Source organism: Rhamphochromis longiceps, linkage group LG23 (assembly GCF_057381845.1).
Source record: "Rhamphochromis longiceps isolate RC_006_pf linkage group LG23, R_longiceps_female_GT1.1, whole genome shotgun sequence".
Taxonomy (NCBI): Eukaryota; Metazoa; Chordata; class Actinopteri; order Cichliformes; family Cichlidae; genus Rhamphochromis; species Rhamphochromis longiceps.
In genome coordinates, this window is record NC_140578.1 from 38,747,826 (window position 1) to 38,892,004 (window position 144,179).

At 39.9% G+C, this 144,179-nt stretch overlaps 3 protein-coding genes across 3 annotated transcripts; 2 read left to right on the top strand and 1 right to left on the bottom strand.

The window, feature by feature from the left end:
* Positions 1 to 8,390: 8,390 nt before the first annotated feature.
* On the top strand, positions 8,391 to 13,651 carry LOC146642534 (uncharacterized). Its single transcript, XM_085398045.1, has 4 exons — positions 8,391 to 8,579; positions 10,056 to 10,124; positions 10,235 to 10,283; positions 13,262 to 13,651. Exons 1-4 carry the CDS (start codon positions 8,440 to 8,442, stop codon positions 13,649 to 13,651), a joined length of 648 nt encoding a protein of 215 aa, XP_085254171.1. The 5' UTR covers positions 8,391 to 8,439.
* A 117-nt stretch (positions 13,652 to 13,768) lies between these two features.
* Positions 13,769 to 16,754, top strand: LOC146642535 (uncharacterized). The gene is made up of 4 exons (XM_085399217.1): positions 13,769 to 14,243; positions 14,403 to 14,558; positions 15,375 to 15,467; positions 15,743 to 16,754. Exons 1-4 carry the CDS (start codon positions 13,899 to 13,901, stop codon positions 16,052 to 16,054), a joined length of 906 nt encoding a protein of 301 aa, XP_085255343.1. The 5' UTR covers positions 13,769 to 13,898; the 3' UTR covers positions 16,055 to 16,754.
* Positions 16,755 to 54,973: 38,219 nt separating this feature from the next.
* Positions 54,974 to 115,013, bottom strand: LOC146642536 (E3 ubiquitin-protein ligase Midline-1-like). Its single transcript, XM_085397685.1, has 10 exons — positions 114,716 to 115,013; positions 95,864 to 96,657; positions 80,281 to 80,376; positions 73,740 to 73,847; positions 66,339 to 66,487; positions 65,294 to 65,421; positions 62,826 to 62,969; positions 58,393 to 58,554; positions 57,893 to 58,100; positions 54,974 to 57,276 (listed from the first exon to the last, which is right to left on the bottom strand). Exons 2-10 carry the CDS (start codon positions 96,587 to 96,589, stop codon positions 56,928 to 56,930), a joined length of 2,070 nt encoding a protein of 689 aa, XP_085253811.1. The 5' UTR covers positions 96,590 to 96,657; positions 114,716 to 115,013; the 3' UTR covers positions 54,974 to 56,927.
* Between the last annotated feature and the right edge of the window lie 29,166 nt (positions 115,014 to 144,179).

Consider the following 144,179-nt stretch of genomic DNA (forward strand, 5'->3'; position numbering starts at 1 on the left):
TTAAATCTTGATCCAGACAATATTCCATTACTCAAACACACATATGCATGATGATGGAACCAATCCTGGAATGAGATTTCTTCATTGGACTTATTTAATTTTGTGGTTTAATGCAGATCAGATTTGAAGCTGAGGCTGAAAGTAAATTTACTTAATTTTCATCCCGCACGGAAAAATAAATTACAAAGGGGGAGAAAAAAAACTCTCTCTCTGCTCTGTAAATTAAATTTTAATTTCATTACAGTTACTTGAGCTTGAATATCAAATATCTTTGCTTTGCTGGCAATGTGGCAGCATATCAGCGCAGTGGCAGTTAGAGCTGCACACAGACACGTAGCACAGTGAGTGCTACAGCCAAAACCCATCGACAGCCATAAAGGGAACGCTCTTCTCTCCCGTAATTGTGGAATAACTATTTTTAACTCGTGTCATTCTGGTTTGGAGCAGCAGTTGAATTCATAAATGTTTAAGCCACACATGAGGCTTTACAATAAGGATAAGTGAGGATAAAGCACTTTGTAGTTCTTTCTAGATACGGCGCACGGCTTAAAGGTGACGCCTCTTTTTGCATCATCTTTACAACCTGTTTTAGCTCCCCACCAACCCGCGCATGTCCTCCTCATCCAGTCACTGTCATTCTCTCGTTTGTACACGCGCAGCCCCTTTCACATCCATTATTTCACTTTCACACATGCCCAGCGCCGGCGCAGGTTGTGCGTCAAACAAGACCCGACGGTGGCAGGCGTCAGCGTCTGTGCTGCGGCCCATTTGGCATTCATCTCAGTCTCTGCTCTCAGGACAGGGGGCTCTGCAGGGACATCGCAGTGTTAGAGGCTTTTAACATTCTTTACACAACTCGGCACAGGGAGAGAGAGAGAGAGGCAGTGAGGAAGAAATACAGAGGTGGAGAACAATAGTTAAAGCAGATAGAAGAGTAAGAGAGAAATGGTGCATGATACTCGGGACAAGCAGTAAGGGGGGCAGACAAAGAGACAGAGAGATGGTAGACCTTTTTTTGGCGTCAAACACTCTAAAGCAAACTGCGTTTTCATGTCGATATTTGAGTCATCTTCCTGTGCAATTACTGCGGATAGTAGATTTTGTGGGAGTGAGAAAATAATCGGGGAGGTCATTGTGAATGCATGGGTGAATGTGAAGAACGGGTTTTTCATCTTAACCAGCTTCAAAACAAGACATGTCAGTGGCGGTGGTAAAGTGTCTGGAAAGACAAAGCGTATGGCAGTGGGTTCAGATGTGCGAGACCACACATTCATATACAATTTCAATCAAGTCCCCATATTCTACTGTTTGAACTCAGCCTCCCACACTGATCCATGTTTTTTTCTAAAGTGGTGAATAATGTTGACCATAAAAGACCAAGAGCAAGATAAGTATGATGAAACACTGAGCTGATCAACATCTACTAGGTCACGCAGTAGACTTGGAAGACCGAGGTAGCAGACATATTAAATGCAGGATATATAACACACAATCCAAGATATATAACAGTGTACAACATACATGTACCCACAACAAATCAAGCTTTTTTGTACACAATAAAGTACTCTTACTGTTTTCATAGCAGCCAGGTGCTGCTAATCCAATGCACTTGATCATCACCAAGTGTGAGCATCTCTACAAAAGCAGGGGTTTTTGCATTTTGTGGGTCTGGAGCATTCAAGTATGTGTTTACACAATGCCACAATCTTCCTAGGAATGGGCGTCTAAGCAAATTCTGACCAAGGTCAGACTGTGCAATGATCAGATAAACTGCAAAAAAACCAAGAGCTACATCTCAGACTCTACAGCCCTCAGCTGGCATGTTGAATGTAAAAGCCCAGGACAGTATAATCAAAAAGAAAATGAACAAGTGTGGTTTGAGCCGAGAGGTTTGCCTGAAAACCTCTTTTTTCGAAAAAGAATATAGCAGCACGGTTTAAATTAATTGCATCTGACAAAACCACGCCACTTCTGTAACAATGTCCTTTGGATAAATGAGACGACAGTGGAGATCTTTGGCCTTAATGCACAGCTCCAAGTTTGGAGAAAAAGCCTACCATAACAACCCAAACACCTCACACTAACTGTCAGCACGGTGGTGGAGCGGTAATGACTTGGGCTTGCCCTTTAATCATCAGTACACAGATGACTACATAGTGGGCACAAACTATTCTAGAGAGAAGTGTGATAGATATAACATAATGGTGAAAAAAAGAGCAAAGAACCAAGGTTTTGCGTTGGCCCAATCAAATGCCAGACCTCAGCCCAACTGAAATGCTGTGGCAGGCCCTTAAGAGAGCTGTACATAAACAAATGCTCGCAAACCTTAAAGAACTAAGGCAACAATGTAAAGAAGAGTAGACCTAAATTCCTCCAAATCGATGTGAGAGACTGAGAAAGTCATACAGATAGCAATTACTTCAAGTTATTGATAGTGGTTCTTCTAGGTTCTAGGTTCTTTAGTGTTCTTTAGTGTTGGGGAGTAACGGAATACATGTACCACCGTTACGTATTTAAAAAACAAAATATGAGTAACTGTATTCCATTACAGTTACCGTTTAAAAAGGTGGTATTCAGAATACAGTTACTTTGTTGAAATAAAAGGATTACACAGTGGTCATTTCCTGTTTCATATGTTAGGCTGTCCCCTCTCTATTTTTGGGAATTCCACACCGGTGGAAACCCAAACAAAACATACATTAAGAGGCTCAAATGCCTGTGTGTCAATCTTGCAGCCCATGTCACCTCTACTTGCGGCCGTGACGTGAAGAAATATTTAAAAAAATTATTCACAAAATGGCAGCACGGTGGCACGGTGGTTAGCACTGTTGTCGCACAGCAAGAAGGTCCCGAGTTCAATTCCACCATCAGGCCGGGGTCTTTCTATGTGGAGTTTGCATGTTCTCCCCGTGTTTGCGTGGGTTCTCTCCGGGTACTCCGGCTTCCTCCCACCGTCCAAAGACATGCAGCTTGTGGGGATAGGTTAATTGGATAATACAAATTGCCACTAGGTGTGAATGTGAGTGTGAATGGTTGTCTGTCCCTATGTGTTAGCCCTGCGACAGACTGGCGACCTGTCCAGGGTGTACCCTGCCTCTCGCCCTATGACAGCTGGGATAGGCTCCAGCGCCCCCCGCGACCCTGAAAAGGATAAGTGGAAGCGAATGGATGGATGGATATTCACAAAATGATTTAATATGAAGGCAATAGGCAGAGTGTTACGTAACGGGAGCTGGAAGCATGTAAATATAATAATAACCACTGCAGCCAAAAAGAGTGCCTGACGAGCCCAGTTGTAAGTAAGCTATTAAGACTCGACTGTACACTGTGTTCGTGTTTTCCTCCGAAACAATAAGTTCCGTTGGAGCAGCCTTTCAACGCCTCTCTCTGTCTCTCGCTAGCAAAGTTGACACAGACAACCAGACCTGTTTTATATAAGTGTGGAATAGTTGTCTATACGAGATCACTGCAAAAAGTGCAGCCTTACCTAATGTCCACCCTACTGTTACTCATTTTATATTAAGATTTAAAAATTGGTATTGGTATGGTGAGTATGGAAAAAAAAGTCTGATAATATATTAAGTAATCCAAAGTATTTAGAATACGTTACTCTCATTGAGTAACGTAACAGAATACATTACAAAACACATTTTGGGGCATGTATTCTGTAATCTGTAGTGGAATACATTTTAAAAGTAACCTTCCCAACACTGGTTACTGATGCCAAAGGGCATTCTATTGATATTGAATCATTGATATACTTAATTTTTAATTGGCCTGGATTCCATGCATGGAATAGTCTTTAGACTTGTTTTTTGGATCTGTCAAAATCCCAACCACATCAATAAGATACCATTTGGAAGAATGTGGTTGATATTACTAATAACTGTTGTAGATGCAGTATAGAAGGAATTTGTGGTGGCGGTAAACCCAAAGAAAATGTTCTTAATAGTTTCCTTGAGATCTGTGAAGCATTTTAGAATCTCTTGGGTTATTGTTTTACTTTTGTAGATCAGTTGAACTTTAATCATAACTTGCAGCTATACTTGTTATACTTACTGCAAGGATATGTTTTAAATTATAGCATATTCAGTATTTGTGGGGGAAGATGAAAATTGTGAAAATTGTTTTGGATTACTGTAAATTGTGATTAATATTTGATTAAAGAAATCAAACTAAATGTCTTAAATGGGTTTGCAAAGGGAGTTATGACTCAGGGGTGCATGTATGCATATATATATATATATATATATATATATATATATATATATATATATATATATATATATATATATATATATATATATATAAAAAAAATACAGTTCTGTAATAATAAAAGAGCAACACTGCATCAAGCAGCTTTATATACTTTCCTTTTTTTTCCAAACTGATGAGTTAACGAAATGAAAGTGAGATCAAAAAAACTTTATTCTCATTTTATCAGCATCAAAGGTGACAATAAAAGTGAACAAATTTGGTGCCTGAACTAGCGAGGTAAACAAACTAAATCCTTGATGTTCACTTGTTTTTTTCCCTCCACCACACTTGTCAGAGATCGCCTGTCACTCAAAGCGTGCAGGCAGTACTGTGTTGCGTTTAGCTTTATTTTTCTTTTCTTTTGGTGGTGAAACTCTATTCATTCTTTATTCAGCTTTTAAATTTTGATTTTTCAAACACAAACTGCATTCACTGTCAGCAGACACATGAAACGACTCGCTCAAGGGGATTTTTCTGACCTAATTTAAGCACACAAATATTTTACAAATCCATATTTTAGACGTGTAAACCATGTTGTGACTTTGTCTACAACACGTGTACTGGATGGATTTCCTTCCTGGCCATCGGTTTCTCTCAGCAGTGATCACCTTTAGATCACCTACAGACCGTGTCATTTTGGATTTTTCCTGGCGATGCAGTCACAGGCAGCAGCACAAGGAACTGACAGCACTATATCAGCTTTCCAAATCATATTAAATGTCTGAGGGAGACTTATCTGCTACCTAGAGGTTACAGTAGCTCAGGCAAAGATACTGTATGCTGGCCTTTCACCAGTCCCAACAGGCTGATTAGCATTTCCTCAGGCCCACAGAGTTCAGTTGCTAAGCTGGTGGCACATACTAAGAGCTGGCTGTGTACAGTATTTTCAAAGGTCAGAACTAGACCAGGAAAAGAAATGTAAACAAACCTTCATCACAGGTGCTGCTGTGTAAGTTATTGTACTTGGTCCAAAATGGAGCAAATGTATAAAAGATAATATGGCCCGCAAGGCCTAGCATTATTTTCAGGGAAGAACTATGCATATAAATGACTTATGTGTTATTTGAAATGAGAGTTCTTTCAATAAACAAAGGTTGAAGGGTTGAGCAATATTGTTAAATTATCCAACAAGACACTGTCCAAAATCTCTTAAGTGCTAATATATATGCACATTTTTAGAGTTTAAGAAGTTTATAAAATCGCATATTTGGTATTAATCTCAATTTGACAAAAGCATCAAGCTTAGCAACTGATATGAAAATGTGTTGCTAACATATGCTACTAAATGAATAGTGTTCAACGTGCAGTGTGCAAAACCAGCAGTATGCAACAATAGCTGAAAACTACGTCATTAGTGTTTAAAAAAAGTTCCAGATTTCTTGTGAGCACATAAAATTTTCTGGACATGGGAAAAGAGACATGAGAAGATGAGTGTGTTTTTATTTTATTTTTTTCTGTGACTGTCAAGGCTTTAAGGAGCCAGACCACTAAAGTGGCAAAACATGACAAAATCATTAAAAAAATAAAATAAAAGCAAGGCCCCGAATACATGATACAGTTCAGATCCAAGTTAAACTTGGATAAAGTTAGCTTGACTAAAATCAACTACAGCTGTGTTGCAAAGGGTTTGACCAATGGATAAATGCTAATGTTGATGTGGACTATTCTTCAAAGATGACCCTCCACGCCAAACCTTTTCGAAGCATAAGTGCTCATTTTGCTTGTGCATATTTTTTGTTTTTTGTCTTATCCTGTAGGATTTTTCTTTTTTTTTTTTGGATGTAAACAATTTATGACAACCTCAGTCCTTTTCATCAGAGTAAGTCTTTTACTTGTTTCCAGTTTTTTTATCCCCATGGTAAGAACGCCTCTGTGTTCAAGCTGTCAATACGATTTCTTTATTTGTTCCCCCAGCCGTGTCCTCATTTTAAACATGCTCTTCTCCTTTCACCTTTCTCCCCGTGTCTCCGCTCCTCTCCTAAACAAAGTCAGCATGGGTGTGATTGGGCCTAAATTTGCATGAACAAATCGCACAGGCTGTTGTCTCTCAATGGCGCCGGCACTTTCCAGATGATTCAGCTACGTGTGTGTGTGTGTGTCTGTCTGTCTCTGTCACATTGACGCCGGGACTGTTTGCGTGCCGACTTCCCTCTGTGGCCGTCCTACTTCCAAGCAACCAGTAACACACACACATTTTTACACGCACACAAATGTGCTTGACGTATTAATGCTTTTGAAAATATTAGTGCGCTTGCTTCTGCGCCTGCCAAGGATTACTCCATCTGCAACAGCCCCTTCCAATCCTAATGAGAATTCGTGTTATATTTTAAACAGCCAAGGAGACGCTGCAGTCCCACTATCATCTTTTCAGTCCTTTCAGCCTCATATTCCTATTTGACTCTGAGGTGCCAAGTTCAAATTCATTTCAGTGAGAATAAAGTACATTGTAAAAAGACCTATGAAGTAAGAGAATGCACTTAATCCAGCAAATATGAGCACTGTGTTAGTTTTGCAGTCTAATGGAGCGACTGTATTATTCAGATAGGCTGGTCTCAAGGTTCCTACAAATGAGAAATGGCAAATGAGCATGAAGCACAGGCAAAGTTTCAACTCGCACGATGACTTAAAAGTACACTCAGCTTTCCAAAAGGGATCCAAGTGAGGCTCTTTATATGAATATAAATGTGGGAGTAGTGTGGGTGTGGGTGTCTGTTACGATGAACAATAAACGTTTCCTCTGAAAACGAAATCCCTCTGATGTCCTGTGTGTTAATAAGCCTGGGAGGAGAGTCTCAATATGTGTTTGTGTGTCAACATAGGTGCGTATCAGCCCAGCGCCTCTCAGAAAACAAAGGACACATGGAGGCAAATCTTCACCATGTGCCACTCTCCACTAGCTCTGTTTGTTTGATTCTCTTTGAAAAAAACAAAACCAAAAGCCAACAACAAAGCATGAACGATCAGCAGGACACCGGTGTGCCACGATAAAAGAGAGGAAGAGGAAATGAAATGGAAGCTGATGTGAAAGTAAACATGGGACTCCTTCTTTCTCCTCGTCATTCCATGAAAACCTGTAGTGGGAATTTAATTTCCTACATCATTAACATTTGCCTCTTGTTTACAACGTTTCTTCTTCTTTTCTTCTCAGCATGTCGTTGCTGTGTGCACCTGTATGGAGTATACTTTGCTTCTATGCTTCTTTAGCACTGAGGTGACATTTTCAGCACATTTGCTCAGCAAGATGGCTTAAATGACACCTAATTTACCTGCCACAGTATTGTGGACTTGCTTTTTCTCCACTGACAGTCTTCCTTTGTAATGTCACTAAAAGGATGACTGCTGACATCACACCTTATCGTCTCAGTCTAGTCTTCAAGCTGTGGATGTGACAGTGGTGAGGTGTATCAAATTCCTGCAGAAAACCAACACTACCTTGAATAACAGAAGATGTTATTTGGTTACACTAAAGATGGTGGATAAATGTTGTTCCACTACATTTATCAACACCTTCTTGAACGTTTAATTCTTTAGAACAGACTATCTACACTGTTAATACAACACAGTCTCGGGCAGATTGTAATATATATTGACAAAATCTGTTGATTTGTTTACCTGAAAGAGTAGTTAGTAGCTTTATTTTCTTTGTTCCCAGGTTGACAAGTTCGAGAAGTACAGAAGCATGAAAATATTCTTCATACTGAAATATTTTACTTTTGCATTGCATTGTCAAAGTTTTCACTGTAGCTCAGAGAGTATCTGGACAGTCTTTGGACAGGGAATACTCCTGTGTATTATGTTTATCTGCACAACTAGCACATGGCTCAGAATCAGTCTCTAGGCCTGTGTGACCTTATTCACTGTATCTTACATTGTCATCATGATAGTCAGTTGTCCAAAGTGGCAGACAAGCTAATGAAATGTGGTTAACTGTTACGTGTCTGCAAAACCTCAGTCAACTATATTTTCATGGATACTTCATATTGCCATTAGAACAGAACGATTGCTTGCAAGCAATCTGTGCACTCAAAAAAATCAATTAGGGCATGTGTTTGATTAACAAAGTAGTAATATGTTTACATCACATGAAGAAATCATTTTTATGCTCATTAAATGATTCATTCTTTTTTGTTGAATATAAATCAAAGAAAACTTTGATGAGTTAAATTCGTTCATGGCAATCCAATGAGAATGAGGTCCATCAAACCAAAGGCTCTGATAGCGTCATGTATTGCGCATGCTCCACGCCCACCGGATGCGGAAAGGTCCGTTGAGAAGTTAACGAGCGCACGTGGAGTTACTTCTTTGGCATACCTGATAGTGAGGTAAGTAATATTTCTTGATATATTTATTTAGGTTAGTGGAGTGAGAGATAAATACTATTAGTTAAAAATTTTTACCTGTGTAGTGTGGAGATTTATATATAGCAGGGAGGTTGTAGACCCAAACATTTTTCAAATGTAAGTCGGTGAATTTAATGTTTTTTTTTAAAAACTTAACCGGAGTCGCTAATTGTTGCAACAGAGCAAAAACTGATGAGGTTATTTTGGTAAGTTAGTTTTTTTGTTTTTGTTTCTGTCGACTTTGAATGAGGTGTGTTTCATGGTTATCTGCGTTGGTAGGACTGTTTTTCTTCTCTGGAGTTAGCTAACTTTGAAGAGCGGGAAAGCCGCGTAGAGCCGTAACGTCTTCGCATATAGCTCCATGAATGAAGGGTTACTTTCTGCTTAACCGGAGTTGGTGATTGTTGGTAGTAGTGGTAAGACTGACCGACATGGTTTTGGTGATTTTATGAGTGTTTTATGATGCTCTATCTAAAATTCCTGTTTTTGTCAGTGGAGTTTAGTCGCGGGCAACCGCATTAACTGGATTGATGAAAGGTTTAATTCAACTAAACCAGCGTTTAGGGGAGTTAATAACAAGGAGTAAGATAAAATCTGTCACAATAATTGCATGTGCATTTTCTTTTTTTGTAATATATTCACTTAATTTTTGAATTCAGAATGATTTAGGTGGATAATTGTTTGGGTTATAGTTTCTCTGGTGCTCTGCATTAGGCTGACTAACGGTGCGTTCACACCGAACGCGATAGATGCCCCTAGCTGATCTCGTGCACATTTGCACCTCGAAGCGCGTCCAGCATGAACTGGTCGAGGTTTATATGCAATTTTCACTCGTATGAAGAAGAGATCTGGGAGGAAGTAGTGCCAGACGGTATGTTATTAAAATGGCAGCTGTCAATCTAGCGTTTGAAGAAAGAGTCTCCCTTCTCTATTTGCTGTGGAGAGCAGAGCAGTGCCTAAAGGACGTCCTCACTGTACCTGGGTCCATCAGGTCTTCCACAAGCGTGAGCAGTTTGGTGAGTTTCACCACTTGCTCCAGAAGCTCCGTCTGGATGACGGCCGCTTTCAGCTGTACCACCTTCTGTCCCTTGCCGAGTTTGAGAAGCTGCTGTCCCGCAGATTTTACCAACTCGAGCGGTAGACGTGATAAGCGCGAATGCACAAAATGCACCACACAAACTGCAGTGCGTATTTTACTTCGCGCTTCAAAGGCGTCAGTCGTGTGAAGTAGGCAGAAAAGCGTTTTCTCAATGCAAATCTGCTTCCGAAGTTTAGCTGGACCCCCAGTCGCGCTTCATCGTGCTCCTCCATTGACTTTACATGTAAACCTGAAGCTCTGGTCGCGTCTATCGCGTTCGGTGTGTACGCACCGTAACAGTCTTCACATTTCACAGTATGTAGATATTAACACAAATTTGTCAGAGTAATAACTTTGTTTTAATTAATTTCTCTCCCCAGAAATACATCACAAAATAAAGCCACATTCCCATGCTCTGAGATTCTTATGCACCTCCTCAACAATACATGGTAAGTTCATGTTTGCCTTATTATTATTATGTTATTTATTTATTTTTTTTGGATGATGCAGAAGTTTAATCTCCTTGACGTTTTCTAATGCATATTTCATTTTTTATCAGTGACGTGTATGTGGCAGTGCAAGCATTGTGTTACCAGAGAGAGCAGCAGGTACAAATTACTTCAACATTATAAACTACATCATCATTACGGAATAGGTCAACATTATCTGTGCATATATGTTAATTGTCCGTGCACATTTAAGACTTGGAGTGGACTGAACACTCATGTCTATAAAGCTCATTCATCTCAGTTTACACAGACAGCTTCAAGTTCAGTAACTTTTAAATGTGAGTTATGTGACTGCAGTGACGTCTTCTCTGAGAGAGATTTTTTTGTCCATATTGGAACACATCTGCGAAGTAACGAGACAGTTAGTTGTGTGTTTCTTGGTTGCCCTTTCAAGACAAATATTTACAATACATTTTATACACACAAAAAGAGGAAGCATCATCCACACACACTTAAAGATTTTAAAGCCAGTGTAGTTACACGTGTGGACCCAGTTCAAGTGATAGAGTCCTCTGATAATGTAAGGGCTAGCTGTTCTGAAGATGTATCCTATGGTGAATTTGAAAGTGAGTCAGTGACAGAATGTGATAATAGTGCTGTTGAAAATCAGCCCGAACTAATTGAACGGAAATTAGCAGTAATATTGTTGAAATTGTAACACATATTTCATGTTCCAGCAAAAGGATTAGATGAGTTCTTAGAGGAGTTAGTTTTTCTGTTGAGTTCAGCTAGTGTACCTCTGACAAAACGTACAATTACAGAAATTTTTAAGAGCCATAACCTCCATATTAGTCAGGCTGTTATTGAAGAGCTTGCAAATTCTGTATGTGTTTCTAACCCTGTGGCTAAAATATTGGGAAAGTGGGGCCCTCTTGCCACTCCTTATAAAAGAAAACTATACTACATACAAAATTTTAGGGTTGTAGAGCCTGTTGAGTATTTTTTATCGATAGACCAAAGGAAGTCATTTCAGTACATCCCTTTATTACAGTTATTGCAGGAAATATTGAGTCACAATAAATTGCTGGATAGAGTGATTGAAGAACAAATAGCTCAAGAAAATAGAGAGAATCTGAATGGTGATCAGAGGGTTTACAGATCTTTTCGAGATGGGGAGCATTATAAAAGAAATAGCTTTCTAGATGGTGAGAAGTTGAGAATTTCTATTAACCTTTATATTGATGATTTTGAGGTTTGTAATCCTCTTGGGACCTCACGGAAAAAGCACAAGCTTTGTGGTGTATATTGGGTCTTGGGCAATTTACCACCTGGTTCTCATTCAGCCCTTTCATCCATTTATTTGGCAATCCTTTGCAAGAGTGAAGATTTGAGGACATTTGGGTTTGAAAAAGTCTTTGATCCACTTTTGAGAGATCTGGTAACTTTGGAGCAACATGGTGTGTTCATCAGTCAGTTGAACGAGTGTATTAAAGGAACTGTGAGCTGCGTCATAGCTGACAACCTAGGAGCCCATGGGCTGGCAGGTTTTGTGGAAAGTTTTTCTGCTGAATACATATGCAGATTCTGTACAGCTAAAAAATCTGAAATAAAGTCTGTGACTGCTGGTGATTTTGAGCATAGAACACCGGAACTTCATGAATTCCATTTGAAGCGTGCACAAGAAACAGCAAGTGCTTGTTGTGGAGTTAAGCGAGATTGTATTTTGAGTAAGAATCTGAGCCATTTTCATGTCACTGCAGGCTACCCTCCAGATGTAGCACATGATCTGCTAGAGGGCATAATACCAGTGGAGCTTGCGCATTGTTTTTCTTTTTTAATCTCTAAAAAGTATTTCACCTTAGAAAAACTTAATAACTTGATCCAAAATTTTGAGTATAAATGGGCAGATAAAACCAACCGGCCTCATGCAATTCCCCAGACTTTCTCATTAAAAAAAAATATTGGTGGAAATGCACATGAAAATTGGTCTCTGCTTCGTTTGTTGCCTCTAATTATTGGTCCACTTGTTCCAGAGGATGAACCTGCATGGCATATTGTTTTGGATCTGAAGGACATTGTGGAGCTTGTTGTAGCCCCTGTCCAGTCTGATGAGTCGATTTCCTACCTTGAGTGTAAAATCAGTGAACATCGCCAGAGATACCAAGAACTTTTTCCAAACAACAGTCTTCTCCCTAAACATCATTATTTGGAGCACTACCCTGCTCTGATTCGGCATTTTGGGCCTCTTGTCCACAAATGGACAATGAGATTTGAGGCGAAACATAGTTTTTTTAAACAAATTGCTCGCCATACAAACTGTTTTAAGAACATACCTGTTACACTTGCCAAAAAACATCAGCTCGTGATTGCCTCTGACTTGCACTCTTCTGACCATAAGACACCTTTAATGGTAAATGTTGGCTCATCAGTACCAATTGATGTTCTGAAAAGTGATATCGCAGTAGCTATAAAGCAAAGATTACCAGATGAAACTGATGTCCATATTACAAAAAGCGTGTCATACAATGGCATGAACTACAGCACAGGAATGATAGTTGTTCATGGGCAAATATTTGGTTTGCCAGAGTTTGCAGAAATTCTGCAGATTTTTATTTTGCATGGCAGAATATACTTTTTTGTAAAAAAGTTCTCTGCTTGGTATCGAGAGCACTTCAGAGCTTTTGAGCTTGACATGTCACATGCGAGAGAGGTGTCTCTGATTGAGCATGGGGAACTACTCGATGACTACCCGTTAGCTGCCTATTCAGTGGGAGGCCTGCGTCTGGTTACTCTGAAGAGACACACTAACTTGCAGGGTAAACAGGAGTGATGTTTGTAAGTATTTTCCCCCTATATCACCTGGCACAGTAAATAATACATCATACTTTGCAGACCAATTGCTACTTAATTTATTGAGAGTAGATTTCTTTTAAGCATCTTATGCAAGAATTGTCATTAATTAGAAGAATGCAAGACAAATCTGGAAAATGCACTATTCACTTCTCCAGTAAAAAAATTCCTCGAGGCCAAGGTGACATCATCAAATTATCGTTGACATTAGAATTTGTTACACACACTCGCACAATAGTCAATGAGTACATCTTTATTTATTTTTTAAATATTTGATATTTGTCCAGGTCAGCATGATGCCCCAGCCCATAAGACTGAGGATCATTCTTGGAGAAGATGATGCCAGGAAACTAATTTTACCAGCTGGGATATCAGACTCCATTGAGGAATTGTGTCAGGAAATAAAGACAAATTTTGGAGTGCAACAGGATTTTCGTCTTCAATATCAAGATCCTGATTTCGGAAATGATTTTGTAAATCTGACTGCGATCTCTGAAATTAATGATAAAGCAACTTTAAAGGTTGTATACTTGGATAGTGTGCAGTTGCAAAGTTTTACAGATTTCAAGCTCTTCAGACACAGACAATACAAGGCCCGTTTCATCGTCAGGTTCATCACCGTCTACAAGACTGTCAGTGTGGCCAAGTGTCTTCACAGTCCCTTGTTTCAGCTATGAGGCTGAACTGCAACTTGAAAAGGCCAATGCTGAGTTCATTGCTGGTGGAACTCATTTGACCCCCTCACCAAAACTGAAATCCCACCTTTTAGAAAGGCTGGCTGAAGAAATAATAAAATTTAAAGTTTATCCAACTGACAATGACCTGAATGAAGTTGCAGAAGCCCTTGTCAAACAGCATCCTTGTCTGAGGGAGCAGGGATCCTTTAATGGCTGTTATGGTTGGAAAATTAGCCTCAAGTATAAAATGGCCAATGTCCGGACCAAACTAAGAGGCCTGGGCTGTGCTGAGGTGTTGGTAAATTCACTAAAGAACAAGGCCCAAGACAAAAGTAAGGCAGCATTGAATGTGAAAAAGCCTAGAAGAGCAGAAGTCAATTACTGTCCGCAGTATCCAAAAGGAGAAACCACTGACAGCCTGGAAAAAGAGAGAATTGCACTGCTTTCAGAGGTTCAGAAGAGAAACAATGACAATATAGTGACAATGAAAATGCAGAAGACTTTTTCGTACAGAAGGCAAGAAGTTATTCAAGGACAGCCCTTTATTGCAGATTTTAAAAGCAGATGGCCAGCTCTGTTCACCGAGAAAGAGGTGCATGTCCTATATGTCTAACTTTTAGAGTGTGTTTATGGTTGACCAGTTATTTCTTGCTTCACTAATATTGACATAACATAGTGATAAAACAGCTAATAATTCCTGGTATGTCCTTCCTCTGGTGCATATTATAAGTGCATTGTTCATGTTTTTCAGATTGACAAGGAATTCCTGCGCATATCGACAGTACCGCTGCTATCTAGATTCTTTTATGAGCTAGACTTGTACACTCCACGCATGATGGAGCTCTTTCGAGGCAAAGGTGGGGTGGCTGGCAGAAAAATGAGACACATCATGGTGGCCATCTCCAAGGTGGGTTAGATCTGTGCTTAAGAACTTTTTATGCCCATAATCTGGCAATTTTATGAGCAAAGATATCTATACATATGGTAGGCAAAAGTCCTAAGAGGTTTTCATATTTTATACAAATTATATAAGCATCAGTCTTATATTAATAAGTAATTGATAAAATCGTATGGTTAATTTTGATCAAAATGGGGAAAAAACCCCCAAAAAAAACATTAGTGTTGCCTCATTTTGTGTCTGATTTGGTTTAGACAGATGTTTTGAGGTGGCTGTAGCTCAGGTGGTAGAGCAGGTCAGCTACTAATCAGAAGCTTGGCGGGTTGGTCCCAAGCTCCTCCAGTGTGCATGCCAAATATCCTTGGGTAAGATACTAACCCCAAGTTGCTCACCGATGCATTCATCGGAGTGTGAATGTGTATGAATGTTAGACAGTAAGCACTAAACCCGGTGGCGCCAGTGTTCGACAGCCTCGACCTCTGTCAGTGCGCCCCAGGGTGGCTGTGGCTACAATGTAGCTTACCATCACCAGTGTGTGAATGTGTGTGTGAATGGGTGGATGACTGGATATGTAAAGCGCTTTGGGGTCCTTAGGGACTAGTAAAGTGCTATATAAATACAGGCCATTTAAACAGTTTAGAAAAAGTGATTGGGTGAATGAATTGTTGTATAAAGGCAGCTTTGAGTGCTCTGAGTAGAAAAACGCTATATAAGAACCAGTCTATTTACCATGTGGCCTTTTGGACTCTTCCAAACTAAGTATTCCTTTTTCAAACTGCTGCCTAAAAGTTAAATATTGTCATTATGGATTCCCTTTTTTCTTAGGATGACACAATACATACAAGACGAGCATGCATCCTGAAGTCCTTGTGTGTCTACCTGAATGAAGACCATGAGAAACTTGTGAAGGAATATACGGTCAGTTATATTCACAAGTTGTTCTGTGTTATGTAATTTGCTCCAGGAGTTATGGGTAATTTCGATATATGAAATGGTAAAATGTGACACCACGTGTGAATAAAAGATATTGCAATTGGTCCTTGTTTTGTTTCATGTCAAATTTCTGAGGTGTGAAACCAGAGACATAGAATTTAGTAAATATATCAGCATATTCACGCTGATTGCTGAATTCCTTTTTTTTTTTTTTTCATATGTAGACTCAAACAAATGTATTATTATATTTTACGTCACAGAACACTGAGGCCAACACTGAAGCCATGGAACAAACTGTGATGGGAGTGTATGTCATACATCAGGAGGGTGCGGAGCCTGGAGATGACCCAGAGAACATCGGTGTCCTGATTGAAGGCGTGGAGGTTCTCACTGGTTTGAGGAGCATTGCAATTGCTTGTGCTCTGTTATTTGGACTGATATACTGTCTGAACCTAAGCTACCCACCGGAGCTCAAATGCACTTTTGAAGTCTTGCAAAAGATTATCATGAAGCTGGATGGACAGAGGTTGTCATCCAAGGCACAGTTCCTAAAAAACAAGCTAATGGGGTGAATGAGCTTGAAACAGACTCATGCAAGCCAGATATTTTTTTTTTCAAGGTTTCTGCAATGCAAATATGTGTTTACTGTTTTAAAGTTTAAAATTGTAAGTTATAAAATGTTCATATAAACTATGTGGTTTGCTCTGTGGCTATTACACAAAGATTGTTCGTCCATAACTTAAAGTCTTATACACTTGAAGTGTAAACACTGATTTTTGCCAGATGGCAATTGTTACAAAGGCAAATGCACACTGGTTTTCACAAATTGTTTGAGTGGAGCAGTTATGCTCAAAATTGAATGTTTTCTCCACACGTTAAATAGCATAAAGTCACTATTAATGGATACAGCCTGATTAAATGGAGGACTAATGTATGCAAGCAACATAGTAATGTTGTAATATTATAGTAATGTTGAATGTTATGTCTGAGCTTTAAATTGTGTTAAAATTCATATTGTTGTTTGCAATGCATATTTTACTACATTTTACGAAAGTTGCTTTGGGGATAATATTTTTTGTCTGCAAACTATTCAACAGACTTATTTCATTTTTATTATTATTAGGGTTAGGGTTATTTTATTGTATTTTTTCTTTCAGTCAGCATGTCTTGATCTGGAAGTTCTGTGGTCTTGGTATGAGATCGTTAAAGGGGAGAAAGCTAGGCTGAACTGGGATCCTGCCAACTGTTTTAAGAATGTTCAAGCAAAATAAAAGATGGTTTTCCAAGTTATCATTTATGTATGTTTCATTAATTTAATTAAAAGTAATGTTTACATAAGCAATACAAACACTAACTGAAACATGATTGGTGTAAGTACTACAGACATAAATTACATTTGTTCATTCAACAAGATTAACATTGGTGTAACAAACAAATATTTTACTAGTTCATGTAACAAGACTGACTTTTGATGTGCCAAAGTGTTTAAACAATATAGCATGAATTTAAATTAATTTAATTAGACTAACTTGGTACAAACATGTTAACTGAATAAAAATCAAATTAACTGAATGTTAATGTTTAAATTATGTTACACTTACAAACATATTTAGTGTTGAAACAACACAATCAAGATGGATTGATTTAACATGATTTGTTTAGATGGAATATAGGTGGCAAGATGAAATTAAGTTCATCCAATGAATTATTTTTTTGAGTGTGTCCAGAAACTCTTCAATGCCACAATCTTAATAAACTGCTTTGATTTGGTAGGGTTCTTCCAGGTTTGCCTGAATTCTACCATTAATTCTGCTCAGCAGTTAAAGCTGTTTAGATTTGTCATTGCTGTGTTCTGAGTAATACAAAGATACTTTGAAATCTGGTTTTGTGTCCAGCCTCAGGTGCATCTGTAGAAAACAGGAATATAACATGATAGCATGGAATCCCATTTTGAACCCGTTCCAAATGTGCTTTGGATCCGATTTAGAAAAAAATCACCAAATCATGCTTTTTGCTCTCGAGTCTTCTTTAAGTCTGTCTGATTATAGGCTGGCAATCAGAAAAACAAGGATCATCCCGCCTACTCTTTACCAGAAGCATGATTCTGCTCCACCATGTGTGGCTCAATCAACCAAGACACACTTTCTTTGCCCCCCATTAAAACCAGGCATTTAAACACAGCTGTTATTTTGTCATCCATGACCTTCGAGCTTCTGTTTTATATTCAAAAATGTCACATTTGTCTTTGTCCACTGATTCAAGTGAAATACATTTTACACCATGTCCTTTGAAAAGATCATCATATGGGTCCTGTCATTGGTCTACACTAAGAAATATATCAATAAGATCAGTAGAAATTTAATTTAAAAAAAATGTTGTTAACGTGGGCTCATCTGCAAAAAATGTTAGTGGTAAAAGTGGTAAACTCTACAGTGATAATGTTTAAGTTAATTGTTTTAGTATCTGAACCCTAAATCATTGAGCTATTTTGATGAAGGTTTGATAAAAAGCCTTTAAGGGCTCATTTTGCTTCACTCTTGATACGCTCGCTGCATGGTTTAGCCTATCTGGCAGAAATACTGCCCTTTAAAATGACTATTGCAGCTCAGCTTATAGATGCTTAATTTTTTTCCTTAAATCATCAAAATATCTGCAGAATGTCCAGAATCAGTCATGTTCAGTGCAGTTGATTGGACATGATTTAAGGCTTGTCTCAAATCCAGCGTCCAACAGAGAATCTTGTTAAGACATTGCTCTGAGAGAAGAATGAAGACACCCGGGCTTCATTGCAAATGGTAAAGACCTGGAAACAGCATGATTTAGGAGGTTATAAAGGAGACAACGGTAACCTTTACCAAGCTTCAGAATTCTCAATGCTTGCTAGTGTTAGCTGATAATGTAGCACTACACTCTCATCCGAGCATCTCCACTTCTGGCTCCAAGAAAACCAGCATAGCCATAGTGATAACAGTGAGGCTTCAGAATTGGGCTTCACAAACTGTGTATTATTCCTCGTCAGGTCTTGACCAGCGCAGACTTGATGACGGTACTGCTGCTAAGCCATGTGCGTAAATACGTGCATCACTCTTAATTTAAAGAAGCACTCACTGCTTCTGCTCCTGTGATGCTGCAGTCATTTATTAAAGTCAAAGGAACTGAAACACAGCCAGCTGTGGGCAACAAACAGAACATTTAGCAGGGTTACTAATGTGTCTGCAAAATCCCAGTTTACACCTGAATGACGCTGTTGTAATATTCAAACATTAACCTGATTCATTTCTTTCTACGTTAGAAGCTGGATTTTGATAGATGTTTTAACATAGCATGTAACAGATGAAATCAGAATGGAAAGTATAAGAAGGAAAATAGATGAAAAGCTGATTTGTGGTGTTCAAGGAGGTCTGTGTGTGCACATCTGCAGATTTAAACTGAGGCTGTTTTTTTCTGCTTTTGTTCTCTCTGCAGTTTTCATTAAAGCCTTTCTGTGAAGAAAAATGGTATGGATGCTAGAGTTCTTATGTATTCGTGGAACAGTGCCAGCTGCTCTCCATGCACAAACTAAAACTAATTTCTTTCCTACAGACAAAACTTTTCCTGCCCAGTGATTTGACTGGGATTTACAAATCAGGGTAGGCAGTCCTCTTATTTCCTTCTTTCTTCTCTTTGTTCTCAGCTAAACCAGAAATCTGAGGTCATGAGTCCTTCAAGAAAACTCGCTTTAGATTGCACACAGCTCAAGACTGAGATGAAGATTCACCCTTTAGTGCGACTATTACCTCGGGCACCCAGGATGCCGCAAGAAGATCCTGGAGTGGCTTCTAGACAGCTCCTCTCTGGCTGCTCTTGTGACCTGATAAAACCTGGACTTTAAGTCTACCTCCAGCATCACAATGTAGCAAACCCAGCAAAAGTTTAGACTGCATGATAAATGGACTATTTGTTTTTTATCTAGCAACACATTCAAAATAAAAAAAAAATAGTAATTTTGTTTGATGTGTAGCTAAAACCTCCCACACTGATCTCCGTGTGAAGCATTCTCCCTGTGTGGCTCTGGCTCCAAGGTTGACAAACTCTTGTTTTTCCAACTCAAGTCCAACTTTTGCTCCACAAAAATAAATTAATGACAAAATCCCAGAGGGAGCTTACTAAAATAAAAAGAAAATCGGGAGGAAGCGGGAAGAAAAGAGACAAGGTTTTCAGCTTCACAAAGCGGGGGCTTTTGACAGCTAGACATGAGACTGGCCTACTCTTTTCTTTCACCTCTGCTATTCATTCCCCTTATTGGGCTTTTCTTTCTGATCTGTCTCTTCTCGCCATCTCCTTTCTTCTCCCCACAGCATCAATGACCCTGGAGGGTTGGCAGCCTGTGAGCAGAAGCTAGTCAATCAAGATTTGAGAAGAGAGGGAGAAGATCCAAGACATCATGCCGGAATTCAGACGGCACGTTGTTAACTGTGCGCACGTGTGTGTGCGCGTGCGCAAGTATCTGTGTGTGTGTGTGTGTGTGTGTGTGTGTGTGTGTGTGTGTGTGTGTGTGTGTGTGTGTGTGTGTGCTCCAGCAGGGGGTTGTCAGCACAGGTTGGCCTGACACAGGAGTCGGTTTCAGAGGTTGCCTAGGAAATGAGGCGGAAACCATTCCACTAACTCCGTTCTTAAGACAGACAGGGAAAGTGACTTTGGGAGTTAACAACAACTCTCTGAAAGGACACGCTGAGCTGAAGCTACAGGAAAGTATTATTTACCTCTTTTAGAATTTGGAGAAATGACCAGGACTTCAGTCAAGAATTTGTAATGACCTCTGGAGCATGACGTTTATCTCATTTAGACACCTTGCAAGTCACAGAGACAAAGCAAATTAAAAATGCATGGTGGTTTGGCTGCTGTGTAGAGTTCGGGAGCACGTCGCTACACAGAGCAGACAGTCGGCAATAAATGGAGGCAGCCTGGTTTCTCATTTTTCAGGCACTTTCTGCAGGATGACTTGATTTCTTACCTGATGAATGCCGTTCATAATCGGCCTTGTCACAATCTACATGTTATTCATACAAGTGATCTAAATGAAAGTGTGGGTTTGCCTGAGGTCTGAAGGACGTCACCGGAAACCATGGGGGCATTTGTCTTTGAGCTAATGAACTCAGGGAGAAATCCAGGTTTACTCCACAGAAGTGAAAGAGGCCGAATCGAAATATGATTAAAAGCTAATTAAACACACCATTAAATTGGCAACAAATGTGGTTGCCTGTAGTGTACAATGAGGTTCATGTATCACGCCCAGCCGTCCAGCTAAGCGTGGGCTGCTTCATTTGTCACCGCTGTGCGGCTTCACTGTAGCGTCAGCATTCACAGAAATACTTTTTCTCTCTTGATCAGCTTTCTGCAGGAATTTGGAACTCTGATATCTTCAAAAGTTATAAATCAGTTCAACCAGCTGTTTCACAAAAGTCTGAAAAAAATACGTCAGCTCATGTGGATTGTAATCTTATAGATCTGCACATTATCTTAAGGTAAATGTCTGTATATGGGACTTGTATATTAGACTTGTTTTTGTGGAACGGCCACATTGCTACTGTTTTCTTTGTGTGCGTGCATTACTTAGATTGCTAAAGACTTTTTAAAAAATAAAAGGCAACATAATCATCTCAAAAAGTAGAGTTTATCTAAAAATACACATTATAATAATATAGAATAGAATACAGTTCTGGATTGGAAATGAAATGTATCTGCAAAGCTTAACACAGCTAACGACGATAGATAAAATTATGTGCATTTGTAGAACTCTGCGGTAGCGGATATAACGCTAATTGCAAGACGTAAGTAGAATAGATACAGACTATGAGACTGTTTAATGAAATTGCTGGTGTTGTCACGGTTTGCGGGGCAAGCCGTGTGGATTTGTAGTAAGGACCCAAAAGGCGGCAGCTCTGGTGCAGGTGAGTGTTTATTTACAGTGGTGGGTACAAACAGCAACGGGGTGTGAACATGAAACCGAAACCTAAACTGGGTAAACTAACAACACAAACCAGGAATGACGGTGCAGGGAGGTCCGGGGAAATACATACAGGGAGACCGAGGGGAAACAACACAGACGAACCAGCAACTACTATGACAGAAGACACAACTTAAATACACTCAGAGAACACAGGGGGATTACATACAGGTGGGAACACAGCTGGGAGTAATTAACATGACGAGACTAGGGAGGCAAACTGAAAACACTCACATAAGACACAGACCTTCACAATAAAACAGGAACTTACACATGAAAGGACACAAACTAAGAAACGCGGACTAGATACAGGAACACACGGGCAGAACAGAGTAAACACTAACCAGAGGAAGAACAGAACCAAAATCGCGAAGAGAAAACACAAAACGCTGGGTCAAAAGGACCCAGGATCATGACAGGTGTAAAGACTGGAAGAATGTCAACACAATGATTCTACTTATAAAAAGATACATGGCAACGCTCAAACTGTCGAGAAGTAAGACTTAGACAATCCTGTGTCCGCTGTGTACTGCTTTGCTTATGTAACTGGCTGTGTTAGATTGTGCTGTGGCTCTGACTCCTCACAAGAATTGAGGTCCTTTTTGCACATGTATGTTATAATAATAGGTAGAATGATGCAGGCTAATTCTACTGTTCTTAAATTCAGGGCACACTTGAAATTAATCTGTGCAATCTGTACATTGTGTGTGTGAGATACATCTGGAAAGCACATTAAATATTAACTATATGCAATTAGAACAATCTCCTGAAGTCATTCACTTGATCTCTAAACTCTCTTCGTTGCATGAAATTGTTACAATGATCCCACTACTCATTAGTGTGCTGGAACATCCTTTGGTATACATGGTGTCCTTCGTCCTCTTACTTTGCCCTGTCATTTTGGAAGTCCCTCTGGGGGGAAAGAAATTCACACTTAATGACTTCAAAAGAACACACATATGTGTATAATTAGCGTTACTGTTGAGCATTTGGAGGCATATGTTAGTAACGCCAGCTATTCTTTTGTTCTATATTGGAAACGATACATAATGTATAAGGCCAGCTACAGCTAATTAGCTGTAATGATGGCCCTTTTATAGACTGCATGAATAAAATCAATAACAATGCCAAATCTTTACTTACATATTCCACTCATATGCATTATGAATCTTATTAGCTGGCATTTGTATGTGTGTGTGTGTGTGTGTGTGTCTCAGAGGGATGTTTTAATTCACAGCATGGCACCGAATAGCAAGTACTCTGGCTCTGTCTATGATTGTATTGTAAGGTCTTTCCTCTTCACTTTTACCTTAAAAGATTGTGAAAGGAGACGAGGGGAGGCGGGAGTTTGAGGGAGAGGAAGGGAGGAAATGTAACAAAACTACAAAGAACTATTTAGCTGCTCAAACAAATAATGTTGGTGTCAGCGTAATGCCAGAAACGCTTCCTCAACCCCCATCCCAAAAGATAATGACCTGGACACACCCCTCTGTCAAGCAAAATAAAAGCACTGCTTCATCAGCCTGTTCTTTTCATTATCTGTTTTTGGCATCAAGGCGTGTTTACAAGACAGCTCCTTATTGTATTTCCTGATCTTATCCTTTGCCCCCTTTCATTTCCGTCTAGTGCCTTTTCATTTAGACTCCGTGATGCAGCACCTATCTTTGCCAAGCCTCGTCAAAGCCCATTGCTAAATATTCAGCCGTCTCAAAGGTGCTATTTCCCTTTCTGCTCATCTCTCCTTCACTGCCTTCACTCGTTCTCGCTCACCTGTTTCTCCCTATCTCTCCTTTCCCATCGTCTTTTCACTCAAAGCTCAAGAGCAACCGTTGCTCTCGGAGGAAATACAGGGCCCTGCCAAAGAATTCATTGAATTTGTTGTACAATTGATCCCTTGGAGGCAAGCTAGGGTTGAGAGTTGGTTGTGGGGGGGGGGTGAAGGGGTGGAGACGGGAGGTATGGAAGGGTCAGGAGAACAGGGAGGGAGGGCTAATGTGAAGGGCTGGCAACTGCATCAGAGGGGACTGATTGAAAACAACACAGCAAAGTCTCAGTTGGAACAGATCCTGTTCAAATTTACTCTCTCTTACCTATTTCCCAACACTGAAGTTGGCAAAGTGAGGCACTAGAACAATACAGTTGCCACTCTTTTGTATCCACTCTTCTTGTTCCTTCAGAGGTGATACACATAATGACTGAAGACAATCCAGCGTTTAATCAGCAAAACCGGATAATAAAGTTTGCCTTTAAATCTTTTCAAATATGCAAATTTGCTATTTGTGTTAATCTGATATTGTTTTATACTCCTACTCAATTGTGCTTCTGTGGTTTAACGAACAAAGTGCATGTCTGTCTGCTCCTCACTGACAAGCAAAACATGTGATCCCTAGGCTGTAGCAGTAAGATTGGTGAATTTGCTAAACTACCTGTGCAAAGCTCCAAGGTCTAAGACACTGACAGCATACATGCACAAGTCCTACAGATTAAGATTTGATGTCATCCACCTATCCCTCGATTTGCTCTACCTGCTTATCTGTTTATAAAGTCATAGGGGCCTGGAGTCTGTCCCAACTGGCATTAGGCTAGAGGTGGGATGCAACCTGGGCAAGTCGCCAGTCCATCATAGGGTCTTGTCACCTTGAATCTTCATGTGCAAGTGTGCAGCATGACCAGCTGTGTCCTGCACAGTGTTGTAATTAAATGTAATAAGATATTAAATTCAAGGTAGAGCACACAGTAATGGCAGCAAAAACATATTTAGCAATGCTAATGGGTAATCATTGCAGTTTGGGTTAGTCGGTTAGGCCTCAGTCACATAGCCCTGGAGACTGGTAGGGGACTCTCTGGCAAAAATGTATTTCCCAACATGTTGGCAAGCTGTTACTGGAAGTTGCATGCTGTTGTCAACTGAAACTGGTCACCAAGAGGTTGTATATGCATTATAAAGGTTGTATATGCATTATTGCTTTGGCCACTAGCAGTTGCCCATAGTTTGCATAGAAGATACTGATTTGTCTGCAAACAACAAGATTTTTTGCTTTCAGAGTAAAGTTGTACCACTGTAACAGACACATTTCAAAAGTTGTCACTTTTACCTCTCTGTTTCTAACTTGCATCGTGCTTTTTTTTTTAAGTTTCTCTACAGTTTGGAGAGTAAATGGAAAGCATGGAAACCATTCGTAGACAAGCCAGAGGCTTTCATGCACAGTAATGGTGATCAAGGCAATTATAAGGGGGCTTCAGTGCTGCACTGCATACCTCTTTGCAACACATGTCACGCTAGCAACTGCCAGCCAGCTCTAGCAATCAGATATCAACTGGTCATGGTATACATATTTTTTGCCCTGTGACAATTGGTTGCCAGCAGTTCACTAACAGGTCTCTAGGCCTGCGTGCCTGAGGTCTTATTTGGTAAGGTCAACACTTTAGTGCATAGTACAACTGTTGGATTGATTTATATGGAAATTTTATAAAGTTTCAACAAGGATAAACCAACTTTAATAACCTGAGTTTTACTTCAAGTATCTTCACATATTTGGTGAGTTTTTTTGGAATGTGTAAAGCCTTAGAGCCACTAGGGCTATATTCATATAAACTCATACAGCAAAAAGGTTGTTTTCAGGGATTCAAATAAATATTTTTTGTTAATACCCTCCATAAGGATGTGCATCGACATCATATATATGTATAAAAGGATTTAGGGGAAAATAAGCATGAGGTTTGAACACTTGCACATTTTTGTGTCTAACATATACACATGGGGCAATCGTGGCTCAAGAGTTGGGCGTTCGTCTTGTAATCGGAAAGTTGCCGGTTCGAGCCCCGGCTCCAACAGTCTCGTTCGTTGTGTCCTTGGGCAAGACACTTCACCCGTTGCCTACTGGTGGTGGTCAGAGGGCCCGGTGGTGCCAGTGTCCGGCAGCCTCGCCTCTGTCAGTGCGCCCCAGGGTAGCTGTGGCTACACTGTAGCTTGCTATCACCAGTGTGTGAATGTATGGGTGGATGATTGTGTATAGTGCAAAGCGTTTTGGGGTCCTTAGGACCAAGTAAAGCGCTATACAAATACAGACCGTTTACCAATTACCATGAACAGTGCCAAGTGCTTCCCTTCATCCATAAGACGCTTATGTTCTCACTTTAATATTTAGATGCTAAATTGTCCCGCAAGTGTCTAAAGGAACTATTACTGTGAGCATCTTGAATTGGATCTAAGTTGAACCTCCATGCATCTCATCACCATCGGTGTGTCCGCTAGTTACATTTTGTGATCATAAGACAGTTGAACGTGCATCCCACCCATCATCCACCCCCACACACATACAGATTCAGTGTTATTACAGTGTTCGACACATCTAACCACAGTAATTGAAATCATAATATTCGGTTGCCTCTGACAGGATTTTTGATGGAGTTTCAGTAGAATAGCAGGCTAATGGCTTCCACATAGATTTGCTCATTACAGAGAATGAAAGCTTCCTTTTGTAGGGCGCTGGTGATTATCCACCTGCTCCATTTGGAGCTGAAGAAAAATTGAACCTCCAATTTCCATGGCTTGTACTCATTTAAAGGTCCACGGTGGCATCAAAGGGTGTGGAGTGGTGCTTGTTCTCCTGTGATGAGACACAAGAAAGCCAATCATACAACTACTCCTATGACACAATGCATGATGATGGTGGCTGATGAGCAATTTGTACAAACATAGGTTTTCAAATGCACTATCCTTTTTGCATCAGATGAACTGCATTAAGACAGAGCGTTAGAATAATGGGTCTTTGGATCAATGAGGTAAAAGGCAAAAGAAATTATGGCTTGAAAAAATATTAGAGGTAAAAAAAAAAAACCAAAAAAACCTGTTTGAAAATTTTCTAAGTTAAGTTTTCTAAGTTAAAAAAAATGTCAGGGGAGAAACAGAAAGCAGGATAAATGATCTATCCCAACAAGAAGTAGATTCCTGAACTTGGCTCACAGCAGTGTGTGTTTGGAGAATAACCAAGACCAGCAGCTAGCTGCTAGCTTCAAAGACATCGAAGCAGGAGGGTGGATGGTAGATAAACAAAGTTACGCTAGGGGTTATTTTTTTTTTGTTTTTTTTAAAGGGGGGGACGTGGACATGGGAGGGGGGGGGAGACATAAAAGCTTTATTTACTATTAACCCCTTTCGTTTATTTAACTTAACTGTCACTATCTGCTTATCATGCTTGATCGGTATTCCAAAGGTGGTTAACTCCAGCAAGTTTTACAAGCTGCGAGGTATCCATGAGGGGTTGAAATCCCTGTATTTTCTTTGGCTCTTTAGAGTGGAATATAACAGGGCTCACGAGCTGTGCCTTTCCATCCACTGGGCTGATTGGAATAGAGAAGCTGATTCCCTCTGTTTCACTCTCAGCCTAACTAGTTCTCATAGCACTTTGAAGTGCCTCACCCAGAGCTCTGGCAGTCTGCAGGAGACTGATCTCAGACATGGTGAAAGAGGGGTGGGGGGCTGAAGAACAGAGGCACATGTTCGGCACGCGCTCACACTCACAGCTGTAGGATGTGTGGACATAGAAAAATACCCCACCTTGCCTTTTTATATGAAAGTATACTCTTCTGGACATTTTTACTTGCAAGTATTTGCACTTAGCTGCTTAAATAAGCGCCTTTGCTAAACAACCAAAATTTAACCGTTAATGCATATTAAACCCACAGTTCATTGGGATAATAATCACGACCATAATCAGTGTTGCATATTTTATTTGAATTTACTTAAACTCTGGAAAGAGCTGCAAATGAGAAAACTGCTTGCCAATTTTGGGCATTTTAAAGTTCCCGAATTGCCTGAAATGACTTTTAATTGACTCCCAATATGTTGGCGCCCTTGAAAATATACACTGATTCTCTGGCTTGAATTTCACTTCCAGTCGGCCTCATTGCAAATGAGCTTCGTTTCCCCCTAGTAATAATATTACCATCGTTACACAGATGACTACTCCCTCCACTTCTTAGCCTTAAATGCTCTGAAAATCCCCAAATCTCTACCTTGAAATGCACTTCCACAGTGCTACGAGCAATACGCCCCAAGCTACAATCCATCTGGGCAATAATTCCATTACTATATAGAGCTTAGCATATAAGGGCATCGCATCTACCTCAAAAACACACTGACTTACCAGACTGAAATGTGCCCTCAGTCTGCTTGACTTCCTCGGCATTCATCCCCATAGTAACATCTCAAAGGCTGAGCAGACATACACAGTCTGAGGTACAACATACAAGTACAGAGCAAGAGCAGCTGCTGCTTTCTCAGTTTAGGATTTAAAACTTTATTTTTATCTTTTATAGTTTATCTTTAGAATGGGACTTTTAGCATCATATCCATGTTAGATGGATTTTCCCCTACACTTTGGCGTTTGTTTAAACATTTTAATGGTCAAGACCCAACAAATGGAGGCAGGCATATGCTGTTGCTGTTAAATTTTCGAAGATGGGATAACCTAGTGTTAATTGCGCTCTTCAGTTCTGTCAACAGCCATTGTTTTGTCAGCAGTATTTTTAGAGGTAGTTACATTTCAGTTAATAATTCATGTTTAACCTCTCAGAGATCTGACACACCCATGAATAAAAATGAAACAATAAACACAAACTGGTAAAAAGCCACCTCGACCTTAAGTTCTTGAGGTTTTTTTGTTTTTTAGTCTCTTAAATCTACAACATTAACAGCATTCAAAAGCAGGGGACCCACAAAAATTAGTGAAAGTGCTTAGCTTAATCAAAACACAATGAATTATTGATTGTATAAGACAAGCACAACTATGATGGCATCCACTAGTTTAAGGATCCCATGTGTAAACTATTAACAATACTATTGTGGGTGTTGCCATGGAGACTCTTGGGAAGTGACCCGAAGTTACCAAATATAGACGTGCTAATGCTAGCAAGCTTGATTAGCAAGGTGGCTTGATAGACTGAATGGATGGAACACACAGATAAACAAATCTAGTGCTAACTAACATATGAACAATTACACACCATTCGATATCCCCGTGTTGATGTCATTTCTTCATCACCTTAATAATGTTCAGCATCAACGTCAAGACTGACCAATGACATTAGCTTAACATTCATTTAGCATTAGCCAAGAAGCTATCTTGTTTTGCTAGAGAAAGTTTTTAATAGCATTAGGGGAGTAACCTTAATTTAGATAACAGCAACCTAACTTGATAATATATTTGTAATATTGTATCACAATATAACATAATATAACAATTTTTTCCTCACAGTGTTGATCCTGGACCAACATTATTATATAGACACCTTTATGCTTCAGTTTTGGCGAGTGAATTTCAAGTAGCATTTAGACTTTCTTGATGGACTACTGGTAACTGAACACCCAACCATATTATATGTCAGATAATTGCTCCAAAAGACATTAACACCATAGACAGTGTGGAGAAATCCAATTCCACAATGCAAATTGACAGCTGTATCTTTAGACCCAACCGGTCACAGCAGATGGCTGCCTCTCCCCGTTAACAGGTTTCTTCCTGTTAAAAGGGAGTTTTTCCCTCCCACTGTTGCTATGTGTTTGTTCATAAGGGAACATCTGATTGTTGGGCTATTCTCTCTATAATTGTAGGGTCTTTAACTTAAAATATAAAGCCCCTTGAGCTGACTGCTCTTTTAATTTGTTGATATATAAATAAAAAGTAAATTGCTTTGTTTTACTTTTTCCCATCAGGGTCTATCGGGATTGACTTGCAAAAGGAGGCAACCTCTAGTGGCCATTCAGAAAATTACCATTTCTAGAAATTTCACATTGGGGTTAATTTTAATTAATTGTTATTCTACCTGAGGGTAGAATAACAATTAGGCACAAATAAAAACTTTGAAGATGAAAGGGGGGAATTTTTTATTTTTCACCCATAAAACAACATAAAAAGTTCAGAAAGCGCCGACGTAAACATGGCAGTGTGTGAGCAATGCTAAAAGGACCATTGTAGCAGGGATTCTGTGTTAGCTGCAGCTATTTAAAGACGTGTAAGTGTGATGTAGGAGGTTTTTGTTGAAAGAGCATTTTTATCATTCTTTAACAGTGGGAGGTTCATATTCACATTCACTTATTGTGGGTGTGTTGGGCAGCAGCAGTGCGATTAAAGCTAGACAGTCTGATTACCATTTGTGATCGAGTTGCTTAAAGTGTACATGTAAATAAAGGCCCAGAATTCTGCTGTCATGATCAGTGACAGAGCAAATCTAATTATAGTTAGGGGCGATTATTCAAACCCGCCAGTTAGCTGTTGTACTGTCAGCACAGATTTCCTCACAGCTCTGTGGAAATGAACCAGAAGACCTCCACTACAACACTGTCCATCTCACTCTCAGCTGCAGTTCCTCCTCAGAATTATACTATCACTACAGATAACCCTCCCATATGTTCTTTTACCTCCAAATACACTGTGAGTCACCTGAGTGAAACTGCAACTCACCTTTTTTCCCAGAATAATCCTTTCTGGCAATATTTCAGAAGTTTGCTGGGCAGATTGCTTGTTGATACAAATACGTTAACACATCAGCACACACAAGCACCCACATGCATACATGCATGAAATGTTTAGAGGATGCCCAGGGAACCTTACAATTCAAGGTGTTGCCTCGGTATTTATGTCCTTCCCCTGGTGTGCGTTTGACCCATAAAATTACTAAGCCAAATGGATGTTTGACTCAAAACATCACCCGTAGGATGTTTATGCAGCACTGCGAAGCGCAGTCTGCTTCAAATCGCCCTGAAGTAATTGCAGGGCTTTCCAAAAGCCCGTGATTGCTCTTCCAAGCTGTAGCGTTAACACATCTGATTGGGGGCTGAGATATAAAGGTGCTTTGAATGTGGGATGATTTGGGTAAAAGATGGTTGGAAAGGGATCTGTGTGGTTACATAAATCCACACCTTGGGCGATGTCTTATGCTGGAGCTGGAAGGAGTGAGGGTGGAGGAAGCATAAGCTTTGCAAGCTGTTGCACACGGGGACAGGGAAATGATCCCAGGCATCTTGTTTGCATTGTCTTGCGTGGCCATTGTTTGTGAATGTCACGCAGCAGCTTCCAGCTCTCAGCGTGATGGAGAGGGTTGAAGCTTAGTACTATGACACATACACACATGTACGGATATGTGCAGACACACACATACACACACATACACAGTTTCAGTGTTGCAGAGGGTAGGACAGTAGATTTTTCCCCAAAGCCGCAGTCTGAAAAAGCTCCATTACAGTGTGTGTATCGCCCTCTTCTGTTCAACCACATGAACTGCACTCAGTTCCATTAGCTGACCCAGACTTTCTACTCTTAAATTTGCTTACTGTTTTTCCCTCTATTCGTGTTTCTCAGTCTGTTTTTTAGTCATTAATCCTTAATGGATGGGTGATTGAATGTTCAACTGTCAAAGAAAATGCTGCTTTATGGAGAACCACGCGCTGAATTTTGTCAGCTTTGTGTGTGTTAATTATAGAGGCGGTGACACATCTCGACAAGCATTGCCTGCTTTAGCAGCATACCCTTTTACCAGCAGTATTAGCCAAAGGTTTTAGGCACTCAAGGTTTAGAATCTTATCCAACATCAAATACCATCTGGGCTTCTGATGAGTCCCAAATACATTCTGTACCATGACAACAGGACTAAAAAAAAAAAAAAAAAACTACAAGAGCAAGGACTCCAGCTACAGATGGTGTGGCCTTCAGAGAGGCATGATCTTGACATCTTGGAGTACGGGATTACATGGAGGGACAGAAGGAAGAGAAAAGCAAAGTACTGTGGCAAATTCACCGAGATGCTTGGGAAGTACATGCCAAGTACTTTGGCAAAAGCTGTACCTCAGTAAATGCTAGTTTAAAGGCAAATTATAGTCACACTGCAGATAGTGATGTTTTATGTTTGCAACACTTACACATATAGATATTTAAGATATAAATGTATAGTTTTATGTCTCAGTACAACATAATGGTTACTTTGAGAGTTTGATTGATTGTTTTGTTTTGTAACATGTAAAAATATATATTAAAAAATATTCTAAAAGCATTTATTTTCCATGAATAACTCTACCGCACAATTTACATGCTCAACAAGGAGTAGGATGAAGTATACGCTTACTTAATTTCCCCCCCTAAAAAGTATTTAAGAATTTATAACTGCATAGAACTCCATACTAACTCAGTTCAATTTTATTTATATGGCATATATTGCAATTCAATACAACACTTGCCTCAAGGAGATTTTATATGGTAAAGACTACAATAATATAGAGAAAACCCCAACAATCAGACGATCCCCTATTAGCAAGTATTTGACAACAGTGGGAAGGAAACACTCCATTTTAGCAGGAAGAAACCTCCAGCAGAGCCAGACTCAGGGAGGGGCAGCCATCTGCCATGACTGCTTGAGTGTGAGGACACACACACAGTCTGCACATAAAACAATATAAACTTCACAAACCAAAACAACAATCTCCATTTTTACATACACCCTGTGATTAAGAGCCATCTAAATTCCAGTACATTGGGAAAATAACCTTTATATATATATATTTTAACTGAGTTCTGTTTGGACATGGCTGACATTTCACACTTAAACTGTTCCACAATTTTACACCATATATGACTATAGGGTAACATTATAAAACAGTTTCACTCAAAACTTTACCCGACACTTCTCAAACATTTTAGGTAAAGAAATGCAGGTAAAAAGTGTTAATGCCAAGGTATTACCATGGCTCTTGCAGAGCAAAAAATCATAACAATAGGGGGGGGGGGGGGAAGACATGTAAGAACACTTGACTCTGGCAAGTGTTAAGGTTCAAAATATTGGGGATGGAGACAAGAGAAAAAACCACAATAACAACACTGGTCCGGCCGGGTTGAGTCAAACGATGATTTAATGATCACACACGTGGGAGATGGACACTGATGCAGACAGCCTCAAAATCTCAAAATGGTGGAGCATTGCTCAAACTTTTATAACCTCTGGTGCCTCCACCTTATCATAAAAAGCCTAAACATTCACATGCTCTCTCTCACACAGCGCCTAAGCTACGACCTTGGCTCCCTGTTTATCTGCTCCTGCTGAAATGGGGCAGAAAACTCCAGCACACTCTGTTCTCTTCTACTCAGACAAATTAGACAATAACCTTCTGCGAACAGTATTTCTTATAACTCAGCAATATAATGCATCATAAAACAATATCATTCATTCACAACAAGTCAGCAATTTAATGTAATGCAAATCAGTTTAACTAATGCAATAGTTATCAGCTTCTTCTAATTCAGGAGAATAATGCAAACTAAAACTACATAATAATTCACAATCTTTAATTAGGGGTATAACATGGCATAAAATAATATCATAATTTTACAATTCCCCCTGATGAGGTCATTAGAATAATGACCTCACAAACACCCTGTAGCCCAGTGTGGCCGGGTTCATCTCTTCTCACTCCCGAGGTCCTTTGTCCCCCTGAGGGGCAAACCATATGTAAGATGACCTCTGTGTTTGCGCAAGTCAGGTGCAAGACAAACTATTACTACAAGGATAGCAGGTCCAGATGACACTCCCCTGTTCTCCCACAGCTTTATTTGGTGTTCCCTGATACCATTCAGACGTAGACTAGAACCTCTGTCCGAAGAGCTCTTAACCTTTATTTTATTGCTGCAGCTACCAGTGTTGTCCAGTTGGGTGATCCTCTGCTCTTAATTCCTCAACCTTAGGGGTTAGACAACCCTTCAGTCGTAACACAGATCAGGGGATTATTCTGCTCCGATTTCAAACAACGATCTGTGTATTCTCCAGAAAAAGGAACAGGAAGGTGTCCCCTTTTTGCCCAAAAGCCTCTCGAACTTCGTTGGTCTGGTGTTCCCGGATTTCCGCCAACCCCTTCATGGTTATTGCTGGGTTTATGGGATCCATCCTTTTGTGGTGACTAGCTGGAGCCCAAACGCCATGACCCTTGGACCCAGTTGATGTCTCGGCAGTCACTGTGTCTGACTCTGCTACGGAGGATCCTCGCATCTCAGTGACCTCGTCTGGTGTCTGTTCCTTGCTCTGTAAGAGACAGAAAACCAAAACACCTCTCTTCCTAACCCTAATAATCTAATGTTATTATCTACTGACCTTCTAATGATTCAGAATTGGTCTAAAACATTCAGAATGTCCCAGGGACTTATTCTAATCATATCTTATGTGTGTGTAAGCAGTGTTTGCATTTAGCCCTCCGCACTCAAGGCATTTCTTACACTTTATCAGTCCGGACAGTCACGCCGAACGAAGCTTCTGACCTTCAAAAGGCCGAGTGCCAACTCGTTATAAGCACATTTGCAAGGTGTGTCTGAAAATTATTGAAACCCCTCTTTTTAACAAAAGACAAAAAGTTAACAAATCTTCTAAACGCTATTCAGTTCATTTCAATGAGTAATGATTAAACATGAAAGTGATAGTTTATGCTTTTTCACTGATTCTCTAAAAGGTCCGTCTTCTCGGACCGCTATTAGCTTAAGCTTTACCATTCCTAAATTATTAAAGACACAAATGAAGTTATAAAATGTTCAAACAATCCTTGTTTGATGTTAAAGCTCAACCTTCCCCCCCTTTTTTGACACATTCCAATGTGTCAAATCAACGGAGCTAGAACATTCAAAAAAAAGTTAGGCAGCTACAAAGTTTCCCAGACTCTTAAGGTGATCCGCGTGTAACGTTCTGACTCAGGTATTTAATATTTTAATAAATCTCGTTTAATTAACTGCCACTATTTAAACTAACCTTAAAGACATAATTTAAGAAAAGATCACAAAGAATAACATGATATCAGTGTTTTGTAAGCGCGTGCGGCCCTCCATGCTCGAAGCCTTTCCCCTCAATAGATCAGTCAGACATTCGCGCTGACTGTAGCTTTTAACCCTTATTAACTTGAGCACAACTCTACAATGAGCAACAAGTTGCAATATGTATAAAAATGATCATGGTTACACTTGCAATGAAAAATTATATCATTATCCTAACACCTGTAAATAGAAGATTCATCAGAGGTTATAACAATCACAGGAACACAGATGTTAGTATAAGGTCAAAAGCTTCAATAAATGATCATCGATGCAATGCTTGTTGCATGATTCTCATACAATAATAATGCTGACATTGAAAATAACAGTATAACACCCCCTTTTGTCCCGTTTCACTTGACACCTAAACGTTTATAAATGCCTCTCTAATTCTTGATTTTATTTCCCCCTTTTCTCCCCTTACTGACCACAGCAGGGGGATCTTAGTTTTGAATCAGCCATGAATCCAGCTCACCTGATTCATCAGTGAGCTCCACCATCACTGGCGTCTGACAGGGTGGCGCTGCATACTCTTCCTTTAATGTCACTATTTTCAACCTGTTAATTAAAGTGTTTAAACCTGAAGTCGACTACGTCCACAACAAGTCAATACAGCTGTAAATGTGGCCAATTATCAATCTATTACCAATCAATAACAACAGATAACTTCTATTTTATGCATGCTTTTAATCAACCACTCACCCAGAGGATCTCCAATCCCAGGAAATGCCTTCTCCTCCTTTAATGAGTCTGTCCTCCTTCCATGCCCTGGTAACTGGTCCATCCAGAGCCATATGATCTCAAATATACATACAACAAGCCAAACCACACCTTGGTCACACCAACCCCCTTTCCACCCCCAAGATGTCCAATGCCATCCTAGTATGGACTGTCAAAAGTGGCTTTAACGCTGACTGTTCTGACAATCAATTTTATAACGTTCCTGGTCAGATTTGCCAATCTCTGCACCAGAGTTTTAAACGTTTCGCCATTTTCATTAGGTTTTATCTTTTATTTAGTTTCGACTCCAGATTTTCAATTTTTTGCCAGTTGTAATTAGTTTTTACCAATTCTTTGCTAGTTTAGTCTAGTTTTTATTTTCTGAAAATCCTTAGTTTCAATTTAGTTTTATTTGTGTTTTGCAAAAGTTAAGTGTAACAAAATCTCAGTTGCATCATATCAGTCATGCTCTTCTAATTATCCTTGGGTGTTGAGACTAATAACTATTAACTCTTGCCGCACCGAGTGTTCCTAATTTTGGTTGAAGTCAATTGATAACCTTTTGAAGGCGATTGTTTCACACCTTTATTTAGATGTCCCAGTCCTGTTATCTCGGGATACATCACGCTGCCTTATCTGGGGTTAGCTATTTTCTTGGGATGCGAGTTAAGTGGGTGAGCTCTTCAACGAGGGGGAGCGTGCTCCCCCTGATGAGGTCTTCTAGGTAAGCTAGGTTAACCTTCTTGTGTGAGCTTTTCAAGTGCACTTTTAAGGTTTGTGGGATTTTTGTTTTATAAATGTCCCTCAAGACCCCCTGATGACCCAGTAATTCATTTTTGCGCACTGTAGTACACATTTAGTTTTTTGCTTGTAGCTCTCATACTCTACTTGCCACTCCTCTAAGTCCTGATGTTTCTTAGAGAGGACAACAGTACCTTTAAAATTATGTCACATGTGTGGGAGTGTGGCCTTGCCAATTGTTTTTCCCACCTTTTCAAAATGGCTGGCGTGCCCACAAGCACATTTTATGGAAGAAAGAAAGGTAAGCTTGATATTTACAATTAAAATGTTTTGTTAAACTCAGATTTTATTTTATTCAAAAAATAAACATCTGGTAAATAATTTCAGGGGTCTTTAAGAATTAGGCTCATTTACTTTCACAGGGAACATGACTAATTTATTAATGTGTGCTCTACACATTGGGACTTTATATTTATATTTATTTCACTTTTTCCTAATACCCAACTTTTGACAAAGGCGGAGAGAATTCTTAACACAATTTATTAAGGGAGATTCAAACATAGATTTTTCAAAATATGAGAGGGTCAGGACCCACTAAAAGCCACAGAGAAGATTATCGAGATGCAGTGGCAGATGTAATAGAGAAAGACACAGGGCCACCTGAAATCTGTCGTCCTATCTGGTGCAAAACCAACATGTAGTAGAATCTGGAATTTTGATTTTGAGTTAAAAATAAAATATGGGTAAAATGCAGAAATCTTTTCCAGTAAAGTAAAAAAATAAGTGTCGCAATTATAGTTGAATCCATAACACCTAATTGTTTCTACGAGATCACGTCGTTGCTGAGAGTTATCAGTGATCTCAATGTGTGAAAGGAACTCACAGTATCTGGGGTTTAAGCTCCTCTTGGCTGAGAAACCTGGGACAAACATGTGAACAAGACCTGAATAATACCAGTAATGAAGACTTCTCTCCAAAGATCAATAAAAAGAAGCCCCAATCTGATGAGAGTCTAGCAAAATATGGTTCACTCCACTTGCCTGAAATGGTTAGCAGTCCAAGGCATTTCAGTTGTAGAATGATTGGGTACAACAATGAAACAGATGTGAGATGAGGGAAGTGCCAAATGTTCCTTTGTGTCTCCAAATAAAATCAGTACTTACTCAGATATCCTAAATAAATTGACTTTTGTGAAATAGAAAGTTCAGTGCCATCACTTATTCCTAAACCAATAGTTTACAGTTAGTGAAGTGTCAGTGACTTCTGGGTTGGTCCCTGATCTTCATCTTATGAGATTGTTATTTTAATAACACTTGATTCATTTAAAAGAAAAAGAAAAAAAGAAAAAAGAAAAAACGAAAATATTTTCTCCCTGTTTTTTCTTATTCTCTGGGTCTCAGGAGGACATTACGTCCCTCTCCACTACAAGACTCTTGTTATGTCTACAAAACAGTCATATTAAAATCATCCTCAATTCTATTCTGGCGCTGTCTCCCGACTTTTCCTGACCAGATTCTGCGGGTGAACGGAGCAGCAACCCAGACGACTCGACTAACGTAGTCAACAAACAAACATTTTGACTGAGTTCAAAAATCAGAAAATGCTATCAACAGTCAGGAAAAAGGACTTTTTTTCTGAATGATATATGAACAAAACCCTCCATAGAAATCTTCAGAAGGCAAGACAAGAATAAAACTGGAAAATCTGATGTATGCAAGTTCTTCTGAAGTAGAGATATATGACATTCTGAGATTTCTGAGTGTATGTGGAGATTTCGCAAGAATAAAGAGGAAAAACTCATTTTTAGACAACAGCATTTAATGAAATACCACCAACTAAGTATGTATAAACCAAAAGAGAATAAAACAAATGAAATAAGTAAAATTAAAATATATACTTTGGATATTTCCTGTATTTTGAGAAAAGAATGATATTTTGGTTCCTGCAGACTATCAAAATATGAGTATTTCTTGTAAATCAGCTATTCAGAACAGGTATCTTTGCATTGCTTTAATCCTGGATTAGCTCTACTGCTGTACTTTCAAAATATTGATTCTTTATAGGTCAGTCGAGTGCTTTGGGGAGCCTTGGTAAAAAAAAAAAAAAAGAGAAAATATACCTTTGTTTTTTTTTCCGGTATTCACTGAAAAAAAAGTTTAAAAGCCTTTTTAAACCTTAATTAAATATTGATAGTATTTTCAAACTTCAAGTCAGCCTCAGAAGTTTTAGGCCTCATTTATATATCTGTTTTACCCAGTTGGCACAGACCACTGCATGAGCCACAGTGTGATTCAGTGCCACAGTGAAAATACAAGGACCACTGAATTTTCAGCTTATCCCTGTCACCCCTCATCTACTTCAGGCCCACCACGGTTCAATACATGCTGTGTGTATAGAGGTATGTAATTGAATGTTACCTATACCTTTCACTGCTCACAGGTTCTCAGTGAAACTGAAACTCTATCAAATACCCTTCTCAAAAACAAGCCCCCTCCGGTGTAAAGGCACCCATCGGTATGAAGTGAACACTGCAGCAGCAACTTTCTGGTTTTATCTGTGGTGATTCTGTGGAAACGTAAGTGAATCATGTGGCCTTAATTTCAGCGACAAAGATCATTTGTAGGTAACTGATGAATTTAAAGGAGATGTTTATGCTAATTTTAAAGTTGACATTATATCTATTAGACTCTACCGAGGCTCTTTTGCATGATTACAGTTCAAAATAATCTTTACGAATTTCATACTTCACATCAGTGCCACCCATGAGTTCATTCACAGCCTGAAACAAGTACTTGTAGCTTCCTTACCCCTTCACTTTAACCCCTCTGTCTTCTAACTGGCTACCTCTCTCAAACAGAAGGTTTGAACTTGCCTGAGAGGACCATAGTTCATAAAAGATGGGACTAGCTATCATGACATCACTCAATGGTTTCTGAAACCTCAAAATGCGCATTTTTACTGTCAGCATCTTGGTTGCAGAAAAGGGGCAGGTCTGGCTGACTGTAGATAATCCTCAAATTTAAAACATGACCAAGACCAAAAAAATTACAGAGCCTCACAAGGGACATTGGAGAAAAAATTACATGTACTTTTGCAAGATCCTGCAAAAGGGTTGCGAGATCGTGAGGAAGACTGTTTTTTCTTCCTGCATTTATCATATTTCCATCCGTACTTGTGAAGCTGTACTGCAGCTTGTTGTCAATGAATTCAACCAAGACTGCCAGGCACATCTTGCTATGACTCTGTCCCCTTACACTTCCTTTACACTGTCAAAATAAAAACCTATGAATCTTTCCCATGGGTGAGTGTTTTCCATTGCTATGTCGAGTCGCAAAAGCAACTCGACATCTCGAAAAACTTTTTCAGAATCTTCCTTTTTTTTTTTTTTCTCCAATGTCCCTTGCAGGGCTCAATATGAATCAAAGTGAGTGTCAAAACAGAAAGTCATTTTTCTGTAGACTCTGATGGGGTCGGAAGCCTTTTTTTTTTACCATAACTGTGGCCATCTGGTGGTCTTCTGATAAAATGCAGGTTAAGGCAACTTTGGACTGGCTTCCTTTTTCTGACATGGAAGCTAAATCCAGACTCTATACTTATGGTGATCATATTAGGAATGTCGACTATCAGTGACATCATACAGAGCCAAGAGCATAAAAAAACCATAAAACACAACATGTTTAGAGCACTCTGAGCTGTTGACTCACATGGATTTATATCAGATATGTTGACCTGACTGTTAGAAACTTTGGCCGCATTTAATTAACCATCCAAAATAGTTTAAATACAATGTATGAATGTACTATTGCAATCCTTGTCCAAGTATGTCCACTGTCCTTGCTTTGCTTGCATATGTTCACCTTACTGTGTTCTGTGAATTTATATTTCATTTTGAAGGTTAGTTTCTCACATTACTCTTATTTTCACTCCCCTCCTTTGTTCCTTTCCCTACCCTCTTTATTGTCTCGATTGAGTCCCCTTGTGCCTTGTCATCCCTCTCCCAGGTGTGTGTGTGTGTGTGTGTGTGTGTGTGTGTGTGTGTGTGTGTGTGTGTGTGTGTGTGTGTGTGTGGACTGACTCTTTGGAAATGCCATAGTATTTTTGCAACTGCTGTTCCTCCTCCTACACCGTTGACAGCTGGGTCTACACTTAATTATTACCTCAAAGTGTGACAGTAAAAGCATAATAGGTCCACTTTAAGACCTGTACAGTACCTTTTTGATTAGTTTTTATTTATTTATCTATTTTTGTAAGTGTTCGCTGGTATTTTGGAACCACTTTCTGTCCTGAAACAGGGATTTCTGCCAAAGCGCCTTGGCTTTTTATTTGACAATAAAAACATTTGTTGCCTAACATTTATCACCTCTCATTTGTTGCCCAGGTTCAGCTCTTTCAGTTTTTTAAAACAGTCGTACGTGCCAAGAAAGTCCTGGATTTTTCTTCAAAGTACCTTCAAATAAATGAGGGATGGTGTTTAATACAATTCTGGGACAACCTCACTGAGAATTACACATTGTCATTCACTTTCCTATCTCACCTTGCAGCTGAGGTTATATAAATCCAGTCAATTATGAGGAAGGCATTTGCAAAAGGACATATTTCACTATCAAATCAATAAATGTTCCAGCAAAAAGAGAACTCCATTCTCTACTTTCATAGCAAGTGGAATAACTTTTTTTTTAGTCATTACTGCAAAAATGTTTTATTTGAATCAGCGCAAAGACTTCTCTGTACTCTGCACATGGGGATATTGAAAACCCTCCTGGGGAGCAATTGTTGATGGAGGTAACTGTCACTCTTTGAAATCCTAATTTGCTGTAAGACAGAAAGCAAGCTTGTCAACTGAGAAAATTGCTACCTATATTTTCACACTATTCCCTTCTGTTTAACGTAAATGACATAAATGACAGTCTGTCGCAGCAGAGACAAGTAACAAAGCTTCACCACAATATCCATACCTTCAGTAGAACAATCTCCCTGTTTAGCTTGTACATGTGCAGTAATGTGCAAAAGTCTTGAGGCACCTGTCCTTTTTCTTTCTTTTTCTTGTTTATTTTAGAGCAAGACCTTATTTTTTATTTAGTTTTTATTTTGTCCTGATACCTAACAGGCTGTGCCATTGCATAGCCTGTAAAGGTCTTCGCGTCCCTCCATGGATAAGCTTCCTCAGACCATCACCCTCCCATCACCAAACCGGTCATGCTGAATGATGTACACAGGCAATATAACATCCTCCATGTTTTTTAGACCCGTGTACATCTGTCACATGTGCACAGGGTAAGCTGCTCTCATGCAGTGAGCACAGGGCCCACCAGAGGATGCCCTGCCCGTAGGCCACAGTCATAAAGTCCATTTCTCATTGTCTGATCAGAAACAAAGCCCTGTCCAGCTCTCTACAGTTACTGCCTGTCCCTTGAAATATCCTCCACGCTCTTGAAACTGTGCTGGCAGACACAGGAAACTTGTGGTAAGAACACATATAGATGTGCCATTCTGGAGGAAGTGGACTACCTGTGCAACCTCTGTAGGGTCCAGGTATCGCATCATGCTACTAGTAGTGACACTGACTCTAGCCAAATGCAAAACTAGTGAAAAAACAGTCAGAAAAGATGAGGAGGGAAGAATGTCAGTGGCCTCCAGCTGTAGAACCATTTCTTTTTTAGTAGTTCTCTCATTGTTGACCCTTCAGTGAACTTGTTAATTATATTAACACCAAAGCAGCTGAAACTGATTAACAACCTCCTCTGCTATTTAAGTAACCAGACCAATATCTGAGAAGTTTAACTGATTTAATGCTATACTCAAGTGTTTCCAAGTGTTTCTTTGGACATTGGCTGTTTTTTTTTTTTTTCTTTTTTATGTTTTAAGCCACTGAACACCAACCTTTGAATCATTCAAGCATTATTTTATAAAAAAGCACCTACCTCAAGGGATGAAGCAGCGTTGTCTACACATACCAGGTAACTTAGAAGAGCACCAATTTAAAATTGCATCTTTAGGCATTTTGCTGCTAGGAGCCTGCTGCGAAAACACAATTTGTTTCCCTCTACAGTTGAATTTATGAGGAAAATGCAAAAATAACACTGTACATGAAATGTGTTTTGTTAAACCACCTGACAAGCAAAAAAATATTACCGGTCAGGTACTAGGGCTTTTATGTCTGCATTCTTGAGTCAGTAAGCATTGTTAATTTTGTGTTCATTGCTGTGTATTTGATAAGTATTCCTAACACAAACAATAGCTAGTGTTTGGTGTTATGAATTTTATTGGTGCACATTATAGCTCTGTCGGGTATATTTGTCAAGCAAGCACAACCACGTGCTTTGAATAGGCAGACATGAAAAGATTTATTCTAATTGCCCAGTAAACACTTACACCCTCACATTCACATGGTTTGAGCTAGAAATTCAGGGCCCCTTGAGAACAACACAGCAGTTATTACACCTGAAATATATGTAATTGCAGCCATCCTCTGAGGCCTCTGTGCAAATTTCGGCCTCTCAAATCACTGATGCTACACACTTTGTGGAAAAGCCAGCTATATTAAATTGTTTGCAGCACACAATCCATCTGGATAGGATGTCAAGTTGCACAAAAATGTTCCTGGTTTTAGTTTGTCATCTGCGACCTCACGGAATTGAGCTGAATCATGGATGATAGACTTCAGGGTCTCGGTGTATCTGTGTTCAGGCTAAGTTTGTATGTGTGTGCAATGAACATCCCTGACGTCACAAGATTATTTCTTTGTGAGTCAGTTAGATGAAAGAGACAATGTATCCCCCTTGGATCTGTAAATGATTACGGACAACATATACAGATACAAAGGATGGCACACAAGGATGTGCACACAGGAGGCAGAGCAAAAATCAAACCCTCGCTCAGACCGGATATGAACATGATTCACCGAGTCACCTGGGAGTGTCATTTCTAAGTATCTCCAGTGGGACTCGCCTCAGGTAATCCATAAGCAATTATTCTGCGGAGACAACAGACAGGCCTGTCATATCCGTTCTCTTCTCTTGGCAAATGCACTCAGGCAAGAACAAACGGTGCCACGAGCCAGCGCACAAACACACCCACGCACGTACACACGCATCCATATACAAACGTGCATCTTCCTCTCACCTTCACACACAAATACACCTAATCTCACGCATACGCGATGCTCCTTTTTTTGCGTTTCCTGCACAAATTCATCAAATTCACCTTTTTATTTTTTCTGTTATCATATTTTCCCTGCTTCTCATCCTCACTTTTCTCTCCTTCATGCATTCTCACATAGCAGTTACATTTCAGACCTAATGAGGTCTTTTCAATGCTCTTATTCATTCCCCGTCAATGATTGTACGTGCAAGGTTCATATTACCCGTCACAAGAAGTAGTACTCAACCTGAACAACCGCTGTATAATGTTTTTAGCATCTCTGAAAGAAAGATGGGGCTTGTTTCAGATTATCTATAATACAGATGTTACTGATTTAATTTTATTTATTGGTGATGTGCACATTCAAAGTGGCTTTAAATCTGCAGTGTGTAGAGAAGAACTGGGTCTGCAACAACAGCAGCAGCCTCAATGTTGTCATCTTGTGGCCTTTTTTAGCCTCAGAGTAAGTCGAACCATAAATTGTAGTACTGTGATTTGATCCATTTGGCTGTGAAGCCTCAACATTCAAAAGTTTTCTTTTTGGAGCCAGAAGTTTCCAATGTTTGGACAGAAGAGACAGAAGAGGTGGAGTGCTAAGTCATTAGTCATCGATGCTAGCACACCCAGTTTCTAGCATTGATAGATTGATAGTTAGATGGTCTTCACAGGTATAGATACCAGCTAATTAGTGCTAAGCAACATCATAATGAACTACTAAAATTTATCTCACCAAAACTGGAGTATAGGCTTCTTGAACAGCCAGCTAGCATAATTAACTTCACAGCATGCTGTACTGACATGGCCAAATTTAATGCAGTTAGCAGCCAAAGAACTTCAGCACTACAGATCAAACCAGTAAGTGACACCTAGCAGACAGAAAAGGTCAATTACCTACAGAATCCAACCTAGTTTTTGCCCCAGGCTCTAAATATTCCTGCTATAAAGTTAGCTATTTTAACACGGGAGTTTATGGAGGTTGAGTAATTATTAGAGCCGCCATCAGGAACAGGAACTTTAGGCTCTTCCTCATAGGTTGGTACATAAGTTTAACAGGTTTTCGATCAATTCTGACACAGCTTAAACTAACCTTGACTTGGAACTGCGGTTAATGACTTGCCTTATCTTCCTTTATCTTCACCCATCTCTTTTCAGTGTATGTGTTTATGAACCACTCTACATTTAGTCATTACTCATTATTCATCTCTGGCTCTTCTTCATAGAAGAGTGATTTTTGAGGTTTTGTCTCTATTATTGTAATGTCTTTACCTTTCAATGTAAAGGGCCTTGAGGAGACTGTGATTTGGTGCTATATAAATAAAAATGAAGTGGGTTGAACTGAATGTGAAATGGAAGATTTGGTGCTTTTAAAGCATGATACCTTTTGGATATATCTATGCCCACATTTGCACAATTTTCCTATTAAACGTGTGAGGTCGGAGTCATCATCTTTGATGAACCAAACACTAGCATCAAACACTTAACCAGTATTAGAATTTGAGACAAGCAAAAAGTGTTTATTTAGAAAATAATGTCAGTAGTTTTTCATGTCTATCAGTTTGTTCCCCAATTGCAAAGAATTCGGAGAGCATTTTTTTAAAAGATCAAATTTAAATATTTTAATTGCATATGGTGGACCTGAAAGGACTGAAAGAGGGTACTAATCAACAACTAATATTGTTCAAAACCCTCAAGCTTTAACATAGTCAAATTACAGTATAATATGATCCTTTTATGACCTAATGGTCCCATTTTAGAACTTGTAATAATGTACTGTGATAATTACATCTGATTATGAGAATCTGAACTTTGTGATCGGATGTGCGTGTGCAAAATGTTTTGGAAATAAAGAGGAGGAAAGGTTTACCCTTATGAAGAAATGTCATCTTTCTGAAGACAAAAAGATGTATAACACAAACACATTTATTACATTTCTCAATATCAAGGAGAAAAGAGAAATGTGTACACATTACAGCAGGTATGGTCACTCAATTCTGAAATTCATCATTCTCCAGACTTCTCTGTTTAGCTGCTACCAGATAAGGTGAACCTCTCCACTATCACCAATCAGACAACCTGTCCTTGATGTAGTTCGTAGAGGCAAAACTCAGGTCATTGTGCTTATGACTCTTTCAGACTTCCTACCTCAATAAATGTGATCAACTTCAAAATATCCCTCACACAAATTATAATAGGTAGATTTATCAAAAAAACGTTGCACTTCCCAGGTCAGGGCAGGCCATTATGCTTTATGGACTAGAAAATCTTTTTCTTGGTTGACCACAAGAGCTTTAACCCTGTGGTCAGTCATCAGCAATGACACTGTAACCCTAAGTCTAAGAGTATGCTATCAGAATGTGATTTTTCACCTTAAAAAGTATTCTTCCAAGTCTTTGAAATGAGGGGGAAACTTTCTAACTGACACACACACCAGGTCTTTGCCTTCATATTGTTGTTAGGACTTTTACAGAGATTCCTTTGGGTACACACAACACATGCCACGGCACACACGTTGAGTATTATCATTTGACCTATTCAAATTCATCTGTCTGATTGTTTAATGTTTTGACTCTTCATTCATTCTCTGTGACTTCTGGAAACTTTTAATTGTCTATTCTCCAACAAAATGATTGACCTGCACACGTTTTCAGCCTAACCTTAGAGTGCCATCGCTATTGTACCTCAGCTATTGTACCTCAGCCCCTGAAAGCCTGAGCAGGAGTAAACCTTGAAACTCTTACTGAACTGAGCAGTTTCTGTTATACTTCAAGCCTGCTTGACTGGGTTTGCTTCAGAAGTTAGTGAGGGTAGTCTCTACCCATGCATTTACCCTTGGAAAGACCCCAAATCTGTTTTAATGGTCGTCAAAACCATGTGTTTACTGATACATACTGAGGTGTCAAAACTCGTCGTTAAGGGTACTGGAGATTGTCAGAAGTTGCGTTTTGGGGGAAACGACAACTTCTCAAGACTTTTTTTATCTGCAGTGGTACTGAATTTACCCTTGACTGTAAGTCACTCACAGTACAAGTCAGACAAATCAGTGCCTGAAGTCGTCATACAGAGGTCAAAAGTCATCACCAAGTTAATAGTTACAAATTCCTTAAGACAAATTCCTGCTAATTTCAAATGACAAACAACATAGTACGGATATTTATTTTTATTATTATTTATATTTTTACAGCCTCCTCCGAAGTTAAACAGCCACCATTATGAGCTAAACAGTGATGGCAGTAATGGCAGACAGAGCTTTTAAAGGTGGCTTGGGGTAAAAACATAAAATATACGTTTTTATACATTTTCTCTACTCCTGATTTATTGTCAAGTGTTCTTTTTATTTAATATGTTAAATCTGTTAAAATACACTCAACAAAAATATAAACGCAACACCTTTGTTACTGCTCCCATTCCCCATGGGATGGACGTAGAGACCTAAAATTCATTCCAGATACACAATATAACCATCCCTCCCAAACAGTGGTCACAAATCAGTCCAAATGTGTGGTAGTGGGCACATCTGCTATATTGAGATAATCCATCCCACCTCACAGCTGTGCCACATCAGGATGCTGATCTGACATCATGAGTAGTGCACAGGTGTACCTCAGACTGCCCACAACAAAAGGCCACCCTGGAATGTGCAGTTTTTTGCGCTATTGGGGGTCTGGGGACCCAGAACCGGTCAGTATCTGGTGTGACCACCATTTGCCTCATGCAGTGCAACACATCGTCTTCGCATGGAGTCTATCAGATTGTCAATTGTGGCCTGTGGAATGTTGGTCCACTCCACGTCAATGGCTGTGCGAGGTTGTTGGATATTCGTGGGAACTGGTACACGCTGTCGTATACGCCGGTCAAGCACATCCCGAACATGCTCAATGGATGACATGTCCGGTGAGTATGCTGGCCATGCAAGAACTGGGACATTCTCAGCTGCCATCTGCCCTGAACAATGTGAACCATGATTCATCCGTGAAGCGCACACCTCTCCAACGTGCCAGACGCCATCGAATGTGAGCATTTGCCCACACAAGTCTGTTACGGCGACGAGCTGGAGTCAGGTCAAGACCCCGATGAGGACGACGGGCATGCAGTTGAGCGTCCCTGAGACGGTTTCTGACAGTTTGTGCAGAAATTGTTTGGTTGTGCAAACCAATTGTTCCAGCAGCTGTCTGGGTGGCTGGTCTCAGACGATCTTGGAGGTGAACCTGCTGGATGTGGAGGTCCTGGGCTGGTGTGGTTACACGAGGTCTGCGGTTGTGAGGCCGGTTGGATGTGCTGCCATATTCTCTGAAACGCCTGTGGAGACGGCTTATGGTTGAGAAATGAACATTCAATGCACGGGCGACAGATCTGGTTGACATTCCTGCTGTCAGCATGCCAATTGCACGCTCCCTCATTGCTTGTGGCATCTGTGGCATTTTGCTGTGAGACAAAACTGCACATTCCAGGGTGGCCTTTTGTTGTGGGCAGTCTGAGGTACACCTGTGCACTACTCATGATGTCAGATCAGCATCCTGATGTGGCACACCTGTGAGGTGGGATGGATTATCTCAATATAGCAGATGTGCCCACTACCACACATTTGGACTGATTTGTGACCACTGTTTGGGAGGGATGGTTATATTGTGTATCTGGAATGAATTTTAAGTCTCTACGTCCATCCCATGGGGAATGGGAGCAGTAACAAAGGTGTTGCGTTTATATTTTTGTTGAGTGTATAATGAGCAATAAAACTGCATTTATACACATATAGTAGTACAAACATGCCAACCGAGCAGTGGCCGTTATGAGGAACCGAGGGTTAATGCTATCTGAACTTTTACTACTACATTTAGTAACACCAAAGTCTACTCACATATGAGAAATGCTGTCACTCAAGCACATACAGTACACACAAGGAAGTGCAGCCTTGTTTATTCTTCTACTTTCCCGGGTCCGGTACTCCCTCTAGTACTTTTCCGATAAAAATAAAAGTTGATGTGTTGCTCTCCGGCATTTTAAAACCAGATGAGACACATTCTAGCTCTGAGCCAACTTCTGTTGCACATCGCCCCGCTGGGACTTCTTTTGCAAATGCCTGCCACTTAATTTGGCCTTATTCGAAAGAGAAATGAACAGAAATGGCTGAAACTAACACGCGGCCAGTGTCTGCTACCTTTTTAATTCATGCCTTTATCATTTCTTGTTGCTTGGTTGCTTCCCTCTCTTGTCTACCTTATTTTTTTCTGCCAATTACTTGAGTGCACAAAAGCCCTTCCCCATTTGGAGTGCAATAAATTATCGTCTCTTAATTAGGCAGCGAGGCGGTAAAAGCATGTCTGTCCAAGTTTGTTTCAACCCAACTGAAGATTTTATGATTGAGAGGTGCAAACTAATTGGATTCTTGACTGGCTGTCTGGATGAAATTGCAAGACTATTGAAGAGAGACTGAGTGAGTGAAGGTGGGAGAGAGAAGTTTTAAAGGAAAGAATCCCAGGAAAAGAAGAAGCGCTGAGAAAGACAGATTGTCAGTACCAAGAGAAAGGAGAGTTCAGAGGATGAAGGGAAATGAGAGGCAAGAAAAACCCAGGGTAAAGACATGTTTATTTAGAAACCGTGATAAAGAGGCATTATGATCAACCATGAGAGAGTGTGATTTCTTGTAGTCAAAATTACAGTCATAAAGATCACACTACTAATTCTCTTTTTTTTTTTAATCTTAATATTTGGGGCTTGATGACTGTGTTCAGCTTCCTTGCTAAAACTTTCCAAAACCCTATTATTTTTTAAACCAGTCACTCTTTTCTGTTGCCAATGGCCCTGCCTGATCAATAGATTAGATTGTTCATCACAAAATAATAATAATTTTAAAAAAAAACCCACCCTTTTCCAACGCAGTAAGATTAGAATGCTAAGCTAGGGCATACATAACAGGTCTCAGATTAAAACCAAATGCATTGAAATAGAAATTAGGGTTTCTGTTCCAAAAAGATTTAAAAAGCGGGTTTTGGCAAGCGAGGGTACATTTGAATATTGTTCGTCAGGTGGCGGCTGGTAATAGGAGCCCTAATAAGATGCTGAGCTGGATTTGATTCTCATTAATGACCCTCCTGTCTGCTGTCCCTTCAGGAGGCTTAGGAATGAGACCAAAGCTTGTGAGAATAATGAGTAAGCCACAGAGATGTTTTGGGTTTTTTTTTTTAAAGAAGATAGAGTTGCTATTAAGTCATGAACTTTGTGGAAAAGGGAAAGAGAAATTTGTTCTTAGAGTAATTGCATTGATCTGCAACAAGGTTTAGCAATGCTGACAAGATGAAAAGCCTGCTACCTCCAAATTCCACAACTGCTAGCCTGCAATTAGTAATGAGAGTAGAAGGGCTAATTGCAGGCTTAGGAAATGGAGTAGCCTGCTTTTTAGGGGTTTTCTAACACCAGCTTTTAATAAAGCCAGGCAATGAGTTCTGTGCTTTTAGAGGATTTTTTTGAGGCCATCAGTAGACATGCTTAGCTGGACAGCCTTTGGCTCCTTGTAGCTACCCTACCTCCTTACAGGTGAGACCCAACTAGCAGCCAAAAGCCTTGCAGCACCCTCCCAGATGTACTTAAGCCAAGTGCAGAGCCTCATTCTAGGCGTAAACCAAGCCCGGAAGCACAGTCTCCATTGCCAACAGTCTGGTCTTCGGGATGTCGACCAATTCCTGGATTCTCAGAGTCTCCAGCTTTGGTGGTCATTAAGAAGCTCAACCGGTAGGTGGAAAACATAGGCAGCAGCACATCAAAAGATATGGTTGACTGCCTTTTGTTGCAAATCTCTGCTGTAAAGAAAAAAAAAAGAGTGGGCCTTCCATTTGCTGTGAGAAACAATCAGAGCCAGCAGGGTTTGCAGCTGCCCACATCTCTCTTCACCTCTCTGCTAATGATTGACCTGGAACCTGTTAGCCACAGAAGCTAATAAGTTGTCCACAATAATTATAATTTTAACATCAAAACTAGCAATTATTTTGTCAGAGTGCGTGTTATTTCTCACAAATAGTGTTTATTTAGCAGGTAATGTATAATAACACATTACCAGTGGAATGATCACTTTAGAATAAAAAGCAAATCAAATCACACTGTGGCATCTCTAGATTTGGCAGGGATGGGGTATCTCACTGACAGACACATGATTTTGTTCACTTTTATGGTCTCTAGTCATTTAGAGATCTCAAGTCTCAGAAAGTGCTGCCACTGACTGACCTGAATGACATTCATCTTAGGACTCTATGCCAGACTATTGCATCAGTCCTCGTTTGTCTTTTCGTCGAAGAATGACCATAGCTGCATGCTAGTGTTTATTCCTGAATGAAGTTAGGACCACCCAGATGTAAAAATCTAAGGTGCGTTAATTTAAAAAAAGGAAGTGAGTGCAGGTTGAGCTACGTTTTTTAAAAACAAAGGTCTCCAGTTGGTGAAAAATGAATCCGGGCACCTGTTTTGCATCTATATGTGTATTGGATCTCTACCTGGGGCAGCACGGTTGCACGGTGGTTAGCACTGTTGCCGCACAGCAAGAAGGTCCTGAGTTCAATTCCAACACCAGGCCGGGGTCTTTCTGTGTGGAGTTTGCATGTTCTCCCCGTGTTTGCGTGGGTTCCCTCCGGGTACTCCGGCTTCCTCCCACCGTCCAAAGACATGCAGCTTGTGGGGATAGGTTAATTGGATAATCCAAATTGTCACTAGGTGTGAATGTTCGAATGAATGTGAGTGCGAATGGTTGTCTGTCCCTGTGTGTTGGCCCTGCGACAGACTGGCTACCTGTCCAGGGTGTACCCTGCCTCTCGCCCTATGACAGCTGGGATAGGCTCCAGCGCCCCCCGCGACCCTGAAAAGGATAAGAGGAAGCGAATGGATGGATCTCTACCTGTATTATCACATTTTGAACGTCTTCTGATTTGAGGGAGGTAAACTTTTTTTTAAATTGTATTTCAAGGGCACTAGCCTTTTTTCCACTAGCCCTACTGAGCTCGAGTTAACTTGACTCTACTCTGGACCACAGTGTTGGTTTTTGTGTACCCATTTCCCTCATTGCTGGTTTTCAAAAACACGTTTCAAATGACTCGTTGAGTGACATCATTGACTAGCCAATCGGTGGCATGCAGTCTGTTTTAAAATATTTTCAAGCAGTTACTAAAAAGTGTCTGGTACGAGGTACTAACTCCTAACAGAAAACTCTAAAAACATAGTTGAGTCCAACTGAACAGAGTGGAAAAGGGCTATTTGGTATTTTGAAGTGTAGAAAGGCAGTTTATTCAGAGATGAGTCAAAGATTAGTCAAGAGTTCCACAAGACCTGAAGATCAACACTTTGTCTCTGTGGTCAGCGGCAGGTATTTGGGAACGGTTTTGCTAAGCTAGGGCTGGAGTGGAAAATGTTAACACAAACACATTAAGCCTCCCAAATGAATCCATTTTTGGGAATAAGAAAATGACCGATAGGCTGGTGATTGCATATCGATTGCACAGTCAGACCGCTGCTACGACATTATGCCTGCAGTCAAGCCTCATGACGCAGTTTGTCTGTCCATACGCAAACATAGACACCTACAGCTTCTAATGGTGATACTATGACTTGTGAGGATTAAACAGTGGTTTGGAGTCACAGAGTGACCTGGTGGAGAGCCACACAAGTTACTTGCTCATGCATACAGGAACTTCATTTCATTTTTTGATTTCCTCATTTATGTTTAATGAAGTCTAAATCAGTGAGAAGATGTATTATTTTTTTGGTTTGTTTTCCACAGCTGGACCAGAGGTCTCACTGTATATGAAATACCTCAACTTCATACGTATGAATTCCTTATACATTATTATAAATGCCAATCAATCAATCGCCCTGATCGAGAATACCTTTTTCTTTAATGCCAGTAATGACTCACACACACTCATGTTTGCAAGACTTTACTACACTGCACTCATATATTCATTTCCTGAAAACTCACCTGGAAACTAAGTCTTTACCCATAAACTAAATCCCCAAAAAGGGAAGCTGTGTGAGTAAACATCTTTATGTCCTTGTGTCTGACACACGCACACAAAACACATATACACCAGGTCTAAGTACACAGGAATTCATCTGCATGGTTGCCATTACTGTCAATAATGAAGTGCCATTTCTGTGGAGGTACTTGTGTGTTTATTTTCTTCAATCCTAGCAGTGACATCTGCTGGTCATTACAAGTAAGAGCCCTGTTTGCAAGACTGCACAGAGAACAAAGCTTCTGTACAGCCAAGCCAAAGACCTACATTAGCAGTTAGACATTAAGAAAAAAGGAAAGCTATTGTACCTTTCTTTTTTTAAATTTAAGTGTGAAGTGTATTAGAATTTCTTCTGCACAGAGCTGGTGTATTAAAAGCCATTTTAACATGTTACAAATCAGAATGATGTGAAGTCACTAATGCTGTTGTTAGACTTGGGTTTGTTTTGTCTTTGTTGCTGCTGTGCCTCTGTAAGAAATGCTCTCTCATTTTGTACACCCACTCCTGAGGGAGTTGCTGGTATTGCTCATCTTGGAATTCTGCAGTTGCCTATTTGCTTAAAATGCCAGATTATCAGCAGCAAGCAGCCACCACTGCATGCCCACTACACACACACACACACACACACACACACACACACACACACACACACACACACACACACACACACACACACACCTCCTTGTATATTAGGATGGCAAAAGCCCATAGAGTACATGTACAGCTCCCCAGGGAAGACATAGGCTGTGTCTTTTTGTCTCTGTGTTGTGGTGTAGCCATGAGAAAAAAGATCCTCATGGGACTGCAAGGCCTCTGGACTCACCAGACAAGTACAGCTGCAGTGCACAAAAAGCAACCCACTGAACCGACTCTGGCCTGATGGCATGTGCAAAAATGGGACAGTGTTTGCCTAAAGGACAGTGAAGTGGTCTTGTGAAGGAAGGTCAGTGGTTCAACTTCCCACAGGGGGGGAGGGAATGAATGAGCAACAGTTTCCTTGTCTTGCTAAAGTATCATCAAGGTCCCCAACAGGCAGCAAAGAAAAGGCCTGAGCTGTTTAAGTACACTAGTTCACACTAGTTGTCATGTGTTAATACAGTGCGACATCACGAACCGAGGCTGTGGAGAAAAACAACACGAGCTCGGCAAAACCTTCCCTTGACAAAGGTTAATAAAATTGGGACTCAACCTTTTGAGGTACATTTGAGGCAAGCAGGAAAATCCCAAGACACATTAAGTTGCCGCATTGATTGTTTAAAATGTCACACAAACTCTTGTATGGCAACGCCAGAGGATGGGTAAGCGCTTTTGGACTTTGCTCAGATTGTATAAAATTAAAAGCTGGGGTCAGAATTTAAAAATTTTGATTTTGCTGAAAATAAAAAGTAGTTTTATTAATACAGAAATAATGAATCAGTTAGCCTATGTTGGCAGAAACATTTAGAATAGACCTCCACATAGAATATCAAGAAAATATCTTCTTACTAATTTTGCACCCCTTTGCATAAAATTATTAATCGATATTGACTAGAGCTATTTATCAATAGAAATAGATGGAATTACCATGAGCAAGCACTTGGCAAAAAGTGGAAAGGAAAAACTCCCTTTTAACAGGAAGAAACCTCCAGTAGAACCAGGCGCAATGAGAAGCAGCCATCTGCCACAGCCAGCTGGTTTGTTGTCCCTCCTTCAGATTGTTTCCTCTTTTATTTTGAAATTTAGAAGCTAGTTCCTTATATGGCTCATGGCGTTGTGCTTTGTTTCTTCCCCACCCTGTGGTATACTATCCTTTTTGCTTGGGTACATTTGGCTTCCTGTTGAGTATTCTCACTGTTGTTACATTCTCCCTGCTGGCGTTCAGAGTTTGGTTTCTTTCAAATTGTTTTTGGACATTCAGCTTACCTGGAGTGCTTTTCATGATCCATGTAAGCTTGGAATAAAATTCAATTATCTTACCTACCTGCTGTGTGCCTCCACAGGTGAGAGTAACATTTCAGTTCAATTCAGTTTTATTTATATAGCAACAAACCACAACAACAGTCACCTCAAGGTGCTTTATGTAGTAAAGTAAAGACCCTGCAATACAATTTTTCCTAAAAAAAAAAAAAAAAGACAAATAAAATGTAATAAAAAATTAAGAACTGTTGGTAAACAAAAAAACTCAGAGCTGCCTATAGTGACACATTATTAAATCTCAAAAATAAGGCTTAAGATACATAGTTACAATACCACAACCCATATTTCCAGCTTGTTTTTTAGTCATGGTGAATTTTATGAAAACAGGCAAAGAGCCATCCTAGCTGTGAATTACAAACATACACTCACACGCACATGCGTGACTCTGCCATTTGGTGACCTGAAAAATTGTCTTTGTGTCCCTTTTGTTGTTTGCTCAGTGGAGCGCTGGGTAAATTAATTTGGCGAGCTCATGCCACTTAACCGTGTGAACGACACACAGAGCTTCAACTAATGCTACACTATAACAGTCTAGCAGTGAAGCCCCACTGAACCCCTGGCGTCTTAGAACAATTGCTCCTGGAAAAATCAGGAAGAGCCCCCGATGTCCACGGGAAGTTCACGTGATAAACTTGACAGCTTCCTCTTCTACGGGAAATGTGTAAACTAGAGTGAACTCAGCAGGCTGAAGTCTGAACCTTCTGAAGTGCTTGACGTTAGAACATTTTTTGAATGATTCATGGCGTGACAGAAAAAGCCCACGCTGTCAAGTCCCTGTGCAGCATCTGTTCCTATAGAGTGAAATAGCAGTGAAGTACAATGCTGATGTAAGAATATTGATTACAGCAGCTTTAAATGACTGATTCTTGCTTACAGCACCGAGTGCAACACCTGCCCGAAGGGCACCAGTAACTTTATTCAAAACCAAAATGTCACAGTCTAAACTTATTGAATTTGGGACCGCCTGAATTTTCTCAATATGCGATCTTTATTTTTCACCAGAAATGGCTCCTGGCATTTCTCCTGGATATTTTATGAGATCGACTCTTGACATTCTCACACCAGCGCCATATTACTTAACTGGAGAAAAACAAAAGAGCACACTTTAATGTGAAAAGGAACAATGTTTATTTTTCACTCTCGTACAGACTTAGCTCAGACAGTAGTGACGCAAGCTCTCGTACTGTATTATTTTCCCGTAAAAATATCCACAGAGACTGAACAGATAACATCATAGCCTCATACAAAGTTCAAATGGAAACATTAAATTAAACACAATATTTGCATCATTTACAATGAAACACAGAGTTCAATCTATCGCCAATAAACACAGAATTGAAGCTCATTTGTCCTATGTATTGTGTTTTGAACCAACGTCCGTCAAGATATACAACCAAATCTTTACATTTACAATTTTGTAATGCTTAACAATTATTCAGTGGACTCTAACCTAAATTACAGAGCACATACTGTACTCGATTGTGTTTCTTCTGGGAGGTTTTCTTATACAGATTTGGACTATTTATGTATCAACAGCTAAAACTCACGTTGGCTAATTTTATCCATTTAAATTGGAGAAATTAAGGAAAAAAACAAAAAAACAAATAGGACCCGGTGACTGAGTGAGGTGAGTTTACCCTACTGACTTCGTCATTGTGCAACACGTCTGGGGACAGCCCCCCTGTGCGTGGGTGGTTGACTTAATAAAGTATCTTTTTATAGACAGTCTGAATATAGGTTTGATGACCTGAAGTGTAAAAAGAACATGTAAAGCAGTATGTAGAGATGAGAACACCCTGGTTTTGGTGTAACGGTATTGTGGCACAGATGTGTCCCACTAAATATCCATATGCTCAATTAGCAGAACGTTTAAAAAAAGAAGAAAAGAAAAGAAAAAAAGTACACCCAAATGTCCATTTCACACATAATCTCCAATAATAACCTGTGTCTACAACTGTAACACAATTCACATATTATGTACCACATAAAATAATAATGACAGGACTTGTATGACTGCCAAAAACAAACTGAACACAATAAGTCCAACACAACACTTTCCCAATATGAATACATGTTAATTGCACCAGAATCCATTTGAATGTTAAGCTACAAAAAGCATGAATAAAGTATGAACAATGTGCAAAGACAAAGTCTATATTTAAGGGAACGCTGCATTTAATATTGACCATAATGCTATTTTCTTCTCTGTCACATTTTAAAAATAAGTCTCCATTTATTCTCGTAGCGTAAAATTTATATGAACAGCAATGGCTACTTTGGTTCCTTTTTAATGAGCAAGGAAAAGATAAGAGGGGTGAAATTACTTTACAAAATATACATCTGTAATTCTGCTCTTTCCAACAACCCTGACGGATGAAAGTATACTTTTTGTGTTTATGTGTGCAGTTTGAGGGAATTTCAAAATGCAATATCTAAGAAAATAATCTAAAAAAGGCAGGTAGAGAGGAAAATAATAATTGATTGTGGCTTGTATCCTAGTTACCATGGTACAAATATGCTCACCATAGCCCAAAGTGCCTTAGAGTAGACTTTTCTAACCAGAGTCAGATTTGATTGAGCAAATTTTAATAATAGACAGAAAATCTTTTTGAGAAGCTTTGACAAAGCAACACGTCATGCAATACGTCTTTTTTGCACAGTAAAGCTGCGCTAGCTAACTTTGCACAAATGCTAGCAAGTTCTGTTGCTGTCTGAGAAAGTGAAGTTGCCGTGATACTCACATAGACATTTAGCCCAAGACAAACAGGGTGTTATGGCATGTATCAAAGGAAGCCAGCTTGTAAAGGAGGAATAAATCAGACATTTGCAAGTCTGGCTTTTTATTAGGACAGTGTGCTTGCTAGCTTCTGATAGAGATGGCATTGCCTCTGGGTACAAAAGTGCATATGAGGAGAATTTATGTTGGGTAAATAGAGCAGAGCTGATTGAATTAAAGAGGATAGATCCCTCTTCTGTTCTCTATCCAAAGATGAGTACTTTCACATCTCTTGCCCAGTGCAGCTTTAAGATACTAAATTTGGGTTGATTTATTTTTGTCTCTGTGTAGCCTTCAGTTGTTTGGTTCCAGTCCCTCTAGATGGTCAGGGATCGGTAGACCAGTAAGAATGGTTAGACACTTGTTCCACACGTTGAACACAGGACACACGGGTTGGATGAAAGAGACATGAAATGTGTGTAGGTGCTGGGAGCCTACAGCATCATAGAAGCTCAGGTATCCGGAATCGTAATCCAGCAGGACCCCAACGCGTCGCAGGTGGGGTGACGGCTCGATCGCTAGCTCCTTGCTGTTGTGACGAACCACCCAGGAGTTGTTGCAGCGGCAGAGCACCCAAGACGCTGAGTTCTTGCCGATCCATTCGTGCTTGGGGGCTGACTTATAGGCTATGCCTACAGCATACCTTGGAAGGAGATAAAATTTCTGTTATCATTATTTGGAAACCAAAGACCATCAGTATTTGCTTAGTTGAGTATCTCAGTATTCTGTTCATAAGTGAATTTGGTGGTATAAGCAGATGAAGTGGTGAACTGTCAGAAGTAATTGTGAAATGAGGCAACGCTTTCAATTTCAACATCAATCTAGGTTCCATCCTTCATTTGTTTCCATGACTGAAAAGTTGGGATTGCGGATACAGCTACCTGCGTAGTGTGTCTACACGCATCTTTAGCAACAGGCTGAGGATCTCAGACATCTCTAAGGACCTGCTCCTCCTTTATGCAGAAAGCAACAAACTGAGGTGGTCCAAGCATCTAAATAGGATGGAGCTTTCCTTTTAGAGGTTCTCTGGTCATGCTCGGTTGGGAGGAACCCCAAAGGCTGATCCAGAATACAATAGAGGGATTACATTTGTCATCTGACATAGGAGGATACCTCAGGAGAAAGAAGGAAGGTTGGTGGGGAAAAGTCTGCTTAGCCCCACAACCTAACTTTGAATAAGTGGACAGAAATGCATAGATGGATAGATGTTATCCTCAAACAGAATCCATAAATTATTACTTAAAATGTGTAGCTCTCACCATGTGCTTCCTCCAATGAGAGCTTCCCAGTAGTGACGCCCACTGTCAATATAGACATTTCCCACAACACCGTAGCTGCTCTGGCTGGCGAACCGCTCTTGGCTGTGGCCTTTCTTGGATGTGGTTTCATCTCGCTCCACTGTCAGGTTGTCGTGAGACACTTTCAGCTTCTTGTGAGCAGATTTAGGATCAAGCTTGAACGGCTGGCCTGTTCGTAGTAAACGAGATAAATAGAAGAGTTGATTTACAAATGGTTCCCATAATTTGCTAGGAAAAGACAGAGTATACCTGAGTTCTTACCAACTTGACCATAAGGACCATGTAGTTACCAGTAAGAGATTATAGTGAAGACTTTTCTAGCATATGTAATTTCTCTCCTTGACCTACTTACCACCTATGGCAAATATTTAGCAGTCCACCAAATAAATAGTAATTAGGGACTGTGTGTTTACAGACAGGAAAAAAAAGACTCAGGACTATTTCAGTCTTTATTATCTTACTGTTTGTCTTTAAAGTCCCTGGTTCACTGCTCCTGCTCCCCGCTTGGTTAATAGCCTTCACAACAAAGATATACTTGGTGCCACTCTGCAGACCGTGCACTGTGTAGTGGTTCTGCTTGATGTTGGGAACAATCATCCAGCTTTCCAAGGAGTTACAGAGACCTGAGAGTGGAGGAAAAAAAACAAAAAAGTCATGTCAGATTTAGTAAATAGACAGTTAATTCACTTAAATTATAATTCATTGTATTTATTTTTTGCATTATGCGACTCTATAGGACAAAGTCTAGAATGAAAATGAAACTGAAGTGCTGAAGAATTCATATAACTGCAGGAATTTCTCCTTAAAATAACTCACAAATAACAGAAAAACTATTTACTTAAGAGTTCCCTGGAAGAATAATGCATCGCTGTGTGAAAGGACGGTGAACAAAATAACTGGTTGTGTGCAACCCCATGCCAGTGGAAACAGGTGAGAGGGTGTGAAAAGGCACATGAGGAAACTATTCACACCTCGTTGACTTCATAGCTGCACTGTGCTCCCTCTGCTATGTGTGTTTGTGTGTCTTTGGTATGTGCTTTTTATTTAATGGCACTTTAGAGCTGCTGCACAACCTCCTAAGGCATATGTGTGTATATGTGGGTGTACATTTTCCCTCCATTTCATGTCTTTGTTTGCCTGCTGATCAGGAAGTTGCCACTGCTCGTTGTTATCCATCCATAGATGGAAACTAGTGTTTTGGGTGTGTGTATGTTTTTTTTTTTTTAAATAATGAGCACCCACAATTTTAATGTCACTGTCACATAAACTGTTATGCCACATTCTAACAAAGACCTCTAAACAGACAAAAATATCATCGGCACTGACACTGAACACAAAGTCGTTTAAATATTTGTTTTACCTTTTAAAATGTTAAAGCAAGAGAGGAAATGAAGAGTCATATTCATTTACGAAATGAAATGGAAGCATTTCTGCAGTTTTGTAAAGATAATTTGCAGCACAGGCCTAAAACTAACCTGTATATTATGGAGCCCTACAAGGGACATTGGAAAAAAAAAATGAAGATGAACTTTTGTGAGATCTCACAAAACTTTTGCGAGATCACGCAAAATAGGCCGCATCCTTCAGAGGCCGCATTTGACGGCTGTCCCAATTCGAAGGCTGCTCCAAATGCATCCTTCATTTCCCCGAATTTGATGGATGGGTCGGGTGTATCCTTCGTGGCCCAATCTATCCCAGAATTCATAATGTGGCCCAGCCAATTCCAGTTTCCAACAATGGTGGCAGCTATTACTCTATCTGGGTCACAAAATACGCTTTCAAGATATTTTCAGGCGAGAATGTAGCTGTGTAAACTTCAAATATCTGCTCGGTTTATCAAGACATTTAACACTTGCAAAAGTGCTCCGAGGTTTTCGGAAATGTCTGTTACCCACCAGCTCAAACCTGACCAGGAGGTCGAGGCCCACTAGAGCTGACGAGAACACCCACTCCCAGTACATTGTGCCTGGACCTCCCGGTCAGCTTCAAGCTGGCGGCCTCCGAAGGGATGCAACCTATTTTGGAAGATCTCACTAAAGGTTTGCGGTAAAAAGTAACTTGAGATCTCGCAAAAGTTCATTTTCATTTTTTTTTCTCTAATGTCCCTTGTGGGGCTCCGCAGTATATTGTAAACTCACATATGCTAGCTTAATTCTTTCAGAAATGATAGGTAGACAGTGAGATAGCCCTGATGACTAACTTTAGCTAACACAAAAACATATCTTGTCAAGGTGATTATAGATGATAGTTTGTTATGTAACATATAATTCATTGATTATGGAAGAAAAAGCATCTAAAGTCAGGCTAACAAAGCTAGCTTAGCATAAAAGTATGATCTGTTAATAATATAATATGGTCTAGTAAAGCTACTTTCAATATTCTGAATTATTTATATTGACAATAATGTGCTTAGTAAATGAATAATCATAATGAAAGTAGACAGGCACCTAAATTCATTAGTTATCAGTTTAGGCTAATACGTTATACATGTATTTGTGTGTACTTTGTTTTTGAATGCAATTTAAATTCCTTTGGAGGAAAAAGAAACAATGAAATGTAGTTAACTGAAAATCCTGAATCCTGAAAATTATTAAATCCATGATGCTAAAGACTAAAGGCAATATTAGTGTATGCCACCATGCAGTTATTATTTAACTACTGAGGAAGCTACTGACACTACAACAGGCTAAAAGACCTCTAAGACTAAAAAGCAGTTTGTGCATGATCTTGTCATGTATTTCCCACTGGAAATTAGATTCAGAAGGCTGTACAGAACAATTAGAAGGATAATGTTTTCACTGTTCCATTCCATAAAATTACAATACTTCTACTTCCTGGATAGTGATACAACTCAATTTCCACAGGGGGGAAACTTCTTGCACATGACTTGAATGCCAAAAGCAACACCTCTGACTTTACCTGACCTGATAACAAGAGGTGAGAAAAATCATGCTGTCTTCTTGAATGGAAAGAGACAGAAATGTGAAAGCAAGAGAAGAAATGAAGTGTCAAATCGGTTTAATGGCTGTCATTTTTAAATACTCTTTAATCTGTGAAGTAATGACAAGGCAATGGCAAAGGTGTAACCTTACATAGATGGGAAGGAAAAAAATAAAGGAAGGGTGTAACCCAAAAGTATCAGGAGCTGAGTGAAAAGGAGGGAAACAAAGCATGGGAACCAAGAAAAGAAATGGAAAAAGGTACTTTTACTGTTATGTAATTCTGTTTGAATGTTAGAAAGGATTTCAAAAAGAACAGATGAAAGACAGAGAAAAGGCGGTTTGATTGAAAGGGAGCAGGGGATCTCGCCTTCAGATGCCCTGACCCCATTTTCTTCCTTGTAGTTGTTGCTCACTTGAGTGTGCTCATGATTGTCTAGGGCTTGTGTGTATTTGAGCAAGAGTGAGTATGTCGGCATATACTGCCTGTCTGTTGTTGCTCTACGAGACATTGTGTCACTTAGCGTGTGTCAAGGATGCTGATTCGTTTCCCAGCTGTCATCCCTCCTGACACATCTCACTCCTTCGATGCCACTTAAACCTAAATGTTTCACATGTTTCAGTGTAAGAACTCTGCATTTCCAGTGAAGTCTAATCTTTTACTGAGTGCTCTTCATGCATTCTGGATTTGCTATTGTCAAATCTTATCCCTCTTTCATCCTTCACAAGCTACAGTCATTTGATGTGTGACAACATCAGGGTGATAGTAGCATAAAGGCCAGAGGCTTCACTTCAGGAACTTCCACTTCCACTCCAACGCTATCTTAGAAAAGCACTTCAACTCCCATCTGCCTAAGGGGAGCTAGTGGCCAGTAGTAGGGCAGCATAAATGTACAGAGGTGATCTTAGGTCTGACGAGGATGCCTCCTGGATGCCTCTTAGGTGAGGTGTTTCAGGTATGTCCTGCCAGGAAGAGGTCCTGGGGCAGACCCAGAACTCACTGGAGAGGATATATCTTTCAGCTGGTTTGGGAATGACTCGATGTGCCCTCGGATGAGGTGAGATGACTTGTCTAGAATTAGGGTTAGGGCTTGGTTTTGGATGTTTCAAGGTGGATGCATTTAGAAGGCCCAATTGACATTGGTATGGGGCAGAATAGGGCTTTCTGGCATTACTTTGTCTACTTTCAAGGTGCATGGAGAGGAGAAGAAAATCTAAAGAAGTTACAAGTCTATCAACACTTTTATAATAACTTTAATGGCTTGGTCAAGAACTAAAGCTCGTGGCCCTCATTACAGTCATCCCTGATGTCTGTAGTGCACCCGTGCATATAGACAGCTGTCACTGGATTACTCTGATGATGAGTAAAATTAAACTACAATAAAAGAGTCAGCATTCAAACATAACATGATTCTTAGACAAGTTTTGATCTTCTTAAAGGATATGTGAATGTTTATTCACAATTCAGCGTGACAGATGGAAATTACATCAATCTGTTTGCATTCACATTTACCAAGTTAGTACTGCTAAAAGGATTGCTTTTTTTCCCACAAATTACATTAATTGGATACTTGGGAAGTGGAGTTGTACCTTAATTACTTAATGGAAGCCATTAAGGTGCTTTAAGACCCTGAATGTGGTGCTCAATGGGCCGCTTCAACCTCTCTCCTTCCCCCTGGGAAGTTTTTTGTTATGCAGTTCAAAAAGCTCTTCCCTACAAACGACTCACCATCTTTCAACTTTCTTTTTTATTTTGCTAATGCTAATGAATTCACCCCCATAACCTCTTATTTTCTTTATTGTAGCTGGGACCTTAAAAATAACTACTAAAATAAACTTTGTAGATTGGTTATCTGAGCTGGGTTATATCTTCATGTATTTATTCATTCTTGTGCTTTCAAGATTTGAAAAACCATTTAGTTCTTATCTGATTCCAGCATTCCTTTCATACTTACTGGCAATGTTGGACTGTCCGGTGAAAATAGCATACTGGAGCTCATAGGACGTCACAGTGAATTCATCATCTGACGTCCAGTGGGCAGTGATTGTGTCATAGGACGCCGTGCACAGTTCTTCCCTTATGCACGGAGCACTTGGAGCTGCAATGATTGAAGAAAAAAAAATCATCGTCTCAGGCTCTAATTTTAGATTGTGTTTGGATAAAATTGCAAATTACATTAGCGATATTCTAAAGTGATGACACACTCAAAGGTTGTCAGCTGTTACAACGGTAGCCTTGATTAACCTTGTACGTGTTCATTTGCTTCGATTTATGAGTCTACAAGCTTCATTACACATAGGACTGAGGATGCTCTTTCTAATAGAGTGGTACGCTGAGCATTAAAAGGAAGGCAGCAGCAAAATAATAAACAATTCAGATAAAAAGCAGATCGCATTAACAGCGGGAACAGTAAATGTAACAGCCCTTTTTAGGAGTAACAAATGCGAGTCGTTACATAACCAGAGATGTTAGATTGGCTCTCTTCCACTCATGCATTGATTCATTGGAAAACTTCATTATGTTATAACTGTTTTTGTTTCACAGAGAAATAAATACAATGAATCACTCTTGTATTCAGTGCATGAAGCCTCTCGGTAGAAAGAGATAGAAACAGAATGGACCGAGGTAAAGAAATAAAGATATAAAGGCACAGCTTAAATTGATTGTAAAGCCACTTCCTATCTCTTTCTCTGTCTGTCACTCGCTCCCTCTCCCGAGCCTTCTGTCATGAGTGGCTGCACATAGTGGAGTGATTCAGACTGATTCACTTAGTGAAAAGGCCCTCCAGCGAAGCCCTCATGCATCACAGAGAATAAATACGAGCCAGCCACTTTCACAGACCTTCAAAACCCACTACACTACCTCGTTTTTGTCCCCACCAAGCTCCATAATTCATGCAGTGACATTTTGATGGGGCCTTGCAAATAGGACATCGGAAATTAATGTTGAAAATTAATTTTAGAGTTAATAGGCTGGGGTCTGTTCAAATGCAATGCTTGAAGAAAACCGAGACATCAAAAGATTTTTTTTAAATCCTAAATTAAAGCATGAATATAATCTTAATTGGAGACAATATTTGAGTTTCACAGTCCATGAGAAACTGAATCGTGTAATCAAAGGGCTACACTATAGATTAAGACTATACATTAGGTCATGGATTCCAAGAAAGAAGCCATCAAAAGATGATGATAATGAGGATGAACATGAACAGCAGTTCTCAGTGATTGTCACTACGCATTTTGAAAATTAGTTTCTGGTTAATCAGTATAATCTGTCCTGTCTTCCACCTCTGTTGTTGTGATTTAGCACGGTATAAATAAAACTGAATTGAACTGAATTGAATTATAATCAGCAGACGTCCATTTGATGAAAAATGGAGGTTAAACATAAAGGTTTCCCAAGCAGAAAGTTCTGGGTTTCTGGGTAAAAATAAAGCCTGCAGTTTCTTGAATGGCCACTTGAGGCTATCTTCAAATGCAAAAACTTCCAAAAGGCTGAACTTTACAGCAGAATAATCATCTTTACAGCCTGATACAAAAGACACTTTGCGTCTTAATGCCAAATTACTCCCTTTTGGAGTCACCCACCTGAATTGTATCTAGGCTTATGGGGTCAGATTTAGTTGAATAGGCAAAATAGCACAATCTCTAAACTCCTTGGAAACATATCCCTAAATGTAAATTTTGTGTCACGAACATTAACAAATGCTTTTTACGCTTCTCACTATATTTTGTGTTTTGAGAAATATATATCCAACACAGTTAGTTGCAGATATTCCCACTTTATACATGCCACCCTGTCACTGTCCTCTCTTTGTAAATACTTAAAATTTTAATTTAACCTTTAGGGCCCTACATGGTCAAGCTCCCCAGTACATTTCTGACCTGCTGAAACCGCATTCCTCTTCCCGAGCTCTAAGGTCATCAGCAAAAAGCGCTATAGAAACAAATTTTACTTACTTACTTACCAACAGTATATTTTTCTTCCTCCAATACCCACTCTGCACTAACGAAACACATTAGTAAAGCTGGCCCATAGTCTACTAACCAGTGTTCTAGCATTTTATTTGAATGCTACTTGGCACTAATTAGCAGTGATCTGTATAGTACAGGGCTGCCCAATCCCAGTCCTCGAGAGCTACTATCCTGCAGCTTTTAGATGCATCCCTACTCCAACACAGCTGAATCAAATGGTTTGATTACCTCTTCAGCATGCCATCGTGTTTGGCAAAGGCCAGATAACAAGCCATTCATTTGATTCGGGTGTGTGGGAACAAGGATGCATCTAAAAGCTGCAGGACGGTAGCTCTCGAGGACTGGGATTGGGCACCCCTGGTATAGTACATTGAATGCCTGCCAAGCTTGTTAGCATTAGTTGGTAACATAGCACATCACCCAAACACAGTCAGGCTATGATTTTTACCAGTGAGGTAATCCAGATTCTCCAACAGCTTCTTCTCTCTAGTAAAGTCCAGGGCAAATGTGTCGAAGGTGTCAGTCAGGTGTATCTCAGGGATCAGCACTTGGGTTGATGCAGTAGCCATGGAAACCCTATATCAGGACCAGTAATAATAATAATAATAATAATAATGGATACTTTATTGATCCCCATGGGGAAATTACTTGTTTTTCTCTGCATTTGACCCATTCACTCAGTGAAGCAGTGGGCAGCCCACTAAGCAGGCGCCCGGGGAGCAGTGTGTAGGGACGGTACCTTGCTCAGGGGTACCTCAGGGTAGCAGTTAAGTGGATTCGAACCGCCGACCTTCCGATCATGGGGCGACCACTTTACCTACTGAGCTATCCCTGCCAGATACTTGTAATACACTTTACATATGAACTAGTCAGTTTAAGCTATTTTGTAATTGTATATGTATGTGTTAGGGGTGTTTTTGAAGGGTAGACCACCCCAAAATAGATTTTAACTGGACTTGAAAAAAAATGTCATGTCAACATCACAAGTGTTAGCAATACAGTGACAAGCATTTTTAGCATTTTGCAAAGCATTGTACATAACATCCATATACAGAATTAACACCTCAACAGTTGCTAAATAAAAACACAAACTCCCAATCTAAAGAAAATCATCTTCCTAATTAGTGAAGCTGTGCAGATTAGATTCTGATTGAAACACTGCTTTTGTATGAAGGACTAAAGGATAATGATTTCTTTTTTATATCACCCCTTTTGTTTCTCCTGAGGATGCACATATTGGAGAGCAGGTTTTGTTCTCAATTGCCAAATCAATTAGTCAGAGAGCTTAAGCAGGGAATGGAATAAGATTATGCTAAATAGAAGATGAAATCCCACTCTACTTGTTTTGGCTGTTGGCGAAGTTATGTACACAAAGTTTTCAAACTGTTTCTCACCATTTGTGTGGTTGCAGTCTTTAACCTCTCCCTTAAGCTAGATTTTAACATGCTGAGCTGAATAATTAAGGCATGCGGTCAGTGTGTGGGCTGTCTGACCTCTCATTGATGCTCTTTGCTGTCTGCAGAAAGCGAGCATGATCGGTTTCTTTCAGCGTTTGATCGGCCTGTGTTATGAGGGCTGTGGACCTCTCTATGCATTGCTTGCAGTTGGAGATCTGTTGGGCGAGCTTCCGAAGCCTCTGTGCCTAGAAAGTGTGAAAGAGAAAGTCACAGAAAAGACTATCAGGATGAATCGGAATGGATGAAATAGTGCTTATGCAAGTTAAGGTGTTGTGAATCATTTTGGCTGATAACATAATCAGAGCTGATGGCACAAAACGTCCCAGAAATATGGGCTTTTATGGGCGCAAGAAGATGGATGTTAACATTTTGAAGTCACTCATACATGAAAAGGTCAAATCCACGGTTGACTAATGTAGGTAGTCATCAAATTCTGCACGTTTTCTTCTACTGGTATTAACATCACAGAAGGTTAACAAAGGGCATGAACATACCCATCATCCATAAATAAAATCACAGGACATTTAGTTTAACTTTCACTTTACTTGTCTCTTTTTCCACATTCTTTTTGCACCTGACACTTCAAGGTAATGTTTTGGACATAGCTACCCATGATTGGTTGGTTTCTTAAATTCTGTTTTGAAGCCTTGATGAAACAGACTTGACAACGAGATTGAAAAGTCATTAGGCATTGAGCACATTTATCCGCTATTTTGAAAAAAGGAAAACAAGACGTTTGAAATAGACTTTTTATTTTATTCAGTATGACATAAAATTAGTGACTGACCCATCAACTTAGCAGGATAGCGTTTATAGGTGTCATAGGGGCTCATTTGCTTTCCCATAGACTTCTATAGAACGACTATAGAAAGGCTTTTTGCAAGCAGATACTGGCTATCTGGTGGCCTTCGAATAGAATGGTGGTTTAAGACAGCAGTCCCCAACCTTTTTTGTACCACGGACGGGTTTATGTCCTACAATATTTTCACGGACCAGCCTTTAAGGTGTTGCGGATAAATACAACAAAATAAAACCAGTACCGGTACCAAAAAAAAGAAGATTTATTCATAACACACGGGAAACGACCCAGGGAAACTGAGTTAGCGATAAAAACAATAAAAAAAATAATGCTAAAATTACTGAGAACCATGAATTTCACACCCAAGCCTCAACTCTCACGGCCCGGTACCAAACGACTCATGGACTGGTACCCGTCTGGGGGATTGGGGACCGCTGGTTTAAGACACTTCTGCACTGACTTTATTTTTCCAGCTTGGAAGCTACGTCCATGGTTTATCTTGTGTATGCCAATAAAAATGTATGAATTCAATTATTCATATGAATCATTTTAAGGGCATTCATTCTGGTAGGGAAATCTGAAATCGTGTTCATTATTTGAGTCACTTTACCCTACCTACCTTGTTGCTCATCTGCAAGATGCTTTGCAACCCACCAAACTAATGTAACAACATGCCTCTTGTTTTCTGTGGTTGGAGATATGGGTGTATAGGTCTTATTGCCGCACTAGAGCTACCATCAAAAATAAATTGTTGCATATAAAAAAAACAAAACAAAACATTTTTTCTTGTTAAGATGAAGTCCTCAGAAGCTCCATCTTAACAAGAGAAGAGTAAATAAAGAGCACACAGGGTGCTTGGCAAAATGTTTTCTTTCAGTATCAGCTAATCTTCTCATGCCCCAGCTAATCTTAACTTTTTCAGAGCTGTCAGTGATTCTGCTAAATGGAAATCTGGGATTTTAGATGGCCTCGTTTGCTCCTCGGTTTCATTTTCTTTCCCTGTCAGCAAAGATTTCAGGAGACAGATTTAGGTCAGTGGTTACATTGAGGTCAAAGGACATTTCATCAGCAGCTTGGCTTGCAAAGAACCCAAGATACTGTAATCCTGATTTAAGGGCACTGAAAATTTCAATCAATTGCTAGTCATTATTACTACAGAAACTTTGTCTCAGAAAAGACAGTGTTGAGTTGTTTTTGAGTATGAGCTAACACAAACACCCAAAATCAATTTGTAAGAATTCTGTTGGTCTATAAACAATGATCCATCCATCTGTATCCATTTCTCTATTTGCTGCACAATCCTAACAGCTGAAAGCCTAGATTACATGGTAAAAAAAAAAACATCCCTAGTGCATTCCAAGTCTCATTAGACGGAGCTTAAAGAAATCATCTGTGTTTAGAGTACGAGAAAGAGTGCCGTCCCATATGCTCTGGGATCTGCTTTTGGGCAGTCTGTCTGTTTTTCCCTTCTGTTGAATATGTGTTGAAGGGTTTGCCGTCTGTTGGAAGAGTAAGGATCAGGTCAAGCAACTGTGATGACGCATTGTGTTGATTAGAAAATGAGGTCTGATGATATCTTAAATTGATATCAGAGAGTTTAAATTGGGATTAATAAAAGCTTGGCCTTATAAGTCAATCAACTCTAGCAAAACACAAGCTCTAAATTGTAGTTAGGTGTCATGTAGATATTAAACACACAACATGAATGAGGGAATCCATTTGTTTCACAGGTTATTACAGCTGCAGACAATGTTCACTCTCGGAGGATTATTATGTGTGCTTGAGCAGTTGATAGATGGACTGAAGCAGCATTTTAATATTAAATGAAAGTTGTAAGAAAGATTGAGAGAATATGTAGGCAAAGCTTGTTATAAATACAGCATTTATAGCAAACAAATGGTGTCACAGTCCTCGCCCCTCTGAGCGTTCTATGGGCCAAAATCTGTGCCATCAGAAACTGAATTTGAATAAGTTAAATCTGAATTTGAATTGCTCGGATTGAATCTGAATTGTAACTTGAATAAATGCTTTTAAAAACTGAATATGAATTAGCCTAATTTGAAATTCAATTTATTGGTTTGAAAATGATCATCACTAAACTGAAATTGAATTTTATAGTTTGAAAATGAATTCATTTGCTTTGAAACAGTATTTAATCCTTTAAAAATTTAGCTCTCGAATAATTTTGGATTCACTTATCACCATTCAGTTTCAGTTCTACAATTCAATTTCAGTTCCAAAATTCAGTTTTTTGGGACTTACATCCGGTTCCGGTTCAAGAGTAATCAAGCGCAGATTAAATAGAACTACGTTTTACTAGCGGACCGAAAGTGTTACTGATGGGAATCTACAGCGTCTTGAGCTGAATTAAGACTTCAGAAGTCATTCGTCATGTCGAATGACCAGCGGATAAACTCTCAGGTTGGTAATAAATGTATTACATGTATAAGAACAAGCGTCATGTTAACAAATGATAGCCGTACAGTAACTTTTATGCTTATTGTAGCTGTTAGCTAAAAACGCTAAAGTGAATAGTTAGTCTAATTCATTAGTGCAGCATTACTGGATCACCTCTGTTTGAAGTGATATGATACAGTGGGGCAAAAAAGTATTTAGTCAGCCACTGATTGTGCAAGTTCCCCCACCTAAAATGATGACAGAGGTCAGTAATTTGCACCAGAGGTACACTTCAACTGTGAGAGACAGAATGTGAAAAAAAAATCCATGAATCCACATGGTAGGATTTGTAAAGAATTTATTCGTAAATCAGGGTGGAAAATAAGTATTTGGTCAATAACAAAAATACAACTCAATACTTTGTAACATAACCTTTGTTGGCAATAACAGAGGTCAAACGTTTACTATAGGTCTTTACCAAGTTTGCACACACAGTAGCTGGTATTTTGGCCCATTCCTCCATGCAGATCGTCTCGAGAGCAGTGATGTTTTGGGGCTGTCGCCGAGCAACACGGACTTTCAACTCCCGCCACAGATTTTCTATGGGGTTGAGGTCTGGAGACTGGCTAGGCCACTCCAGGACTTTCAAATGCTTCTTACGGAGCCACTCCTTTGTTGCCCGGGCGGTGTGTTTTGGATCATTGTCATGTTGGAAGACCCAGCCTCGTTTCATCTTCAAAGTTCTCACTGATGGAAGGAGGTTTTGGCTCAAAATCTCACGATACATGGCCCCATTCATTCTGTCCTTAACACGGATCAGTCGTCCTGTCCCCTTGGCAGAAAAACAGCCCCATAGCATGATGTTTCCACCCCCATGCTTCACAGTAGGTATGGTGTTCTTGGGATGCAACTCAGTATCCTTCTTCCTCCAAACACGACGAGTTGAGTTTATACCAAAAAGTTCTACTTTGGTTTCATCTGACCACATGACATTCTCCCAATCCTCTGCTGTATCATCCATGTGCTCTCTGGCAAACTTCAGACAGGCCTGGACATGCACTGACTTCAGCAGCGGAACACGTCTGGCACTGCGGGATTTGATTCCCTGCCGTTGTAGTGTGTTACTGATGGTGACCTTTGTTACTTTGGTCCCAGCTCTCTGCAGGTCATTCACCAGGTCCCCCCGTGTGGTTCTGGGATCTTTGCTCACCGTTCTCATGATCATTTTGAACCCACGGGATGAGATCTTGCATGGAGCCCCAGATCGAGGGAGATTATCAGTGGTCTTGTATGTCTTCCATTTTCTGATGATCGCTCCCACAGTTGATTTTTTCACACCAAGCTGCTTGCCTATTGTAGATTCACTCTTCCCAGTCTGGTGCAGGTCTACAATACTTTTCCTGGTGTCCTTCGAAAGCTCTTTGGTCTTGGCCATGGCGGAGTTTGGAGTCTGACTGTTTGAGGCTGTGGACAGGTGTCTTTTATACAGATGATGAGTTCAAACAGGTGCCATTCATACAGGTAACGAGTGGGGGACAGAAAAGCTTCTTACAGAAGACGTTACAGGTCTGTGAGAGCCAGAGATTTTCCTTGTTTGAGGTGACCAAATACTTATTTTCCACCCTAATTTACGAATAAATTCTTTACAAATCCTACCATGTGAATTCATGGATTTTTTTTTTCACATTCTGTCTCTCACAGTTGAAGTGTACCTCTGGTGCAAATTACTGACCTCTGTCATCATTTTAAGTGGGGGAACTTGCACAATCGGTGGCTGACTAAATACTTTTTTGCCCCACTGTATGTGACTATCACTGTGTTTAACTACCATAATAATTCTTAGGGTACTGAGTGCATGCTTAATTTTTTTTTTTTTTTTTTTTTTAAACATACTGCTCCATTGCTATGTTTGACAGGCTGAAGTCGTCGGATCACCTCCTAAATCAACCATCTTGTACAGGTGTTTTGTGCCAGAAATGGAGTGTCCACTGAAGACTGAAGATACTGAATTTCTACGCCTTGCCATTGATCCCTCTTGTGCCTTCATCTAGACAAGAGACATTAACTTAACCACTCTCACATGCTCTGTACCTACATCACCTTCCCTGACAGTCGTAGCTAGGCTCATCTGAGGGTGAAATTATAAGAATGTGTTATTTTGCAAAGTGCTCTCTAGGGTTCCTAAATAAAATATGGCATTGAGGTCATTTCTTTTGAATTAATCCCTTCTTCTGAAATATAAGAACCTCTCCTGGTTTTAATGGCACTTTGGATTTCCTTACTTTCTGTTCCACTCCCAACCCCGAATAGATGCTGACACAGTAACATGGAAGAGGGAAAGAAGTTGGAAAGGACTACTACAAATAAACCTAATGCCTAACAATGTAAAATAAGAACAATAATAACAATAAAGGTAAAAGATGAAGTAACAAGTTTTTAGTTTCTTGTTTATTCCAAATGATCATCCAGATGTCTGTGACATCTGATGACAAACACCATAATGGAAGACCTTTGTCATCACATGCTTAAACTCATCATATATTTTTGCATATGCTGAACAGACAGTCAGACATGCTTTAACTGTGGGGTAGAAAACTGCATGAACACCATACGGCAGGGGTCTCAAACGCTGTCCTGCAACTTTTCCATGTGTCCCTGTTGCAACACACCTAGTAGGTCATTAGGAAGACTATAGAACTTGACTGCATGCTGAGTTGGCAATTCAGCCATTTGATTCATGTTACAGCAGCTCATGAGTGAATGAACATGGTGCAATAAAAGTATTTTTAGAAGTATATGTTTCCAAATACATACATTTACTTAAATTTACTTGAGTAGGGTTAGGGGTTGCCACCTCAGCATGCAGTCAAGTTCTATACTCTTGCTAATGACCTACTAATTGTATTCAGGTGTGTTGCACCAGGGACACATGGATAAGTTGCATGACACCAGCTCTCGAGGACTGGAGTTTGAGACCCCTGTCATACGAAATATGACAGGTGTGGTTGAACTGCATGAAGACTCTGAAGTGTCTCTTCTCTTCTGGCAGGACAGGAATGTGGCCTTGTCCTGTGAGCCACCTTAAGGGTGTACTTGGAGTAGAACTGGACTGTCACCGGCCTCAGGCTCTTCACCTTTTCAAAGACAAAGCAGTCATTTAGATAAAATATTAGATATTGTTTACCTGTAAATGCACAAAGTAAATTTAGAAATGTAATTCTTGTCAAGAGTGAACAAGCACTGATAGTGTAATCTACAGCTCTGGCCAAATGTTTAGAAACTGAGAAGTGTTGTTTGTTTATTTACAAAGTTTGCTGTTTCAGTGATAGTTGTATATCATATTATATCACTTCAAACAGATGTGATCCAGCAATGCTGCACTAATGAATTAGACTAACTATTCACTTTAGCTAACGTTATTAAGTTAGCTAAAGAGTTGGGATGCTGTGTGAGACATAAATAAAGCTAAAATACAAAGGTTTGGACACCGTTTTGCATGTTTCCCTACTGTAGGAGTCTCTGCAAGCATACAGGGCTCTGAGAGGGTACAAGATGACAACTTTGGAATTCTACTAGAAACAGTCGATCATATTTGTTTGTCAAAGCTGAATTCAGGGGAAACTACGCTAAATTAGTGTTTTTAGCTAACAGCTACGATAAGCATAAAAGTTACTGTACGGCTATCATTTGTTAACATGACGCTTGTTCTTATACATGTAATACATTTATTACCAACCTGAGAGTTTATCCGCTGGTCATTCGACATGACGAATGACTTCTGAAGTCTTAATTCAGCTCAAGACGCTGTAGATTCCCATCAGTAACACTTTCGGTCCACTAGTAAAACGTAGTTCTATTTAATCTGCGCTTGATTACTCTTGAACCGGAACCGGATGTAAGTCCCAAAAAACTGAATTTTGGAACTGAAATTGAATTGTAGAACTGAAACTGAATGTTGAGAAGTGAATCCGAAATTATTCGAGAGCTAAATTTTTAATGGATAAAATACTGTTTCAAAGCAAATGAATTCATTTTCAAACTATAAAATTCAATTTCAGTTTAGTGATGATCATTTTCAAACCAATAAATTGAATTTCAAATTAGGCTAATTCATATTCAGTTTTTAAAAGCATTTATTCAAGTTACAATTCAGATTCAATCCGAGCAATTCAAATTCAGATTTAACTTATTCAAATTCAGTTTCTGATGGCACAGATTTCGGCCCATAGCGTTCACCTCACCTTCCCCTCTTTGATCTTGTTCCCGATGATCTGCCTCCTCTGCTGAATAATGTCAATCAGGACGTCACACTCCTCCAAGAGCTTGCCCTCCTGGCGGGACGCGTTCACCTGAGAAACCAATTCATGGCGAGTATTAGACAAACAAAGCGACTGATGAAAGGTGTGGATGGGGTATATAGAGGGATGTATGTTTAGTGATTCCACATCATGTCCACTGAGGGACAGGGTGTTATTTTCATCCATCAGCCAGCCCTCCTGTCTGGAAGCAAACACTTGACGAAGATATTCAGCTATTTTGCCTCCTGCTGGCTAGAGGGCTGAGTGATAAGGAAAGTAAGCGGGAAGCACTATGTCTGTTAGAAAGCACACATGACTCTCAGCAATATGCTGTGCAAGGGTAATGAAATGAGCTCTTATACACGGTACAGTGTATATATATTTGCCTTTTTATATGAGTGTGAGAATTCTGAATGTGAAAGAAATGTACAGTAGGTTTATGTTTTTGCTGTTTTATATATTAAACAAGTACATAAAAAGGTGAAGCGATGTACAAATAGATCTTGTGGAAAATCTGACTCACTGAGCAACTTCAATAACAGAAGTTGCTTTTCAAATTCAACAAAGGGCATTTGTGAACTGTCACGGACATGTAGATATCTATAGCAAAATGCCCAATTCACAGCAGAGATAAACATGTTCACAGGCTGATAAACTAAAGTATTTTTGGTCTTATTTTCCCCTTCATAAAAACTCTACTTCCTAACTCATAACTAGTTATCCATTATTAGAAGTGAGGCAGCTTTTAGAGGCAGGTTGGCTAGCTACAAACTGGATGGCTAACTCTTTGCTAATCATCGGTTCAGCTAATTCAAATCAAAGATCTAAATCTTCAAACTGTGTTTGAGATGTTGGTGCCTTTTGAATCATTTTTAATGCAATTATCTGACAAATAATATGCCATGCTCTTCCACTAATTTTACTAAACAGGCGTTCTATCTATTGTAGCTAACCTAGGTTAGTTAGCTTGCTAAAGAAGCTAACTAGTCAAGAATACTTATTATTCATGACAAACAAAAATATGCAGTAACTTTATTTTTACAGATGCTGTCGTGTAGCATTTAAGGGGAATGGAATATAAAGGTGATTACATCTAAACAGTCAAATTATTCTTTTACAGACATATATACCTACAATCATTGTAGGTATATATTATGGAATTCACAATATTGAATTCCAGTGTAGAGCCTAGTAATATCCTAAGTGAGCAGCAGTATTATAAAAGGAGCATAATCAGCCTAATTTCAGTCTATGGACTGAAACATCTGTGTGCCTCAAATCCCACTGATGGCAGTTAACTTTAATAAAAATGATTTAGTCTAGCTGGAAGGTGTCTGAAAAAGTGCAGCTGACCGCTTTCAAGGTGGTTCTGCCATGAGGGTCCATTCTGTGAGGCAATTGATTCACTTTGCAGTTGGAACCTGTATAGTCTGAGCAGGCTATAAAAGTTGTTCAAGTCCAATTATGAGAGTGCAGGTCCAAACATAATGTGTAATTTCTCATTGTGGTCATTTCCTAGCGGCCCTTTCAGCACCTTGTAAAGTGTTTTCTTGCTGCAGCAGAGCGATAGCACTGGGAGCAATGAAAGGGAAGTCTGCTGTGAGCGTTACTGAGCTGAAGAAAGACTGCACAGTTATTCATGCAAACATACACTCTTACAAGCACACATCAATGCTGACAGGTGTTTTAATAATGACATCATAGGGGCTCATTTGCTTTTCCTCCACAGAGCCAAACGAGGTTGGAGTAGACTTCCACAATATCCTCAGCGTCCCTTCCTAAACAGCATTTATGTGATTTTCTGGGATCATTTTGCCAACAGAAACAATTTTCCACCTGGATTACATCTCAGTGCTTATGTTAGACATGCCGAGCTGAATGCCTAAGCTCTGCTCTATAGCAATGCCTCTGCAACTGTCTTTTCAACACTGTTAATTGGTTTCATCAACATCACTGTGACAGCTCTGGTGAAGCCTGACATTTTTAACAGTTTACTGTATATGTTATCTCTGAGTGGCATTTTGTACACCACTTAGTATACTTATGCAGATATAAGGTATTTTGGGTTGAAGCCTTTCTTAATATAAACCAAAAGAGCACATGCTGAGGCTAATCTGTTCCTTGGAAGGCAGCTCTTTTCATCTCTAGCCGCATTTATTTAACTTCTGGCACTGATTAATGTTTTGATGTTTTAGGAATGGCTTCCAAAAACTGATTGAAACAGCCTAAAATGAAGTTGGAACAAAAGCCTCAGAATTTTCTGGCATTACTTTGTCTCTTTAGTTTACCAGAAAGCTCTAACTTGCTTTCTCGGACATTACGTGACTGTAGAAGGTGACATCTGAAGGTGTCACTGTGGATTTAAGGTGATATACCCCTCTATGCTTATCTCTCAATAAGATGGCACAGACACAAAAGTAATCTTAAGCTCTTTTCACAGATGCACTTTAGCCCTGAACTTTTTCGGGATTTACACAACAGACATTTGAGAATGCAAAGGTCTGACACATCCTGGATGCTAGCCAGTATGCCCTCTGTGCCCTCTCTGTTCAACTTAGTCTATGTGCTGTCTGAACATGCCCATGTGAGGATAGCACATCTAATGTTCCAATGTATTAACCAATAGCAGGTGGGTGTCACCTTTGCTGTCACCTATATGCTCTATGTCAGGGGTGGGGGAAATCCAGGCCTCAAGGGCCGGTGTCCTGCAGGTTTTAGATGTGTCCTTGATCCAACACAGCTGAGTTAAATTGCTAAATTACCTCCTCAACATGTCTTGAACTCTCCAGAGGCCTGGTAATGAACTAATCGTTTGATTGAGGTGTGTTGACCCAGGGTGAGATCTAAAACCTGCAGGACACCGGCCCTTGAAGCCTGGAGTTCCCCCACCCCTGCACTATGTAGACAGTACCATTGACTAAACCAGTAATTACACTTCTATAAGTGCAAATACATGTATTTATGAACTATCTATGGCTCATTCAGAATAATCAGACTGAAAGGCTAGTCTAAAGGTAAGGTAACCCATAACTGACAAGCATGGTTCTGCACTGGTAGTCCACATGGACTTTTGGCCTTAGTGTATAAGATGATTACTCACAATCGCTCTATCTGCACTACCCAAGATAGCCACCAACGTGTAACCATAAATCCCACATCAAAAAATAATCAAAGTTGAGCATGGTCTAAAGGACGAGGTTTCACAGCATCTGTATTGTCAATTGTTCCTCACATTCTTCAACTACCACTTTGTTTTTGTGTCACTTTCTTACAATAAATTAGTTATTGAGTTATGTGTAAGCTAACGTTAGCAGTGCTTGCATCAGCACTTGATGCTTTTACCTTTTAGCTTTTACGTTGCAAGCTTAAGGGATTGCTCTCATCTTAAAAAAACGATTGATTGTATGTGGCCTGTGTTGGTGTACCACACAACCACACTGGTTAACACAGCTGTCGACTGTCTTACTTTTTAACATCGACTGTTAATGACTTCCTGTGGTGTCTGGCACCATAACCAACTCTACCAATTCTAGTGCATTTCTAGCAGTGGTTACCAATCCCTCAGGAAGCAGTGCATAATTATAATATCTTATCAGCTAGTTTCCTGCTTCAAATCCACTTTCATAGTTCGACAAAGAAAGCTTATTTTCAAGTAAGGAAAAGAATACTTTCTGTACCCTTGAACATAGTTAACCTGTTAGTAAATGGATGTCATAATATAAACAGCAGTAACAAGGGAGTGGCGCAGACACACTGTCATGTACACAGCCACACAGACACCCACACACAATTTGTGACCAAAGTACATGATGTGCTGTGTAAAGATGTGAAGCATCTAATGACTGTGGGCAGAACCCTCTGGAGCATATGATCAGTATGACAGATTATAGCCTGAGAGGGACATTAAGTGATTCATTTAACCACAGAAACACACATGCATGCACACAAATGATTCAAGCCTGGAGGATATCCAAACTTTGTAAAATGTGCATCAAACAAACTTTCTGGGGGGGGGGGGTGAAGTTGGTCTTGAAGGGCCTATATTCCCTGACACGCATCAGAGGTAACGCTTTCCTTCTCTCTCTGGCTTTAAAACAAAACTGCAAAAGCGCTAATCCTTTTTCATTTTCTTGTGTTCTTTTTCTTTTTTTAATGGGATAATTTCCTTCCTTTCATTTAAATAAACAAACCAATTAACTGCCTAAAACGATCCCTCTTTGAGTATTTATTGCATTGAAACTCATTGTACCTTCACGAAATTATAACTGGGCCCCATTTTTGCAAAAGAAAAAAAACCAGCATAGAAGGGTCCAAATGTTGTTTGGCACTAGATTCTTTGAAAAAGAAAAAAATGTGTCACGATGTCAGCCGAAAAAGAATGCGTGCGTAATTTGGTGTGGGAGCGTTAAATGAAACTGTGGCCACAGCTGAACCACAGCAGATGGTGACTCAGAGGAACCGGGTGTGCAGTCATTTTTTCTTCTTTGTTTTTATTTTTTTATTTTATTTTTTCAAACATGACTCGTTAAGGAAGGTTGCCATTTGCTTGATCTTTCGCCAACATTAAGTGTCTGAGAGATTCTCAGCAGCCATCTTTAGTGAGGCTTTGGGAGAGGCTTAATGTGATGTGAAAAATTCAGAAAGCTCCATCAACAGCACGCCAACCAAAGCTGAGTAACCATCTCTTTTTTATCTATTTATTTATTTATTTTTAAGCCCTGACATATTCATGCCAAGCATATCAGACAGCTCAGTTTCCTGAGTTCACGTAAGTTGTATTTGTATTTGATGTACTTTTTAGCCCATGATCGTTATTGGTTTTTTGCTTGGAACTTTTTCTAGTCCAGTTCGACCCTGTGCAGCTTGACCTGACGTGCTCTCAGTGTACACCTCAGAGGTTATATAGATTATGTTGCGAAACTCCACTGCATGTGTCATAATGCACTGGGGAGAAATAGGTCAAGTGGGTTTGTTTGCCCTTTTCATGTTCATCATTTATTCATCAGAAAAGGATCAAAGTTTTTCTTTCTCCTGTTTGAAATTCTTGCCTCGTCACAGTTTCCCCCTGAGCTTAAAGCTCAGAGGAAGCATATCTGTGTGATGGGAAACATGAAAACATGCTCGAAAAAAAAATGTATACAGCGCTTAAATGTTAATAAATCATAATCCTCTTTCCTTGCAGCATGCAAAGACCTTGCCACGCATGCAGGCTGTTCTCCGTTATTTCTAAACTAAGATGTCACTGCCTTTCAACCACTGCCTGTGGCATCACTTTATTTAAAGCTTCTTAGTGGGCTAGTGGAACATGAACAGGCAGGCTTAGCACAGAATTGCCTTCACTCGAGTTAAATGCATGCAGACATTCGCACAATTGGTTGTTATCCCAAAAATAAACGTGTTAGACTGAAACCTGATGATTTGCACTTGCCTGTTTCTGCACTCAAAGCTTTTGGGAAATTTCAACATTTCAATTTCGAAAACAGTTTTTTTTAGTGCATGGAGGCTGAAAGATGTTGCAGATGTTACATATATTTGTATTTTTATATATTTATATGTAACCCTTAAAAGATGCTAAAGACGCTATGTTTGTTTGTGTACGTTTATTTTTGTCTGCATCCTATGTAAGATCAGATTTTCGAACGTTCTCTGTTATTATTAAGAATATTTATGTGAAATTAAACAGAGCTCTGCAGTTAATGTAGATGCTAGATACATTTTAGAAGCAGTTTCATTAAAAATATATACTTTAGGAGCGTAATATTCATAATGTATTAATCACTGAAACTTTGAATGTTGTAAAAAAAAAAAAAAACTAATATGCTGGCCACACTCCCTGAGTCTACGATGACGCCTCCAAAATAACCTGACGAATAATGAAAAATCTGATTTTCTTGAGTAAACTTTGCTTTACTCGTATTTGTTTTTAATGTAAATAAATCTACACTGTCACTTGTCATGTTTTTCCCTTGTTTCTGGGCAGATAAAAACATATATTAGACCAGTAAATGTGAATGAATAAAAGCAGGTTTAAAAAACAAATCAATGTAAATAAAAAAATTTTGCCAAAGTCTGCTATGTTTACATCTTCACTTTTTAAAATGATATCCATTAACAGTCTCACGAATACATAAAGAAAAAAAGGTTTTTGCAGTGGCATTACAAAATACAAAACACAAATAAAACAGCACAACAGTTTGAGTGAGTAATCAAGGAAAAATGACAAATATAAAAAAACTAAAACAAAAAAATAAATATTATATTAGGTTTACAACATGATAGTCATATTCAGTCATTTACTGTATGTTTTGTTGTCAACTCTTGCTACATGCTAAGCTAAGGGTTAATAAACAATGTTGAGTAACTATACTGTACAGGTTACACAGGAGATGCTACAGTTAAGTCTTAAGTAGTAAAATATTATATTATCCATTCATTTAATAAATTCCAACATACAGCTAACCATAAAGGGCAACGTGGGACTCACCTCTACATGCTGACAAGTTTGAATCAGTTTTCCCATAAGAGACTCCAGCTCGTTGTTCCTCTTGATCAGATTACTCAGGTTGGTATCCAGAGCTTGCTGCAGAAAACAATAACACAAAAGAGACAACGGAGAAACTGAGAGACAAGTAAAAAAAAAAAAAAAACCAGTTTCTGACGTGAATGTAAAGAAATCAAAGTGGAGAAAGAGCTGTCAATACAAGGAAGATAAAAATGCAAAAAGAACCGCTTTCCCTTTTAGTTTTCTCATGGAAGCCAGAGGGGATGTAAGAATATCAGAACAACGGCAATAACAGAAAAAGTTCTAAAGCAAGTGGAAAAGAGCTGCGTCTGGAAAACACAAGAAATTTAAAAAAAAAACAGTTTGATTCCTCAGTTCAAGTCCACAAAATAACAGCAAAGAGAAGCAACGATTTTCTATCATCTCTCCTTCTGCGCAAGCGTCCCCAGGAGCTCCGGCGTTATCAACTGTCTTTTTAAACAGGTGCGTTTGGTGACCATGTACCTCTGAGCGCGGGTGATACCCCTCGTCTCTGTACTGCCTCCTCATACTGCCCCGTCCGAGTCCGAGCCTCTGACAGAGAAGCCTACTCTACGAGAGGATGTGACTGGGACAGCCACTCCACTGAGCACCGAGCCATGCGCAAACCCGGCCAAGCGGCAAATTAGGCATCAAAAGCTTTCCCTATGAGAGCATGCAGCAGCGCTCCCGGCTAACGAACCGGCAAACAGGTGACAGCACGTCAGTGCTGTCCCTTAATGCTCCTCCCTGCTCCCCCCCCCCATCCATTCCCCTTCCCCCCCTTTTTTTCCTCCTCTCTCTGTTGCTTTTCATCTGCCTGGGCACAAGCTGTCTCTACTTCTAAGACTGTCATATTATTGCCAAACCAAGCGTGCTTAAGCTGCTCTGATGCCACATCTCCTCTTGCCCATTCAAAACTGTTTTCCAGATGAATTTCACCCCAGACTCTGAGATTTCCATGTCTCCAAAAACAAAAAAGGTGTGCAAGTTCGCTGGAGCAGCAAGGCCGTGACAGGCAGCACACTTGTCCTAACGCACAAGAAGTGAATCTTTTGCTTTCTTTACAGCTGCTACTTACTCGCCTTCACAAGTGAAGCTGCTGTGAAACAACATTTGTATTTGCTCGACCTTTAACCCCCCCCCCCATTTTTTTTATAGCTGCAGTGTAAACAAAGGCAGTTCTGATGCTACAATAAGGATTAAAAAGGCACTACCAAGAGGGAATATTGTATAAACAACCACGGTAAATAGTGATAGAGATTTGCGTGTGCAAGCATGTGTACACTACTGTACTCGGCTTAAATGGATGGCCTTAATACGGCGATGACACACAAAAACCAAACAAGGCATAAAGGACTCTTTGAACAAAAATATGGCGCTGTCATCATTATCCCTCTAAAAAAATGAGCTCTGAAAGGATGGAGATGAGGACAAGAGAAACAACAATAAGTCAGCAGCTCCCTCAGATGCAGTTGAAATGTGTTTCCACACCCCAGTGTAATGTAGGAAAGGTAAAGTTCATGAAGTACACAAACACGCACAAAAGGGAAAAGGAGCAACGAAAATTATGTTAAGTTTTCCGTGCCTCTGTTTATGGCTACGTTCCTGTTCATGTTAACATAACCTTTGAGTGTTTGTTTGCTGTTTTATTTGGACTCCACATCGACAGCATCCATTTTGCCAAGTGGCGTTTATCTCTGGGGATTGCTAGCCCTGTCAGGTCACCTGTCAGTCATCCTGCCGGTTTATCCTACCATCTCTCTTTCTCTTTGTCTGCCTGTCCTCTTTTTCTGCTGCCGGTCCAAGCAAGATTTTTACCCTGCATCCCTCCAAAAAAACAGAAAAGTCTCTGTGTGAAATTAATCTGCTCTGAATCACCTTGGCTAAGCCTTTTTGATTTGTTGAGTTTTAATATACATAGCGAGCCGCAGGATTTAGATTATCTTAACATGGATGCAAAATGATTAAATAAAAAATGATGGATACTTTCACATTTGACACTGCAGATGTGAAATATACAGTTTATAAAAATGTGGAACACTTACATGTACTAAAAAAATTTTATTGCTTGAATGCTACAGTGATCTTAGACTACCTTTTTCCTTCTCCGTCCTCCTTTACTAAGTGGTTTTTGTCCTGACACAAAGACAAAGACTGACACAAAAATTTAAAACTTAGTTATTAATTCAGAGTGTGTGACTATAGTTTTATTATTATCATGATATTTTACTTGTTTTTATTTTATCACAGATTTATGTTGCATTATAGCATTTCTTTATTTAAAAATGTGCCAGTATTTTGAAGTTTGGAGGTAAAACTTAATAGTAAAACTGAATATTTGTCCTTACGTTGGGTGAGTGCTGAGTGTTTGTATATGTTTGCATGAGGGTGGGAATGCATGTTTGTGTCATGTGCCTGTTTGTCTGTGTCTATATGTCAGGTCGGGTCTTAGACTCCACCTCTCTGGGAACTCCCAGGCCCTCCAAGGCCTATCTCCCCTCACCACACTCCCTGCCGGTGACTGATGCCCTCAAGGGTCGGCGCATTGGTGGTTCTTGGTGTCCGGGGCTGGGCGCTCAGGTATGTACCAGCTCACTCCCGGTGGCTACTTGGCGGGGCTTGGCGCCTGTTGCTCGGTCAGGCCTCCTCCGGGGTGCGGGGGGCCCTCGGGTCTCCGGCCTCTGGGCCTGCGGCTCGGTTCACTCTGGCACAGCTGGCTGCTGGCAGAGCCGGTGGGCACGCCGGTGCAGCCCCCTCTAGCTTCTACTCAGTGGCTACTGGGTGACGTCTCGTCTGGGGATCCTCAGCCCTTCCCATGAGGGTGGCACGGATGCCCCTCCGGTGGTCCTCCTTGGGCTCTCGCACTCTGAGGCCTCTGGATGTCTGGGGCCTGGATCTCCTCCATGCCTGCTTCATGCCCTGGGGGACGGGGCTATGGCTCGCTACATCCTCTTGCAGACCATTACATGTGGAAACCATTTGAAAACAAGCGCGCTGATCCACACAGGTATGCACATGCGTGTTCACTGCTCGTAGACTTAAATTACACCTTTCTTGGCTGCTACAGTAGGGCAAAAAAGTATTTAGTCAGCCACCGATTGTGCAAGTTCCCCCACTTAAAATGATGACAGAGGTCAGTAATTTGCACCAGAGGTACACTTCAACTGTGAGAGACAGAATGTGAAAAAAAAATATCCATGAATCCACATGGTAGGATTTGTAAAGAATTTATTCGTAAATTAGGGTGGAAAATAAGTATTTGGTCACCTCAAACAAGGAAAATCTCTGGCTCTCACAGACCTGTAACGTCTTCTGTAAGAAGCTTTTCTGTCCCTCACTCGTTACCTGTATGAATGGCACCTGTTTGAACTCATCATCTGTATAAAAGACACCTGTCCACAGCCTCAAACAGTCAGACTCCAAACTCCGCCATGGCCAAGACCAAAGAGCTTTCGAAGGACACCAGGAAAAGTATTGTAGACCTGCACCAGACTGGGAAGAGTGAATCTACAATAGGCAAGCAGCTTGGTGTGAAAAAATCAACTGTGGGAGCAATCATCAGAAAATGGAAGACATACAAGACCACTGATAATCTCCCTCGATCTGGGGCTCCACACAAGATCTCATCCCGTGGGGTCAAAATGATCATGAGAACGGTGAGCAAAGATCCCAGAACCACACAGGGGTACCTGGTGAATGACCTGCAGAGAGCTGGGACCAAAGTAACAAAGGTCACCATCAGTAACACACTACAACGGCAGGGAATCAAATCCCGCAGTGCCAGACGTGTTCCGCTGCTGAAGCCAGTGCATGTCCAGGCCCGTCTGAAGTTTGCCAGAGAGCACATGGATGATACAGCAGAGGATTGGGAGAATGTCATGTGGTCAGATGAAACCAAAGTAGAACTTTTTGGTATAAACTCAACTCGTCGTGTTTGGAGGAAGAAGAATACTGAGTTGCATCCCAAGAACACCATACCTACTGTGAAGCATGGGGGTGGAAACATCATGCTATGGGGCTGTTTTTCTGCCAAGGGGACAGGACGACTGATCCGTGTTAAGGACAGAATGAATGGGGCCATGTATCGTGAGATTTTGAGCCAAAACCTCCTTCCATCAGTGAGAACTTTGAAGATGAAACGAGGCTGGGTCTTCCAACATGACAATGATCCAAAACACACCGCCCGGGCAACAAAGGAGTGGCTCCGTAAGAAGCATTTGAAAGTCCTGGAGTGGCCTAGCCAGTCTCCAGACCTCAACCCCATAGAAAATCTGTGGCGGGAGTTGAAAGTCCGTGTTGCTCGGCGACAGCCCCAAAACATCACTGCTCTCGAGACGATCTGCATGGAGGAATGGGCCAAAATACCAGCTACTGTGTGTGCAAACCTGGTAAAGACCTATAGTAAACGTTTGACCTCTGTTATTGCCAACAAAGGTTATGTTACAAAGTATTGAGTTGTATTTTTGTTATTGACCAAATACTTATTTTCCACCCTGATTTACGAATAAATTCTTTACAAATCCTACCATGTGGATTCATGGATTTTTTTTTCACATTCTGTCTCTCACAGTTGAAGTGTACCTCTGGTGCAAATTACTGACCTCTGTCATCATTTTAGGTGGGGGAACTTGCACAATCGGTGGCTGACTAAATACTTTTTTGCCCCACTGTACTTCAAAGCACATTGTGCGCTGTCTGTCCTGCGTGCTGCACAACAACATTGAATATTTAGTATTTACTGCTGTTTACACTTAGCTAGATTAATGCGATGGTGTTGTGTTTAGTATGTTGCTTTGTTTTTTTTTTTTTTGCTTGTTTTCTCTTCTTTCTCTCTCAACAGGTGATCCAGGAGATTTTTTTTTCTCCCCCCCTTTCTCACTGTCCCTCTCCCCTTCCGTTTTTCTTTTCCTTCCTCTTTCTCTCTCCCTTTCCTATCCCTCACTCATGTCTGTCCCGTCTGTAACATCTGAAAATAAAATATAATAAATAATAAAAACAAAGGTCGATCAAATGGACCAATACGGCAATGCCACGATGATCCATTTGGCAAAATAAATCCATTGGGTATCCTTGTTGGTCTTCAGACAACAATTCTGATGGCTAAAGAACCAAATGGGACAGGCAAAAAAAACCTGAATATTTGAAACAGCTGACCGGGTTAATTTATTTGCAGAAAGGACGCACTAAGAAAGATACAGTTCTTTTCAAAGCCATCAGACAAAAGAGTAATTTTTGTTTTTCGTCCCACTGAAACACAAGTTGCCGGTAAAAACTGAGCTAACCGAGTGAGGCAGTACCAAAAAATGTGTTGCATATAAAAAATGTCATGTCAAAGTGTTTTTTCTCACTTCCTTGTTTGATATGGCTGTTTAATGGGAGGTAAAATTGTAAAAATGCTACAAAATGCTACAAATACTTGTTGTACACCAATAATGATTTCTTTTAGCTGGTTGTTCATTGCCATCTGCTGCAGAGAACACACTGACTGTGGATCAGACACTGATACTACTCCACTGCAACACCAATGAGCCATGCCCAACAGAGTGAAAACAGATTACCCAGTAAAACTGTAGTTGATTTCCAGTACTTTGTGACATCTCCCATGTTTCTTTCATAGAAAATATCAAGAAATGGATTGTGCATCACCATGCAGCCTAAAAATATCAAGGTATGGACTTCTCAGTCCACTTGGTTTCCACACTTTCAGAAAGCTTGTTAGTTTACTCCCACAACCCACCTAGGATTAATGTAAACATCCAGAGGTCAGCGATAGAGGAGCAGTCTTAACCTGTTCTGTAGAGGCGGTTTGATTCAGGCTTTTGTGTAGAGACTTGAGACTTGGCTCAAACTGAGTAAGTAGGCGAAGTGAATGAAGAGCAGTTCCATCAGAAGACGCATAATTCAAGCCTGTTCTCATTCCCAGGGCCTCAATTAAAGCTGTTTTGGCAAAATCACCGGATTGGGGCTTTTGGAATGAAGGTATATTTGGCCCCTGTGCCCGGATGCACAGGCTCACGGTGTTAGTAAGCTGGGTTTAAGTCATTATTTTTCAAATGTTGTGAAAAAGAATATTTTTTTTTTGCCAAACTATGGTCTTTTCTTTAGTACCCACACCTAAGCAAGAAATTTCCAGTGCCTAAAACTAAACAAGTACTTTTCAGTACCTGAATCTAACCAAGTAGTTGTCAGTCCCTAAACCCAACTAAGTAAATTTCAGTACCCAAACCCAACCAAGAAACATTCAGTACCTAAACCTATCAAGGCGTTTTCAGTATCTAAACCTAACTGTAACTTTCTTATGCCCAAATCTAACCAAGTAGTTTTAAATGGATAAACTGAACTAAGTACTTTTCAGTACCTAAGAGTAACGAAAAAACTTTTAGTGCCTAAATGTAGCCAAGAAGTTTCAAGTGCTTCAGCCTAACAGCCATGAGAGTTCAAAACAGTTTTTGTGAGGTTTTTATATTTCAAAGAAAAGCTTATTCACTCAATGTCATCTGTTTTTAATTAGTAAGAAGGTGTTCTGCTGCAGCATGCTCAGAACTTCTCTTAGGTTCTTCTTAAATCGCCCTAAAAGAATCCACTCTTTGAAACCGAAGCAAATTTTTCATCTCTTTCATCACCTAACATCTTTGTGATGGCTTCAAAAAAGGTTACATGTCTCTATATAACAAGCATCACACTTGTTATCAGTGTATGCACTGTTCATGTGTTCAAAAATGGCTGTAGATGCATGCTGTGAATGAAACAAATCAACCTGGAGCAGTGCTGATAAGCTAAGAATGTATGCGAGCGGATCACACATGCTCGCTCACTCACAGATAGGAAATGGTAAGCAAATGAAGTCAAAACTTCAGAGGACCTACGTCTTTTCTAAGATTTACTGTGACATTGAGCAGGATTGTGCTCTGAGGATTCATCTCCATTCTCTTCCTGGTTCATGAGTTAGAGAGATCAGAGAAACCTCAGTCATGCAGATGAGGAGAGAGACTGTGAGGAAAAGATGAGGAAGAACAAAGGCAGACAGTTAAACAGCAAGACAGACATTAAAGAGGAAGCAGGAAGAGGAAACGGGAACTTTAAAAGAGCCCATGCTTGTTTACTGCTCTGCTTTATAGTCTGTCTACCTGTCCCTACACACATCTATAATGTATTTATCTCATATCATCAATGAAGTAGGCGTTGTGTATTGGTTGGTTTCCACTAGTGAGCTAAGTTATAAATTGGGAACAAATTGTTTGTCTTTTTTTATCAATCTGAGAGAAGCACAGATGACTGCTACAGGAAAAGGGCACTGATTATGAAGCAAAGCACAGCAGAGCAAAAAGAAAACACAGCATGAAAGGAGCATTGTTGTAGAAGAAATTGAAAAAGTGTGTGTGAGAGAGAGAGAGAGAGAGAAACAAAAAAGCCCAGAGCGAGGAGAACATTGAGTACAGGAAGTAAAAGTTGTCTGCGAGTGCTACACAATGCACTGTAAATTTTCACAGAGTGGCTTTTATTTATTACAGTTAAAGAGAGAATCTCATATCTGTATATGAGCGCATGGGATACCAAGCATCTTATAACATCCTTGGTTTGAAATGCAGACTCTAGTTTAGGATTTATCTTTTTATCTTCTAAGTAGCTACATCAATACTCCATCTAACAGCAGCAGGCAGATCTTTCGAGGGCAAAATGACTCAAAAGCACTAAACAACAGGAAATGCTAGTAACCAGTTCCGAAGACAAAGAGCCCAATGCACAAACACAGCAGTCTATTTATGCTAACCACAAATAAGCAAAGTATAATAATAATGTCACTATTTCAACTTTACAAGGGCAACAATACAAATGCTAACATCGTGCTTTCACCTCAAACATACCAGACTTTGATATGACCAGAACCAGAGCAGCAAATATCCAAAATGTCGAGGTCCAGGCTCTGGGGAGATCAAGACTGAAAGAGTGGCTTTTCTATCCAGGTACACTTTTACTGCATTGGTGGAGTGTTTGGGATCATTGTCATGCTGGAAAATGAAGCCGTTGCCAATCAGATTCTTCCAGATGGTACTGGATGATGGATCAAAATCTGATGGTACGTTTCTGTTTCATATTTCCATGAATTTGGATCCACATAGTCCGCAACATCACTGGCTGAAATGTATCCCCAAACCATGACAGAGCCTCAACCATGCTTTACAGATGGCTGTAGACACTGTCGTACCTGACCTGACTTGAGTCAAGAAACAAATTTGGATTAATCACTTCATTTTTAGTCTACTTCCTTACAAAATTTGGTATATCTACAGCCTTTTCTCTTTGTTTCCCTTCTTCGTAGACACTTTTCCACCTAGACAATTTTTGACGAACAATAGAACATAAACTGAAGGGCCAGATGCATCTCTCAGGTCCCAAGTCAGGTCTTTGTTGGATTTTTAGTTGATTTCTTAAGAACATGACATTAAAATACTGTTCATCTGGAACAGATTCTTTCTTTACCCTCTACATGTTCAATTTCCTTGTTTTTTTAAGGACACACTGCACACAGATATGCCATGTTTGCAGGTAATAGTTTTTTCAGAATCACCTTGTTAGGACAGAAACACTATTTTATGTTTGTCAAACTATGTTGTGACTGTGCTGTGTGTATGTGACTGAATGAATGTTTAGAAAGTAGGACATTGTTGAAATTCTTTTTTGGTAATGCTCCTTACACTTTTTGTCAGGATGTTGTTGATGTTTTTTTGTGTTTTTTTTGTGTTTTTTGGGGTTTTTTTTTTTGGGGGGGGGGGGGGGGGGGGGGTAGCTGAGAAAGATGATTTACCAACTAACTGACTCTTGCTTACTTGCAAACATGATCCTTCCTCAAGAAGTCCAAGAAGATCAGCTGTTGAAGATTTAAGTGACTCTATACCATAATATTGTAGGTGATAAATATGACTGGCATATTAAAGAATAGCCAGTTGCCCCCTAAAAAACATTGCCAATGGGTTTACTTTTCATCTTGCTGCATCAGTAAAGTGATGCAGAGTGTCCTCTACACTCTGGCATCACTGCTGTGTGGTCAGAGGGAAGAAGCAGTGTTCACTCTCTCTGTTTGAAAGTTTCAAGCTTGTTGAGCTTTTGATCACACCCAGCGGCAGCACCAGTGGAGGGTGTGATGTCAAATTGTACTGACACACTGTATGCTTTTGGCTGTCAGCATATGTATTTTTAATTTAGCTTTTTATTGCTGTTTTATGATCCACTTTAAAGATTGTTTGCCAAAGTCAAGGTTGCATTTAAAAAAAGGAAGAAAAAAGGTCAGGACGATAGGATGGACTGTCAAAGCATGTAAGGGAATAAGTATTTTTTTAATGATATAAAAGATGAATGAGGTGGCTGGAAGACATGGAGCTAAATGTCATGCTTATCACCAAGGTTATGGTTCAGAAGCTTTTGTGTCTGCTCATGTTTTAATGTGTTTGTACTTGACAGCCCCACGTATTTTTTAACACTAAAGGGCAGCTGATTAACCAAAGTGGATTACAACAAAACAGAACCAACCTGTGATTTGAAATTACACACACAAAGAGCAGCTGCCATCTTTTATCCCCAAGGTTCTTTCTCCTCAGACCCAGAGCCAAGGACTTTAAAAGCTATTCCCAGCTGCCTCCTCTGTGACGGGGGTAATTTTATCTCCGAAAAAGGATGGGTGTTCCCACAATAACCTCCATGGCTCTTATCAGACACACACCACCACCACTGCCACTGGAAAAAAAGGAAACTATTCCAATCATCTGATATTCTCCCCCGCACCCCCTGTGGAGTGGGGATATCTCAAACTCCAGCAGATCAGGGCAAAAAGTGATATGAATGAAATGTTCCAGAAAATATGACCAAAACAGTTCCAAGTTGTCAGACTTTATAATGAAAGAAAAAAAAGTGAAAAATCATATCTAAAGAAAATTGGGTGACCTGTAACAGATTGAGCATTTTGGCTTTAAGCTATTGGAACTACCTGACAAAGTGAGGCTACGTGCTGGACCTCCTCGTCTAAGAAGTCTCCCCAAAGTTTTCTGTCTTTATAAATTAAATATCAAATGCGTTTTTCACCATTAATATTGCATTGCACTTTACTTGGTAATTCTGTTAGACCTCAATTTACTTCCTACCCTGTTTCTGTTTACCACGCAACCTGCCTTTTTAAAGCACAACACATTCACTGTATACTGTACAATGCTCATAAAATCTGAGGACAGTCTGTGTCTAAATGTACTTGTGTTGCATAATCATAGCTCAGCATTGCTTTTATTTATTTATGACTATATGCTGTCTGGTTTTAATGCATTGTTTCACAAAATGCTGCCATGCACAGATTAGAGAAAAAGTAATAGCTTACAGAAATGAATTAAAGTTAAGTGACGTGACATGTGTGGTGCCTTGAATCAGAACTTATCCTGAGGCAGAGATATATTTTAAGCCTCACTCTTACTGAAGACAGCAAAACAAGCCAGTGGTCTGAAAAATAAAGTGTGGCTTTTAATGTGATTAGCAATAATCCGTCTTTAACTTGAAGGATAATGTATAATATTCAGCTCAATGGGCTTTTTTTTTTTATCCTGGACTTAAAGTCGTGTTTATGAATGATCAGAAATGCTGTTGTGTTAATGTTCTTTTCTACTTTTTTGAAGAAAAAACCCTGGAATTTTCACCTCAGTAACAAACAGTCAATTTATCAGTTTGTAAAGTGATTGCAAATTTGATGTTCTCACCATCTAGGCACGCAAAAATGCAATTTCTTCACAACAGCTCAAAAGAGATGACTGAAATTAGTTCTTTCATTTTTTTAATTGCATACCCTTCACCATTTCATTGAGACAAAGTGCAAAGACAGTTCATTTCAACTTGCTACCAAAACAAAACAAAACACAAAAAAGCTAATATCATGAAGCTGCATTATACTGGCACACCCCATTAAATATAAAAGAGTGAGTAGATGTAGCCAAAAGTACATGGCATCAGCTCAGTGGTGGCTTATAACATTATGTTTAGCTAATAATAGTAGCTTGCTAACACAGAGCAAATGTTAGCTATATGACAGCTAACACAAAACATGGTAAAATAATCAATTCAAATCAATTTTATTTCTACAGCTCCAAATCATAAAAACAGTCACCTCAAGGCGCTTTATATTGTAAGGCAGACCCTACAATAATACATACAGAGAAAAGCCCAACAGTCATATGACCCCCTATGAGCAAGCACTTTGGTGATTTTTAAAATAAACTTTCAAAGTTATGTTGCAAAGCACATGGTTAACTTGAAATACAATATGTAACTCAAAATTTCATGTCATCTTCTCTGAAATGTGATTTACAATGTTGAAAATGTAAGATACCACCAAATTACCTGAAATTATGACTTATAGATAGCAAAAATGTTTTGTTTTGTTTTTGCTTGGATAGAAATGTCCTTCCTACTGGCCTCCCAATTCATTTAAAAAGCTGCCACTAGAATACTGCCTACACACCAAGAAGAGAGAACACATTAAACCAATTTGTTCTGGCTTCTTGTGTAATACAGCACTGAACTTCAGGACCTGGATTGCAGAATAAAAAAACAAAAAGCAGACACATCTCTCAGACCTGCAAGGACTGGTTCAAACCAAATCCAACAAACTGACTTTAAACCAGTGCACAGTTGTGATTCAGCTGCATTTGGGGCCTAGAGCTGCCCCAACTCGAGCTATGTTTAAAGCCAAGCTAATGACTTTTTTCTACTGCTTTTACTTAATATGGACCTTGTACTTATTTAATAAATTCAGATTTAATCTTACCTGCTCATTCATTCAACTGGTTCATATTTTATTATGTTATTTTCTTTGTCTTTTACTTTTTTCCCCGTCTTTGGCTTTTAAAGTGTTCTGTTTTAAATTTGCATTTTAATATTCTTATGAAGTTTTCCTTTCTTTTAAATATTTCAGTAGATTATGGAGAGCCCGTTGAAATGCCTGTGTGTATAAACTGTGTGTGTCCGTGTGTGTGTAGACGTTAGTGCCTTCGTGTGTATGTTTCCTTTTGTGTAAGTGTGCGAGAAAAATCGAGCGAGCGCGCTCACAAGTTAATGAAGCAGTCACATATGCTTTGTTTTCCCATCTGTTGTCAGTGTCCTCACAAGGTACTCTGAGTGATGTCAAACAGCAGGAGGACTATATATTTCAACAAGAACTTCATTTAACCAACGAGCCCTGTCAGAAGTAAATGTCAAGACGTTTGGGGGGGAAATGACTGAATAACAAAGTTGGAACATGTGACAGAAATCCCTCATTTGGTTTTAGACGTGTATCCTCTCACATAACTGTTAAGAAACGCTTGAAACTTGGGAATGCACATGAGCTGCAGTAGTATTGCTCACGCGGATTCAAAGTATGACATGGTTTGCTTGGTCTAAACAATTTGTCTTGCACACTTTCTTGGCTTACACAGGCAGTATTTAAAAACCTCTGCGCAAGTAGGAGACACGAGTGCCATCCAGTTGTTTTGTTTTGGGGGGGGGTTGTGTTTTTGTTTTGTGGTATAGGCGATAATTAGTTTGTATAATAACTGCAGGGTGTGCTGACCTGTGCTATTTCTCTCTGGTTGAATGGCGGGAGAGCGGGGAGAAAGAAAATCATGATAATTAGATGATGCACTAACCTGTAGCCTTCCTGCTAATTTTTCTTCTCTGCCTAAATTTGCTGAAACAGGCAACATGAGGCGGTAGAGGCACCCACATTAAATCTAATGACAAAGAACATCAAGCCCATCACTGGAGGCAAAGCTGGTTCTAAAACAAAACAATGATAAACAGAAAGGCAGGAGGGAATGTTTGTAGGCATTTTTATTGGGTGCACACATATGTAATCATAATCACTGATTTTAGTTAGGTTCAATTTCTCTGATTATATCACTGCATGCCCTTTCTCCAAGGACATATTACCAACTACCAACACATATTTCAAAGCCCTTGTAAAAGGAGAACCACGCTCACTCTTGACATTATATTTAGGGGTGCTTAGCAAGGCTGAATAAACACTATCTGTGTGTGTGTGTGTGTGTGTGTGTGTGTGTGTGTGTGTGTGTGTGTGTGTGTGTGTGTGTGTGTGTGGTACGTGGCCAAAAAATGTCCCCTGGTTAAATGACACTTTGGAAAAGTTACATGTATTTCCCTGCCTGCTGCTTTGGTGCGGTGGTGGGGAATCTCTATTCTCCCTGTTGCACGTATGCTTGTGTGGACTTATCAGCGTAAAAGCTCAAACGTTGTCTTTATTCAAATCATCAGGCTTGACCTAAGTGAATGCGCTTGTGCTGGACATTAGAGGTGACACAGCTGCAACCTACAGTAGATGCATAAATGGGTATACTTAGGATGCACCAGTAGGGATCATGATGATTGGGGTCGATACCAAGAGGAACACAGAAATAGCACAAAAAAGTCAGTTCCTCCAGCTGCTGCTTGAGGCTGCCTCCAAAAGCGAGTCAGTCCCAGTAGATTAGCATCTTAAAATGCCCAACTTTAAAGCAGAAAAACATGTTTACAGCCCTGTGCTCTATAGCTAATTCCCACTTCTAAACAACTATACAGCAGTGTTTTTGTTTTCTTTTAACATGACTAATTTTTTCTGGAAGAGAGTTTTATACAACCTAAGACACTTTCCTCCATATTTCAAAGCTATGACATCACAAAAATGTGACTGGTCAATGTTGATCATGGAAAAACATTATTAATGGGATATCTCACAGACCCATTTGTGCTATAATCAGCTAATTTCAGTTCATGTGCAGGAGGAGGAAAATGTGGTGATAGAAACAGTTTTTTTCTTTGATAGCACAAAGGGACAAGCTCATGATTAGTCCAGGACAGAAACAAGCACCGCTAACACAATCTCAGTTCTTTTGCAACCCTCTACACAAAAACATGCTAACACAAAGCTAGTCAAGAGCACAGAATGAAGACAAAGTTAATCGCATGCTGGCCCCAGCCCAACAGCCAGAGTCTGAAGTTCAACAGGTAACAGAGGCAGTGACGTTGTAGCCTCCATTCCCTATTTGTAAAGTAGAATTACCATGGCGATCCCTTTAAAGTCTCTTTGAGTTTGTTTTCAACTTTGCTTTGTGTTCTTGGCACATTACATACGTACATGCTAAAGGAAAGATTGTATATGTGTCTCATTCAGACAGTCATTTGAGTTGTGTGCAGAACTGTAGCCTATGGTTGATATTCCTAACTTGTAAGTATGAGACAATTTATTTCCATTCATTTTACTTAGATGAAAAGTACTGAGTAATGTGTAATCTGTTACTTGTTTTGAGTAAAGACTCCAACACTGGTTATGATTCAACAAAGCTAAGCTGAAATAGTGATAGTGTATCTGTATGTGCCTATATACTGTTTTACATAACTTAAATAATGTCTAATTTTCAACTTTAACTGAAGACAAAGACGCATTCGAAAACAGAAAGTGTTGTTGCAAACTGTTGACCTGTTGACCTGCTTACTCTAACTGAACAGAAGAAGTGATGTGTTCATTGTGTGACATAGAAGGCCGTTTGCCAGAGAAAACTTTCTCTGTGCTGATCTAAAATCAGATTACTAGCAGCCTAGTAGGACCACAAACGTGAGGTAAAAGTGAACTTACATCATCAGGGGTGTGATGTGGAGACTAGTGATGCGTCTTGCATTCATTAATTCAGCTTTGTAAATGGAGGTAACTGCATACTCCTAGTTTCTGGATTTTGCTTTGTACTATGAAAGCTTGGCTTTGGACTGAAGTCGCTATACCTTGGCCATTTCTACTTTGACCTATTTTTTCCCTTTTTTGTCTCCCTTCCCTTTTATAGAAGCCATTAAAATACTCCAACATTATGCAAATGTAATCCTAAGTCACTGGAGACACTCTCCAGCAAAGTGCTTATATTAGTCAAAGGCAGATTAATAGAAGAAACCATCTGGTGGACATCCAAGGTAACATTTACTTCTGCATGATCTTTGCTGTAAGACACACACACGCACAGACACACACTGCCTCCATCTCCATTACCAGCACATTGTAATAGCCATGCTCAATTAAGCACACCTACACCCAGCAGGCAATTGGTGCTCGTTAACCTGCAACCTCATTAAAGACACCATGCCTCGTCACTAATGACACTCCCCATATTCGCTCTGTGTGCTTGCTTCTGAACGCCCTCCTGGCACAGTGGCATGGCGCAGTGATTATGCTAATTGCTTAATTATTCAGCAGAGATAATAAGTCAGCACATGATAATCTCACATGATAATCGAGTGAGATACCTGGATAAGGATAATAGAAAATTTCACACTTTTGAGCACAGTAAAATTAAAGTTTAATATTCATTATATGGGTATAAGATAAAGAACAAAGAAAGTATAAGCTTATCTGTCATTAGAATGTGACGGATCTTGCAGGTTTTAATTAGAAAATGGGGATTTTTAGAAGATTTCAAATGTGAAATAACTTCATTAAAATCAATTAAGCAAACATAAGAAGGGTGAGAAAAAAATCCATTTCTGTGCTTACCTTGAGTTTTTCATAGCGGTCGCTCAGTGCTGCCACCTGGTGGTCCCTGTGACGTCCAACTAACTTGCAGAGTGAGCAGATGAGCTGGTCGTCAGTGACACAGTACATGTTCACCTTTTCCTCCTCGTGCTCCAGGCACTGGAGCCCTCTGAGGTGGCAGTCCGGCATAGGCTCGATGAGCCGGTGGCCAGTGAACGGCTTCTTGTTGGGGTGCGTCGCTCTGAGGCATTCGTCGCAGTACGACACCTCACACGTTACGCATGTCTTAACAGCGTCCTGTGGCGGGTCCTGCTCGCAGAACTGGCACTGGACCGGCTCCGGAGGTGTGCTCGGGCTGGACATGGCAGCGCTGAGGGGGACCAGGGCCAACCGGTTGCTACCTTCCTCGCCGGGAGAGTTGGGCCCACTGTGAGGGGCAGGCAACGACAGCGGCAGGGGGAGCCCGGCTGAAGATGAGGCCCGTTGAACTCTATCAATAATATTCTGCAAGGTCACGTTTCTCTTAAGTCCTTCTAGTCCACGCTCTGGACTCAGGGAAATGACATATCTACAGGTGGGGCACTGGAAGGCGCCGATACTCTGAACTGATTCGTTGGTGGTGCAGTGGGAGACGAGGATGCGGTGGGCGCAGCCGAAGCACAGGCTATGGGCACAGGGGAGCAGCAGTGGGTCTTCAAAGAGCTCCAGGCAGATTGGACAAGTTAGCTCTGACTCCAGAGTGTCCATCCTGATTAAAAAAGGCCAGGCGGGACCAGGCGCAGTGTCAGCGAAATCCAGAAGAGCCACTCAGCTGTCTGGAGGCCAGAGAAATAGATGGAGGCGAGCAGAGAGAGGGAGAAAGGAAAAGAAAGCAGGGGGATTTGTGATTAAATGGTGTGAAACAGCTTACTTCTCTGCGCTTTCTTTGGAGGGCTTATATCTCAATGGAGCAGACCACTGAGTTGACTTAAAGTACCGGGTTTTCTACGTCTGACTGAAGACTGAAAATAAGATTAAGCAAACAGATTAATTAGCATGGTTCAGCATGTTCCACCAATAAGCATTTAGAAGTTTAAAATCAACACCTGACGATAATTTGGCTGTGGAGCTTCTACTTTTGTCCACAGTATTAAGTAGAAAGGAGGCACAGGGGTCTATAAATTCCAAATTGTTTATATACTGCCTGCGACAGTGGCCTCAAGGATCTTTATTTTGTAAGCTACATACCCTTCAACATTAGAGAGAAAACCTCATTTATTAGACAGTTCTCTATGAGCAAAAATGTGGTGATGGTGGGAAGGAAGAACTCACTTTGATGAGGAACAGACAGCCATCTACAGAGCAATGAGGTTAAAAAGAAGACCGAAAAGAAGAACACAGCAAGGCGACAAATAAAAGACAAGGCAAAACTACAGGAGAGATGCTCAGTGCTTGATGGGAGGTTCCTCATCATGGTTCTGGGTCATCTGACCCAGCCCTAATGATATCCTTTATCAAAAATTAAAAAAAATCTCAAGCTTAATCTTGAAAGTGAAAATAGCTGGGAGCCTATTAGCAAGATTCAAGACAGTCTAAGTTAGAAAAAGGTGCATTAGTATCAAAAAACAAGCTGAGGAGAATGTTGCTAGTCAGTTTGGAGGTTTCTTCCTGTTAAAATGGGATTTTTCCTTCCCACTGACACCAAGTGCTTATTTATATGAGGCCATATTTATATGGCCTGATTGTTGGGGTTTTCTGTTGTGTATTACTGATTTGGTGCTTTATATATACATTTCAATTGTACTAACAGAAAACGTAAAGACCATTCTGTAGGCTGAAAGTCAAACATATAGTTGCTCTAACAAATATCTCATGGTCTTTATAGCAGCCACATTGCAGATGTGCTGTTGACCCACTTTGTGCCCTTTTGTGATTCTCATTGTTGTTGACCGCAGTACGCTATAGGTTTCCCTATGCTTGGATTAACAAGATTACACACCATCAGCAGCAGCTGCTGCCGTCAAGAAGCATCTGTCAGGCTGGACTTAAAACTACTGAGCCACAAGCCAGTAATGCAACTTCTCACTAATCAGATACTTTATGTAACTAGTGTGCAATAGTGGCAGTGAGGTTCGCTTTATCCCTCGTTCTTTACCATTAAGTCACTGTACAGATAGTACAGCATGGAAGCCCCGAAAAGACAAGTGACAGAAAAGGCCTTAACAAAAGTCTAAGAGCAGGTTGAAGACGTCTTTTTTTTTCCAACTTGCTCTTAAATGGGTGGGATTATGGGATATATGTTTGTGCTCTACTCATTTTGGCTACAGAAGGCTGATCCCACTCATGTTTTCTCAAATAATATTTAATTGCCTGATGCATGATAAACACACAGAGTACATTTTGTGCTAGCACCTTCTGTAACATTACTATCTTTCTTTTAGCTATGCACTAGAAGGGGTATAATTTTCCCAGCATGCTCTGAGTGAGACAAAATAATTAGTGTTCCAAGTCATCTAGAACATCATGTTCTAGCAAGAAGCACTGCAAGATCAGATAAGGGTAGCCGACAAATGTTTTAACTAGCTACACTGAAAGTTTCAGAACTCATCTGAAACTACTGTGTTCACAGACTGAATGAGGCTCGCACACAAACTCGACATAACCTCTTTGGCGGAAGTAATAATGCTTCAAAGAAATGACTATAGATTGTTCTTCTCACCTGGTTTACATTAAAGAAAGGAAAGAAATGAAATGAAATTTGATGAAGCTTGATGATATTTTTAATGGGTTTTTATGTCTTTTGAGGCGTCCGTACATTCATTTCAAGCTATTTCAAGCTTACTTTTGCTCAAATCATATAAATTCAACTTTGATGCACCTTTACCACTCGAGTTGAAATGGGAGTCTTGTTTTAACATTGACTACAGCTGTGGCTCCATCTGCCACATCTGGAGTCAGTTGCTAATTAGAACACATGCCAATTCATTTCTCCTGCAGAGCCGCTGACTCTGGATTTCCACGTGAACCTCCGTGCTGTCAACATGTCTCCAAGAGACTCAGGAAGAAAATGTAGAAGAGGCTCAAACTCAACTCAAATTTAGAAACACAAAACAACAAAATGTAGCAAGATTTACTGTTTTATAAATTCCTGATTATGTTGGAAAGCATTAAAGGGGAGCTGCCTGCTAATTAATATAACTAAAAGTGCTCAAGTAAGCTAATAAATAAGTGTGGCTCTGTTTCCAGTCAGTTCTAATAAAGACAAGTTACCTCTGAGACTTTGCCTCCAAGTTAAAAATTCAACAGTGCATGCTTTCTTCATTTCTGAACTCATAGCCCTAGGCCTTTTAATACACTTTTGGTTAATTTTAAGAAGATAAATTGGATTTTACTGTAGCTGAAAATGTCAATGAAAAAAAATCCCTATTTTAGAAGTGAAATAAAAGTGAAACCAACCCTTAGGGCTAAAAGGATCTTTGCCAGTTTCAGGAAATGTGTCACAGCACAAAAAAAGAAAAAATAAAGAAAGAAAATGTCAGATTAGCACACAGATAATTCTGAAAACAATGAGATTTGTTTTCAGAATTAACAATAAACAATCTTTTATTTGTTTTTTATTTATATCTCATGTAATTTTATTTTACAGTTCCAATGTACAGCACTTTGTGTCAGCTGTGGTTGTTTTAAAGTGCTTTATAAATAAAGTTGATGATGATGATGATGATGATGAAAAATAAATGATTTTGAGTATGAATGCATTTGATTATAATGAGTACGTAAATTGATGTTATAAACCATGCTCCAATTTCTACACACTTTAAGCATAATAACGACAGTGACACACACACACACACACAAAAGAAAAATGCAAGGAATGAAATGAAATGCAGGAAAGAAATCCGCTCTTATCTCCATGGTGCGGCCCTTTCAGCAGATGTCACTGTTTACTGAGATTAAAACTCGTGTGAGTGGACTGCTGCACTCTGAATATCTCCTCTTCATTCTCTAATCTATCTTTATGCATGGCTTCCTCTCATCCTCTGGGGAAAAAAACAAAAAAACAAGTGCTGCAGATAAACTGTCCTCATATGAGCTCAGCACAGTCCAACCACCACTTTTAGTACCTGTGATATTTGAGATCAGATATTTACTGTGAGACCTGATGAGCTGGTGAAAGAGATGGGATGGGGGGAACTGTGTACATAGACGTATTACCAAGCAAGCCCTTGATCTCTTACATTTATATCAGAAGGGAAACGCCAAATGCTGGAATCAAGCAAATATGGAAGGATATACAGAGGAAAATGCAAGTAATTGAATGTGGGAGATGGGAGTGATTTGGCAATCGCATGCTTTAAATGAAACGGAATGGGTATGTGTTTGCTTGGACTGTTAAAAACAAACACTCAGAGAGACACACTCATCTACACTGGCATCGCAGCATGTGCACACACAGTGATACATACTCATTAGCACAAAACACCTACTCTGAAACATCTAAGAGCCTCTCTGAGGTGCTTATAATGGCAACTAATCTGTCAGTGAGACCCGAGCTTTCCGACTGTCAAATAAAACTTGGAGGGTTGAAAGGGTTAGCGTATACTGTTATTCTTTTGGTCGAATTGCCTTTTCATAACAGCATCGTTGGATGTTAGCTTACAGCAGCTCTGAAGCTAAATAATCACTAAATGAGCAGTTTCAACATGAGGGAGCAAAGTTTATGTAGTAGGGTGAGATGTAATCTTATTTAGCCCAAGTATTTGACAGTATGCATCTGCGGTCATGTATGTAAACACAAACTTAACACACAGACTTCTCCAAATGTAAGATCATGGCAGAAGAGCTCCAAATTTACTCCTACCTAAATGCAAGCAATGTAAGATTGGGACAAACCCAAATCTTTCAACTTTTTTTTATGATTTTTTACAACAAGAGGCTGCGACTTGTGTAGGGAAGAGTTATCATCAATCTCTGTATTTTAACTCCTGTCAGGTGTGTAAAGTTTTTTGTGACAACAAAAAAATCTTCTTAAATCCTACTTTTACCTGGCATGCAACCAATAGTAGCCATACTAAGTTAGCAACTAGCTTGTGGCTAAAGATGCCGAAAAGCTTGATAAGTAATTTTCTAGACAAACTCTAGAACTTGAACTAAATGCATATGTTGTCATTTAAAGCCAAAAAAACAAGCCCTTGAATAGCTGTACACCATTAGCCTAACAGTTGGAAGACTAAGCTAAGTTAAGCTAACTTAACTTGCTGGTAAGACTGAAAAGAGGTCATTGTAACCTGTTAAATCTGGTATCCTCTTTATTTTAGCTTAATTAGATATGATGCATTAGCCAAACATCTTTTTTTTAACTTTTTTTATAATGTTCTACTATAATAATAAAATAATTTAGATATGTTTATAATACCCTTTGTTTATTTGTTTATCTATGGATTCTAATATCTAATATGTTACATATGTTATTTCAATAAAACTAATGAAACCCTTAAAACTTAATCCTAAAAACATATTTTGTTAAATCCTACTTATAATTAGAAAAATTAGATGACACATCTTCCCTCCTTCAAGGTGATTTCTTTGGATTTCTGCTATTGTTGCAGGACAGGGTCAAAATGACCAACCATGGCAGTTGTGAGGGGAATGAATGATGCAAGTGGTTCTAGTAGAGCCTCATTAGCTAAAGTGAATGATAACTATTTACTGAAACATCAGCTTTTTTACTGTTCAGTGCACTTTTATGCAATCTAGTAATCATCAGTTTATAAGATACTAAAATATAAAACCATATAGCATTGTGTATCAGGTGATTTTTTTAAAGTATTCCTATAGGGCAGCAAATTATATTTGCCCTATTTATTAATATCTGTAATGAGTTTTCAATAATAAGCGACTGGGCATTTAAAGCTAATGTGTTTGTACAATCTTTCTGCACATGTTTAATAATTTCCCCTTTTTCTATCAGTAACAAACATCTCAACGTCACTCAAGCTGACAGAAAAAAGGGCCGGCACAAACTGGCTAAGATTAGCTGGCAAACTTGCAAACATTTATCCTTTAAATTAGTTTGAGGCTTGCATTTGTTTTTAAAAGATGTCAAAAAATGTGACAATCCAACCACGTTGATGAAGTTAATATTAAAAAATGTGTGAGCTCGGCCAATCGGATGTCCTCTAACTGGTTCATTATGTTCCACTTGTTCCACACTGATAGCAGAGGACTATTGATAGACTGTTGTTAATTAAAAGATGAACTAGATTAAATAGCTCACTGAAAAAGACCACAATCATCCAATATTACATTAAAAAAAGTTCTATTTAATTCTCAGGTATTCTTGAAGTGTAAAACAGTTCCACTCCTTCTGGAGCATGCTTCCTTTTGTTAATCAGACTCTCTAGACTTATCACAATGAGGTTAATACAAAGCATAACCATTAAAACAAAAGAAATCTAATGCATGAGTGTTGTCTGTTTGAAGGTAATAAAAGTGCATAAATGAACTAAATATCAATTGGACCAGTCTAAGGACTATTTTTTATGCACTCCATTCCAGCACACAGCTGTCAGCCAACTAACAAACAAAGTAGAGAAGGTAGATGCAGGAAAAAATAACTTCCTGACAAAGCCAAAAAAAAGTTAGACATTGACGAAGCTCTGACAGGTTTGAAAGGGGAGGGAGGAAACCTGGAGGCACGAAAGGATGAAGAGAAAAAAAACCCTCAGTCTGACAAAAGAACACACACAAATCTAAATCTGCGCTTACATATAGACATGCATAGTTACACAAATCCAAATTGGCAGGTGAGACAAGATGAAATGCCTCTCAACACACCATAGGTGACACTGTTGAACCATGTTTTGAGGTGACAGAGCACAAAACAGAAGAAGAACGAGTGGAAAGGGGATGTAAAGAAGTACTTTCAAAAAACTGGAGGCAAAGAAGAGAAAGCAAGAGAGAGAGGGGGGAGAAAGGCCATTGAGAGTGGAGGAAAAACTTGATGGAATCAGAGTTGTTTATTTTTCCCACCATCACTTTGTGCCCCATGACTGTCAGAGCTGCCACTATGTGTGAAAGACTCGTCTGCTGTGCTGGAACCACTGAAATGTCAGTACCAATAGCGTTCAGTGGGGGGCAATACAAAGCTGAATGAGCGGTGGAAGACTCCTCCGCAGTCATTTCTCCTCTGTTTCTCTGCAGCTTCAGCATGTGAAGAAAATGTTTCATTCTGAACAGGAACTGTTGTCCCTAACATTACTTGCAGCTATATTTTTATGGGATGCTGGATAGTGCCTCATCCAAAATGACATCTATCTAATTTATAGAAGTCTATGTATAAAAAAAGGAGAAGGCTCATTATATTTTTGTTCTTCATCTTTCATTAAAATGCTTAACAATTTTGTGTGTAGACTAAAAATGTTCACAACATATTTATCTAGTTTATCGAAATGTTCTGTAACAGCTGCTTTCAAAGAAGTTCTAAATGTCGCGTTTCATTAAAATAATCAGTTTTTCTCTGTCTATATTCATCTATCTGCTTGGAACAATCTGCAATTGTTATTCATTATTTAACTATTTAAGGTTGTGCAAAAAAACCAGATTCATGATGTTTTGAATTTTAGCTTATGTTAGCAGCTCTATCCTGCTGTGTAATGAGTAATAATGCCATTGTACACGTTACACGATACTTTAATCGTTTGCCTTGGTCATACAGTGTTAGCTATTAGCATGATACTATATAGTCTTTAATAAGCTTGAATGATGTTTTCACGTTTTAAAGGTGCCTGTTTACAGGTGAGTCATATTTCAACAGGAAACTGTTTTCAACCAAACTATACAGCTATTATAGGTTTAGCATTAGTGCAAACAAAATTGCTAGCAATAATCATCATTATGTCATGAAACTTTGCTAGTTTAGGTGTAGTCTCAACCAGCCATTATGCAATACTTACTTACTACTACTTACTAATACTTACTAATTAATAATTACTACTGCCAGTGAACACTATGTACTGTACGTGGTGTTAGCTCAGCTCAAATGTTTAGTACCCTGAAAAGCTAAAAGACCTTTTTAAACTGCTATTTAAGCAGTTATAACATTGATTAAGATCTATTGTTTACTGACTGTTTACTGGCTGTTTGTTGGTGCTTGCAATCAGTGCATCCCTGCTTCTGTCTGTAAAATAGCTACTGTCTTACATTTTTGTATTTTCAACCATTCCTCAAAGAGGATGCGGTTATTGAAGCTGCTGACTGTTACATGTAGGGGAGCCTGCAAAATGATTTTTTTTTAACTCATTAACAAGGAAGCATTTCAACAATAGATCCTGCTCTTTCAGATACATTGCTAATGTAATGATACCAATTTTACTGCATCGTGAAAAGGCTCGTCATGTAAAATCAACGAATGTTCCCACGAAGAGGATTTTGAGAGTGTACAAATCTCAAGGCAAATAAGGAGGCAGTTTAATTTCATTGCTTTAACCACGAAAAATTCAGTCAGAAAGCACAAACTGTAATAACATTCAGTGAAACTCTCTCAGTGACCTTTTCCTCAGAAATGGCAATATAATATTCAATAGATATGATAGGCTCAGAAGGATCAGATTGACATTTGTTTATCTCAGTCTTCCTCCGTTTCTGTTTCTGTTTCTGTCTCTACTCATCTCATGTTACATCATGACACAAGCCCAAAATGCTGCATTTCTATTTTGAGCGGGCACAAATGTCATTGCCCCGATGCCTCGCTGAAATGCCTGCAGTTTTATTTTGAAAAAGAAAAGTAACTTTCATATGGTCTCTGATCCATGAATGCCAACACATAACCTTTTGCAACTGGCCGTTATTTCAGCGTTCACTTATTCAGTGAGGGTTAAATCAAACCCAACTTTTATCCCTGTGATTTCTAAGTACTCTAGCTAATCTACTTTAACCCTCATCCTAAACCAAACCCTAAGTATTTAAAAAGACTACCAAAGATTTGGTGTGTGTAGCAACGAGTGTTTGTTGAGACAGACAGGGTTGGGTTAGAGGTTAAAGTACTTTTTAGAAATGAGTTCATATTTAGACAAATGCTCACTCACGCCACATACAAATGTATCTGAAAATAACAAATTTTAACTTTTGATCTCCCTTCCTGTTTATATTTGGGCCCGGCTCCCCCCATTAGTCTGCATTCGACTTCTAAATCTTTCATTAACGTCAGGTCCACGAAGGTTGCCGCTTTCCTTTCCCCTTGTAGTTTGAACTGTTAAAATTTTCATAGGACCTCTTTCTTTTCTCTCCATTTTCTAAAAACTGATTCAACAAGAGAATGATGCAGACAAAAAAAATCCCCAGATGAGTGAGAGAGAGATTCTGTGTTCGATTTAAAGGGAAAGACTGAGCGCTGCACTTTTACATAATGTACTGAGACACTCATAATGAAGATGATAATTGTTGCTAACTGCAGGTCTAAACACTGATATGTTTTATATGTTTTTGTAATAAAACTTAATTCGTGATCATTTGTTCTCTTAAAATGTTGCTTCAGGGAAATTTGATTGCATTGCTTTTTCAGATTTTTTTTCAGCACAATGAATTCTTCAACTGCACAAAAACCCGAAAAACTCAACTGAAATGAGCGACACTTCCACGTGGAAGTGTAGAGAGATTCCATTACCAGATAGCTTTGAGTAAATTGCATAAAAGAAATTACTCGGCAATAAGCACCCCAAAAAGCTATGAAAAAAACCTCACATTTGGGTGCAGGGTCCATTTGGTGATTTGACGTGTGCGACTGTGGCAGCGCATGGAGCAGAACTGAGAAGTAGGTCATCCCCATTGACCTGGCTCACATAATAAGCATACACACTGCATGTGTGTGTCACTTTATGATCTCGCTGTTCCAATTTGCTCTTAACTCAGAGAGGCAGAAAATGACAAACACACAGCGAAATGTTAGAACCGAGCGAAAGAGGGCAAAGCATCAGAAGCCGAGCCAAAACATGACGATATCTGGCTGTCAGCCTTTTTAATGTTACATTTTACATGCCGCAAAGTCTTTTCCTGCTCAAACTTCAAAATGGAAATTGAATCTGTAATAGATTCAAAATGCGCTCAGGGTAAAGGTGACCAGAACCTGTCCGCGTTGGATTGTCAGGTACCATTTTGCCTAAACTGCCCACAAACATCGCCTACTTTAGCAACTGGGACAGAGAGAGAAAAAGAAGCAGCTCTCAATTATTCACATTTTTATAAAAAAGCTGAATAAATTATTTACATTTTTGTGAGCTCTTCAGTGCAACCTCTACTTGGCTTCGCTTTTTTGCCAACATCTAAACCATTTGACACCTCACATACACCAATATGTCAAAGAATTTTAATGATCCCTCAAATGTTTATGTTTTTCCCTGAATTGCAAATCCTATAATCTGGTTTCATAGGAGGGCTGGAGAGCTAGAGAGATTAACCCTCAACCTCGTGCGGTTGTTGAGAACAAGGAGCCTTTTCGGGGGCTTTCTCTCCCTGCTAAGGTCAGAGGAGATTAATATTAACTGTGCACAACCAAATGTTTTAAATTACACAGATTTTTTATTAAATGTAAAATCTAAGTAAATGTTTTGAACTTCCTCTTTTTGTTTAAACGTTCTACTTAATATACAATTTCATTGTACTTGGCCATCAATAATTAACGGTCACATCCGGGAAGCTCTGGAATTCCAGGTCCAAATTATTACATTAGCTAAAATATTTAGTTGTGCTACAAGTGTTGCATTATGTTCATACTTTATATCAGAATACATGCCTCAATACTGTGCTCAGTTACTAAAGTATGTTGCAGTGTCCGTGACTTTCACCATGACAAAACTGTAAAAAGTAGCATTTTATAATAAACTTACAAATTAAAATGTAAATTCTGTTAACTGAGAATTGTTGAGCTGATACATCATCATGTTACATAGTATCTTCCTGCATCCAGCATTTTTCTACAATGTTTTCCTGCACTATTAGCCTTCTGGCTCGTCTTGTATGTAATAAATCTTGAAGTCCAAGGAAATTAATTTTATATATTCAACAGCCTTGCTCACAGGTGTAGTTGTCATGAGTCCAAATAGGACAGAGGACAAAAAAGTTGGGTGAGGAACATGCCCAGAGTTGAAGCTAACGAAGTCCAAACAAATCAGTTCGCTAAATGTAAAAAAAGCTTTTTGAGTGTTCAAGGGAGGATTAGAACTCAAAATATTTTTCCCATTTCCTTTCCTTCCTTCCACCTCCCTCCCTAACCTCTCCTTCATGTTCACTACAGTATGAGACTGGATATTTAACAAGTTACCAACAGTAGCAGTTGCCACACGCACGCACATACTCAAAGCTTTTGTCTGATTCCAGATACCCTGCCATGCTGATCCCTAACCAGCTTCCTACAATACTGGCTGTGACCAATCCCGGCCTTTCATGTTTCGAAGCGGTCAGTCACACCTAACAGGATTGGCTGGTGATAGTCTGGGATGCAGAGGCTATTAGTGATTATAATAAAGGGTGACATTTGTGAATGTGGTGTGGGTGCGTGTGTGAGCCGGTGCGTGTGTGGCAGGGTCTGTCTGGGATCTCACTTGTGTGACCCAGATTGGGTACAGTGGCGCATGTGAAAATGGAGGGCAGTAGGGGGGCGGAGATTATGTTAACAACTCAAAAGCTGCTGTTGTCAAGGACAGTTTTTGTCAGGGTGAATGATCTGTACTCTCCCACCGCATGCAAACATGCAAAGGTGCCTTTATCATCTATTAGTAAAGGATTTCTATATCCTATATAACTTTTAAAACCTGGTGATCTCAACATATTGCCCATAAATTCATGCAATAAACAAATGTAAAACATTTTATGGAAAATTAATCGCAAAATCCTCACTGTGTGCCTAAACAGTTAGCGCTGTTTTAGGCTCTGTGGCCAAAGGTTCAACAATAAGCATGTGTAATCAGCAGCTCTAACCACTTTGTTTTTGATTTTTTCTACTCTCAACTCTAAATGATGTCACAGGGGTTATCGCTAATGTGGTCTGCCAATTAGAAGAAAGTTGGCTTAAAGGAAAGGGAAAGGCAGCTAAAACACTCAGAGATGAAGTGGATGACTGCGCCAAGGCTCATCATACATGAACAAGCGTCATTTTGAACTTTGAATCACGGAATGTGACTTTAGTAGAGTCCAAGAGCAAAAATACAGAGCTGAGAGTGTAATAGTCATCTTTTTGAATTGGGGTAGAAAAAAACACCCTACACTTAGCTGGAAACAAAATGTCACACTTTTCTGACACCTTTTGATAATCACACATCACACTAGCTTGAATTCACACTGTAATAGAATTCACCGCAGCAACAGTTCAGTTAAGTGCCATTTACTGTCCCATCCTTAAAAGCTGATGCACTTCAACGTTACTTCTGGTTCACTTTTCAAACTGTACAGTAAGATCCTCAGTTGGCTATTTGACATAAGACTGACTGCAGAAAAGAGAGCACTCACTGAACCCTCATATGCTGCATTTCCAGACACTACAGGTTTAGTTAATGTCTTCTTCCATGAGCACAATTATTCTATAATGCCTTAATGCTGCCTCAAAATGTGTGCTTCGGATCCCCTAGTGGAGATGAAAGTGATTAAACTGTGGTTATGCCCTGAAGTGCTAAATTATCATAGCAACTTTGATTGGATAATGAAATGTTTTCGATGTGAAAATGGCCCCAGAGAGCTGGTAAAGATTAGGTAAGCGAGTGTTTGCATGCATGAACAGAGCACTAGTGGGATAAACACCACTCATGCAGCATTTGCATGACTCATGCAGTGTAGCATGCAAAAAGATCTTGTTTTCGGGAACTATTCAGGGCAATTAAGATTACAGATGCAAAATATCCTTCTTATCGAGTTATATTTACATGTTATTAAGGCTTTCCTACATAAAACAATGAATATCTTATAGTTGTGCACAGATCTCTCTGTGGAAAAACTCAGATTTTCTTTTGTGTTTGAAGATTTTTAACTTGTTGGAAATTAGGATTTCATCTTGTTGAGAATTTGTTAAGTTGTTGTCAAGCAGTCACCTTGGACGTCTGCTTCTTCAAGAAAAAGCTGATTACTTCTATATAAATTCAGTTTAACCTGCCTGAAATGCCTAAATGACCCTGTTCCACAGGGCACCTTGTGTCATGACACCAGAGATGTGGAATATGCTAACAATTATACTAGATTTTTAATACAAGGCTTCAAGTCATCTGTGTTTATGTTGAACTAGAAGGTTAGGAATGTCAAAAAGCATGATGGTATTCAACCTATCCAAGACCTCAAGAATGATGGATATTCCAAACACATCTGCCGAGCCGCAGCTGATTGAGTAAGTCCCTTGATGCGTATCAAATGTCCGCAATGTTTTTTCAGAACCGAACACCCCAACCTGACACCTGTGAAGGGGTGTTTTTTCAGGCAGCATGCTGAGAGGATCACTGATTTTGCCTTCCATTAGTAAAACTGAAACGTCATGTTACATAAACAATTTAAAAGCAGTGCTGATCTTTGGGATCTTCATTTTTGTTTCTTTTTAATACTCTGAGAAAGTATGACCTACTTGAGGATGGCTCCAAAAGTTAATTCATGCTGCCCACATAAGACAAAGACTCCAACCTACCAAGACTCTAATGCATACCTAAGAGTGAGTTGATGGATGCCAGTTGAAGTGACAAAATTATAAAGACATTTTAAGAAAAAAATTTTAAACAGAAAATGTTTACAAAGTTTACAAAGACTGAAAGCAGCATTTAGAACTTGGGAGAGGTTAACTCAGGGCATTCAGATTTTTAATGCATGGCAGAAATCATTGTGTGCCAACAAAGGCAACTGTACCTGATTGCTGCCTGCTAGCTTTACCTCCTGCTAACCTAAGTCGCTGAACTGGACTTCTGAACACACTTAGCATTTTGAATACAATGATGTGACAAACTACATTGTTTTCTATGTTGCTAAACCAGAAAGTCTGCTTGAATTTTGGTGTAGCATATTCAATATGTTACTTAGCACTGATTAGTAGTTATCTTTAAAGCTTGCTAATCAAACTGCTTAGCATTCGCTATTAATGTGATAACTTCTGGTTCCAGAAAGCCAAGATGGCAACAACTATGATGCTGGAATAATTAGAAATCCATAGGTGACAATATCAGTGAGTGTAGTCACATGGCTATTTAGTATTTAGTATTTATTTATTTATTGTCATTGTCAAGAACAATGAAATTGCGTTTGGGGCTTCCATACAACCCCAAAAAAAGAAGAAAATAATAAATACCCCTTAAAACCCAAGTGTACATATTTAACCCAGTGTGACTCCAATGCAATAAGACAATCCTTAGCAATAATGTTCGTAGAAATTCAGACAAAGACCTGAGAAACATGACAAAATGTTTCTCAGGCTATGTCCATCTTTTACAGTCTATGGATTTAGTTTAGGTTTTGTGTTTTTATTATTTCATGGTGAAATAGTCAAAGGTTCTTAGCTGATAATATGTGGAATCAAATGACCCAAAAAGCAAAAAAAATGCCATTAACAATGTGCAAAGAGACTTACAGAAATTGAACTGATTTGTTTAAGGATGCTAGATTAAATCTTTAGATTTTATCCGTAAAATTTCAGGCTGTTTTTATCATAAATTTGACCACACTAACATCACTCTGCTCCATACTACAGACTCTTATCAGTATATTTTTTAGTTATGATTTCCAAATTCACCAGGCAATACAACAACTACTTGTTCAGCGGGGAAGCATCATGCAGAATGTGTGGCCACTCATTAATTTAGTCAGAGAAGCAAAACTGTCATTTACATTTAGCGAACGAGACAAGGATTTAGATGTTGAAGAAGAGTTCGACTTCAATTATTTATTTATTTATTTTCATTTTTCTTCTTCCATTTCTCTGTGTTTCTGTTCAGAAAGATTCAGTATCACAGGTTTTACTGACCATATTGCCACATTAGTGGAAAGTTATTTGCAGTGCTGGGTCACTGCACCGTGGTATAATCCTCCACTCAACCTTTTAGTATAAACATGAATTATTTCGACTGCAGATCAGACAAAAAGGCTACACTTCAGCCTCCATTAAGTAGAACAAACTGTGTAATAGCCTGATAGTCGTACAAGCATTGTCAATTTCATATTTATATAGTTAAAATTTTGAAACTTGTCTAATACCACACTGCAGCACACTGTTGAGGCTCCTGACAACTTTAAAATAAAAGGTTTGAGGAACCACTTATCCTCTCCACAGGACTGCACAAGCTGCCAACTCTCACTGAACCGATTGTGCTCATTGTCACCGTTTCTGATGTTTCCATAGCAACATTGCACTCTCATCTTATCCAGTGGGTGATTAAAGAACGCACTGGGGTGGATAAAATGAACTGATCTGGAGTGGAAATAGAGCGAGAATGAGAGAGAGAGAGAAAGGAATCCAGTATGTCTTGTCCCTTTTGAAGCGTGTTTAGATAGCAATTAGCAGTTCACCCCTCGAGCGTCTGAAGTAGGCAACTGCTGACGCTTTGAAGATCAAATTAACCAATTACGGGCAGATAAGACTCTCAGGAGTTCTACCTCCCCGTTTTATCATGGATACTACATGCTTGTGAGATAACAGAATATTTAGGGAGTAGCACTGCTGTCTGCTTGTCACGGCATTAGCCACCAAAGTTTTTCTGGAATACTATTTTTTCTTCTGATCAAAGCGTTATTGTACTTTCTTTGAAGCTAGGTCATATGAAGTGCTTTTCCATAATCGGTACCTGTACCTGCAGCATGCCCCCACTTTGGAGAAACTAAGTAGTGTGCTGCTTTATACACTGTTGCTAGCAAAGCCTATTTTAGCACTAACAAAATAACAGCAACCTAACCACCAAAATCAATATCCTAATTGTACTTTTGTAGTGCTTTACCTTAGACTCCGATCATTCAAGGATTTTAGAGATCCTCATCAACTGGTGCCATGATTGGTTAGACTTTTTAACAGATTCAAATGGACTTAGTGTTACGACTCCTAGTGAAGACACATGCAAAGTACAGCGGTCTTGAGTTTTGGTGATATTGATTAGTCTGACACTTGCAGTAATTAGCAGATACAGTATCTGTCTGTGCATTGCACTCAACAGTTTATGGATACAGCTGGCTAACCACGCTTGCAAACATTAGTTGATAATTGAGCACATTACTCTCTTGTCCAAATATGCTAACTTCAGGCTAAGTAAAAGAAAACAACATGGAAACAGCCAAAAATGTTAAATTTGAGGAACTTTGACGAACTCTGATGTCAAACACTGACTTTGGGCTCCAGAGTGGTTAGGCTACGAGTGGAAAAATTATGTAACCAAACAGCTTCAGAAAAGGTAAAGTCTAAAACAAAAGTAAAATAGTTTAAAAAAAACCAAACATGTTTCCTAACTTGAGGCCCTAACTACCTCAGGAGAAGACAACAATAAAATTTTAAGAGGAGATGGGGTTTGTGATTAAAAATGACTGTTGAGCTGGAAGTGAGAGTATGTTGTGAGAATACTAAAGTCAAAGCTGTAGTTGATCAGCAACCAGTGTTCTGGAAGAAAAAGTAAGTTATTTTTTGTCAAGGGTGTTTCTGAAGAGGTTGGCCTCAGTACCTCATCAGAAAGGACTGCCATACAGCGAGGTAAAACAGTGACACAACTTACCCTACATTTTCTTCATCTGTGGGTCTCGGATTACAATATATTTGGCTTCCAACCCTGTCAATAGCAGCACGTTGCTTAGCTTGCAGTCCATTAATGCTTCCTGCTTCTCAAAACTAGAGGCTACACTGTCTATAAATACCTCACACAACTCTTCTTCAAAGAAACCAAACCATCCGTTTTACATCAGCAACGCTCAAAGTTTAAGAGTGCACCTTATCCCTGAGTCAAGTTTACATAAACTGACAGATGTGCTCCAAGAAGGAAAACAAATGAAAAAAAAAAAAACAGCATTTGCTATATTTGTCTACATAGTTCCCACGCTCAGTCTTCATTCACGGGAGAGAAAGGGGGGTTTGAAACCTAAGATGCTTCAGTCAAGCCTGTCCAGGCTGACAATGTCTCAATGAAACATGTCGGGGGGAAACAGGAAAAGAAACCGTAACAATGCTATTGTTGCTATATTGGTCGGCAAAGTGACAGCTAAGGACCAAGTACAGAGAGGGTCTTTTTGTTTTGCCTAGTCTATTCATGTCAATGCAGACTTTGTATATGGCAACTTATGGTGAGCACATAAGTACTGCTATATTTGGATGGATTGGATAATTTCACTTCCATATGACTTCCATAGACAATGGTGAACAGTCTCTGTGAAAAGTGCTACACAAGCCGAAAACTATTTTACAAGTGTTTTCAGACAAGTTGGCATCTTCCAAACAAACTATGGACAACTGTGGTAATCTGCTGGTGACCAAACTTTGACCTGTACGTATCAAAATACGTGGGTTTATAAATCATAGCAATCATAAACTATTTACTTTTTTCCCCACCAAAAAGTTATATTTTATGAAGACTATATGGTTAGGGGTTAGGGTTACTTTACATCAGACCTCATGAGGTTAAAGCCATTTCCAACTTCAACATAAACTATCACTAAAAGTGAGCAGCACCTAGTTCTATTTAATGCATTTGATTGCTTACTTAAGGCCTCAAGTTAGGCTACAGTGACCTCCCCTTCCTCAAGTTCTCCACTGTCTCGCAGATCAAACATAGAAACCTGGATTTCCTTGATCTCGCTGAGCCACCGCAGGTGAGAAAAAGCACTCGCAGACCTGAGCCCGTGTTATCCAGCTGTCACCCACATGATTCAGCACGCACAAGATGCATGCACGCTCTCACACACATGCACTGATGTGTACTTAACACGGCTCAGCACACAGAAATTCAATAACTTGACCTCTGGGAGGCTTAAAAACACAGAATGAGCGACTTGTGCGGATGTGAACAACGTGTAGAGCATGTAGTGCAGCTAACCTGTATACGAAGGTGTTTTATCCTATCTGCACATACAGGGCTTTCAATAGAGGAGGAAGGAATTGGGGAGGACAGTACAGATAAACATCTCCACTTTCAAATTAATGCTGTCAAACTCCCTGCACACTTTAGTGGAAAGCAGACAAAACATTTGGGACCTCTGAAGCTGCTCTTACACACTCAAGTACTCAAGTACGAGTGCACTTTTAACCATCCTTCAAGGCACTGTCTCCTGTCTCCTTTATGTGTGCCGGCGCTTCAAGCAACCACCAAAATATCCAGTGGCTCTTTGAATTTGGGTCACAAAAAGCCAGACTCACATGCTACGTAACAATGCCCACACACAGACTTTTTTGGTAAGCTGCCAAAGTTTTACAGCTAATACCTGTCGACCTCTTAAAGTGGGATCAGCTGATTTGCTCGTGTCTGTGGAAGCTGCCACACTTCAGGGAGGACCACGAGCCCAAATTAAAAGCTGAAGTTCTTCAGAACTCCTCGCTATAAATGTCTGTCTAGCAACTGTTTCTTCACAAGTTTCTTTTCAACCACCATACAGACTGGCTCCACACTACTCGCTGGCTCCACACTACTCGCTGGCTCAGTCCTGAAGCCACCGCTCTGTCATTATCATTCCAGCAATGCTGGCACTGAATGCTTCCACTCCTTATTTCCACTGAGAATACAGTCTGATCTGAGATGGAGGGTGAAAGCATGCGGGAATCCCCCAGGGACTGGGAGACTTAAGTAAACTACTCTAAGAAGAACTCCCTCTGAGACAGCCCACACCTCCCACACCTCCTTACAGTAAGCACACACACATACAAAAAAAAATAAAATACAAATCAAACTCCCCTCTCTTCTTCCTGTTCCTTACCTTCCACATGATTAAAATCCCATCATCCACAAACAAAAGTGAAAAAGAGAGGAAGAGAGAGAGAAGTGGGAGTGGGGGGGGGAGGGAATGTCAGCTATCTTTGGCTCTCTCTCTCCTCTGTGGGGTGCAGAAACAGCAGCAGCGGCGGCAGTGGCAAAAGCAACAGCAAGCAGCAAACTTGGGACTCAGAGAGGATGTAGCTGCGTCTCCGTGGCTGTGTCATCACCTCTCATGATATGTTTCCTCCCCTGCCTGTGTAAGCCTTTCCATCCTGACCCGGCACAGAGAAAGAGAGAGAGAGAGAGAGACGGGACAAAGTAGTGTACCGCCCCCCTCTCTTTATCCCCTCCTCCTCTGTCCATTCCTCCCTTTCTGTTTCCCTGTATTCAAATCTGCCAGCGAGCTGCTCTGTCTCAAAGTAGGCCAATCACTGAACTGCTGGGGGGTGGAGTCAGGGCCCGCTGTGTGTGCAAGTGTCCTTGCAGTCATACAAACAGACATTGGGTGTGCATGTCTACTTATCCTTGCAGTAATATGTTTTGCATGCAAATTCATATTCCAAGTGTGATGAGCACAAAAAAAAACATCCCGTAGTTCTCAAGAGTGGATTTTCAAATAATTGCTTAGTCTCAGATGCAATAATTGAACAAATAAAAAGCCAGACTCCAGATTATTTTGCGGGGTTTATGTTTTCGTCTTGCAAATATTTACTGCATCTCTCAGTCACTTCAAGTGCCCTCTAAATGGCCAAACCTCCGGGAGTGAAAAATGAAGCCAGTAACAGCAGCTCCAAGAGTGGTTACTTGAGCCTGAAATGCTAGAAAAGACAAAGTCCCCACAGGCTCTCATGTTAAAATGCCCAATTTCATAGCATTAAAATACACGCTTACAGATACATGAAGCATTTGGGGTGTTTATGGATACTTTCCCCTTTCGTAACAGCCTTATAGTAGACACATTTTTTTCATAACTTCTCCTGTTGGATATTTTTAAGGCTAAAAGTTAGAGGTAGGGCTGTTTTGATTGGCATAGATGATAACTATAATACTTTTAATCATGACAGATATGGCTTGCTTATGTGGCACAGATTGTCCAAGAACTTTCAGGTCTATTCTTGGTATATTAAAGTGCAGCACCATATTAGCCCATAGCTTTGCACCAGTTAGTGCTTCCAGCACATACAGATTATGCAGCTTGTTAATTGAGCTAGCTTATATTTACACCCCAGTCACTCAGGCCGAGATTGTCGCCCCAGTTGGCAACTGGCTGCCAACCACCATTTGGTATAGAAAAAAAAACTTCCTGAGTGTTTGCTGTAGGCAGCTGGAACCCTGAAGTCTGAGTCATCCAGGTTTAGAGTCCATCAGTGACCGCCCAATAGCCTCTTGTCACTGGAGAAAATCTATATTTCGCAAGTAGTTGGCAAATGGTTGCTGGAGGTTGGTAGGTGAAATTGTTTGCTAAGCTTGTTTGTTTACAGTGCCTGGTGAACCAAACTTCAGATTGCCACAGTTGTCCATAGTTTGTCTGAAGATGCCTACTTGTCTGCAAACACTTGCCAACTGCTAGTAAAGTGGTAGTAAAGTAGTTTTCAGTTTGCATAGCACTTTTTACTGTTGCAACATTAACTTTTGCTTTAAAGGCATCACAACCCTTTCATAGTTTCAGGTATTGTTTGGTAGTTAAGCATAATGGAGGACATAAAAACTGTTGTAAAAAACATTGCTAAGATTACATTTCTGATTATAGCTAATTTGTTTGGAGATTTGCAATGCAAAGTCAGTTCTTCAAATGCATCTGCACAGGTAGCATGCTAACACGAAGGAAGCCAAGAATCCAGAGCCCGAACTTAAACTGTTCCACAAATCACGTGTTGAGCTGTCAGGATTTAAGGCTCCATTTTCTAACTGTGCATGTTTCTAAAGACGAATCACTGTATTGATCGGTTACGCTGGTGCCAGTACTGAAAGAAAGACCTGATGTGTGTCCTCATCAGGATAGGGATTTGTGTTGACGTATGGGCCTACAAGTTTTACATTATTCACTTCAAAATAATAATATGTGTGTCTGACTTTTGTTGAATAAAAGTTACATAAAACTGAATTGCTTGAAATACAAGTGCAGCAAGAAGATGAGGAAATCTCTTATTACATATTACATACTGACACTATGTTTATCATCATTGTGGTAAAGACACCAGTTGAATTTGACATTTAACTTTAATTTATACCAGCTGTGCTACAGTTAATAGCAGTTAGTGAGGAAGAACATTGTTTATGCTAGGGAGCTTAAAACCACAGATTAGTATAAATGCCGTGACCATGATTTGTTATTTACTAGGAGAACAACAAGCATAGTGGAAGCTGTACTAAAGGCGAATGCCATCAACAGCAGTTCAAAGTAAGAACACTTCAACAAATATGTTAAATATTTGTCAAATGAAGTTCTCTTTGTATTGGAGATGAGTAAAATCCACTACACATGAGACACCTGTGTATTACCTTCCATCTGTCCACCCCTGACACGTCCTCAGCACAAATTCACCCTCTGTAATTTATTTAAATGCCTCCCCAATGTCCCGATGTCACTCCCTCTCTCCCTCCACCTTGAAACCTCAGCTGTTTTGGCTGCTCCCCATAAAAACAATCTCCTCCTTTTTTTTTTTCCCTTTTTTTTAACACAGCCCACAAGGAAAGCAGCTTAAATTAATCTCCGAGATGCAAGTCAGTCGCACACGCAGCCCACGCTGGCCTGTCATTACTGCAATCTTTGATCCAGAATCTTCAGCTGCTTGGAAAACCTACCTGTCTGAAACGCAGTGGACAGTTCATTTTGAGAAAGCGATTATGTGTGAGAAATGGCAGAAAGTCTGAATCAAAACCATTTTTGAGAAGTCTACAGTTTATGTTTAAAAAAAAACTTGATAGCAAGCAGCTCATTGCTAGCTTATCTGAAATAATCCCTAACATTTTTGCCCTAGAGAAGTGACTCCTCTAGTTTTTGAGTGTAGAACATGGTTCCTGCTCTTGCAGTGGATTGTCGGTTTAACTCTATCTTGCATGCTTGTATGGTTTGGCGTGAAAATATGTTGAATATGCCAGATAAACCTGTTTGTTTGGGTCTGCTAAGTCCCAAACAGCATGCCTAAAACTGTCAATGCTTGGCATTTCGTTTCACTGGCGCGTTTAACAGATTCCTATTAGATAATGTGTTTTTGGAGTTCTTATAAGGTCATTTAGAGCCAAAGTGGTAAAATACGCTTAAAGTGGGAAAGTATGGCATGCTTAGTGAATTTTTTAAACATCAGGGAACATTTTCATATTCCAAACCCTAGACTAAGTTGACTAAAGTGTATGTGTATGCTCAGTGTGTGTGTGTGTGTGTGTGTGTGTGTGTGTGTGTGTGTGTGTGTGTGTGTGTGTGTGTGTGTGTGTGTGTGTGTGTGTGTGTGTGTGTGTTGCAGTTGCAGGATTCTGGTGTGTATTTCTGGCAGTTGGAGTGGGATCAGTCGAGGTGAGGCTGCTGCTAAAGAATGCTCTTTTGGAAAAGGACAAGGAAAGAGTTTCCATCTCGGGTCAGTTGCCGGCAAGAGAGCAAGACCACTCACTTTCTGAACACTCTTTACCAGGCCGGCAAGACGTGAAGTGTTCCCTCGCTATGTGAAGAAGGAAAAGTAAAAGCACATGCAGTTAGTAAAAGAAAAAGAAATGTCAAAGGAAAAATATGACCCTACGATCTAAGAACTAAGAATAAACATGAGTTGACTGGTGAAATTGGAAAATATGTCTCGCTAAAGGTTGGACTTTCAGGAGTGCCTTTTTTAAGTCTCAGATATTAGCTTCACAGAGATGGCAAGCATAGTCAGCTATGCTAAGTAACATACAAACACATTAATCGAATTTCTTTCTGCTGGTTAGTGCTGGTTAGTGTGATAGAGTGTGATACAATTACAGTGTGATGTAATTGTAGCAAAATTCTTAAAAAGCCCACCTAATAATGAAAACTATAAGAACTTATACATTTTAAGATAGCTAGTTACAAAAGTATCCTGCTGGTACCACTGAGGAAACTAGCTATACACATACCAAAGCTGTATTCTTAAGTAGACGTTTAAGCTTGATTGGGACTTCTATGGAAAATCTGGGTCCTAACTTACGTCGTAACCTGAAACTCCTTTTAGTCCTACACCATAACCTTCCACGCCACTCAAGTCACTGCCGGCTGCATCGACCCAGCGTGTAGTTACATTTCTCAGGAGGTGCACGTCAGGTTACATATAAGGTTACGGTGTAGGGTTAAAAGGAGTTTCCGCTCCTGATGGACGTTGCAATGTAGATTTCCTGCTGAAGCATAAATAACACAAAACTCTGTTTCTGCTCTAAAGTTGGGCCTTTTAACATTTGAGGATTGACATATTTTCAGAGTCAGACCCCATTGGTCATTTAAGGAACTGCAGTTTTTCACAATCAGCATAACGTCAGTAAACTTGTGTACGATCGCCAGTTCCTGTTGGAATTACGAACATCGACCAGTTCTCAAGCAGTAAATTCATCAGACCATATCTTTGTGATGCTAATACCTGCATATAGGTCCCTACTGATCAGAGAAAAACTCTTTGTGAGGAAGGTAAGTTTGGTCTGAGGGATTAATGGAAGTCTAACAGAACTGCTTTGAATCCACGCAGACATGTTCTGAGCTGCTGCCACTGATAATCAGCACACTAATGTGCAGGAGTATGCTACATCTGTATCTGCCTACATCCATAAATGCACAGAGGACCTCTGTGTCATAAAGAACATCCCCACTAAGGCCAGTGAGAAACTATGGATGATACAGGAAGTACATGAAAAACTAAAAGTACAGAATGAACCAAGCTCAACTGTCTACAGGGGATGCCATTTCCTCTGCTTTCCACCGGAGCTTGGCACTTGTGGAGGAGAAGTCATGTATGAATGCTTCTTGTTGACTTCAGCTCAGCATTCAATACGGTCAGCAGATGGTCAACAAACCAACACCCAAGGGTATCTGGACCCCCATGTGTAACTGGCTGCTGGACTTCCTCACCAACAGACCTCAGTCAGTAAGAGTGGGAAACAGCATCTCCAGCTCCATCAGCTCGCCTCAGGGCTCTGTTCCGAGCCCACTGCTGTTCACGCTGCTGACATATGACTGCAGTGCCGCATCTGCTTCTAATCACATCATCAAGTATGCAGATGAAACAACAGTGGTAGGTCTCATTAGGAACAGCAATGACCTGTCCTATAGAGAGGAGGTGAAGCGATTGGTGGAATGGTGCAGTGTTAATAGTCTGTTCCTGAACACTGAACATTAAGAGGAGCAAGGAGATTATCATCGACTTCAGGAAAAAACAGCCCAGTCATTCCACACTTGTACTTGAGAACAAGTGCTGTGGAGGTAGTCAAAAGCATCAAGCTTTTGGGGGTAGAGATAACTGACAGCCTGGACTGATCATTTTATACAGGATCAGTAGTTAAATGGACTCAGCAGTGTCTGTACTTCCTGCTCCTGGATGAGGAGAGCATACCTTTGCCCTCCCATCCTCTCCACTTTCTACCGTGTCACTGTCGAGATCGTGCTGACCAGCTGTACCTCCATCTGGTTTGGCAGCTCCAGGGTCCCAGAGAAGAAGTCGCTACAGAGAGTGGTGAGAATTGCTGAAAAGATCAGTGGGACTTCTCTTCCATCCATCCAGGATATCCCACACAGACGCTGTCTCAGCAGAGCCCGTAACACCATCCCTACTATTCAAATTGCCATTATTCATTTGATTGATGTTAATCACCAGTCTATTTTGCCATCTGACTATATTTTGTTCTATTGTTTTGCGTGAACAGCTTTTACCTATTTCTTTAAAAATTGCTGCCTACTTTTGAACTTACCATTTATTCAGTTTTCTGTACCACTAAAGTGAGAGTTTGCTTTCCTTTGAAACAAAGTTTTGTCTTTGAGCGTACACAGACTCAAAATGTTTTATTCCACTGATGCAACACTGTAGACATGGATACTGTATTGTGTTGCATTGACAGGTCGTCTGTTACTTTTTTTCCCCCCTTGGAAGTTATCCAACAGCACTCTTTGGAATTAAAACATGAACACGAGGACTCTTCATTCAAGTCTCTCAGCACACACACAGTAGCTAAAGCTTTGTGTGTGTGCTGTAAAGCAGCGTGACTGTTTTTCACTTTGAACTATATATCCCTGTGATGCCCCTGGTGGTATTGTGATTGTGCTTCAAATGTCATTGTGGAAAAAGACAAAAGGGTGCTGAGTATTAGAATAATAATGGCTTCATTTTATAACTTTTAAAGCAAGAAATAAAAGAAAAATATTTTTTTCTTCTTTTTTTTTTTTTAGTAAAAACACAAAATTTTCCATTCTGTTCAGAAATGTCATTTCCGTGGAGATGTTTTGACACACACATAGAAACACAGATGTATTCACAAACCAGAGAGACCGAGAAAGTTTGACTCTGTTTGTATTCAAGGCTGCGGTTTTGTTTGTACCCAGAGAGCTTTTTTTTTTTTTTTATCATCAGCTGTAAGAAAACATGAGACAGATAATAAAGTTAGTGACGGTAAAAGCTTTTCTATGGAAACCCAAAGCAATATTTCCAAGCTTGATTTTTATCGTCTTCTTTATGAAGGCTGCTCCATCTTTTGGTAAAATATAGGGTCTGTACTCTTGCCTTTTCATTTTCAAGTGTCCCATGACGACTCTCAATTTGGGAAAGGTTGGCCTCCGCTCAGAATTTAAAGAGGCTTTACTTTTAACTACCAGGAATGAGCGGAATGCAGAGGGGTCTGTCTCCTCTCTCGGACCATTACAGGGATAAAAGACGACAGGGTTATGACCAAGACCTTTGCAGAGGGCAGCAACGCCATGGGTAGCCTGGGATTTGTAGGATTTACCTCACGTGTGCACTTCAAGGTATTTAAATAGACCCTGGTCAACATCCTGGGTGAACGATATGCAAAAAGACAAATTCTGTAGAGTATCCAACAATGCAAATCCTTTCAAACCCACTAATCCGTGCTAAAAAAAACATCAGATCCATCTGCATATTATCTTCCAGAGGCACTTTTACGACTTGGATGGAGAGCATCTTAAAACCTCCCCTCTTCACTGATTGTTATCTTTAACAGTATTTACTGTATGACTCATGTGAAGCTTGGGAGATATTCTGTATAGGCCTTCTTATGTTTGCTCTCAATTGCAGACCTTCTTGTATAAGACCAAAAGAAAACACGGGGCCATCTTTGTAGTTGCAGTAAAAGCCCTTTTGGAAAATGCCAAACAGATTTCCCCTCAAGCTGACCTTTGGCCCTTTTTTTAAGAGCAAGTTCACATGCGGTCAGCAGAGGACTGGTTTTAATCAGGAAGTCGAAGACATACAGCTGGTACCAGCTGAGACATTGTCTGCTTTGAAGTGCAGTTTGGGATTTAAGAGGGTGTAAAGTAGGAATGAAGTTGCATTTTGGTTGTGCTCCTTTGTGTGTTTTGGGAGATACTCTTGTGGAGCCTGGAAGCTATCTGTCTCTGTCAAGTGACCTCAGTAAATAAAGTGATCTAATCTGCGAAAAACTAATACACAGAAAAGCCTCGAAAAACAGACATTAGGAAGGGACAAGAGGCAAGACAGACAGATTAAGAGATAAAGAAGGGGGGGGGGGGGGGGGGGGGGTAGTGCAGGAGATAAAGAAATCAACATGATAAACACTAAGTGCAAAGTCTCTCTTTTCTCAGAAAATGACTATAGATCAAGAGTAACCTTTCTGTGTCAGCAAAGAGTAGTTCCAATAACAAACAAATCAGATGTGGGGCCTCAATTTGCTCTGTTAGTACACTCCATGTAGTGCACACTATTTTAAAATAAATTATATTGCATATTATGTGAGTTTGTCTCTAATCGAAGACAGTGAGTTGTCTTAGTTTTAACTAATTTGACCCTACACCTGGTATTTCAATGAAACGCTGCTGCTAGCTAGTGACCAAACTCAGTGATAGGTTGCTATGCAATGGCTAGCTAAAACTGCTGTTATCCTATGCTCTTCTACTGGAACAGCAATGTTATTCAGGTAACCTGTTAGAGCAGGGGTGTCAAACTCAAATACACAGTGGGCAAAAATTCAAAACTGGAACAAAGTCGCGGGCTAACGTTAATATTTATTGAAATATATTTATTCCTCCAGATATAAGAATGAATCTTTTCTTATGGACTCAAACACGTTTTGCTGAAAAACTGTATGAAAAACTGTAAAAATATGGAACAAGCAAAGCTTAATACTAAACAATATATATATTAGCTGTATAATACCAGTAGGCCAGCTCTAATAGTAATTTGGTATGGCTTCACGGGCCAAATGTAATTAGGCTGCGGGCCAAATTTGGCCCACGGGCCAGAGTTTGACACCTATGTGTTAGAGGATGTTCAGATGGTGAAGGTTTTATTCCAAGAAAATATCCTCCACGCCATGACATCACCACCACCAGCCTGAACCACTGACATAAGGTGGCTCCACACTTTCATGTTATGCATGCCAGACTCTGACCATACCATCTGAGAGTCATCAGACCAGGGTTCTAACCATCTATATTCCAAATTTAGTGAGACAGTGTGACTTGTAGCCTCTTTTTTCTGTTCTTCACTGACATGTGGCTCCTGGTGTGCTCTTCTGCTTAAAGGTATGATATCTTGTGAACCATTTACAGATGCTCTTCTGCATACCTGGGTTGTAACAAGTTACTGTTGCCTTCTTATCACCTCAATGCAGTCTGGCCATTCTCCCCTGACCTTTGGCATCAAGACGGCATTTTCCCCAGAGAAGTGCTGCTCATTGGATAGTGTCTCTTTTTCAGACCATTCTCTGTAAACCCTAGAGATTTTGGTTGTGTGGAAAAAGTCCAGAAGATCAACATTTTCTGAAATACACTTATAAAATGTGTTCAATGTGCAGCCCATTGTGTTGGATTGTCAATGCAACCCTCTTCTCCCATTCTTCACACACTGATAGCAGCACCGCAGGAGAAATGCCAGCACAGGCATCCAGTATCCGTACACAGCAAAATCTCCAGTGTTACATTAACAGTAGAGAGTGTCTATATGGGTCCACACTTCTGAGTGTTAAATACAACACTGTTGAGTGTTAAATTAACACTTTTGACAGTGTTATATGTTTAAAAGTAACCTAGTCAGTTTTGAAGATTAACAATGGCTAACACTGAGCAGTGCTGATTTTCTAACACTGGAATATTCCTAACATTTTGAGTTATTTTCCAGTGTTAGAAAATCAGCACTGGGAACGTGAGCATTAGCCGGCTCTTGGGCGGTCGCTGTCACGCACAACCAAGTTTGTTTCTCTGTTCAGCCATTGTTAATCTTCAAAACTGACTAGGTTACTTTTAAACATATAACACTGTCAAAAGTGTTAATTTAACACTCAACAGTGTTGTATTTAACACTCAGAGGTGTGGACCCATATAGACACTCTCTAGTGTTAATTTAACACTGGAGATTTTGCTGTGTAGTTTCAGGTGCTGCACATCTCGTATCTTCACACCATAGACAATTGTCTTCAGATGACCCCAAAGATAAAAGTCTAAGGGGGTCAGATCGGGAGACCTTGGGGGGCATTCTACTGGCCCACGATGACCAATCCACTTTCCAGGAAACTGTTCATTTAAGAATGCTCGGACCTGGCACCCATAATGTGGTGGTGCACCATCTTGCTGGAAAAACTCAGGGAACGTGCCAGCTTCAGTGCACAAAGAGGGAAACACATCATCATGTAGCAATTTCAAATATCCAGTGGCCTTGAGGTTTCCATTGATGAAGAATGGACCCACTATCGTTGTACCCCATATGCCACACCAAACTAGAGATGGCACGATACCACTTTTTTATGTCCGATACCGATATCATAAATTTGGATATCTGCCGATACTGATGTGAATCCGATATAGTGTGTTTTTTAATCAATAAAAATGTTTTTTTAATATCTTGCTGCTTTTTGTATAAGTTCATACTCAAGTTACAAAAAAACAAACACTAAAGCTATTCTGTTATACCTGTATGTAAAAATATTTCATAGTTCAGCAATACTGATCAATCTAATAAACTTAAACCTACTCCATCCTCCCTATTCTGGTATTTTAAAGAGTAAGCAACCTAACTAATAGTGTTCTAAAACTCCCAGCAAAAAAAAATTAAAAATAGGGAACCCCCCACCCTCCACCTCATGATGCTTAATCGACGTAATCAACTTTAATTTGATGCAGTGTGGGGAAAAAAATGCACAGAACTCAATTATTTTTCAAGAATAATTAAATAGATTCAGCATCTTTCTTCAACAGAATTGCAGACTGCACAGATGGAAAAAGTACAATAGCTTACCTAGGGTATATTAGACTTAATAGTTACTATATACAGTAATGGACTTCTATACATTTTTTATCAGATTAAAACTTTGGGTGTAAGATGCGGATAATTATTTATTAAAAGCTACACAATTTAAATGAGAATAAGAAAGAAAAGTATGTCTTTGTGCCCCCTTTTCCCTGTTAATGCCCTATCGGCCCCCCTGGCTAAACTTTGCTAGATCCGCCCCTGCACAGTTAAGATCCTGGTGTAAAAAGTAATATTAAATAAATTCTAACAACAGCTTATCAAGCTTAAACGTGCTGCTGTTGTTCAGCCGCTGGTTTCCTCTTTCTGGTGCGAAGTGGGCCAAAAACAAAGAAGAGAGACGGGAGTCGCGACAGAAAAGCCGATCAGCTGATCATTGATCAGTTTCATGATTGAAGTAGCAGCAGGAGAGGCAGGGAGAGAGAAGAGGCAGTTGCTCCATATATCGGTTGTTAAGCTTAATGCGGGAATGCTTTACAAACATTCAGAGATGGACTTACACACTTGCTTTATTTTTCTCGGGGATATCTTTGTCGGAGATGAAATTCCGGGTTGGTAGCGAAGCTCCAAATGCTTAACCAGACCACTGACAGGTCTCGCACGCCACAGCCGCTCTATCACGTGACGCATACTGTTCCGACGTGCTAAAGTTATAAGGCGAGTTACAGCGTGTCGCAAGTTTTGTGAGGTGCTTTTTTGATATTTAACGGATCGGATTACATTGTTTATTTCTCTCCAGTAGTTTAGGTCAGTATCGGACCAATACCAATACGTAATATCGGATCGGTCAATCTCTACACCAAACCATGACTTTTGTTGTTCCAACAGTCTTGGAGGGATCCATCCAATGTGGATTAGTGTCAGACCAATAGCGGTGGTTTTGTTTGTTAACTTCACCATTCACATAAAAGTTTGCCTCATCACTGAACAAAATCTTCTGCGTGAACTGAGGGTCCTGTTCAAATTTTTGTTTTGCCCATTCTGCAAATTCCGTGCGCCGATCTGGGTCATCCTCGTTGAGATGCGGCAGTAGCTGCACTTTGTAAGGGTGCCATTTGTGAGTAGCTAATATCCGCAGAAGGGATGTTCGACTAATGCCACTCTCCAGTGACATGTGGCGAGTGCTACGCTTTGGGCGCTTGCTGAATGAAGCTAGGACAGCCACTGATGTTTCTTCATTAGTGACATTTTTCTTGCGTCCACATTTTGGCAAATCCAACACTGAACCAGTTTCACGAAACTTAGCAAGCAGTTTGCTAACTGTAGCATGGGAGATGGGTGGTCTCGTAGGGTGTCTTGCATTGAAATCTGCTGCAATGACCCGGTTACCGCCAGATATCAACACAATTTCGATCCGCTCCTCACGTGTTAACCTCTTCAACATGTCAATGGCTGTGAACAAAGAGAAACTTGTAAATAACTCGTGAAAGAATAAAGTTATGTTGAAACCAAGCACACCATTGTTTTTCTTGTGCCATTACCAATAAGTTTGATGTGTCACATGGCCCTCTTCCTATTGAAAAAACAAAAGTTGTATCCAAGATGGCCGACTTCTAAATGGCCACCATGGTCACCACCCATCTTGAGGAGTTTGCCCCCTCACATATACTAACGTGCCACAAACAGGGCTTTAATATCAGCAACCACTCCCACCAACCATTGTTATTACGGTGTATCCATATAAATGGCCCACCCTGTACTCAGACCAGCCCAACTAGGCCCAAAAATCCTTCCACTTTCAAAGTCCCTTAAACCAGCTTTTCTTTCCCTTTCTGATGGTCAGTTTGAACTTAAACAGTTGCTGATTAAACATTGGTGCTGACGAGCAGTTGAACAGGTCTTCCTAAAAATGTGTGCTCAGTCTACATACTATACTTACATACCCATATGTCACTGCATGTACATGAATGTACCCATTCACTCAAAATAGCAAGAGTACATATGGACATATGCGATTTGAGAAACAAGAAGAATACTGAATGTTGCACATTTACAACATGAATCAGCAGATAGCACAGAATCAGAGGTGAGTCTGCACTCACGTCTATTTGTGTACGTGAACTGGATGAACTCAAGCCTGACATACAACAATATTTTGATTCCCCGCTGTTTGTGTGTTCTGAACAAAAAAAGAATGAGACAACCGAGGTCAGGCTGAGTAACAAACTCTGAACCATGAGCAGTTGTGAACATCTCCTTTCAAGCGTGACATGGCATTGGATTTGATTAAAAACAGGGTTACAGTTAAATTAGACTCAGAGCAGTTCTTTTCCACATTATTCATGTGGGGTACTAAACATCCTCTCTTCTAGATCCATTGTCTAAATCTGGCACATTACCCAACAGCTAGAGCTCAAGGTCATTCTGTCACCACTGGAACATCATCTGGGCTAATGCAAACATGCCCCTATGCACAGAGAAGCGTGCAAGCATAAATGCCCCAAAAGCCTGCACACGAATGTGCACCCGTATTGCACACGGGCAAACGGGGATAAACATAGACATGTGCACATAAGTGTACTCGCACACATGCATACATATGGGTGTCAGGCAGCATCATCATTAGCTGTCAGCGGACCCAGTGTGGCCTCAAACTGTCACTGAAGGACTCCTGTCCCCGATGCTTGCCTTCAACCCATTGCAGTACCAGCTGGCACGCTATGACATCACATAATTTCACCAAAAAAAGACTAAGACAAGAAATGTCTGTATCTTTAAAACAATAATAATAACAATAATAAAGGTCAAAAATTTTTATTTTGAACAAAAGATTGACAGCGTTTTAGGAGTTTAGCCACAAAACTAAAAAACGAAACCACTGGTTTGGTTCATAGGCTCCAACGGTCTTGTCTTTGTTCAGCATTTCAGTTCAACAGTTTGAATAAATAAGAGCTGCTTATTACCAGCAGGCTACCACAACTTCATTATTTGTTACAGCTGGCTGTGCTGCATGCATTGTGCCTGGGCAAAAAAAGAAAATCTGTCTTGGCATATAAGACAAAATCATTTTAGCTCAAAGTCAAAAAGCTTCGGCTTTACCGGAGCTTTCGCCTGCACCTCGTATCATCAGCAAATGGAAGTCATTTCAATTTATAATGCTAGTCACAGAATAAAGGCCTGTATAAAAAAAAAAAAGAAGTCAGGGAGCTTCATAATATAAGCATCATTTTCACATCAGTAAATTTTAAATGATACCCAGCACCACTGATGCTAAGGCGTATTTCTCTGACCTGCCTAAAGGCTCAATCCAGCATTAATACTCTGTCAAACGTAATAAAGTTGGACAGTTTTTTGACCAGGCTCTCATAAACCGAGACACTGAAAACTGTGTGGAAGACCTCCATAAAACGGGGCTATCTTTAAGCCATTTGTTATTGATTCATGAATCAGCTTAAGGGTCAGTAACATCCTGCTCTTTTTTTAAGTAGCAAAGAGCAAAAAAGATCAGATCATTCTGCCTTTCTTTTTTATATTCCTATTACTAATACCAATCCAGTTTTATTAGATCAAGATGCAACTTGGGAAGGTTTAAAGAGGAAAAAGCATCAGCTGCACATAATAGGTCACTGGATATTCTGCACCACTTGGTGAGCATTAGCCGGCTCTCGGGCGGTCGCTGTCACGCACAACCAAGTTTGTTTCTCTGTTCAGGCATCGCTGCATTATCTATTAAAATTCTCACACGGGGGCAAGAGTACCGCAGAGTGTGTCTGCCATCTTGAATGAGGGTGTGATGAGGGTGTGATGAGGCATAAAAATTCTCTTCACTCCTCCTTCCTTTCAGCCCAGGCTACAAACGAAATCCAGTTTAAGATATTTGCCATTTGTGGCCGAGAGGAAGGTCGGCGTGTTTTCCCTTTATTGTCCTGTCAAGCACAGCTGAATACCACGGAGCTTTTCAAACTAAAATCCTAATTATGTCCCCGTGTAACCCTCTAATTAGTACATTAACACATCCGTCGATAATGCTCTACTTGCATGTCGCACCCATTCAGCTCACCATTCGTCCTTGCCTCATTGTATAACTCATGAACCGCACATTCCATGAGACAGTAGCAATTACATGTTTATAACCCTGGTACATTTTAATATATGCTATATTTTGTATTTGTTGGTGATTATCAAATGTGATATTTATGAAAAAGATTTCAACAGTCAAATACTGTTGTTCAATAAAAGCCCCTGGCAATTCAGATCAACACTCAGGGTCCAACATAACTGATGAAACAGCCCTAATTGCCTTTTAAGCATAGACTGTATATAAAAGATAGACAGACCACCTACCGGTTTTGGACTCCACATTTATCTCAGTGGCATCCAGATGGGGCCAGAAATTACCACATCTGGAGGTAGTACTAAGAAGTAAATAATAAACCAAGGCTAAGCTTTACCACCATTGCCGTCTAGAAGATGTGCAGCACCTGAAACTACGGATACTAGATGCCTGTGCTGACATTTCTCCTGTGGTGTTGCTATCAGTGTGTGAAGAGTGGGAGAAGAGGGTTGCATTGACAATCCAACACAATGGGCAGCACACCGAACACATTTTATAAGTGGTCAGAAACTTGTAAATAACTCATGAAAGAATAAAGTTACGTTGAAACCAAGCACACCATTGTTTTTCTTGTGACATTACCAATAAGTTTGATGTGTCACATGGCCCTCTTCCTATTGAAAAAACAAAAGTTGTATCCAAGATGGCCGACTTCTAAATGGCCACCATGGTCACCACCTATCTTGAGGAGTTTGCACCCTCACATATACTAATGTGCCACAAACAGGGCTCTAATATCACCAACCACTCCCATTTTATTACGGTGTATCCATATAAATGGCCCACCCTGTAGATCAAGCACTGAGCAATGTAATTAAATAAAACTATCAACAGCTGCAGGAATAACATGCATATGATTCGAAAAAGAGTCATTTCATGAGTATATTTACTTTAGGTACATTTACTAAATATTAAATATATTGGATTATACAACCTGTGAACTATTAGGATAGCCTTTTTCCATCTTGCAAAAGGAATATCCATCACAAGATTATGGAGCTCTACTTTTCACAGAAATCTGTCAAAGAAAGAAGCCGAAACGCGTTGGTCAATTATTAAAGTTGTTCATCTTCCCTTAAGTGTTGCTGGTGTTCCTGCATTGTGAATTTTCCCACTGGGTCCACAGTAAAAAAAAATAAATAAATAAAAAAACAATTAACAAAAATGTTCAGTTTAGTAATTACCGGGGCGCTACCAGAACTTTTTTTCTGTAATTTTACACATTTATTTATTCATGCTAACAGATTTATTTCATTTTCCACAGCAGCATTTCTTGGATATGTGGAAAAACTCAGAAATGCTGTTAAAGCTGCACTTCTTTTTTCTTATATTAAGATATCTCAGGAATTTAAAAGTGTAGTTAAATATCTTCACAGTGACAGAAAGGGTGGTTTCAGTGGTTTGGCCCACTTACGATGGGTTGCATGTGGCCCCTGATGTAAAATGAGTTTGACATTATCAATCTAACAGATGGTTTTGATTGGTTACTACTTCCATGAGATGTGATCATGTGACTGACTGGTGATTTCAGATGGAACCACTGTGTATATTATTGTCTACTTATAAATTCTTTAAAACAAGTATTGTATTACTTGGATGGAAATTATGAAGTATGCTGTAAAGGGTTATTAAATGCTGCAAACTGCATCTGTTAAGTTTTATAAAAACATTTGTAACTTTACAGAAACTACCCAGACAAAGTTCATAGATGCATTAATTAGGAAACCTCAACTGGAATAAAAACTACTTGGAGTAAAGTTAAAGAAAACTGCAAAAAAAATAATAAAAACATGATGGACAGATTGAAAGTGTAACTGCATATCATGTAAGATGACTCTCTCCAGACTGGCCAATGATTCAATCAGCCAACTATGACATCACACCAGCTGGAGCACTGATACCGACTGTGAGAACAGAAGTGCACACCTTACTTTGGGTTAAAAATAAAGAAATAAAAAATTGCAGCTCCCATCATTTGAAGACCTAACAGAGGTCATAGGAAATTCTATGTGGAGATGATTGAGGAGCAAGTTGTCATTTTAAAGTCAAAGGCTTCTTTAGCTGAGCATTCCCACTGTGAAAAAAATGGACTTTTTCACAGGTGTGCCGAATGACTGCGTGAAGCATGAATAAGTTATAAGTGAAAGTCAGGCTCTCCAACCTCCCTTTGCTCTTGTACCCTGCAGTGCAATGCTGCTCTGTGATTACATGTGTGTGTGTGTTCATGTGTGTGTGGTAGTTAATGTAATGCAATAGTTAATGTACTATAGTCCACCCAACAGTGAGAAAATACTCTGATTTATGGGACTGCCATCGCCTGTGACAGGAAGAGCACACATTTGCGCGCGCACACACATCGGGAACAACTCGCTTTGCTCATACCGCATAAAAAAGTACACATCTTCTATGGCAATAAAAAGAATCCAAGATGCTAGCTGGGGATGCAGATGACTATGAAATAGAGTCAGTGAGAGGAATCGAAAGCTGGAACATTAATCAAAGAGCATGCATTTTGTATGAAGGAAGGTGGGGGGGCCTTAAACAATGTGATGGCAGCATGGCAGTATGAGACAGTGATTAATTATGAATGGAATAAATGATGCTCTCAGTTGGATCATTAATGGGCTGAATTATTAATTAAGTCGTCTGGGCTTTAATAAATCCTAAATATATTTTTGACAATGTTTACAGCTTCAAGGCACGATATGTGATCAAAATGTAAACACACAAGTTTGTTCTGCCTTTTAAAATTTAAAGAAAAGTATACAACATTTGTTAATCGTGTTTGCTTGTGAATAAATTTTGAATTGGTATTAAAGTGGAACTGACATGATGGTGGGGGGTTCAAATAATGAGGTGATGCTCGTGAGCCTAAAGCTTAAAGTTCAGCCTTCAGGCTGCTCTAAATACTCCCTGTCTGGTGCAAAGACACCACTTGCTCCCCAAACCTTCTTTTTGAGGCTCAACCAATCAGAAAGTTACCCTAAAGCGAGAGGAGCTAATGTTTGCTTGTTTCAGATGTCCAATGGTTGACAGCGAGGGCCAGAATAAGATAAATAAGAGAGATTTTGAACAGTTAATTCTCCAAAGTTGCTCCAGCAGAGTGCAACAATAACAATATGGAGTTCCAATAAAGAGAGATGGATTTTACTTTATTTGTGTTGCCATTTCATCTCTCGGTCTTTTGATGAATGATGATTGGTGCAATAGCAAGGCATTGTAAACTGCTGCAGGTACTTATTTACTCTATTACTTGTGGAAATTCAGACACATATGTGCACATTATGCCCCACCTTCTACTGCCAAAAGGAAAGTAACCAAACATATTTTCTTGCAAATGAGTAATATATAATCTTCTACTGCTGCTTTAAGGGGGAATCACAGTTGATCATCTGCCTAATGGATAAGGAATTGCAGAATTATCAGAGACTATAGCCTATTCCAGTTCTGTGTTTGAGGGATTCGCTTAGACACATAAGGAATATTTCGATTTTTTTAGATTGTAAAAGTAAATCAATGAACCAAAAACCTGTCCACATAAAATAGGAACGTGACTTTGGTCCCTTTGCTTTTCAGCTGTTTATGGGGAAGCTGGACAGAGACAGACCCACCTATTTAAGTCACTTCGAATGCATTATTCAGACAGGGAGATAAACGGGAGGTTTTTGTTTGCGCATGCAGGTGCATCCCAGGGGACGATGCTTCTTAAAGCGAATGACATTTGCTTCCAACATGGTTGCCTGCCCTCTCTACGTGTCTTGTTTCTCTATCGTGCTGGAGCTGTCCCCTCAGGCTGGGCCAACACCTTGTCTCTATTCTTCTAACATCAGCAGAGATAAATAGTGCCAGCCACAGACACGCAGGGCCAATCTCACGAACTCACACCAGCACATACACACTGACCTCAGAGGTTTAATCAATAAACCACCCGCAGCACTTTTCCAAAGCTTACAGAGAGACACTGTGGGACTACTTATGTGTGTGTGTGTGTTTTGTTGCCACTATCCAAAAAACTCACCCAAACATGCCAATCTATAAGCCAATAGCAGCACTGCATCCCTTGGAATGCACAGTTTTGTATATCTCAGTTCATGTTATCTGTTTGCACAAAAGAAATCCATTCTCAGCTGTGACGCTAAAAGAAAGTGTTTTTTTCAAGTGTTTGACTCTTGCTTGGAAGAAGCATCACCTCCCATTAATACAAATCGACTTATAGATTGAGTACCTCACAAAAATTAAATTCAGTTTTGTAGCACCAAATCACAACAAAAGTCATCTCAAGGTGGTTCATATTGCAAAGTAAGGACAATAATACAGAAAACTACGACGGTCAGACGATCCCCGTGAGCAAGCACTTGGTGACAGGGGCAAGAAAAAAAACTTTTAACAGGAAGAAACCTCTTTCAGAACAAGGGTCGGGGAGGGGCTCCATCTGTTGTGATTGGTTGGGTGGTGAGGGGAATGGAGTCATTCAAAGCTGAATTTGTTCATCCCTGTTTATTGTCTTGTTCCTGAGAACCAGGACATGTTTCCATTATTGGTTGGAGATCATTATGTAGGATTGTTGACAAAAGTTGTGGTTTGTGTCTTGCGATCACTGGTAGCCCCTCCCAGTAGCCACTGATGTAAGTGGGCCCATCAAATTTTTCATCCCATGGTGGTGCCAACTTTTTTGTTTGTGGCTCTTGATTGTTGGTAGAAAACACCTAATTGTCACACAGATTTTTTTAAAAGTGAGAACTTTACATATCAATCTGCTTTCTTTAATTGTTGTCCAACTAGGTTTGGGGTCTGTAGCTTATCCCAGCTGAGATTATGTGAAGAGCTGGGTACACTTTGGACAGGAAAAAGGAAACCATTAAAATATTCAATTACACCTTGGACAGGTATATTGGATAAGCAGTCACGAGGCTAACACACAGAACAAGCCTTCACATTCAAAATCACACCTTTGGGCAATTTCGATTAATCACTAACTGCATGTCTCTGGACTGTGGAAGGAAGGTGGAGGACCCAGAGAAAAGGTTGCAGCCAAGACCTTCTTACTGTCAGGCAACACTCAAAGGTCTATTACGAGCTTAAATACGGGCTAGTATTTCCACAAGATCAGTGGCAATTTCTGGGGATATAAAAAGTGTTATTTTGTTCTGTTTATTGTCTTGTCTTGTCTTTTTTTTTTTTTTTTTTTTTTTGGATATTTGAATCAGGGAGGTCATTTTCTTAAAAAAACAAAAAAAAGTATTTTCTTTATTTTAACATTATATGCTAACAGGTAGGGATGGGTATCGTTTAGGTTTTATCCGATACCGGTGCCAAATCGGTACTTTTGAAATGGTGCCGGTGCTTAAACGGTGCTCAAACCGGTGCTTAAAGAATGGAGAACACAAAATTGGTCCAAAAACCTCTCATGTTCAGCTGGTTTTTTGTAAAAAGATAACAATGTTAGCCTTTTCTTCAGCTGTGGGGCATATATGGTATCACTCTTGGCTGGAAGCAGTGCTTAAACAATGGAAAAAACACAAACTTTGTCCAAAAACCTCTCATGTTTAACTGTTTTCCACTTTTTCTTTGGTCATTTTAGCCTTTTTGTCCAGGGTGAAGGGAGTATCTGCCATCAAACAAGAAGACAGCCGCATGTAGCTATGATGATGTTTGCTAGTTCACCTTACATGCATTAATGTAATAACGTGGTTAGCCTACTCAACGTAAATTGCACCCGAACAACATTAAGCTACTCACGCAGAGAAGAACGGCTGCTGCTGCCATCATCATCCGTCATCACTACATCACTACACTGGCAGGGCTAGGGGCCAGGACTCTCCTCTTCGGGTTTTTGGGGGATGTTGCTAACTCCGGGTCCGATAACAGGCAACCCACCCGCAGTAGATGTGCTCGGTGTGAGGTCTCGCAGCAAGCTATCAAATACGGCGCATTTCTCGGCTTTTTAAAAAAACGCTATGCGTCGCCAGGTGTTTCATCGGATTTGAGGTGTTACCTCCTTTGACAGTATCACAGTATCAGCTTAAAGCACTTGTTGCAGGCTGCTGAGTTTGCATATTTTGCTGTGAAGTACAGCCAGACTTTTGACCGCTTTGCCTTGGGCATTTTAATCTGTAGCTCTGCTCTAAAAGAACGTACGTACCTGGACCCGCCTACTATCCTCGGAAACGTAAAATGATTGGCTAGAAGTGTATAGAATAGAATAGAATAGAATTCAACTTTATTGTCATTGCACATGCACAGGTACAGGGCAACGAAATGCAGTTTGCATCCATCCAGAAGTGCTTTAGTGATATAGATATATTACAATATATATTAGCAATAATATAGATATGTGAGTATATTACAGAAATGGGTCTATTATGGTATGTTATAATGTACACGGTATGAAGTATGTTGTGAATATTCTATAACTATAAGTATGTACAGGCTGTAGTGAGTACAAGCTATGTACAGGATATGAATATAAATATGAAAAACTATACAGAATATGAAATAAATAACTTTACAGAATCTGGGATATACAGCTATACAGAAATGGGAACTATGCAAGTTGTAAACAGTTGTAGGATTAAAAATTATCGAATGTACAGAATGATTATTTACACAGAGCTATACAGTAGTGCAGTTAAGATAAGTGAGGGTGTAGATAGTTTCTACAGAGGCTATATAAAGTGCTAGTGGTTGTGAGTGGTGGTTCAGTCCATGTTATTATTGTGTTTGAGGGTACAGTTGTCCATTGTGGGTGTGTGTATGTTCAGTCCATGAGTTTAACGTGGGTCAGATGTCAGGAGGCAGAGTTCAGGAGTCTGACAGCTGTGGGGAAGAAGCTGTTCCGGTACCTGGTGGTCTTAGTCCGGAGGCTCCTGTGGCGCCTCCCAGAGGGCAGGAGGGTGAAGAGTCCATGTGATGGGTGACTGGGGTCTTTGATGATTTTCCCAGCCCTTTTCAGACACCGCTTCCTGTAGATGTCTTTTATGGCAGGAAGTGGTGCTCCGGCGATGCGCTGGGCAGTTTTCACGACCCTCTGCAACGCCTTCCGGTCCGAGGCAGAGCAGTTCCCGTACCAGACTGTTATACAGTTGGTCAGGATGCTCTCGATGGTGCAGCGATAGAAGTTCACCAGGATGTCTGAGGACAGGTGGTTCTTCCTCAGAGTCCTCAAGAAGAAGAGGCGCTGGTGAGCCTTCTTGACCAGCTTGGAGCAGTTGGTCGTCCAGGTGAGATCCTCGGAGATGTGGACTCCCAGGAACTTGAAGCTGCTCACACGCTCCACAGCCGTCCCCTTAATGTGGATGGGTGGATGTGGGTCAGCATTCCTCCTGTAGTCCACGATGAGCTCCTTGGTCTTCTCGGTGTTAAGCAGCAGGTTGTTTCTGTCGCACCACTCAGCCAGACGATCCACCTCAGGTATCACAGCTCAGGAAAAAAAAGCACCGAAATAAAGCACCGAAATGTGCGCTGCTTTTCGGTCTGGTTACTACCGTTTATGTCAGAACCGGTGCCATCATGGCACCGGACACCGGTACCCATCCCTACTAACAGGTCAAAATCACAATATCAGTTAAAAGGGTCGATATCAGCAGATACCAATATTACGCTGATATCTAGGCATCTTTTTAATCACTTGCAAGGCACCAAATCACAACAACGGTACCCTCAAGATGCTTTATATTGTAAGGTGAAGACCCTACATATCGATAGGACCCACTAAAATACAGTTCTAAATATTACTTATAAACCTCACTGAATTTATTTCAGGAAAACATGCACCATAATTCTTTTTGCATTCATGTATGCCATGCTAATGAATGCAAATCATAATAAGGTGAATTAATATCCAAGAAATTCTCAGCACTGTGTGACACGGATGAACCTGTAAAGACGAAATTAGGCTGCATAGGGAGTACTACTTGACACAGCTCCTTTTTGGAGCAAAGAACACTGGTGTCACAAACTGGTCCCACATCAGCATCCAGCAGAGAAAGACACCCCCACATAAAAAAAAGACCATCCTGATAATTTGCGGGCATTGGTAGTTTAAACAGTGTTAAAATGTGTTTGTTTTCAAGGGTGTAAAGATGCACAAATGCATTACAGTGTATTAGCCAATACAATACAATTTGAGAGACCTTTCCAGTGCAGGGAAGGGATGTTGAACTAGAGCAAACTTTTTCTTTCGTTCTGCTGCATTTTTCCAACATAGCTTGGCTCCTACATGACTGTGATACTGTTGACTAGTCACATTCCTATTCTGGTTTTCCCCTAATGCAGACCAAACAAAATGAAATCTGAGTCGCAAGTCTCTGGAATGGGTTTTGTGTTTGGACAGTGTAATCCTTTGTTATTCTTACATTATTGGTTGTCGTATTGACAATGAATTGGCGGGTACACCACAATGTTCAGATTGCACTGTGACAGTAATCTCCATCCACCCACGGGTTATTCTTCATTCATAGTAATGAATTTATAGTAATGAGTAATGAATAATTTAAATAAATATTTAAATATATTTAAATATTTGTTTTCACTGAGAAATATATACACTGGCTCTCTCACTATTTTACTTACAAATCAGAACTCTACAGTTGAATACTGGCTCTCCTAAAAGTTGGGGGACCTTTTAACCAAAATCCACAATGTGATATCAGGATACAGTGATAATACTGCCTGTTTCTGACCATATTTTTCTTTAATGTTCAGCTGCTCTTTTTAGGCTCGGAGAATGGCTACTTCTGCACCCCTCTGCAAGTTTATGAATTCTCCATGAGGACACATCGACCCCCTTCTACTTGTAGTCCAGACACCGACTCCGAGCTTCAGCTGATCAAAGAGCCAATTAATGCTGGCAGCAGTATGCGCACAGTGTTGCAGTGCTAATCAATGGCATACTAAACTGCACAGGCACAAAGACTTGGTAAACTAGACAAGACAAACAGTGTCAGGTACTGCTGGAGTTACCTTCTGTTGGTATTTACATGGTCTCTTTTATTTTATTTTATTCTCATTTTATTTAAAATGAAGGGGGAAAAGGCTACCACAGAGGTTTTTGGACTGCTGGTTCCATACATGCACTTTTCATGTCCTGGTGAACATTGAAATTATAGTTTATTTTGATAATACTTCAGCATAATTGCGAGATGAATAATAATAATAATAATAATAATAAATTTTATTTATGAGCGCCTTTCAAGTCACCCAAGGACACTTTACAATAGGATAAAACACCTAGTAAAACAATGGCAGAATAAGAACAATAAAATAAAAGCACAAGATAAAATGAACAAACAGTGGATTCACAGTGGATATGCAGATTTGAACAGATGAGTTTTGAGTTGGGATTTAAACTGGGGGAGAGAACCAATATTTCTTATTTCAGGGGGCAGAGAGTTCCACAGCCTGGGAGCAGAGCAGCTGAAAGCTCTGCTTCCCATGGTGGTGAGGCGGAAGGAAGGTACAGTAAGCTGGATAGAAGAAGAAGAACGAAGTGAACGGGCAGAACAAGTGGTGGTTAACAGGTCAGAAAGGTAAGAAGGAGCGAGGTTATGAATGGCCTTGAAGGTGAGCAGAAGAAGTTTGAAAATTATCCGGAATTTCACAGGGAGCCACTGAAGTTCCTGAAGAACAGGGGTGATGTGCTGGTAGGAGGGGGTTCTGGTGATAATGCAAGCAGCAGAGTTCTGAACCAGTTGAAGCTTATGGAGGGATTTTTGGGGGTGACCATGCAGAAGAGAATTGCAGTAGTCAATACGGGAGGTAACAAGACTATGTACAAGAATGGACGTAGACTGGGTGGAAAGAGAAGGAAGCAATCTGTTAATGTTACGTAGATGGAAGTAGGCAGAACGGGTGAGATTATTGATGTGAGATTTATAGGAAAGTGAACTGTCTAGGATGACACCAAGGCTCTTAACCTGAGGAGAACTGAAAACTGGAGTTGTGGAATGCACAGTGATGTTTCAGAATCACTGACAAGAAGCCAGAATTGCTTCTAGAAAGAGTTTTTGTTTGTCAGGCTGTCCACTGTGACTGTCTTGTCTGGACGCAGGCAAGTACTACAAACAAAATGGACAAGAAATCATATCAGAATGGGTGCAGGGACAGTGTTACTTGAGGAAAGCTAAGACTATTGTAATTATGTGAAAGCAATACAGAATACCTGAGAGCCTGACTGCAATATATTGCAGTACATGTGTTGAATTCTCACCTGGTGCCTGTTTGTTATGTTTTTATTAGCAGAAAAAGCACAAAGTGATGCACAGAACTATGCAATAAAGCTTACGCCTGAGAGACTGGCCAAGAACACAAGTAAATATACAAATACATGATTAAAAATTCATTTTCTTAGCTAGGAGTGGCTCCTGGTGTGGTCTTCTGCTACTGTAGCACCTGAGATGCTCTTCTGCATACCTTGGTTGCACAAAATAGTTATTTGAGTTACTGTTACCTTCCATGCATTAGCTCAAAGTAGTCTGACCATTCTCCTCTGAACTCTGCCATGAACAAGTCATTTTTACTGAATGTGTCTGTCTTTTTTGGTCTGTTATCTGTAAACCCTAGATGTAGCTGTGCTGGAAAATCCCAGTAGTTTTAGAAATACTCCGACCAGTGTGTTTGGCAGCATGAACCAAAAGTTCAAAGTCATTCAGATCGCCCTTTTTACCGATTCTGGTACTCGGAATGAACTTCAGCAGGTTGGCTTGACCATGTCCACATTCTTAAATGGACTGGGTTTCTGCCGTGTGACTGGCTGATTAGAACGAATATGCTCACTGTGAACTTGATGCCATGTTTTCCACCCTGTTGCATCCATAAACTGTACTGGTGCAACATACAGACAAGCCTGCAAATGATCTCACAGCAAGCCGTATTTTTTGATAATTACATTAAAAATACAACAGCGACAACAGCAGAACCACAGTGGTCAGGTCTGGTATAGTGACATGAATGGGATGAAGTGAAACAGAGAAGACAGTGGTTGACTACAGCTAGTACCCCAGTTTTTAAGCATTACCTGTTTTGCAGATGGATCCAACAAATGCTTTGTGAAGATCTCTTTTTTCAACTTTTTTCAGTAAATGTAACCAAGCAGTAAATCTAAACCCAACCAAACAACAAGTTAAACTGAAACTAAATGGTACATAAAAATCAATGCAAATTACAGTGTGAAACATAAAGTTCCCAAACAGGATACGAACCCTGGTTTCCAGGTTAACAATTGTTTAAAGTCGCTTTCTGTGGATGTTCTCAAAGAGATAATGCTATCTATAGAAGGTTCCTAGCTTATTTAACAATAGTAAAACTTTATGATTCATCCTCTCTCAATACATCTTGTATTTGAGCCAGCCATTACATGAGAATAGCAAACACAGCCAAAGCTGCAGGCAAGCAAAAGCTGTTAAACAGTGACGGAACAGAACAGGACACTTGACTGTAATTCGCAGTCCATCTCATTACTAAGTGTCTTTGGCTCGTCTTAGCTTTGTCGTTATGCAGATAAACATTCAAGTGTCATGTTTGGTCACCCGTAGAACAAACCAATCCTTTCATCCTGTCCCGTATCCTCAGGGTGAATAAAGGGGGCCACTACAAATAAAAAGCTTCTACTTGCATTTAACCTCCCTCCTAATTCTCCTCAAACTCAAGCCTCTGTCTTCTCTCTTTATTCAAACTGATCTTCTTGAGCTTTAGTGTAAGACAAGGAGGTGGCTATGAGCCAGTATTCTGCTGTTGGGGAGCTGAAACATGAATGCCAAGATGGATGGGATTTTATAGCTGGAATGTGGGGGGTTTGGCTGGGCATGAAAAGATTGGACACACTGGCAGTCGCTGATGCCAAGGCCTTCTAGCATGAGACCCTGCTGGGTTCCAAATATGGCAAAGAGTGTGTCAAAATTAAACTTCAAAAGGAGAAATATTTTAGAGAGTTTCATGCCACATTAAAGTAATATTCAATTGTTTATTTTATATTTTCATAGTAAAAAAAAATCTGTTTCTGACAGAAAAACCAGAAACTGTAGCGGAATATAGCAATAATGAATAGCTAGCATTAACAGACTGTTACAACCTCCAGAAAACATATATACAAGAGCTAAATATCACCCATTGGTTCATAGATTCAAGCTTTTAAACCTCAACTTTAGCATTATGACTGGTCTCATATTGTTTTGTGTTCTTTTGCATTGATTTTTTGTGTGTGTGTTTTGCAGCCCAAAATGAAACGTGTAGAAAGGTTAGCAACCAGGAAAGTTATCAGGTAACGCTATAAGGTTTTGATTGCAAGCACTGGACAAATCATGGGACACAAATGTATATTCCCTGACAGGCTGTGAGTGGTTGCTGGCTGATGCTGACTGAAATTCATTGCAAAGAGAGATTGGCTGCTAGCAGTTTACTGTTCTTGCCCACAGTTTGTATATCTGCAAATACAAACTTTACACTCCAAGCACTTGCAAAACTTGAAAGAGTGCAACATAAACTACAGCCAAATTATTTCAATATTTTTAACCAGTGCAATTGCATGGAGGCTTTTGGTGTAGCATTGCATAACTCTTTGACATCAATTCCATGCTAGCGACTGCCAGCAATCTCTAGAAACCAACTACAGAACACATTCTTCCCTATTACCCAGCATTTACCAATGGGTATCTGATAGGCCTCTTCTTCTTCTATCCAGCTTACTGTACCTTCCTTCCACCTCACCACCATGGGAAGCAGAGCTTTCAGCTGCTCTGCTCCCAGGCTGTGGAACTCTCTGCCCCCCGAAATAAGAAATATTGGTTCTCTCCCCCAGTTTAAATCCCAACTCAAAACTCATCTGTTCAAATCTGCATATTCACTGTGAATCCACTGTTTGTTAATTTTATCTTGTGCTTTTATTTTATTGTTCTTATTCTGCTATTGTTTTACTAAGTGTTTTATCCTATTGTAAAGCGTCCTTGGGTGACTTGAAAGGCGCTCATAAATAAAATTTATTATTATTATTATTATAAGCACTGTTTGAACAGGCCTTTAGCGCTCAGTTTCACAGCAGCTGCCAGAATCTGTAGTAACCACTCGCAACCAGTCAAAGAATACACTTTATTCTCTCATTATTCTCTCACTGGTTCTTGCTAGATGCTCGCTAGCTGGCCTCTAAGTCTGTGTGACTAAAGTCTTAGAGAAACAGAATTCTAGGGGTTCATTCACCACTCACCACTCACAGCTGTGTTTTACAGAAAGTCATATCCCTTACTGCATAATTTCATAAACAATGTTCTAAAAGGCATTGATACCAAAAGCATGGTTTAGTTCAGTGATTCAAATTAGGGGAGGTGCAACATTAGCTACTAGCTAAATTCACAAGCTTTGGCATTTACTTGTCAGTCAAAACACAAAGACACCAATCAATACTAATTTAAACTTTCAGCCTTAATCGAAATGGGTGACTAATAAAAAAATTTCACTACTAGTCCAGTTGTCATGAAGGTGGAAATTAGCAATATGGAGAGACCTCTTACACTTTCAGAATTACCCGGAAGTGTCCAAATGAAGAACTGCACTTTTTCATCTTTGGTTTCATTTTACCTATGGCAAAAACGCAAATGCCTCTACTTTTTAATTCACTCACTTGCCATCTTGGGTTTTCTCCCAATACTTGTACACTTCACTGTGACAAGCCAGGAAAGTCACACGTTTGCTCCAGGTTTGTGTCACGTATCCAAACTTAACTCATACGGTTTCACCTCATTTTACTTCAGCGCTACTAGCTCCAGGTATGCAACTGTCACATCCTGCTGCATTCACCAGCACCTCCCTCTCCCCATGTCAGCACTGATAAGGGAATTGAGTGCATGGCATCTATAATGGGGGAGGGAGATAGTAGGAATGTTATGAAATACAACTACTTCCACAACCAAAGCAGTAATAGCCACAGAACGCTGTTGGCTCAGTTAGAAATGAACAATGACACATTTCATCCTTCTTGAAGTAAAAGGTCAATACACTAGCAGAACTCACAAAAATCTCATCTACAGAAGATGAGCAGCATTGGAGCCTTCTGACTGAATAAAATATGCAATTCTTCAAGAACAGAGAGTATAGCTGCTCTTGTGGGGAATCATCTCAGCAATTCTAATGTTTGTGATTGTCAAAGAATGTCTATAAGAAAGGTTTCAGCCTTTCAGTTTACTACTATAGCTCAGAAGATGTTTAGATTATGTAAAACACCCAAAAGACATAATTCTTGAGAATATAACTGAATTGCTAATGTCGTTTTTGGACCACAGTTAAAACAGATTCCATTTATCTCGCAATGTAGTAAACTGTAGATACACTTTGCTCAATCGCCCACAGAGAAATCCTACTAACTGAATACATTTTACATCATTATTTAATGTTAACATCTCTGTGTGTTTGTATGCCGGTCTTTAAAAAAAGGCAGTCATACCCTCAAACCCTAACCCTAACCCCAGTGCCAACAACTCAGCCCCAATGCCTAAACCAGGCAATAACAAATACAACCAAAAGATTAGCATAGGTAAACACACATTCACTACAGTTTTCTCTGTTTAGCATTCAGCTTAGCAAAGCTGTCTATAATTCATAGCTGTGTATGGGCACTGTTTGTATTATTCATTATCAATTTTCTGTTGCACCTTCCTACAGACACATTGCATTGCGGTGACACATCAGAGGCTGTTTAATGCTGAAGTCTACACAAATTTATGTAGACCTGAGGGAAGCTGAACTACTTATCAGTTTCAAGTTGAACTGTACTTTTTAATCTTTGCAGAAGGGTGACTACGTGTGATGCACATCGGGGTGGGAGAACGCATTACAGAAGAATCTGCTTGAAGAAAGGTTCGCATTCCAAGGAACTAACTGTTCAAGCACAATAGAACACATAACTGCTTTTGCATTGCAATCATGGCTTACATTATTTAGCATTAGCAACATTTAGCGCCTAGAAGACCCATTGGCTTGACTTGTCTATCTAAATAATTCCT

What these genes read in the sequence shown, in the direction of transcription:
- LOC146642536 (XM_085397685.1), bottom strand. Translation starts at nt 96,589, where the DNA reads ATGGACACTCTGGAGTCAGAGCTAACTTGTCCAATCTGCCTGGAGCTC. An exon ending in ACCGCTATGAAAAACTCAAG is followed by an intron (nt 80,377 to 95,863) that starts GTAAGCACAGAA and finishes TGTTTTCTGCAG; the next exon opens with CAAGCTCTGGATACCAACCT. An exon ending in ACAAGATCAAAGAGGGGAAG is followed by an intron (nt 66,488 to 73,739) that starts GTGAGGTGAACG and finishes CACACTTTCTAG; the next exon opens with GCACAGAGGCTTCGGAAGCT.
- LOC146642534 (XM_085398045.1), top strand. Translation starts at nt 8,440, where the DNA reads ATGAGAATGAGGTCCATCAAACCAAAGGCTCTGATAGCGTCATGTATT. An exon ending in TTGGCATACCTGATAGTGAG is followed by an intron (nt 8,580 to 10,055) that starts GTAAGTAATATT and finishes TTCTCTCCCCAG; the next exon opens with AAATACATCACAAAATAAAG. An exon ending in CACCTCCTCAACAATACATG is followed by an intron (nt 10,125 to 10,234) that starts GTAAGTTCATGT and finishes ATTTTTTATCAG; the next exon opens with TGACGTGTATGTGGCAGTGC.
- LOC146642535 (XM_085399217.1), top strand. Translation starts at nt 13,899, where the DNA reads ATGGCCAATGTCCGGACCAAACTAAGAGGCCTGGGCTGTGCTGAGGTG. An exon ending in TCATGGTGGCCATCTCCAAG is followed by an intron (nt 14,559 to 15,374) that starts GTGGGTTAGATC and finishes CTTTTTTCTTAG; the next exon opens with GATGACACAATACATACAAG. An exon ending in AACTTGTGAAGGAATATACG is followed by an intron (nt 15,468 to 15,742) that starts GTCAGTTATATT and finishes TTTACGTCACAG; the next exon opens with AACACTGAGGCCAACACTGA.